The sequence below is a fragment of the Oreochromis niloticus genome, linkage group LG11 (genome assembly GCF_001858045.2).
Source record: "Oreochromis niloticus isolate F11D_XX linkage group LG11, O_niloticus_UMD_NMBU, whole genome shotgun sequence".
NCBI lineage: Eukaryota > Metazoa > Chordata > Actinopteri > Cichliformes > Cichlidae > Oreochromis > Oreochromis niloticus.
The window spans coordinates 15,170,603-15,314,781 of record NC_031976.2 but is presented as its reverse complement, the minus strand read 5'-3'; the positions used below and the strand labels follow the sequence as shown (position 1 = coordinate 15,314,781).

Here is a 144,179-nt window from a genome sequence, read left to right as displayed (position 1 = left end):
GGGCATCTTGGATGATGTCACTACATAGATGAATACAGACCCACATGGTTCTCACCAACCTATGCATTGCCAAGATAACAGTCTTCATGAACTGGAAAAATAAAAGTAATCCTAATTCTAACCATTATAGAGTCCGTCTGAACGATCATATTAGTCCTCCCGCCTTCATTATTGCGCTTGATGTGGGGGTAGGTACAGGCTTGGGGTGTCTGGGGATTCTTGGGGGGCTCAACCTGGGGGCTGTGGTACTGAACTGAATGGGGATCTGTGGGTCTTGGGTGGTGTTTTCCTGGTGGTTGCCTGCAGCAGGGCTGGAGGAGGGTCTGTGCTGGCATTCCCGACCTGGTAGTCTAGCTGAACTCTGGGTGGGTCCAGAGTGGACTTGGGGTTCTGGGTGTGTTCTGCCTCTGGGCCTTTGGGGCTCGGGTCCTGGTTGGTGTGTCACCGAGGTTGTGGGTGGGTGCATGCACGGAGGCCCAACCCTGGTGCGGGGGGGCCTCTGGTGCATCGATGGAATTGGGGGCCTCTTCAGCTGGTGGGAAGGTTGTTCTCTTTTTGCTTGTTTTCTTCTTTTAGCAGATTTGTAGTGTCTTTTCTCACTGTCCCTCTTCCCCTCTGCTAATCATTCCCTCTCCTTTTCTTGAACTTCACCTGTCTGCGTCTTTCCCTTTCTTATCCCCCGGTCATGACTGTTCTGACTGTAATAACTTAAAACTTTAAATAAATAAATAAATAAAGATCAGTCAAGTGGACCAGTATGGTAAAGCCGTAATGATCCACTTGGGAAAACAAATCTGTTGGGCATTTTTCTTGGCCTTCAGACAATAATTCTGAGTGCTACAGTGCCAGACAAGACAGGGAAAAAAAAAAAGAATAACGAAGGTTTACTTTTTTATGCAGAGAATGGGCTGAAGTAGAATGGTCTCCCTCTCCAGATTAGCAGCTTAATAAAAAACAAAAGGAAACTAATAATATAATTATTATAATAAATAAATATTGTTGGATCTCCACTCCGCCATGGTGCAAGATACCAATACATTCTCATTGTTTCAGATAATGATGTTTTATCAAACACGGCTGAATGTCAGACATACATGTAGGTGTTCTTTGGTGTAGGTGCCCTGATGTCACATGTTTGCAATATACTGTAGTGTTTACCCGGACGAGGCAAAAATAGAGACTTTGGTTCAGAAGTTCTCATTGACAGACTAAAGTATAAGGCTGATATTTCTCTCCGCGAGAACCATGGACCATCCATGTTGATCTGTCAGTCTGCACCAGACTAGTGAGACCAGCCGACCAAGGACTAGCACTACCATCACTAGAGTGTCTGTGTGGACAGTGGAGAAGATTTTCCTCACAGGATACTTTGTGGATCCTCTTTGGGATGAAACAGTAGCGGGAACCAGAAATATGGCTGATGAAGAAGAACAGAAAAACTACATAATTAGAGATTTGGCTTTTTTCCCCCCACATAGTGCAATAGTTATTCTCAAGCAATATGTTAACATGCACCTTGGTAATAAGTGACCTGAGGCTGCAGTTGTTTTTCTCCTTTCTCATTTTGAATCTCTTCCTCAGGATTTTGCCGTGGAGGTACTCCACTCTCTCCTCTGCAGCAGTGGGGAAGAACTGTTCACATACCATCAACCTTAGCTGGGAGACTTTGGTTGCCATCAGAGCCATAACAAGCAGGGTGAGCAGGATGGCACTCAGTGGAATTACAGAGCTATATAGCAACAACTTGGGTTTGGGGAGGCACTGCTTCTCAAACAGAGTCACAGAGTAGGAAAAGTCTTTTTCATGATTTTCTTGTCCAACAGGCATTCCAATTAAAGTTGCAATCCCCTGCAATGATAAACAAGTGAGTCTTTTGTGGTTGAGATGAGGAAAATATTTAAAAAATAAAGAAATATTTACTACACTGTACTTACTTTGATGCTCATTAACAAAGGGACGTGGAATGGCTCCAGCTCTGATAACCTTGTTGTAACAATGTCAACAAAACAGTACAGCAAGGCGTCCACAGTTATGAATATGACCCAAGCTACGAAGTGGGAGACAACTGGAATTCCAAATTTCACCATAGCTTTCCCTTCTCTTGTTGTGGGACGGGCGGAGGGAATGAAGGTGTACAGCTGCTCCTCCTCTGCCGTGAGGGGAAGGACGTGGGTTTTTCCTTCCGCCTTCTGCTTCTCGTCAAAATGAACAAACTTGCTGCTGATGAACCTGTTTTTGTATTTCATGTCTCTGCAGTATTTTTTTATGTGCAATGCTATAAACATCATGAGCAAGAGGAAGCTGACGGCAGGAAACATCCTGTCGGTCACTGAGCTCACTGTATTCATCAGAGCCTGTGCATATTTCACAGTCTCGTTGAGCTTCTGCTCCGCTCCTGCGAGTCTCTGCCTGAATTCTTCTGATTCCAGTCTTGGAGAGACGTTGAGCTCGGAGTCAAATCTCACTACTCCCAGGTTTGTAACCCCTTTGAGCATGTCTCCTATCCACTTCAACATCTGAACATAGTTAGTAAATGGAGCAATGATGGAGGCTTTTTTTGCCTTCAGGTTGCAAATCATACTCCTGACCAGCAGCGAGAGGTTCTCCAGAGTGTTACGGATGTTCTTAAGAACCACTAAACTGGTTCCAGCAGTTAACAGCAAGTTCCTACTCTTTTTCATGAAAATGGATATAACAAAAAGAGTCCCTAAACACCTTACTCTCTTTGATAGGAAGAGGGCAACAGTCAGCAGTGTCCCAAAGCAGGCAGCAATCCCCCCAGCCACTGCTAGCTCATAGTCCAGAGCGAAGAGGAGGTACAGGAGGAGCAGGGAGCTGAGCAGGAGGCTGGAGACGCTACAGATGAGGAGGAGAAGGATTGTTCTTCTGAATCCATCCCTTTTACCAGTGGTGAACACATCCACAGCTTGAAAACCCACATCCTTAAGGCTTTGTTTTACTGTAATCCATGAGAGAAGCATCCTGGATATTAAAGTAGACGTTGAAAAGCAAAAGCAAAATTGGAATAAAATGGCAGGTTATAAGAAAAGCATTAACAAATACAATATATTCAGTAACTACTGTGCCCAAAAAGACACTTGATCTGAACAGAAATGCAAAGTAGTAGCCTGATGTATAAAGCTCAGCAGCTCTTCTGATGCATGTAGAGTGCAGTCGCCTTAAATACGACATAAACAGGAAGACTCTTGTCTTCGTCATTAGTCATTTTGTAGTCATCCCTATTTTTCAACCACAAGCAGAAGTAAACAGAGGCTGAATTATGACTGTGTGGTGTGTGGACCACAAATATCCTTTTCACAGAAAAATCTAATGCTTTACTAAGAATTTCAAGGCGGTATTGCACGAATGTATGAGTAGATTGAATACCAATAATTTTGTGTATTTAGGGTAACATATTCGTATTGCAGAAACAATGATAAAATACGCTTTAACAGGAGTAGATGATTTAAGAGAACCCCAAAATTCAATAGAATTAGAAGGCCTGTGTGACTGTATTCATTTGACCCTATATGGTCATCATGTTTGTCACATGTCCAAAATGGCAGGCAGCTTAACGTTAAGTGGTTAGTGCTCATGTGGTCTGCAAAACCTCAATGTTGTAATGCTTAACATCAGAATATCAGCACTATCTTTGTCAGCACATTATTTTCTGTGTACTTTATTCACACACTGAGAGAGGTGATAAAAAGAAAACATTTTCACTGATTTGTGAGCGTGACCTGAATACTTAGCGAGCTTATTTAGCTAATTACCTTCAGAACAGGCTTCGATTTTTCAGACAAAGAAAATAATACTTCAGAAAGTCTATCTTGTGGTATTTTCCTTCATAGTAGAAACAATAGATGCCTTTTTTATGTTTAATTGGAAAAAAACAAGGAGAAACCTCTTGAATTGAAACATTAAGCGAAGTAAGTTGTCAGGACAGAGCAGCCGGTGTGATTATGGTGTGGACCCAAAAAGCAGACAAGGGAGAGACTGAAATGAAGTTTAAACAAAAAGCGAACCGTTTATTTGGCTGAAAAAGCATGAACACAAAAACAAAGCAAGGCGAACAGGTGTGAGAAGTAAAACTAGAACCTAAACTGGGATTAACTAGGAATGACTATGAAAACTATGACAAGAGAAACATGAACATGAATCTGAGCAGGTGCAAGAAAACATGAAACATGGACATGGACCTGAACAGAATCATGAGAAAGCTGACGTGATGTGGAGGGAGGAAAACAGATGAACCGACAATGAATTAGTGAGACAAGGACTTAAATACACAGGAGGGTAATGGGGAAAACAGCTGACACAAATGAACCTGAACGCCACAGGGGAAGTGCAACTAAACACACTTAACATGGAACACCAGACTGTTCGCAATAAAACAGGAAAGAGAAAAGGGACGTAGACAAGACAATACCAGCTTGACAAATAGAACATGCAACACGCAGACATGAAGTACATGGGAAGACACGGGACACACAAAAGACACAAACAAGGAGACACAGAAGAAACATAACTGGACCAAAACTCAAGTAAACCTTAACTAAAATAATAACACAAGAACTTTACATGGTTTCAATATAACAATCAAAAATACTAAATAAACTCAAAATGCTGGGTCACAGAGCCCCCTGACAGAAGTGGCTAAAAGGGAGTCAGATCCCATAAACTCCCATGTTAAGATAGCTAAACACATACTTACAGCCTGCCAAATTCTTTTGTAAATTTCCCCACTCATCAATTATCAACTCTGAGTGGAATTCTTAGATTTTCTCCCCACAGGAACACTGGTTTTATTAACATCTAAACGGATTCCCTGTATCTGCACACTGACTGGGACTCATTCATTGCAACATGAGACTCTGTCACAGTCACATAAAATCAAATGTATGTACTTGCCACTGCAGAAGGTTTCCCTATTTACAAATAGTCCAGTTATTACATGAAATAAGTATCACACAGTAAGCTTGATATTTGAGAGGAAAAAAGCCTGTTAACTCAATATGAGGAAATAGTCACTGTTTACATGTATAGTGCACTTTAAACGTATTCATATGAATTTATTTGTGTTTTGATGGGAAAGCAAAAATTCTCTCTAAAACATCCCATAAACTTCAAAAACAAAACAATTCAAATAGAAACATCTTCACTGTGCAGAATGTTTGTCTGTTAAATCAAAGAGCTGCAGTCTGCCTGCTGAGAGTTACTAGGTGTATGATGTCACAACGGAACAGAACTACCCATATAGAGCAGAGGCTTCAGTCAGTTCACTGCCCTTCATTCGTGAGTGCACAACAGAAATCAGAGCTCGTTGTTTAAGTGTGTAAATATCGCATTTTGAAAAAGTTTTTGGGGAAGAAACATCGTGAATACACTGACAAGCTTCAGGAAAACCGTTGCTGTATTTATTGGATCCAGCCAAGTGGTACAGCATCTTTTTACAAGAATGCAGCGCCAAAACCTGTCGCCAGTGTCTGAGAAAGATCAGCTGGGTTTAAACCCTGTCAAGCTTCCACTAAAGGGAATGATCCAGGATGGTGCTGCACAAAATTGCAGCAGAAGCGCTGACAGCTCCTCCCCAACAAGGGAAAAACGCAGAATCTGTGGAAAGAAATTTGTACTGAAAAGAAATTTCAGTCAGATTTCAACCAACTGCAGAAGCATCTCTGAGGCCTGCTCTTTAGAAAGAAAAAGGATGAAGAAAGACACAGACAAGAATGAATCAGCTGTGACACCACCAAGCATCCCAAAAAGCGCCTCTATCACGATGATCCGACTCAAAGGCAAGAAATTGAACGATACGGCCTCGAGTTTCCAGAATGATGCCAGATCCTCTGAAAGCAAAATGACGGAGAAAAAGACGACAGAGGAACAGAAAGTTAGAAACATTTGGATCATTGGCTCAAGCTACGTCAAAAGAGGAGAGTGCGGAGCAAGTCAGAAGTTTGGAGAGAATTTGGGACTTGATGCCAAAGTCCAATGGTTTGGCAAAGGAGGGATGCGCTGGAGCGGCGTCCTTCCACGTTTTTATGAAGAGTTATCTACACGGAGCCCGCCTGACATATTGATTATCCACGCTGGGGGCAACGATTTAGGACTCACGTCTGCCCAGCAACTTTCTGGTGTAATGAAGACGGAATTGATGCAACTGCACAAAGAGTTCCCCTCCATGACGATTGCTTATTCCTGCATCAATCAGCGCCAAGTGTGGAGGTATGGAAGTCCATGGAAGATAAACAAGGACAGGGAGATTGTCAACCATACCATGAGAAAGGCTGCCCACTGCTTTGGAGGGGTGATTATTGAACATCCCTGTTTGAAATTTTTCGACAACACAATCTTTGTACCAGACGGAGTCCATTTCACAAAGAAAGGAAATGAACTGTTTGTGACCAGCATCCGCTCCACCATCAAGAACATTCTGCAGTCAATGCAGAGAGAACAGATTTGAGGCATCAACCTCTATAATCTGACTACACATATGAACCAGAATACTGAATAAATGCAAAGTCAAAAGAGCCGTGTGTAAAGACTCCTTTGCTTCCAGATTCTGAATAGAGATTAGAAAATGTTTGTGACAAAGACACATACACAAGTAGTAATATACCTGTAGCTTTTTTTGCCCCCCCCCCCCCGCTTCCCCTCACCCCTCCCCTATCCCCCTGCGCGTTCATGTGAGGGCATGTGCGCGTGAACGGACTTTTGCACGTGCATGTGCTTTTTCTTTAGTGCTCTGAAACACACAGGGGGTAATAGTTTCAAACAGAATACCACAAACAGCAGGTATTCCTTTAGAAATAAACTCTGATACTTTAAAACTTCTAAAAATTAAGATTCTTAATTCTGCAACAGTTAGACAGAGGGGGGTTACAGTTAGACCCCCAACAGTCAGCAGAAGAGGTCATCCTTATCAAGAGCATCTCAACTGTACTTCCATAGTTTTCATTACAAACAGTGTCCTTTATCTTATCATGTCAGAGGTCAACTGAAACCAGGTCCAACAGAGCCACCAAAGGTTTTTTCACCTTTTATCTTTCCATTACACTTTCTACTGACCAACCGATCCTCCAAACAGGTTTCACCTTATGTTTACACCCCCACACCTTTATCTCTGCATCTCAGAGGTCAACTGAAACCATGTCCATCAGAGCCTCCAAAGGCTTTCCACCTTTCTTCTTTACATCCTACTCTTTTATCTCTGCATCTCAGCGGTCAACTGAAACTAGCTCACCTATATAAAAACACCCTAAACAGACATCCTGTATTTTTCCTCACCACTTCACAACGGCCCTTGAGAACATAACACTTCGTTCATCAGCACGGTCAGCAAACCTAACAGTGTTCTTTTTTAACATGGACAACATATGTGGTAAGTAAAACAAGACTATTAATGGATTCTTAAATTATACACCCTAACCCTCTTTTCTTTAGCGCTCTGAAAGACACAGAGGCTAATAGTTTTTAAACAGAATACCACAAACAACAGGTATCCCTTTAGAAATAAACTGTGATACTTCTAAAACTACATATTCTTAACTCTGCAACAGTTAGACACAGGGGGTTACAGTTAGACCCCCAACAGTCAGCAGAAGAAGTCATAAAACAATGAAAGAGGCTCCCTTATCAACAGCACCCCAGCACTCACACATCCCAACTGTAGTTCCATAGTTTTTCATCCTTTTTCATTACAAACAGTTTCCTTTATCTTATCTTATCATGTCAGAGGCCAACTTAAACCAAATCCACCTATATAAAAACACCCCATCAGATACACAGTGTTTTCCTCAGCACTTCACAACTGCCGCAAGGTATAGCGTTTTAACTTTTTATTTTTTCGGATCCCAGACACAGCGGTGTGAGGTAGTTAGCACACAGTCTGGACATGTAGAAAACATCGTTTGTTTGGAACACATCAGCAGAAAGGTAGAATTCATAGCTGTTCATAAGAGTTTAATTTAATCAAACCTCATTTTACGGATCTAAGTGGCTCCTCATCACTAGCCAATTTACCATTTTATTTAAATATCAGAATTTTCAGAATGAGGATCCAAGCGGGACACAGAGGCTGCTAGTTTTAACGCACCAGAATGCAAATATAAATAAAAGCCTGACTATCCTGAGAGCCTAGCTGCAGCGACACCTTTCTTTCACACGGATTCCTGGATGTGTGTTGGAGCCCACTTTGCTACCCGCACAGCGCGTTTCTGACCTACGGGCGTTGCTTATACAATAGAGAAAAGCAACAATACAGCGTGTTTCTCTGCTCCAAGAAATCCGAGGGCCTTTCACACAGTAAGCATGTCTGTTATACCCAGCGCATAAATGTCTGTGTGTTAGCGCTGATTATTCAAACCCTGTTTAAAATGTGACACATTTGTTATCCAAAAACATTTCCTCTAAATTTTGCAAAGTTACTGATTTAAAAATTACATTTTTGAATTTGTAATTGCATGACAAACATACAATAGACTATTGAGCATATTTATATAGCTACATTCACAATGGTATAACCGTGCTATATAAAAGATGCCCAAGCACCAAAGCACTCTAATGCAAGCCTCTAAACTACATGTTGATAAGTGCATGAAGTTAACCTCTACAGCTGAAAACAGTTTGTATCCACACTCTGAGGGTCTGCTGAATTGTTTTTTAATATGGCACTTTTTTGATGAACTGCAGATGATGAATTCCTCTTTATTGTAGAAACTGTCCCTAAGCTATTGGTGCTTATACTTAATGAGTTCCCTAGCTACTTCCTTACTATGTCAGTAAACTTTTTGAAAAGTAAGCTGTTGTAGATTTAAAGAAACATCCTAATTGAAGCAAAGACAAAAAATTGGAGTGAATTTTATGTGACTGTTCATATTAAAGCCAACAACAAGTGAAAATCCAAAAACCGGCTCCAATCCTTTGTATTAATGATCTCCCTCTCTCTCTCTCTCTCTGTGTGTGTGTGTGATAGTGTGTGTGCCCTCACAGAAGGAAGGTCACAGCAGGAGCTTTTCTCAAACGCATTACCAATCAGTTTATTTTTTACAAGAAGTGTGGCTCACACAATGGTATAAATGTATTCTTTGCGACACTTTATAAATATGAAACTCTAAAGATTTTGAGTTCATGCACATTGTGAAACAAGAATGTAAATATTTTGTGTCACAATGATTTCTATAAAAGCATGTTGTTTATGGGCATAATGTGACAAATCTTTTGCGGCCCTATTAATGATCAATGGTAATTGAAGAGAAAGCTTGAACCCTGGCTCTGGACATTTTCATGACAAGTGACAGCGCAGACATCTACTAATGAGAGAACATGTTTTATCATCATAAACACTGTGATATGAAGCATCGTTAAAGTGTCACTCCAGTAATGTTGACTCATGTTTTAATAGATGACTTTAAAACACTAAACACTAATTTCTGTGGTTTGTTTTAAGCTTACAGAATATAACATGTGGTAAGACGACGAGTTTTACTTCTCACTGTCCGTGTTATGTGTATCTATTTATCACGTATGCTACTTTGCTCTGTGGACTGTAAAATGTTTCATTGTATTCATAAAATAAACCAAACTTTCACCGTCTGCATCTTTTACTGTTTTTCTGCTTTTGTTCACTCCAAGTTTGACAAACCCACAGACATCCAGAGTTAACTCGCTAACAATGTGGAGCAGTCTCAGTGTATTTAGCTGCTTTTTCCCTAAACACAACCAACTGAGAGAAACGCTTGTAGTCCTCACTTTGGTCATTTGAACGCTGAAGGAGATTTGTTCCATAGACACCTTATACTAGTGTTTCCTGCACTTAATCCATCACTACTATGTTCTATTTAAATCCAGATTCCTCTTATAGTTTGCAGTTTCTTTACTAACACATTTGTAGATAAGTTTATTGCTGAACGACACAGTTAGCAGTCTCACTCACTCTCTAGGTTTTGAAGTTTTGTGTGTAATGGTTTAGCCTATCAAACCTTACCCTATTCACCCCAGTATCACAACAGTATGACTCCCAAAGTACGGAGCAGTAAACAACCAATGATTCTAAAGCCAGAACAGAAAGATACAGTTGGAAGATGAATGATTGCGTTTTTATGATGCATAGTAAAACTACCCCCTCTTCTTCTTCTCTGTGTTGTTGTTGTTGTGTCTGTGTGTGTGTGTGTGTGTGTGTGTGTGTGTGTGTGTGTGTGTGTGTGTCTGTGTGTGTGTGTGTGTGCGTGCGCCTTAGAAGTCAAATAATACATCAGCCATACTTAAAAAAACAAAAAACCATCAGAATTTCATTTAGAACTGAGATTCTAAGTTGTAAGCAGAAATCTTATGCTCAGCCAGAAGCATGTATCCCCACTTTCACAATGCTAAGGTGTCAAATCTACAACCCCCAACAAATGGTTTGTTACACAAGGGTGTGAAGGGCAAGCTTTACTTACACAGCCTCACACACAGTAGATTTTTAAAGGTTTTTTTGGGGGGGGCGGGTACAGGGGTTAGCCACAGATGCGACGTCCACTTTTGTTAAAGATCACTCAACCTGTTTATTTCTTAAGAAATTAAGCTCTTATTTATAAATGTTTACACCATAATAGACACCGTGTGCTCTGTGACATTATAGTCTTCTACTGCTGCTTCCATTGGTTTGCATTTTAATCTCTCAACCTTTCAGGTTGTTATGAACGACTTATATTTCTAACATTTTGTGATATAAAAGTGAACCATACGACTTTTTTTTTAATTTTCTGTTTGATGGAAGGACTTAAGACACGAGTTATTTAAACAATTCTAAATGACAGTGTGATGGCCATAGTACTTTATGTGGGCCAAATATGTTAAGGATAATGTTTATCAATGTAAAATTGCAGAGAACCTTTGAATAGATTATAACATTTTCTAAACAGTTACCTCAGAAGCTGTACTGTCACCCCTATGTACGCAAGGTAAAACTTTCCACAGTACTTCCACTTAACTAAACACATAAAGCCACCCTTACCAATAATCCACTGCTCCTTGAAAAAGTAGCACAAACCGACAACTGACTCAGCAATGATGAGTAGAGCTACCCGAGGCCGAGAATCAAGCAGAAGAAAATTAAAAGTTGTTTTTGTGGCTCGAAAAATTAAAGAAAGTATGTTTAATAATTCAACAAGACCCGCACCTTCAACACATGTACATTCAAACTTTGGAACAGGCTCAACATCGCTGTTTGTTCAATAGTTTTTATCCGTTCGAAAAAGTCATTTTACGGCTTTAATGTTTCCAGCTGATAAGGAGAGTGAGTGCATTTCAAATGTGTGTCCAAAGGCTTTAAACATCCGCTTTGTCTGTAACGACAGTGTCAAACTACAGAGCATTGTTTTTACTAAAATTCAACATTTTCAGATGAAAATTTGGCTGCTTTTTGTTTTTCACTGTAACACCCCACCCTCAATGCCATTTTTAGGATATTCTTGGTGATCCCATTTTTTTCACATTTATGCTTTTGGGACTGAGGGTATCTAATACGCACGTTGTCACTGTGTTTTGTACTACCAGCTGTGAGGGCTCTGCTTTTGCTTTGTGCAGTCTGTTTTTATTTTGTCATGTGAGTGTGTGCGTGTTTTTCAAACGAGATCCTCCTCAGTTTGATTTTGTTACCACAAACTTTGTGTGAAGTTCACAGCAGAGGTAAAGAGATTTAAACACACCAGTTTAAGGAGGCAGGGGTTGGACCAGGTGCACAGGACAGGTGAAGCAGAGAGTGTCAGGGGAGATGTGCAACAGAAGCAGAGGGAACATTTTACAAGATGATAAATGACACATTTAGATGATTAGGGATTTGTTGACAAGATTATAAGACACGGCCGTCAGAGTTCAACAACATGACAGTTTGATTAAATAAAAAGTTTTTAAACTACACAAGGTTTATTTTCTCCTCTGATAGTAATCATATTAAACATGTCAAGAAAGAAAGAGTACAAAGAAAAATAGTAAATGTGTGTCTAATTAAACTCTTCCTGTGAACCTTATATCAACCTTTAATATGTTTGGTGTTACAAACAGAAGAGATCATCAGACATCAATCTAATCAGTTTTTAGCCTTCATTCATATTGAAAAGTTGAAATCTTCCCCGCTAGACCGAAGTGCAGTGTTTAACACCGTTGGCCATAACATTTTATTACAGCTATTATTAAATGGAGAGGCCTCTTCACACACTGAGGTTATGAAGCTCCACAGGCCTCTGTGCAAAGACCAGTTCTGTTTACATTATACGTGCTTTAGAAGACATAGCGTACATTTTCACTGCTATGCAGATGATACCCACTTTTATTGGTTAAACTGCCGGGATGTCTTAGACACATAATGAGCTTTAATTTTCTGCTTCTAAGTTCAGATAAAACTGAGGTTATTGTAATGGGTCGTAAAAATCTTAGAAACACTGTGGCTAACAAGATTGGTACTCTGGACGGCATTGCCTTGAGTCATCTGTTGTTGTGATTTGGCACATTATAAGTAAAATTGAAGCACACAATCCCGTCGCACAACATCAACATTTATTTATATACAAAAATAAAAATGCTTTTTTACAGAAAAGAATTGTAACTTCATATTTTATCACCGATTACGTGGGTACGTAGGGTAAGTCCTCATCATTATCCCATAGCGGTTCCGGTAATCTCTCAGGGCCTGGTGGTAATGCCCAGTCTACCTCATCAATGTCGGGAGAGTCGTCGAAATACAAAAAATCTTCCTCGTTGTCAGTGTCCATAGTCCACAGTTGTGGTGGTGAGGGGGGTGCGCTCCACACTGATACCGGTGAATACGGTGCGTCTTCACTCCAATCTTCAAATGCAGGGCTCGTGGATGGCTCTTCAGAGAGTAAAGATTGCCCAGCATCCCTGATAGTACCAAGTACCAAGCATGTACCAGGTTCAACCACTTTGATGGTTGGTTGAGCAGAAGGGCTGGAAGATGCCATTTTCATGGAGAATTTCAAGCCCAACAGATGAGAATTACTGGTCTTTTCCAAAGTTGCAGCTGCTAGAGACACGCCGTGTCTACGCCGGCCAACTCTACGGTTTTTGAAAATTGCTGCCACTCCTACCCCCACCCTTTAAGATCAACCGACTTCCAGATTACGCCCCCTCCTGTTATTTTAAAAAGAAGACTGCCGTCTCATTCCTTCAAACCTTTTTTTTTTAGCTCAAAACAGAGAGAAGGATGGCCTCTGCACCCGTACGCCACACTGAGGAGGAGGAAAGTTCCTCGGACGAGGGCTCAATAGTACCTGACACACCCGGTTACTATCGCCCCTTGGAGAAGCAGCAGCAGCAAGCCGACGAGCTTGAAGGTTGGGCATCTTCATTATTCATCGATACCGTGAAAACCGCGGTGTATCATCGGGAGGAAAACAGATGAACCGACAATGAATTAGTGAGACAGAGGACTTAAATACACAGGAGGGTAATGGGGAAAACAGCTGACACAAATGAACCTGAACGCCACAGGGGAAGTGCAACTAAACACACTTAACATGGAACACCAGACTGTTCGCAATAAAACAGGAAAGAGAAAAGGGACGTAGACAAGACAATACCAGCTTGACAAATAGAACATGCAACACGCAGACATGAAGTACATGGGAAGACACGGGACACACAAAAGACACAAACAAGGAGACACAGAAGAAACATAACTGGACCAAAACTCAAGTAAACCTTAACTAAAATAATAACACAAGAACTTTACATGGTTTCAATATAACAATCAAAAATACTAAATAAACTCAAAATGCTGGGTCACAGAGCCCCCTGACAGAAGTGGCTAAAAGGGAGTCAGATCCCATAAACTCCCATGTTAAGATAGCTAAACACATACTTACAGCCTGCCAAATTCTTTTGTAAATTTCCCCACTCATCAATTATCAACTCTGAGTGGAATTCTTAGATTTTCTCCCCACAGGAACACTGGTTTTATTAACATCTAAACGGATTCCCTGTATCTGCACACTGACTGGGACTCATTCATTGCAACATGAGACTCTGTCACAGTCACATAAAATCAAATGTATGTACTTGCCACTGCAGAAGGTTTCCCTATTTACAAATAGTCCAGTTATTACATGAAATAAGTATCACACAGTAAGCTTGATATTTGAGAGGAAAAAAGCCTGTTAACTCAATATGAGGAAATAGTCACTGTTTACATGTATAGTGCACTTTAAACGTATTCATATGAATTTATTTGTGTTTTGATGGGAAAGCAAAAATTGTCTGTAAAACATCCCATAAACTTCAAAAGCAAAACAATTCAAATAAAAACATCTTCACTGTGCAGAATGTTTGTCTGTTAAATCAAAGAGCTGCAGTCTGCCTGCTGAGAGTTACTAGGTGTATGATGTCACAACGGAACAGAACTACCCATATAGAGCAGAGGCTTCAGTCAGTTCACTGCCCTTCATTCGTGAGTGCACAACAGAAATCAGAGCTCGTTGTTTAAGTGTGTAAATATCGCATTTTGAAAAAGTTTTTGGGGAAGAAACATCGTGAATACACTGACAAGCTTCAGGAAAACCATTGCTGTATTTATTGGATCCAGCCAAGTGGTACAGCATCTTTTTACAAGAATGCAGCGCCAAAACCTGTCGCCAGTGTCTGAGAAAGATCAGCTGGGTTTAAACCCTGTCAAGCTTCCACTAAAGGGAATGATCCAGGATGGTGCTGCACAAAATTGCAGCAGAAGCGCTGACAGCTCCTCCCCAACAAGGGAAAAACGCAGAATTGGTGGAAAGAAATTTGTACTGAAAAGAAATTTCAGTCAGATTTCAACCAACTGCAGAAGCATCTCTGAGGCCTGCTCTTCAGAAAGAAAAAGGATGAAGAAAGACACAGACAAGAATGAATCAGCTGTGACACCACCAAGCATCCCAAAAAGCGCCTCTATCACGATGATCCGACTCAAAGGCAAGAAATTGAACGATACGGCCTCGAGTTTCCAGAATGATGCCAGATCCTCTGAAAGCAAAATGACGGAGAAAAAGACGACAGAGGAACAGAAAGTTAGAAACATTTGGATCATTGGCTCAAGCTACGTCAAAAGAGGAGAGTGCGGAGCAAGTCAGAAGTTTGGAGAGAATTTGGGCCTTAATGCCAAAGTCCAATGGTTTGGCAAAGGAGGGATGCGCTGGAGCGGCGTCCTTCCACGTTTTTATGAAGAGTTATCTACACGGAGCCCGCCTGACATATTGATTATCCACGCTGGGGGCAACGATTTAGGACTCACGTCTGCCCAGCAACTTTCTGGTGTAATGAAGAAGGAGTTGATGCAACTGCACAAAGAGTTCCCCTCAATGACGATTGCTTATTCCTGCATCAATCAGCGCCAAGTGTGGAGGTATGGAAGTCCATGGAAGATAAACAAGGACAGGGAGATTGTCAACCATACCATGAGAAAGGCTGCCCACTGCTTTGGAGGGGTGATTATTGAACATCCCTGTTTGAAATTTTTCGACAACACAGTCTTTGTACCAGACGGAGTCCATTTCACAAAGAAAGGAAATGAACTGTTTGTGACCAGCATCCGCTCCACCATCAAGAACATTCTGCAGTCAATGCAGAGAGAACAGATTTGAGGCATCAACCTCTATAATCTGACTACACATATGAACCAGAATACTGAATAAATGCAAAGTCAAAAGAGCCGTGTGTAAAGACTCCTTTGCTTCCAGATTCTGAATAGAGATTAGAAAATGTTTGTGACAAAGACACATACACAGACAATCTCTCTCTCTCACATTCACACTCACACGACAAGAAGATTGTTGATTCATGTGTCTGTGTATTTTGTATTTTTTTTATTATGTGCTGTATGTTTATTTTTTTAATTTTTTAATGCAATAACTGAAATGACACAGATAGAAAAGAATAAATAAACAGATAAAAGATTCACATGAATAAGAGGAGGCTACAGAGATTTTTTTAAAGCTGTTTTTGGAAAAGCAAAATGTGTTTGGCTACTCTGACTGCAAAAGCTGCCAGAGAGGACAGGATTTAACACAAAACTAAAAAAAACTCAAAACTTTAAATCTAGGGTGTCAAACATAGGGCCCAGGGGCCAAAATCGGCCTGGCAAAGACTCCAATCTGTCCCACTTGATGGCTGGATGGATAATGCTTTTCTACTCTACTTCAGGACTCAAATCACTTTATACAACTTGCTACATTCACCTATTCACATACACATTCATACAATCTCCTTTTCTACATCTAAGTGCTTTCTGTCTAACATTCACACACACACTGATGAACACACTGGGAGCAACTTGGGTTTAGTATCTTGCCCGAGGATCTTCAGACTGGAGCAGCCAGGGATTGAACCCCCAACCTTCCAACCAGTCGTTGATTTGTATGAATTACTCCGGGGCGGTTGTGGAGGAGGTGAGCCACAACCACCGTCAGGCAACAAATCACAAAGAACTGTGTTTTTGTGTTTCTTTGTCTGTGCTCATGCATGGTTTATGTGCAATAGCATGCATGTGTGATTGCATGGGTTTCTATGTTTCTGAATGTGTCTCATTACACTGTGTGGAACTTTACAAATGAGAGGTGGATGTGAATTTCTGTCATTTGACATTTGGAGTACCATTACATCCTTGTACCTTACATGTCTTCTCCAAGCTCTTGAATCAGGTGTTTTGGAATGGGGAAACACCTACAGTGATGCGGACGCTGCACCGGTCCGTCGTGGTGAAGAGAGAGCTGAGTGTAAAAGCAAAGCTCTCAATTTACCGGTCGATCTACGTCTCTACCCTCACCTATGGCCACGAGCTGTGGGTAGTTACCGAAAGAACGAGATCGCGGATACAAGCGGCGGAAATGAGCTTCCTCCGAAGGGTGGCTGGCCTCTCCCTTAGAGATAGGGTGAGAAGTTCAGCCATCCGGGAGGGGCTCAGAGTAGAGCCGCTGCTCCTCCACATCGAACGGAGCCAGCTGAGGTGGTTCGGGTATCTGATGTGTCCCACCAGGAGGAGGCCCCGGGGCAGACCCAGGACACGCTGGAGAGATTATATCTCTCGGCTGGCCTGGGAACGCCTTGGTGTTCCCCCGGATAGGCTAGAGGAGGTGGCTGGGGAGAGGGAGGTCTGGGCTTCTCTGCTTAGGCTGCTGCCCCCGCAACCCGGCCCCGGATAAAGCGGAAGAAGATGGATGGATGGAAACACCTACAAACCTAAAGCAAGCCATCCTAAGGACCAAAATTTAGAACCACTCCTTTACCATTATCGCCTGAAGAAAAGTGACCTAACTGCACAATGTTGTCCTGAGGCAACGGACCAAAAAATGCTGTTTTAGTAAATAAATGAAATCAGAATCTGCCTATAAACAACTAAAAATAGTTGTTCCGATGTACATGAACATATTTTTTTTAAATATGCTTATTTCAATTAAAATATGCATAAAAATGATTTTAGTCTTAGCAGTAGCTAGCACTCTGTCAAATGCATATTTGGCATCTGAAAGAATTGCTCCACCCCCAAGTTAAAGGTCAAACTGTCTGCTGCTCAACATTTTACTGAACACAGAAATGTTTTGTGTCACAAAATAAGTTAATATTTGAAAGGAACATCGTAATCACTAAAAAGTTGGTTTGCCACTGACAGGGGATTTCTTTAAATCACCTTGCCGTTCTTCAGCGGGTTTTTCCCTTCTCTACTCGTAAAAGAGCTGAGGTTTCACTTCTCTACATCTAAATGTTCTCTGAAGACAGGAAGCGGTTAGAAGCTGCACACAAGTTACTAGGTGAAAAGTCATGTAGAAATATGCTTAATGAAAGGATACATTTCATGTAGCTGATCACATATATATACAATTTTCCTTTGACATTCCGCCCTGTTTATCAGAGGAATGAAATGTACAATAAGTAACTACTTAGTTACTTATCAGTTTGTGATGCATCTGCATATGCTGTAAATGACAAACTTATCATCGGTGAAATTACAGCTTTTAAACAAGGAATAAGTCAAATAAAGAAACAAAATAAAATCAGGAAAAGTCCAACGACAATCAACAGTCCCTTTAAAATCTGAAGTCATGTCTGAAGAATGTACATTATCTGGTATGTAAGTGCAGCATGTGGTGTTGAATAAGACACACAATCCTCCTTTCTCAGCCAGGATCATGTGCAGTGCTACACGATGTTGCATTACAGCAATTCTGAGAGTGTCTATTTATTGGTTTTGTCCCTCGTTGACCTTCCAAGATGCTTTGAGAAACAAGCCGAATCTATAGTCCAGTATCTCACTTCTGAGAGCACGTTTTCCCAACTCCTGCCCACAGGAAGAGTGAGTTGAGTACCTTTTGTCCAGTTATCCAGAATTCTTCAGGTACGTCGGTTCCCCAGATTGAGTCATGGTCTGACTGTTGAAGTTGAGCGTTTCTTCCTGGATGAGGATGATGATGATGTTGTTGTTGTTGTGCACTTTACAAAAGTCATTCTCAAGGTGTGATCGGAGATCAGAGTTAGTGCACTTGTTCCAGGGTGTTTCCCATACATGGTTGTGTTAATATGCTCGGCATGTGCGAGCAGACGTAACAGTCTTTCTCTGTGGTTCTGTTAAACACGTATCTGTATCAGGCATTGTCCATCTCTTTTCTTGGCTCGTGTATTGTTTTCTTCCGTCTTCCAGGGTTGATAGCGTGATGAACAGAGCCGTTGCCAGTAGTGAGACGCCAGTTACCACCTGAGAACACTTCATGCTTGAGGTTGGTCACACCCAAATGTATCAGTGAGCCTAAAGTTGGTCAGTGGCTAGAGAGAATGAGAATTCTCTGCAATTTTACAGGCTGTGGGTGTTGTCAATAACACTTGGTATTGGCCCTCCAAGTGGAGTAAACTCCAATTTTTCCTCTTGAACACCCCTTTCGCCTGGTTTCAACCTGCAAGACACTGGAGAAGAGTCTTACGGCAGTTTATTGTTCAAAACAATATCCGTATTTTCTAGTAGTTTTGCCATCCATTCTGCCAGAGTTGTTGGTTTTAGTATTGGTTTTACTTCACAAGTCATCAGATCATTTTCTAGTCGTGCTCCACACTTTAACCATTTCTTTTGTTCTGTGGTTGGTGCATCTTTTGTTCATCTTTAAGTACATCAAGTGGTATTTGCATAGGGGGATGCAGACATTAATGTGTCTACAGTTTGCTGTGCGGCTAACTTAGCTGCTTGATCTACAAAGTTATTGCCTTTAGTTATTTCTGATTTATCTTTCTGATGTGCAGCACATTTACATAATGCATACCTGTTTTGACAATGTAATTACATCTAATAGTGTCTTTAGAAGATCTCCATGTTGTACTGGGTTTCCAGTAGGGCTGCCACAAACGATTATTTTGATAGTTGACTAGTCACCGATTATTTTTGCGATTAGTCGACTAATCAGATCATGCATCCATTGGATGTAAAACGTACAGCTTATTTCACCAGCATGCATCTGCTCTTAAATAACTATCATTAGCTTACAGCTTTAAGTGTTTAAGGTATGTGCTAACTAAAATTAAAGACAAGATGATAGTTTATTAAATTTTAATGACATTTGTAGTTTGTTTGGTGGAGTTTAAACTGAGCAGATATTTGAGGTTTACACAGCTATATTCTCGCCTGAAAATATGTTAAACGTTTATTTTGTGACCTAGAAAGAATAATAAGAGTGATATTAAATCTAGCTGCCGCCATTGTTGAAAACTGAGCAGGGCCGCGCTATGAATTCTGGGACACAGTTTCTTCTTCTTCGGGGTTTAACGGCAGCTGGCATCCTTGTACATGCAGTGCTGCCATCTTCTGTTTCAGTCCGTCATTACACTCTTAAATCCTACTACTTACTCCTGCGTCTTTTGGGATCTTACAAAGCTTCAAACGACGCGTCGACTATTAAATTAGTCGTCGACGATTTTAATAGTCGACGTAATCGTGACTAGTCGACTAATCGTGGCAGCCCTAGTTTCCAGTAGATTTAATCAATCCTCTGTTCTGCCAAATTATTGCAAAGTGATGCACTGCTGAAAAAACATACTGACTGTCTGTGTGTCTCTCTGTCTGCTTCCTTGACACAGTCAGCTCCTTTTATGGGCATGTAGTTCCTGTTACACACACGATTTCCTGTCACAGACACACCACAGGCACACATATTTCCTGTTTTTGCAGACTAATCGAACTCTTTGTCGAACTTTCACTGCGTGGGGTACTGATTAAATTGTGCCCCTAAAACAATGTCAGCTGACCTTTTTTACTGCCTCTGCTGCGTCTGCACAGGCTTGCACACACGTAGGCAGGCCTGACGCAACAGTCTAATTTACAGGAGTAAAATGCAAGCGGACGTTGTTTTTCTCCAAATGCCTGTGTTAACACTGCTCTCATGTAGCCTGCACCTCCATCTACATGTAAGTAGAGAGGCTTATCATAATCAGGCAAAGCCAAAACTGTATTTGTCTGTAATGCCAGTTTCAAGTTACTGAATGCTTCTTCTGCTTTCTTCTTTGTAGATGCAACACTACATTTTGACTTAAGGCATTTTAAGCAATTCCTTTTTTTTTTTCAAAGAATTCATACGTGTCACACATCTTACATATTTCAAACTTTTAAGTTAGGAAAAAACTTTGCATTGCTTACAGGTCATAGCTCACAGCTCTAAAACTAGGCATTAGTAAATCATATGCCTAATCATTATGTGTCACTGTGATCCACAAGTATGATCACAAATTTGTTTTCCAAACCAACAAAACAAACAAACAAAAACAAAAAACAAATTGCCGATGGCATGAAGGCTTTACACACATGAGTCAGGACACAAAAAGAAAAAAGAAAAAGCTGCTGCAAAGCAGAAGTGTGAACAAAAAACTGAGCTCACAGACAGCTGCATGTGTGAGCTTTAATATGCAGCTTCTGCTCTAAAAGACAAATAAAATAAAAAAAATGTGTAACTTGCTCATCAGCTTGGTAGTGTCCACATATTTAATTCAGCTTTTCAAACCTGTAGCTTTAGCTGTTGTATACAGGGTTTGGCTTATTAATTGTTACTATAGGTGTGCTCTATATCTCAACAATGTCTCATCTAGGATGACAGGTTTTCAGTCAGGTCAAGTGTCTCTATGCACCTGATTAGTTTAGGTATTTTCCTTATTTTCTTCATCTCATATATCAATGCACTGAGTTTGAGCAAACCTTAAGCTTGAATCAGAGTACTTTTAACAATTATCCACCTCACATCATAACTGACTGAGGTGCCTCTCACCATTAATATTATGTCATTATTAATGTTATTATTGTTTGTTTGTTTTTATAACAGCAGTAGTATATCACAATATTTATTAGTATATTACGCTATACTACTAATATACAATAGTTTATTATTTTATATTTTATTATGTATCCATCGAGGGCTGGGGGTGATCTGCAGCTTCACCCCTTCCCAAGCTGGAGACATTTACCTTTTCCTTGGCTGAACAATGACACAGCCTTAATATACCTTATGCATCTCTCTATATTATTTAATATGTTTTCGTGTGAATTATCTGCTTTCATTCATTCTATTCATTCTGGGCATGGTTATCTATCCAATTTTGTTTCATTTGTTAATACCAATTTACAGGTTGTTATCCTTCTTATTATTAGTTTGAATACATAAGCTCTAATTTAATTTAACCTTTTGTTTATTCCACTTTATTCCTCTTGTATTTATATGTATTCAGTTGGGTCTGTATCCAGCCCTTTTTAAACTTTGATCTCTAATCTTTTACTTGTTGAGGGATTATTATGTTCTTCCTAGTCTGAACTGCTTCTTTGTTTCTTACAGTCACGTACAAAATGTCCCTTTTTTCCACACCTCCAACATGTAGTAATAGAGTCACTGTTTGGTGTGTGTCTCTGTGTCTTACAGTGACGTGCAAAATGTCCCTCTTTTCCACACCTCCAGCATGCAGTGCTAAAGCCACTTTTTGGTGTGTATATAGGCCTGCCTCTACCTCTTGCTGTTCCACTATGCATTCCTCTGTCTTTCTTTTGGATTAGTCCTGCTCTGGTTTGTTGTTTTTCTAAACATTTCTCATCAGGTGTTAATTTTGCTTGTTTATTCTCCATTCTCAAAGATTTTTGCTGGGCCGTCACTGGCACGCTTGACTTCAGAGTGGTTTACTGATACGCCCTTCGACTTCACTTCTAAAAAATGAAGCGGTATCAGTTTTACGAGATAAAACTCAACCGTTCTCCTTTGTCACCAGTACGTGAGCCTCAGCAAAGAAAACAATAAAAACAATGGAAGTAGTTCAGCAGCGTATTGTGCTGTAAAATCAACTTACTTCCAAAACATATATACACAAAACACATATACATACACACAGATAGACATTTGCGCGCTAATTTGTCACGAAGTATTTCACGGTCACTTCTGAAACCACTCTAAACACAGTTCCTTGTGGCGAACTTAAACCTTATTTGTCACGAGGTATTTGACGGCTACCTCTAAAACCCATCTAAACTTAGTTCCTTCCGGCGAACTCAAACCTATTTCACGTGTTTCACAAAGTAATTCCGGCTACTTTTAACCTATTTTACGCGTATCACGAAGTAATTCCGGCTACAACAAACCTTTGCGCATTCTTCTAAACCCTTCCGGCGGTTTAAAACCAAAAAAGTGTTTTCTCACCCTCAGTCGTCTTTTGCTGGTCGTTCAGGTCATCTGGCTGGATCCCAACGTCGTGGACCAGAACTATTACACCGGCCTGGACCCAAATTTTTCTTACGTCCCAGGTCTTTCACCTCTACCTAGAGAGGGCTGTCGACAGACTTCGGTGCTGGCTCCTCACGGCGTCAGGATGCAGCAGTCAGACCTTATTGGAGTCACAGAAACGTGTCTGTTGTTTCCATCGCTAAGCTCGAAGGACCAATTTAAATGACAGGGGATTTCTTTAAATCACCTTGCCGTTCTTCAGCTGAGACATCTGAGTTAGAAAACACAAACACTGCAGATTTTCTTTAACTCGCAAGGGCAGCCATGGAACGCAGGATCTTTTTAATTTTTATTTCCTATCTTATTCATAGCCTTTTCTTTTTTCCTTAGGTCACGAGCAGTTGTGTAAGCATTTCACTGCATATCGTACTGTGTATGACTGTGTATGTGACAAATAAAAATTTGAATTTGAATTTGAATTTCATCTCTGTCTGCGTTTTTTATTTATACAGTTCTGTGTCTGTGTGTGTGTGTGTGTGTGTGTCTCAAGGTAACAACGTCACTCAGAGCAGTGGGTTTTTCCCTTCTCTACTCGTAAAAGAGCTGAGGTTTCAAATCTCTACATCTAAATGTTCTCTGAAGACAGGAAGCGGTTAGTAGCTGCACACAAGTTACTAGGTGAAGAGTCATGTAGAAATATGCTTAATGAAAGGATACATTTCATGTAGCTGATCACATATATATACAATTTTCCTTTGACAGCCACAGAGGGTTAAGTTATAAATAAAACAACTTAATGACTGGTTGGAATGATTTTTTAAAAATTCTTTAAATGTATAATAGTTTTTTTTTTATTGTTTATAACTGATTTCCCCAGATAATTGAGTTAGGGGTATGCTCGTGCTGACTGACTAACATGGCCGTGTCTGCACCCGGTACTTTTCTGATCAAGCAACTTATTCACATCGATGTAAAAGATGATGTAGAAAGTATTTGACTTGCGTACAGCAAGTCAAATACTGACGTGGCTAAAAGGGAGTCAGATCCCATAAACTCCCACGTTAAGATATCATTACAGCAATAAAACACATACAGCCTGTCAAATTCTTTTGTAAATTTCCCCACTCATCAATCATCAACTCTGAGTGGAATTCTTAGATTTTTTTCCCCACAGGAACACTGTTTTTATTAACATCTGAACAGGTTCGTGGTATCTGTACACTGATTGGGAGTCATTCATTGCAACACTAGACTCTGTCACAGTCACATAAAATCAAATGTATGTACTTGCCACTGCAGAAGGTTTCCCTATTTCCAAATGCTGTAATTATTACATGAAATAAGTATCACACGGTAAACTTGATATTTGAAAGGAACAAATGTTGGAGATTATGTATCGGAATTGCAGGAGCGGGACCACGCCTCCAAACATGCTCCTTCCGGTTGTCATCTATATAGGTTCCCCCCAGTTCTGCAAGCTGTTCGTTCTCGTTTACGTGCAAACAGGGTCCATTCTTGGCGGATACCTTTAAACACAGCTCATCTCTCAAGAGTAACGTAATTTTACTCACCCTTCGCTACAATCGCCCTCTCGTCCATCAGCGCATCAGACGAACAAGTACTCAAGCTCTGCATCCATCGCTTTTCCTCCGGCAATCCCAGAAACACACCGAACGTCACAGCAGCGCTTCCAAAACACCGAATGCTGACGACCTCCTAGCAGTTTTCTCGCCACCCGACATACGGTCTCCTACGTCCATTCATCCAGTCGGTTTATCTCCGCTAAATCCATCATGAAGTAACTCCGGCCGCCCGCCACTTCAGCGAAAACCAGCAACGTCGCCCGCCAGCAGAACTCACAGCTCCTCTCACGTTGCTCCGAAACAGGTCACAGGCCGGGCGAGTTAGCCGTCAGCGCCGAACCCACGCTTCCAAACAAATAGCAGCTCCAACAGCAAAAGCGTACTTCATAGCTCCACCCACCCGCCAGCGCCAGGTAACGGGGAAGCTCAGCTCTGTTCTCCTTCCTACTAACACCATTTAATGCAAGCTGGGAGTTCGTCGCTAGCCCCATACTCTCTACTGTTCTCCATCGTCGTGATGTTTCCATACCTCCTTTCGCTAAAAGCTTATGCAAGTTGGCGCTGCCCAGTTCTTCCCCATCCGCCATTCTCAAACGCAGCAGCAAGCTCCCTACCACCGAACTGCCAGTTTCTCAGGAAGACAACACACAAAACAAAAAAAGAAAAAAACAAAACTCTGCAGCAAACCAGTTGCTAGGTTCTCAGCCACCCATCCCTCCTAAGCAAAATTCTGCAGCCAACCTCGGCACCGAGTTGCCATGTTCCCAACCTCTCATCTGCTAAACCCCGCCGCAAACTTTAGCACCAAGTTGCCAGGATCTCGGCCACTCATCCCTCCTCTCCTAAACGCCGCAGCAAACGTCGGCACCGGGTTGCCAGGTTCTCGGCCACTAATCCCTCCTCTGCTAAACTTCGCGGCACCGGGTTGCCAGGCACTCAGCTACTCCCCACCCCCCTCCAGCTAACCTCAGCACCGGGTTGCCAGGTTCCTTTCTCCTACATTCGCAAAAGCAGCAGCAAGCTTTTCGAACATCGTGTTGCCAGTTTCTCAGCATACTTAAGGAAAAATAAATAAAAAGGGCACAGAGTTGCCAGTACTCCTTCCCTCCTTAGCAAATGCAGCGTGCTTCGGCACCGCGATCCCAGGCTCTCTTCCTCTGTCCCTCCTTTACGAATGCAATATCAAGCTTGACACCAAGATGCCTGGTTCTTCTTTATCCCTCATTCGCAAACGCAGCAGCACACTTTCTAATATAGTTGCCAGTTTCTGTGCTCGACACAGAGATGCCACATTCGCTGCCATCTTTCCTGCCTTTGCAAAACAAAGGTGAACCTTCGTGGCACCGAGATGCCAAATTGGGGGTTATTATTATAGAGATTATTTTCCTCTAATCAGTCTTTCAATTCATCAACTCTCCCCAAGCTGCTGCTGTCACTTCTGTTAGCTCAGTCGTTATTGCTACCTTATCTGAAGTAATTAACCAGCTAAGCACCCCCTCTACATCTTCTACTCAAAGACAAGCTTTTCGAGCCGCCAAGCCCTACCTCAAATCTCAAATCCAGCATTCTTCTCTGTCAGAGCTTCAGCTCAAAGTCGAGCCACGTCGCTACCCGATCGAGGGTTCCCCTCATTCATCCATTAAGAATTCCGTTGTTTGCAACTTCCTTTGTCTTCTCCTGCCATTCCTTCCGAGTTGTCCAAGCTCATCCACTCCACACCACGGAGCAGCGTTCGCTCTCCTTGCGCTCGTCTTTGTTTTCTCTTCTCCTTCTCTCTCCCCAACCGGTCGCGGCAGATGGCTGCCCCTCCCTGAGCCTGGTTCTGCTGGAGGTTTCTTCCTGTTAAAAGAGAGTTTTTCCTTCCCACTGTCGCCAAAGTGCTTGCTCATAGGGGGTCGTATGATTGTTGGGTTTTCCTCTAGACATCATTGCAGGGTCTCAAGGTTTCTGTCACTGTGGCTCGGTGCTGTATAAATAAGTCGAATCGAAAATCAAATTATTCTGCTGACGTCTTCGATCTTCGTATCGCACAGATATTACTGCTTCTTGGGGATGCCTTCTTTGGGGATCTGCCAGGCCTGGGAACTGTCGCCAGTCCCCTTCGAGGCCTTCCCCAAACCGCAGCTCAGTTCATGTCCATGCATTCACCATTACCTACAAAAATGCTGTCAAACCTAAAATGAGGACGTGGGCCCAGCTAGTGAATTCTAATTATTACATGAAATAAGCATCCATAATCACATGGTAACCTTGATATTTGAGAGGAAAAAAGACTGTTAACTCAATATGAGTAAATAGTCACTGTTTACATGTATAGTGCACTTTAAAAGTATTCATATGAATTTATTTGTGTTTTGATGAGAAAGCAAAAATTGTCTGTAAAACATCCCATAAAGGCACGGTGGTTAGCACTGTTGCCGCACAGCAAGAAGGTCCTGAGTTCAATTCCACCATCAGGCCGGGGTCTTTCTGTGTGGAGTTTGCATGTTCTCCCCGTGTTTGCGTGGGTTCTCTCCGGGTACTCCGGCTTCCTCCCACCGTCCAAAGACATGCAGCTTGTGGGGATAGGTCAATTGGATAATCCAAATTGCCACTAGGTGTAAATGTGCGAGTGAATGTGAGTGCGAATGGTTGTCTGTCCCTGTGTGTTAGCCCTGCGACAGACTGGCGACCTGTCCAGGGCGTACCCCGCCTCTCGCCCTATGACAGCTGGGATAGGCTCCAGCGCCCCCCACGACCCTGAAAAGGATAAGCGGAAGCGAATGGATGGATGGATGGATGGAACATCCCATAAACTTCAAAAACAAAACAATTCAAATAAAAACATCTTCACTGTGCAGAATGTTTGTCTGTTAAATCAAAGAGCTGCAGTCTGCCTGCTGAGAGTTACTAGGTGTATGATGTCACAACGGAACAGAACTACCCATATAGAGCAGAGGCTTCAGTCATTTCACTGCCCTTCATTCGTGAGTGCACAACAGAAATCAGAGCTCGTTGTTTAAGTGTGTAAATATCGCATTTTGAAAGATTTTTTGGAAGAAACATCGTGAATACACTGACAAGCTTCAGGAAAACCGTTGCTGTATTTGTTGGATCCAGCCAAGTGGTACAGCATCTTTTTACAAGAATGCAGCGCCAAAACCTGTCGCCAGTGTCTGAGAAAGATCAGCTGGGTTTAAACCCTGTCAAACTTCCACTAAAGGGAATGATCCAGGATGGTGCTGCACAAAATTGCAGCAGAAGTGCTGACAGCTCCTCCCCAACAAGGGAAAAACGCAGAATCTGTGGAAAGAAATTTGTACTGAAAAGAAATTTCAGTCAGATTTCAACCAACTGCAGAAGCATCTCTGAGGCCTGCTCTTCAGAAAGAAAAAGGATGAAGAAAGACACAGACAAGAATGAATCAGCTGTGACACCACCAAGCATCCCAAAAAGCGCCTCTATCACGATGATCCGACTCAAAGGCAAGAAATTGAACGACAGGGCCTCGAGTTTCCAGAATGATGCCAGATCCTCTGAAAGCAAAATGACGGAGAAAAAGACGACAGAGGAACAGAAAGTTAGAAACATTTGGATCATTGGCTCAAGCTACGTCAAAAGAGGAGAGTGCGGAGCAAGTCAGAAGTTTGGAGAGAATTTGGGCCTTAATGCCAAAGTCCATTGGTTTGGCAAAGGAGGGATGCGCTGGAGCGGCGTCCTTCCACGTTTTTATGAAGAGTTATCGACACGGAGCCCGCCTGACATATTGATTATCCACGCTGGGGGCAATGATTTAGGACTCACGTCTGCCCAGCAACTTTCTGGTGTAATGAAGAAGGAGTTGATGCAACTGCACAAAGAGTTCCCCTCAATGACGATTGCTTATTCCTGCATCAATCAGCGCCAAGTGTGGAGGTATGGAAGTCCATGGAAGATAAACAAGGACAGGGAGATTGTCAACCATACCATGAGAAAGGCTGCCCACTGCTTTGGAGGGGTGATTATTGAACATCCCTGTTTGAAATTTTTCGACAACACAGTCTTTGTACCAGACGGAGTCCATTTTACAAAGAAAGGAAATGAACTGTTTGTGACCAGCATCCGCTCCACCATCAAGAACATTCTGCAGTCAATGCAGAGAGAACAGATTTGAGGCATCAACCTCTATAATCTGACTACACATATGAACCAGAATACTGAATAAATGCAAAGTCAAAAGAGCCGTGTGTAAAGACTCCTTTGCTTCCAGATTCTGAATAGAGATTAGAAAATGTTTGTGACAAAGACACATACACAGACAGTCTCTCTCTCTCACATTCACACTCACACTACAAGAAGATTGTTGATTCATGTGTCTGTGTATTTTGTATTTTTTTTATTATGTGCTGTATGTTTATTTTTTTATTTTTTTAATGCAATAACTGAAATGACACAGATAGAAAAGAATAAATAAACAGATAAAAGATTCACATGAATAAGAGGAGGCTACAGAGATTTTTTTAAAGCTGTTTTTGGAAAAGCAAAATGTGTTTGGCTACTCTGACTGCAAAAGCTGCCAGAGAGGACAGGATTTAACACAAAACTAAAAAAACTCAAAACTTTAAATCTAGGGTGTCAAACATAGGGCCCAGGGGCCAAAATCGGCCTGGCAAAGACTCCAATCTGTCCCACTTGATGGCTGGATGGATAATGCTTTTCTACTCTACTTCAGGACTCAAATCACTTTATACAACTTGCTACATTCACCTATTCACATACACATTCATACAATCTCCTTTTCTACATCTAAGTGCTTTCTGTCTAACATTCACACACACATTGATGAACACACTGGGAGCAACTTGGGTTAATACGAGACTCTGTCACAGTCACATAAAATCAAATGTATGTACTCGCCACTGCAGAAGGTTTCCCTATTTCCAAATGTTGTAATTATTACATGAAATAAGTATCACACGGTGAACTTGATATTTGAGAGGAAAAAAGCCTGTTAACTCAATATGAGGAAATAGTCACTGTTTACATGTATAGTGCACTTTAAACGTATTCATATGAATTTATTTGTGTTTTGATGGGAAAGCAAAAATTCTCTCTAAAACATCCCATAAACTTCAAAAACAAATAAATTCAAATAAAAACATCTTCACTGTGCAGAATGTTTGTCTGTTAAATCAAAGAGCTGCAGTCTGCCTGCTGAGAGTTACTAGGTGTATGATGTCACAACGGAACAGAACTACCCATATAGAGCAGAGGCTTCAGTCAGTTCACTGCCCTTCATTCGTGAGTGCACAACAGAAATCAGAGCTCGTTGTTTAAGTGTGTAAATATCGCATTTTGAAAGATTTTTTGGAAGAAACATCGTGAATACACTGACAAGCTTCAGGAAAACCATTGCTGTATTTGTTGGATCCAGCCAAGTGGTACAGCATCTTTTTACAAGAATGCAGCGCCAAAACCTGTCGCCAGTGTCTGAGAAAGATCAGCTGGGTTTAAACCCTGTCAAACTTCCACTAAAGGGAATGATCCAGGATGGTGCTGCACAAAACTGCAGCAGAAGCGCTGACAGCTCCTCCCCAACAAGGGAAAAAAGCAGAATCTGTGGAAAGAAATTTGTACTGAAAAGAAATTTCAGTCAGATTTCAACCAACTGCAGAAGCATCTCTGAGGCCTGCTCTTCAGAAAGAAAAAGGATGAAGAAAGACACAGACAAGAATGAATCAGCTGTGACACCACCAAGCATCCCAAAAAGCGCCTCTATCACAATGATCCGACTCAAAGGCAAGAAATTGAACAATACAGCCTCGAGTTTCCAGAATGATGCCAGATCCTCTGAAAGCAAAATGACGGAGAAAAAGACGACAGAGGAACAGAAAGTTAGAAACATTTGGATCATTGGCTCAAGCTACGTCAAAAGAGGAGAGTGCGGAGCAAGTCAGAAGTTTGGAGAGAATTTGGGACTTGATGCCAAAATCCAATGGTTTGGCAAAGGAGGGATGCGCTGGAGCGGCGTCCTTCCACGTTTTTATGAAGAGTTATCTACACGGAGCCCGCCTGACATATTGATTATCCACGCTGGGGGCAATGATTTAGGACTCACGTCTGCCCAACAACTTTCTGGTATAATGAAGATGGAATTGATGCAACTGCACAAAGAGTTCCCCTCAATGACGATTGCTTATTCCTGCATCAATCAGCGCCAAGTGTGGAGGTATGGAAGTCCATGGAAGATAAACAAGGACAGGGAGATTGTCAACCATACCATGAGAAAGGCTGCCCACTGCTTTGGAGGGGTGATTATTGAACATCCCTGTTTGAAATTTTTCGACAACACAATCTTTGTACCAGACGGAGTCCATTTCACAAAGAAAGGAAATGAACTGTTTGTGACCAGCATCCGCTCCACCATCAAGAACATTCTGCAGTCAATGCAGAGAAAACAGATTTGAGGCATCAACCTCTATAATCTGACTACACATATGAACCAGAATACTGAATAAATGCAAAGTCAAAAGAGCCGTGTGTAAAGACTCCTTTGCTTCCAGATTCTGAATAGAGATTAGAAAATGTTTGTGACAAAGACACATACACAGACAATCTCTCTCTCTCACATTCACACTCACACTACAAGAAGATTGTTGATTCATGTGTCAATTTTTTTATTCCATGTGCTGTATGTTTATTTTTTATTTTATTTTTTTAATGCAATAACTGAAATGACACAGATAGAAAAGAATAAATAAACAGATAAAAGATTCACATGAATAAGAGGAGGCTACAGAGATTTTTTAAAAGCTGTTTTTGGAAAAGCAAAATGTGTTTGGCTACTCTGACTGCAAAAGCTGCCAGAGAGGACAGGATGTAAAATAAAACTAAACCCCCCCCAAAAAACCTTTAAATCTAGGGTGTCAAACATAGGGCCTGCGGGCCAAAATCGGCCTGGCAAAGACTCCAATCTGTCCCACTTGATGGCTGGATGGATAATGCTTTTCTACTCTGCTACACCACTCAAATCACTTTCTACAACATTTCACATTCACATACACATTCATACAAACTCCTCTTCTTCATCTAAGTGCTTTCTGTCTAACATTCACACACACACTGATGAACACAGTGGGAGCAACTTGGGTTTAGTATCTTGTCCGAGGATCTTCAGACTGGAGCAGCCAGGGATTGAACCCCCACCCTTCCAACCAGTCGTTGATTTGTATGAATTACTCCGGGGCAGTTGTGGAGGAGGTGAGCCACAACCACCGTCAGGCAACAAATCACAAAGAACTGTGTTTTTGTGTTTCTTTGTCTGTGCTCATGCATGGTTTATGTGCAATAGCATGCATGTGTGATTGCATGGGTTTCTATGTGTCTGAATGTGTCTCATTACACTGTGTGGAACTTTAGAAATGAAAGGTGGATATCACATTTCTGTCATTTGACATTTAATTACATCCTTGTACCTTACATGTCTTCTCCAAGCTCTTGAATCAGGTGTTTTGGAATGGGGAAACACCTACAAACCTAAAACAATCCATCCTAAGGACCAAAATTTAGAACCACTCCTTTACCATTATTGCCTGAAGAAAAGTGACCTAACTGCACAATGTTGTCCTGAGGCAACATTGTGCAGTTAGGTCAATAAATCAAATCAGAATCTGTCTTATTCACATCGATGTAAAAGATGTTGTAGAAAGTATTTGACTTGCGTTTGTGCGAGTGTGTGTTAATTTGATCATCACTCAACTCTTGACATCAGTGTAATATCATTTTTTTTATTTTTAATTTGAAAAATAACTTACATAAATCTCTGTACTCAACCATACTTAACCAAGACATAGCCTTGGCATTAACACATTGCACCAAAAAGAGAAAATGAAAAGGCATTCAAAAGGATAAATAACATGTCTTTGTCATCATGAGGCATTTTTCCTCTTCCAAAAGAATCTATCAGTCTATTTGTGGTAGCTTGTTTACTCAAATTCTGACATCTAAAGGTATGTACAATGAAAATGAAAATATATACTGTAGCTTGTTAAAGCGACAAGGTTTTTCTCTGACATTAAAATGCATTATCTTCACGTGGAAAAGGAACAATGCCTCAATTCAGTTTCATTCAGACATACTGCAACTATAAGATTCATGTACTTCCCAGACACGAGAAGTATTGTTAATTACTAAAAATAGAAAATAAAAAATAAACTGGTCTTGGCTTTTAAATAAAACTAACAAAAATATAGTAAAGTAATTTCATTTTCATTAAAACAAGAAAAAAAAATTCTGTGGCAATATCCCTTATTATTTCAACTTGTGATTAGCTCATCTTCACAAACAGTGATGTAAAATTGAACCATGGCAACACGCATGTCGTGCATGTTTGCCGTCTCTTGATTCGGTATAGACCTCTTTGCTGTACCAGTACAGATTATTTTTGCATGTTCGTCAACAATACTGAAATAAAATACACTTGCAATCACAACTGTTTCGCCAGCCTCCATTAAATATAAAATATTTTCCTTGTCGTATTTTTTTTCTTCTTTTTTTTCCTCAAAAACCTGAAAGAAAATGTGACTTTGGGGTGGGGTGGAATGTTCTGTTAAAACTTCAATAAATGGCCCAGGAAGACCAAGAACTAATTTGCCATAGAGCTCAATTTAAGGTGAGGGAGAAAAGTAATGAAGTTGACATGCACTGTACAAGAAATTGCAAAAATTCCAAATATCATCTTTATCAAAACATGCTGAGTTACTGTAAGGTGTGCCCAAGCCATGTTGCAGAAAACCCTTTTCAACATGCTTGTTAAACAAATCCAAATCCAAAAGAAGGAGGAAAACAAACATAGTGAAACGATACAGTACTGTAAAGTAACCAACAGTCCTAAAATCTGGACGATGTCAGGGGACTGAACAATGGTCGCAATGAATAGTACGATGAGAAGTACCCTGGGACAAGGAAGAAAAAGAGAAACATGTACAATTTGCACATTATGTTTATCTTTATAAGGCATTAGCCTTTTACAATGAAATAAATCATTTACATTTATTTTCATTATCACTTTTTGTCACATAAACATTTTCTGTTAAATAATTCTTAAGTTCCCCTTTTCTGCATGTCTGCAAAATGCAGATTCATGAATGATCTAAAGAATGACAAACAATGTCTTTTTTTTCAGTCACGGTGTTGCATTCACTCCCCTTGAAAACCATGCACTAGTGAAAATTTTCTTTAAAAATAATATAAATTGTTGAAAATGGCTGATTCTGTTTATTTTTCATCTTTTTTTGCAAGTTACAGCCTCAAGAAAATAATTTTCTTTTTCTTTTTTTATTCAGCTAAATTTGTGTCCATGCAAAGAAACTAAAAAACAAGGGAAAAGAAAAATCATTTAATTTTCATACAATATATCAACAGAGAAAGAAATATGGTAAGATTGTACATCTTTTCATGGAGTTTGGATTGTTACTGTTTTTATTTATTTTTTTGGGTGGGGGGGGTGTTGAGGGCAGCCACTTTAAAGTGGCCTTTGATTAATCTTTTATGGTGCTTTACCAGTATGGGTTGATCGGGTAGATATATGTAGAGTATGCAGGGTTTTTCTTTTTGGGGTCTGTGGGAGTGTGGTTACAAGCTGGGACACACATCACCCAAAGTGATGGTCTCAAAAGCTCCATCTACACAGCTAGGTCTGTTGGCGTGGCGTGACCAAGCATCTGGTTAGAAACACTGTCACCCCCTTCAGATACAATTACACTGACATTTAGAGAAAAAAAGTAAATAAAAGAAATGAAAACGAAACAGGAAAAAAAATAAAATCAAGCAACACACAGATTTTTCATTCGAAAAGGGCTTCTGTAGAACTCATTCAGAGGTTCCCAGTGTTGACCCCCATGGCTTCGAATTGGATGAAAACCTGGAATTGACGGATTCCTCGTGCTAAGGAGTTCATTCCGGCTTCCTCCAAACAACAACACCTGGCAATCCCTGCTACCAGGCGCTCGCGATACGCTTTGCCACGTGCACAGTGTGCGCGACGTTTTTGCTCAAAACACAGGATCACGTTTGCACCCCTAGAAACAGGCTCAGAAGACACAACATCAAGCATGCAGTGTAACCGGGGGGGCGTGACCTGTAATCGCAACACTGGCTGCTACAACAACGCTATCAGTCCACACGCTGCTATGATCGAGAGAAACTGTCCAGTGAGGATTGGGAAGCTCTTCTTGTCAGTGGGGCCAGAGTAGGGTCCACCAGTGAGGACGGAGGAAAGAGCTTGTACCAGCCAATCACCATGTTGGACAGGTCCAGCTCATCTAACAGTATCTGAACTGCTCCCATGAATGATTTATGGTCCATACGTCCATAGTCACCCCATACGATGACCTGCAAAGAAGAACGAAAAAAACTTTAACTAAAAGATGGAACAAGTTTAGAAAGATAAATAAAGTGACCAGTCTAGTCAAAATTCAATTCAGTTTTATTTATTTAGCGCCAAATCACAACAATTCCCTCAAGGTGCTTTATATTGTAAGGTAAAGACCCTACAATAATACAGAGAAGACCCCAACAATCAGATGAACCCAAATACAGCTTATATAGCTCATTATATGAAAAAGCCAATCTGATGTGCAGAACAGTATCAGCTGTGTGTGCTGGCATTGAGGCCAGCAGACTGCAAGGAGAAATGCTAACTGTGACACTTTGTTGCAGTCTAAAGGAATAATATTCTTACCTGTAAAACCTTCCCTCCTGGACTCTCCTCAAACGGCAGTTGCTGCTGATAAAGAGGATCCAAGGTTTTTCTTGCTACTTTAGTTTTCTTTTTGGCTATGCAGACTCCGTTTTCCAAAAGGTAGACCTTTACATACGGTGCTGGAAATGAAGAAAGCGTAAAGGAGAGATGAGCTTTTGAAAGCTTTCCTTTTCTCTTTCCTCAACCAAGTCATGCTTACCTTTATTTACTCTGTGAATACCTTACATAGACGAGCACATTTAGTAGCTTTGATTACCTGGCAGTGCCTTGGAACCTGGTTTTCCCACAAGGCCACGGGCTCGGATGACCTCCACCTCCAGTGCACCTTTCTTCTCCGCCATGGAAATCTGGATGTCTCCTAAACAACCAACAAAACCGAAGATTTTAACTTGCCTGAAGTGAAGCTTCCATCATTTCAAGCTACAAATTTCTGTAAAAAAAAAGAAAAAAGAAAAAAAAGGGGGGGGTAACTGTCCTCACCCATAGGGGGAGTAGCCAATGTCTGTCGCCCAACCAGCTGAGCAGGGCCAAGACCATCCAGGAAGTCACTGAACTGGGCATCTGAGGACAGCCTCACACCAGGGAAGATGAGACTGAAACATTAACGAAGAAAAAAATAAACAAAAACACCAGGTGCTTATAGTTAGACTAAATCCTGATATAAGTTATCAAATTAAACTCTGAATTTTTCATATATATAAAAGCTGCTGTATCAGCTTTTTGATTGTCCGCAGAGCGTGAGTGCATGTCTCCTTACTTTCCCTCGGAGCTGTAGCTGTTCATGCTTCCATCTGTGGACTCCCTGCTGGCCTGCCGAGTCATCCTGCTTCTCATCTCCACCGCCAGGCCTGTCTCTGTGCTCCTCTGGATAGTGCTGCGCAACTTTTTACCTCCCGCTTCTGAACAAGTTTCACGCACGACACAAATGACAGAGAAGGAGAGAGAAGAATTGTCAGTCCACAACACTGAACCGGGGGGACGCGAGTTGCACGGCGAGAAGCATTCACGTGGATTATCACTGGCATACAAACGCTTTCATCGGCTCGTACAAAAATCTTTCCTCAGGAGAAAACAAAGCGCACCTCAGTGAATTCAAATTCTATACCAGAGCACTGCCGTCTCTTTAAAAAGATCGATATTAGGAACACTATGTGCAGCCTTCCTCCAGTCTGCGCCACCGACTGCCTATGGGGGACTTCTGGGAGCAAATTCACCTACAAACATCCACTGTCTATGCATCCCCACCCCTCCAACCTAAACCCACCATCCTGACTGATCCAAGAAGAAAGATGATTCTCTCCACACACACATATACACACACTTTTTATTTCCCATTTAAAAAGAGGTTGGCAAAAAGTTGTCTTTTACTTTCAGTAAGCCTAATATGCCGAGAAGCTGCTCAAGAGATTAAAATGAAGTCAAACATTATAGGTTAGTTCTAAAAACCTCCGTATGAGCTTTCTACATACACATGCAGCTGTGTTAAACTGAAAACACGTCCCTTTCTAAACATTTAATTGTGCACTGCTGCGGGGTGATCCAACCATCACTAAATGTTTTCATGCCTTTTGCAGGTATGGGATTTTTTTTTTCTTCTTCTGTGTAATCAAATGTAGCACTATGTTATTTCCCAGAGGTCAGAAAATCCCTGCAAAGCCTGATGAAGGTAATAACACAGAGGTACTATACACAAAGCTTCAGCTCATTACTACAGGGTGCAAAAACCGGCCGTTCACAGACCTTATGTAATTTCTCTTTAATATTTTGCAAGTTTGTGCAGATGAGTCATTTCTAGGCTACAGCAATCCTAATCCAGTTATAGGCCTTGCAGTCTTTACTCTCCTTCCTCTCTCCTTTGTTTGCTTTAGTAGAGGAGGAACTGAAGGTAAAAAAAAAGGATCATTTTGTGCCTCACACAGACATAAAACAGGCATGATGCTCTTCAGCCTTGAAATCTCAGTTATTCAGCTGGCCTCCGCCTCCTCTTCCTGCTCTTCACATTTTTTACAATAAGAGAAGCAGCCACAAAGGTCGTCTCTGACGTCTGTAGCAGACCTCCGCTGTCATTCAGTGGCCAGTCAGACGTTATCAACGAACGTTGAAAACACATGATTTATTAATGGTAATTCTCCTGCGCTTTTGACACAAGTTACAAGGCGCAGTCTTGGATTTATGCAGCTTTTGCACTACATTGAGCACTATGTGATCTTATCTGAGCACTTTAAATTCTGTTCCAATGCATTTCAAATAAACACTGTATGTATCTGCTCTAGAGACAAAAATATACAGAGGTGCATTAAAAAGCAGTAGCAGATAAGATAAAGATTAGACTGTTATAAGTGTATGTCGGAGAGGAAGCTACTTTTTACCGCGAAGCAGCAGAGGCCTCAAAACGAGACAAATTGGCTCATCTCCGTAAGTTTGCTGCCCTCAAATTGCGACCCTGCCAGTCAGGAAAAGACAGCGAGTCTAGGGAAGCTGCCAATGGTGGAAGTGTGAGTTTAAGTGATTGTGAAATTGTAGCTAAAAAAAAAAAGGGAGGAGTGGTGGGTAGAAGAATAGATCATGCTTACTGCAAATCTTCTTTTGTAAATACAACTGCAAATAGAACGAGAAGTGATTGTGAGGCTGAGCTATAAATACACACAGTAGGCGTTATGCTACCTTTTAGGAAATTTGAAGAGACAGTCAGAACAATGTTGTGGTTCTAAGCTAAAAAAAAAAAAGAAGCAGTACTTCCAACTAAATACTAAAGAGTGATTCATTCCAAATACAGAGTCCTTTGTTTTCATCCACAGAATCAGAGTCACAGTCATGTGGGGCAAATTAGATTTTTAGATCAGCGTGAGTGGCATTTGTAAGCAAACAGACCGGTTCCATTTTGACAACACCACCACTGGTGGCAGCAGCAACAACAGATGCAGAAAGAAGTGTGACTGGTCCACAACTAACTGATGATAAACTGACCACAGATGAAATCGCACATTAAGCTTTATGTCATCATATAACCAGATCATGCACAGTATGGACAGCCTTATAACACATTACACTTACTGAAATAGACTAATTGAGCTAATAACATTTCTGAACTTTCCAACGTCCCAGTTCTCCCCCATGCCAGTACCTCTGCATCTTCCCTCTAATCCTAAATCTATCTCCCCTCGCTCACCGCCATCTTTTAGTTAAGCCGCACTGTTTACCCCCCAGCAGGAAGCTTCGGCTGTGACATTTCCCCGCCTGTCATCTTACCTCCGTCCTCCTCATCAAAGGAGTTCATGCAGGGGAAATAGACAGCCAGCGCTTCGAATGATGCTGACAGGCTCATCTTGCTCTGGGAACACTGGATACGCATCCCAGGAGCCGGAGGAGAGGTATCGTTCCCCTGCCTGCCCATGGTGACCGGTGGCTGTCCTCCTCAATGCGGTGAATTCGATGCTCAAGGCGTCAGCTTTGCCCTTTCTGGCTGATAAAGCTTTAAATGTATCTCCAATCTAGTCTATTCGATGGATTCCTAAGGCTAGCAGTAGAAGATGCTCTGCTGTAACAGGAGAGGGATCTGGCATCTAGTCTGTCCCTAGATGCTCTGCTGACTGCATCCTACGTAGAGCTTTGGAAAAACGCTGCTTCAGTAGTCAAGTCTTGTGCTGTCTGGGTCTGACGTTCCTGCTGCACCTCTTTCTTCAGGGGGGGAGGGGAAAGCGCTGCATTGTGCTCCGCCAATCAGAGAGCCGGGCTGCTCAGGCGCACCTCGGCTGGCTCTGCGGGTGAACAAGCTCTACCCAGAGATACTGATCCCCCCCTCCTCCCTAACCCACTCCGTTTCTCAGCAGTACTTTTTTTCATACCCTTACTTTTGTCATTTGCTTTTTCATTTTTCTCTCTGCGCTTGTTCTTTTGTTCCCTTTGTTCCGTTGATCACTACTATTTTCCTTTTTTCTCCATCCTCTGCCTCCCACCCCTCCCTCTCCCCCGTTTTGTGCACACAGGCCAGTGAAAATAAGCTGCCATTAGGCCTGCCAACAGTCCTGCTACTTGATGAGAACGCACGAGCCACATGGCGATCACTCAAAGTTCACGTGCCAAACTCTGCTCCTTCACTTTGCTCTTTTCCACGGCCGTGATTTCACAGCTGTGTTGCGTTAGGAGGAGTTCTGTTTCTCACAGACAAGAAAGTCACCGAAAGGGAAAAACAACGTTAAAAGCTCGACCTGAAACCCTCTCGTCTGTTGTCCCTTTGTGGCACAGCCACGTTAAAAGAAAGTCTGTCTCTCTTCATCCATCACAAACTTTTAAACAGCCACAAAGACTCTTTGTTTGAATTAGAGCCTCACATTTCTAAATATTAACTTTTCTTTTTCTTCATTCCATTTCTGCCATTTGTGGACAGCCGGGGTCAGCTTATTTTAAACAGTCGAGAGCCAAGAGACTCAACAGCGTTGCTTGCTGAAAGGACTTCTTCACCGGTGGTCCTTCAAGTGCTCATGAATGTACCACCGGCATCGGGTGTGAGTGATACCGCAAAGTAAATGCACGACTTTCAGCCGAACCCCAGCTTCTCTGGTAGCTGTCACCACCGCATTCGGTTCAAGCATAAATCCAGAGAAAATGTTCTGCCCCGACATGCTGCCAGAAGTCCTGCTTTTTGTTCTCAATATGAATGTGACAGAATAGGCGCAGGACAAGACAATTATGGCGCTTTCTTTGCACCACCGTAAATATAGGAAGCTCCCTGTGGTGTTACTGCACAGGCAAAAGTTCCTCTCTCTGAGACACTGCAACCTACTTCCACGAAGGAGCCACTTAATGTCCATTTGCGGGTTTCATCTAGGTCAACACTGACAAAAACAACTCTTCACGTTTACCGCCACAGGGGGAATCGGAGAAGCGCGCACAGTTATAAAACAAACAGTTGATTTAATATGAACCACAAACTCGTTTAACTCATTTAAGGATCAGGTAAGTGCTTCTCTGAACTCAAACAGTGAGAATGTTTAAACTTTTATCAGTTAAAAGAAAACTTCTGATCTTTGCCCTCATGATGATGATGTAACTCTGTGTTTCTGATCGTTGATCCAGGCTCAGAATTCATCTTTCTCTGGTGGTCATTTTGCTGTATATCTAGCACTAAGAGAAGGCTGACATTTTTTTTTATTAAAGTGATTTTATAGCTATGAATTGGATGATGCTGAATGATTTTGGTCATCTCCTGTTAAGTTCTAAATCAGGGGGTGTCAAACATAAGGACCAGGAGCCTTAATCAGCCCAGCAGAGACTCTAAGCCAAGCCCACTCAATGGCTTTAGAAAATATGTTGGACGAAAGTTTTGGACTTTTAATTTTACGTTTTACAGCTTTTCCTTCTGATATAGACATGCCACACCAAAGTAATTCAATTACTGAATTACTTTCCTGTTTTTTCACAATCTGCTATAGAAAAATCTTATTTTCTACCTATTCCTTACAATTTTAGCCCAAAGAGTCATGTTGACAGACTTCTTTCATTTACTACAGCACCGTTAAATGTATAACACAAAGGGGAATTTTACTGGTCAGGTCTACTTAGGATCAAACTTGGCTTTACGTGGCCCACTATGTAAAATGAGTTTGAGTTTGATAAACTCAAAGCCAGCAGGTCAAAAACCTAATTAGTCTAATGACTAAGTTTATGAACAGATATGACTTCAAGTTGTTTAAATAAGTGGAGATATTGCTGGCATGTGACTAGAAATTTGTGTGATATGAACTTGATCTTTAATTTTTATCTTTTTAAGATAGCTGGAACTATGTTTTCTAAGTAGTTTAACTTAACTGAGGCCTCAGACGAACATGGCAACCTTCAATCACTGGGGAAAATCGTACTGATGGGCTGGCAAGTGGTTGCTTGAGGTTGTTGACTGTCTGTGGGTGAAGTCAGTCAGAAAGAGGATGCTTCACCTGTAATTTGTCTGGAAGACACAGACTTCAAAGACTCACTAAGTAACAATGGAGCTGCTTGGAAAAAGTGCAACACAAGCTAGAAATGGAGAACATTTGCCCATAAAGTAAAAGTTGTGCCTTATCACTGAAACCAACCCATTTCAAAAGATGAGACTTTTACTTTGAAGATAAACAGTCTCAGTTTCACCACTGCTTAATGAGTAGTTGGCAAGTAGTTTACAAGTTTGAAATCAGTTTCAAACAGATCAGGGAATATACGTATTTCCCTAGTCACTTACCACTCTTTAGGACAGGGTGACTGGGATTTCACAATCAATTTCATAGTAATGGCCAGCAATCTGTAGCAACCTCTGGCAACTTTTTATTCCTTAGCAACTGGTGATTAATGTGGCGGGGCGTGGTTTGTGATCCTGCTGCAGGTGCAATGGACGCACCTGCGCAGCATCTGCAATCACTCCTCGCCAGCTTAAAAGTCGGGACTCTGAATTAAGGTTGTTGTTATGTTGAGCTGGCAGCGGGAGAGCTGCAGCTCTGTGTGTCCAACATCCGCTGAAATAAACATGATTAAAATGCCACTGGGTCTGCCGTGTATGTTTACAGTTATCAAGCAGTCTCGATCCTTGTGCGATTGGGGCCTAAACTCCATATCTACCTTTGGTAAATTACTGTGGTTCAACTCCCTCCAATGTAAAGTAACTGGTCGGTTGCACTAATTTAAAGTACATTCTTTAACACAGACTGTAAGGATACCTGTGTGTCTGAATTCAGCTTTGCTTTGTCCATGTACAGCCACACAGAGTGGTTAGCAAACTTTTGGCCAAGGACTTAAATACAAAAAACTGCAGAAAATGTTTTAGCATTAACAATGATATATGGTCAGTGTATTTCACTCGTATGACCTGCTTAATTATATTAGCTGGTCCAAAAACAGGGGAAGCAATTTGTAAAGCGGCTTATACATTAAAACCCAGCTAGAGGAATATTTCTAAGGAAAGCACATTAGGACTGCTAATAGCAGAATGCTAATCACTGTTAACTCAACAGTAGCAATTGGTCACTCTATTCAATGACTTTTACTAACAGTAGTAAACAGAAGTAGACAGACTCTATAACAGGTCTGCTGTTTTATTGGCAATAAAACATGAATGTGTCTTGATGTCAGAGTGTAAATGTAAGAGAGTGTAAGTGCAAATATAAATGGAATGACTAAAAAAAATCTGTCATTCATGATTACTCCTTTAATTCAGTCACATGTTTTGGAGTGTGAGGTTCTCTGTAGATTCCTTTACAGTATCACCTTTAAGTATGATGCTAAATTCGTCACTAGGCTTCTCTGGTATGTTTCTGCTAGAGCAAAGAAACGTCATTAGAATTGTACTTGTTGACACTGTGAGGTAGACTGAAGCCAGGCACAGACAATATGGAACTACCAGAGCTGCAAAAAAATATAATAAGTGCCCTTACTCATTAACTGCTTAAGAGAAAGTGGTGATTCACGTCATGGCTTTGCCAAAACAATAACACCAGACCACAATAATTCTTCTCTCCTCCATAGATGGCTCCTGCGCACGTGTCTCCAGCAATGCATTAGACACGTGTGGATAACTTCAAATTTTGTATCTTGGGAACAGTTTATTATTATCTGTCCACCCACAACCAGTGACATAGTGAAAGAAAGAGGCATTGCAACAATTTTCACTTCACCTGACACGCACAGCAACTGGAGACAAAAATATGCTTAATTACAGTCAACATTAATCTGCTTAATGCAGCACGTGGATACATGCTCACAGACTGTGAAAACAGAGTTTGCATCAAGTACGAAAAGAAACTTTGAAACTTTCATTTGCTGGGTAATACAGATCGTGGTTAACAAAAAAAAGACTTCATCACAGATCAGAGCATTTTAAACACACTCAGCATTGTGTCTGTAGTAAGAGTGTAGTTAGAATCTAGGTCGCTTCACTAGACTTTTAGCTACTTTACCTCTTTATTAAAAACACGTGGCTGTAGTTACAAAGACCAGATTGCATGTTAGATGAATGACGTGCCGAGAGACTTCAGGAGCCAATATTGGCTGGCCTTTCTATTAAACGTTGAAGTGATCGGGGTGCCAGTTAAACAAGACGTCAGACCTTTAGCTCATGTGATTTAGAATTAAAGTATTTAGCACTCCTTCCTCTAAAGCATCTCCATCTTAGGTCATAAGCGTACTACTCTCTGATTTCACAACACTGTGACTAATGCTGGTTAACACTGAACATATCTTGCCTTGCTCTATACTATGACAAATCTGCCAGACAATGACCACACAACTGGAAATCACAAGCACCTCAGAAGGCAGGAATGTGAAGAATCTACAACAACATAGGAGCGTAATATCCCAGAAGTCCTTGTGTACGATCTGCCTGAGAGGTGGCGGGACTAACAGGCCTTCAGAAGTCTTGATGTGATTGATGAGCCCAGGCTAGGCCAAGCATCAGACAGCAACACTGACCCTGCACACTGTAAACAGAGCTTAATGGAGGGCTCTAACCCTTTCACTCACATGCATGGATGTAGGCAAACAGACACCAATAAGCGTGTGAATATGTACACAAGGATACACAAGTACAAGTGCAAAGGTAGATAAACACGCTTGCTACAAAAACAGCTTTCCCTCCTGTGTCTCAGTCAAATATAATGAGAAATGTGAAGCTATGTGCGATGTCCAATCTCACCTCACATTATGTTAAAGCTGCATCCACAATATCTTTGGCTGCTACACATAAAGACACAATCCTGACATGTACACGGTACAAAAAAACCCCAAAACAAATTTCTGGCTTTCTTTAGGTTCCTCTTTTTTAAAAATAGCATGACGCTGACATTGTCTGGACACAGTTGTTATGTCTGCACGCAAAGAAACAATTTACTGAAATATGAATACAGAAAGCCCAGTCAAACTTTAAACAAAGGGAAAACCTTAAATGGCTAAACACTTCATAAAAATGCATAACGCAATCAAAAGTGCACAAATAAAATAATGTTCCACCTCAAGTCGTTTACTACATATGAAAGGAGACTCCACTCACAAATGTGCACACAGTGTTTCCTGCCCTTTACTTTGCACCTTTGTAGAAGTTGTTAGGCTAAAAGCAATATTTAAAACAGGCTCTGCAGGTGACGATTGAACAGTTTGTCCCCTGGCTGCCTCCATCCACTCAGTGGTGCAAACACTGAAGCAACAACAGATGGAAAGCTCATGAGAGAGAGAGAGAGAGAGAGAGAGAGAGAAAGAGAAAGAGGATCCAAATACAACCTGATAGAAACTGCTGACATCACTTATGGTCACAACAAACTACTGTCATATGCAATATGTTTTTTAGATTGCGAAAATTGCAACAATTATATTACTACAGCTTATTTAACTCTCAGACTGAAAAAGGAAATAAGTTGCTTTAACCACTTTTATAAAACACAGAAGCATCACGCCCAAACTCTATGACTACCCTTACCGCAGTATTTTTCCAGTACATGTCTCATCAGACTTCCTCTCTGACTGACAGCTACAGAGTGGGACTCAACATTTAAAGAAAAAAAAACAATCAGAAGAGGAAGTATGGTATTTTTAGCAATGCCTAAAAATCTAAAAATGCATTGTGTAAGTTCTATTTTAGCTCTGCTCAGGCGGGAGGGAAGAATGTGCTGTGCTTGAACTGTGAGACGTGGCAGCACAAGTGTATTCTTAAACTGCGTCCAAGCTTCAGATTCAGGCAAGGGAGACATATGGCTGAGGAGTGTGAGTCACACCGCAGGTAAAAGCATCGTGCAGCTGATGGAGCAGGGAATGGGCAGAAGATGAGTCAACGGCTTTAAACCTGAGCTCACTGAGATGCTGCCTGAAGACAAATAATCTTTGACTCAAATATATAACATAGCAGTCATGTGAATGGGTGAGTGCACCCAAACTTTTGACTGATACTGTTTATTTAGAGCACTCAGCATGTAGGTTTTTTTGGGTTTTTTTAAAGAAGTTGTAAAATCATGTGTACTTTCATCCTTAAAGGATCACTGTGTGTTTGTAGTCTACTCAAAGCAGAAAATCACTGAAAGTGATAATGAAATTTAAAAGAAATAAAATTGAATTGAAAAGCTTCTGTTGTGTAGATTCTTTATTGTTCAAGGTTAAAACATTTTGAAATAACTCACTAATTTCCTGAAGCTTAATAGCTTAATAGTCTAGCATTGGCAGCTCTTCATATTTTCTTTAGATCACAGCTAAATTATGCAACGCATAAACAGCACAACAAGTGGCGGGAATGAGAATCAGCACTGGTCCATCTACGCCCCCAACCTCACCTATGGTCACAGGCTTTGGGTAGTGACCGAAAGAGGGAGAGCGAGAGATAAAAGTGGTGGAAATGAGCTTTCTCCAAAGGGTGGCCTTTTCCTTAGAGATCGGGTGAGGAGTTCGGCTATCCGGGAGGGGCTCAGAGTAGAGCCGCTACTCCTCGACATCGAAAGGACTGAGTTGAGATGGTTCGGGCAACTGACAAGGATCCCTACTGGGTGAGGTGTTCTGGACACGTCCCAATGGGGGGGAGACAATGGGGCACACCCAGGACACATTGGAGAGATTATATGTCTCGACTGGCCTGGGAATGCCTTTGTGTTCCGAGTGGACAAACTGGAGGAGGTGGCTGGGGAGAGGGAAGTCTGGGCTTCTCTCCTTAGGCTTCTGCCCCCGCGTCCCGGCCTCAGATAAGCAGGAGAAAGTGGATGGATGGATGAATAAAGAGCATATTAAGAAAAAAAACATCTTCAAAACAAGAACATTGGTTAATATCTTCAAAACAAGAACATTGGCTGATAGCTTAGTAAGGACAAATACACTGTCTGCTGGGAGAGACACCATGTCCTGCACGCGCTCAGTGTGAAAACAATCTGTTTAGTCCGCCACCTCGGAAATTCACATCACAGCTTATGAATAAACAATATGACTGAGTGATCATTTACAGTCAGAACACCCCAACCCCCACCACACACACACACACACACACACAAAGAGCATATACTTGTCTTAGCTGATATCTGTGCACTCTTAAACTGTTTTTCAGACATTAACTTTAGACAATCTCAGGAGAAAGGGGTCAGGATTATGTCCATAGTTGTTCTTTTGCATATGAAATAGTCCCCTTCGCATTTGTTTGTGTTACCATAAATACTCTGCATTGGTTGAAGTAGCTGCCTGGAAGGAGCGTGCAGCAGGCAGGCCACAGGATGCCCACTTCTTAGCAATGAATAAACCAGACAGGTATTAGCTGTTCACACATCAACAGCTGGCAGCTTGGGAACTGGCAGGTTAAAGACCAGCTTGTGTGTGATCCAGCTGTGCAGGAGGTTTTTCATGTTCCCTTCTGCTAGTTAGGTCTTAGAAAAGTTCAGGACTGTTGCGTAAGTGTGGAAACAACTTTAGCACGTGAGTGGGCGTCAGTTCCCGCACCAGGAAGTGTGACAGTGTAATATTATGAGAAAACACAATAGATGCACTGTAACAGACTTAAGACCTGTCCACATATGAAGCAAATCACTGGGTAGCTGACATTTTAGTCACTAGTGGCTACTCTGTTTGTGTAGTGTAGGTAAATTTCTTCAGTATTTCCATTCAGTCAGGTTGGTAAACAGCTGCATTAGAAGTCACTTCAAATGCCTCAGAGATAAGATCAATTTAATTCAATACCTGCTTGCTTTGCATCAGTTATAAGTTGCTAAGTTTCACTGACGTTTTATGATCTCCGATCGCCACGTCAATGCACGCCTTTTACTTTGTGTACGCTAGTTGGGGGACTATATAATTAAAGTGTGAGTTTAAGTATCATCCTGAGTGCTGCGACAGAACACAAAGGGACTTCATTAAAGAATTCATAACAACAATTTTCTCAGGGTAATTTACACTGTAGGGACTTGGCAGCTGGGATTTATTTGTTATGGACATCGTGCAATCAAGATATAAAACTGACATCTGGCGTATACAACAACCAGCCATGAGAAACTCGTACTGTCAACTGCAGAGGGTAAACCTTAACAACTTCCAGACCAACTTCAGTGCTAACTGCAGAAGCACTGTAATGGACACCCATGAATGCTGTGCCTGTAAATGTTGGTGGTGTAAAGCTTTAGGGCTACTCGGGTGAGCCTGACTGAATAAGTGCGGACGTCGCCGATGGACGACCGTGTTCAGTCATTAGATGAAAACTGTCAGTCACATAATGCTGGCTCTTGCTCAGTTAAAGCACTAATAAACCGAATCTGCTGAAAAACGTGTGTTAGATATGGCAGGATGTTTCATCATCATCCACTGCCATTTCTGAGTCATGTGCGGAAATGAGGATTTTTTTTTTATTGTCTGCTGCATGTCGATTACTGGACCTACTGCTGACCATCATGACTCATTCTTGCAGCTGATTCATGAAACAAATCTGAAACTTTCAAAAGCCTCATCCTACCTACAGTAGATCAGCAGTTATTTAGGTCAAAGCAAAGATGACTCGCCTGAGTGCCTGGACTGATTAACAACCATGAAGCCGCTTTTGAATTGTTGAAATCGAGAATGATGGAGAACACGGAGGGAAAAAGAACAGCTAGAAGAGATGGTAGGGGGAATAATGAAGAAGGCTAGAGAGAGATGGGAAGAAAAAACAAATAATGATAGAGATAGACTAATATCAGGAAGATCTGAAAGACTAGGTGAGGCAGAAAGAGGGTTGGGGCTGTACCTGTGCTGCTGTGTTCCATTCATGCATCACTCTGAGAGCAGCGTGTCTGCGCCGGCCCCCTAGGAGATTAATTAGCAGCCTCAGCTAGCAGAGGAGCTGCTGAGATAGGCACCCAGCTTAACACCGAAGATAAATTACCTTGGCTGAAAGCTCAAAGTTCAGCTATTTTACCACATGCAAAAACAGACTGTCTGAGGATTTTGGAGGTCCAAAACTGCGTCAGTACCTGGTGTAATAGGAGGGAGAAAGCAAGGGGGGCAGCCATCACATGGTTTCTATACTGTATACGTTTGGCTATAAGTTCACTATTTTTGGGAGGGGTGAAGGAAGATTAGTACTCAAAGCAAAGTTTTGAATTTTTTACTGACCAGACTCAAGCCGCTGAATATTTCAATTCTTCATGATGAAATATCTACATATAAATCTTCATCAGAGTCAGTTACTCAGCTATGTGACTGCAGAATCAGGTGCACTATCAACATTAAATCTGAGGTCACCAAAATAATTTTGTTTCTAGGAGCAAAAATAGATAGATAAACATAGACAAGATGTTTACAGATAACTTTTAGAGCATCAAAAGAAATGTCTTAGGGAGAAACATTATAAAATAACTATAAAAAAAAGAACAGAGACTTGAATTTATCTCTAGATTTTTAAAAAGAGAAGGTCAAATCTGGTCAGGTTTCTTTCAGGGTCAGAAAGAGAAAAGTAGGACGTAAGAAAAATAAATTGCTGGAACACTCAAGGCTGCACCCAGGGGAACAGGAACCTAGATGTTACTGAAAAAGTATCATATAACATACTTAAATCCCTCCCACTGATTCCACATATTCCTTATTTCTATATATCGCTGCAGGCTGCCTCGGCCACTGTTGCCCTTTTTTGTTTGACTGATCATCATCTCAGCCTTAATACTTAGAGGCTGGTGCTGAGTCACAAAGATCGCTGTGCAACTGCATGTGAAACATAATGAGGACAGATGGGGGTGGGGAGACACAAGTGAAATTTATTATCAGGTAAAACGCTACCAGCCATGCTACAAAAATGGTTTCAGGGGCTTAATAAGTATGAAGTGTTTTATAAAGTTGGCTAAAGTTGTAAACAACTGAAACTATATTGTTTTTTTTATTTAAAATGGATTCACAACACCATAAGGCTGAAAACAATATGTAAAAATTAAAATTTTAACTAACAGAAAAAGGAAGGAATGAAAAAGCATCCCACCTGCAGATCAGCAGCACAGATAGCATTTACACTGAAATTACAGGCTGCCCTCTTCAGAGGCGAGAAGGAAGGAAGGTTTATGATGAAAGTATGAAGATGGATTTTAATAAGCTTGCAAAATTAGACTGTTTAACTATCTGCTTTTTTATCTGCATGGAAGCTGCTTTACTGAGGTGTTTAGGGAATAAACTGCATCTCTGTCAAGCTTAAAACCTAATGCACATGGAAGAAAGGATAAATAAATTATGACTGAGATAAATTAACATAATAAGTCAAGTTGATGAATGATTGAGTGACAATGCCTTAAATGATTGCATGTAAAAGCCTAATAGCGTTTTTTAAAATTCGCTGTTGCTTAGTAACAACATAGTATAACAAGAGCGAAAACCTCTCCCACTCTTTGGTTAGTGTTTACTTTTAAGGGAATGGCACTGTATTTTCTATATATTGATTTTTGTTAGCCTGTCCTGTCCTTATGCAGTGCTTTTTATATGTCGACAATACATAGTTTCTAGAATCATAGTTTCTAAGCTATAAGGTTCTCTTTTCAGTTTTAAACCAACAGATCACTGAGTGGAGCTTGAAGACCTTGGTGGATGTGAGTCAAATTAGAATGGCTTGTTAACGAGACCCCACTTTACAAGTTTTATCAGAATTCATTCAAAACTTTTTGAGCTATCTTGTTTAACGACGCATACAAATACTGCCAGAAACGTAACTTCATTGCAGGAGGTAATTATTTCTTGATGCATTACTGAACCTGAACCTGAATTAGAATCAGCTTAACTGGCCAAGCATGCAAGGACTGTGACTGTTTTCAGAATGAACACAAAGAAAAGAGAAATAAACTCATAAAATTGACTCCCATGTGTCCATCGTTTGCTTTGTACTGCTCACTCAGTTCCTGTTACAACCCTGAGAACTCATAAAGTAAATTTCCATCACTTCAGGTAGCATATTTATGCAGCAGTTAGCAGTTGTCAGTCTAAGCATATTAAAGCACTCCTACTTCCTGTAAAGTGTACCGCCTTGCACTGTGGACCGAGAGAATGACGACTGAGAGCCAGAGCTGCCAAATTTGTACACACTACTCATGGCGGTCACCTGGGAGCACATCCATTCCACCTGACTAACCAGTGTTTGTCAAAGCCAGAGTCGTGCTGCTTGGCTGATCTACCCATCCCCCATTGGCACTGCATACACAACCCCCCCCCAAAAAAACTAAAAGAAAAATCAGCCATGCTTTTGAATGCACCTTTGAAACGGGCAATGAGCCTTCCAGCACAGCGCACAACAAACTAGGACACAAGACAACTTAGTAGTGTACGTGCTGGTGCAGAAACAAATACAGATACTGAAAGGGAGATGCATGCACACTCTTACTAACTCCCTCTGATGCACTTAAAAGCAATGAGTAAAATATTGATAGCCCGAGGAGGTCCGGGCTGCTCAGTATGTGCTCTGTACGCACGAGGAAAGAAAGTATGCTCATGTGTCTGCTAAAATGAGTATCTTCAAAATTTGTATCCATATGTAAGTCAAACTAAATGCCATTTGTTTCTACTGTTCTCAAAACTGAACTTCAGAGGTTTCATCTTATTCAGCAACAAAAACCTTCTTCATTGTCAAAAACATTAGCGTCTCCCAGCTTATATAAAAATCATATATAATAGCTGTAAAGACGGGCTAACTGTCATATTGATGTGATTAACAGTTAGTACAGTTATTAACCCACAGAGATAAGGCAGCAGCCCATGTGCCAGTTAAATCACGAGCCGCGGAGGGGTGGGGGACAGCACAACGCCACGTGAGCGCACCATCTCTCTCCACTTTCTCGCTCGTCCCTCCTCATCGTACACATGCATTCACCCCCCCACCCCACCCCGCTGCGGTATTGGAGAAAGCGCTAATGGACAGAAGTGATTACTGGCCACCTTAAGGTTGAATAGGCGAGATGAATAGGTGTTGAACGCTTCAAGATACGGTCACAGCCTCGCAGGGGGAGTGGACGAATCGACTGACCTTCGCATGAACAGACCAGACTCCAATCTGTCATCCACAAACTTCGCTGCACACCACCTGCTAGGCTGTTTTTTCACACTGCGTGGCACCAGGTAATGAGCAATTTTGAAAAGAAAGCAAGATGGCAGATGGAAAACGGAACACCTTGCAAAGTGTAGAATAGTGAAAGCCCCATTTCCACAGCAGATAAAGACACATTACTACTTTCAGCTACGACACACCCTTTCTTGTTCATATCTCGCATGTGCATGTGAGACCACATGCACCCGGAAACAAATACAAAACAACTGCAGATGGCAATAGTAAAAAAATCATAGTCAAAAGAGCATCAAACCAAAAAAAGGTGACAAATATTGCAAATTGTGTTTTAGTCGTGTTTGGAAGGATCAAATCCAATTTCCCAGAATGAAAACATGAAAACACAAATTTGCACCTCTTAAGCACAACAAATGAGCAGCTTTGGGCTCAGAAAAAGACAACTCAAACCAAGTATAATATCAAAGAAAAGAATAAAGGGAGGTAAGCAAAAAAGGGAGAGAGGAGTAGAATACACTGTTACCTAGAGAAAAGAGAAAACATTGTTAATAGTATTTTCTTCAGGTCAGAGCCCTTGCACTAAAAATAAGAAATCTGAGGGGAAACTGGAAATAGAAGAATTAGTAGACGAAGCAAAGTCAACACAGAGACAACGAGAGGCCACGGGACAGATGCAACACTGAACACTGGGAGCTGGCTGTGGGACTGGATGGCCTACCTGTTTGGCTGAGTTGAGAGGTACTCCGGCTCTTGCGCGACATGCCAACCATGGCCTGCATTTTGGCACCAATGCTGGAGCGCCTCTTCTTGTCGTCAGTGCCTACCGTGCCAACCGCCGTGTCCGACTGACTGCCGTCCGTCTTCTCCAGGTTACACATGTCGCCACTGATGCTTGTGCTCTTGGTCATGTTTATCCCACCCGACGAGCCCATCTGCCTGTTTTTCATTTTGGATGCAAAGTCACTGTCAGCCACCACCATAGATGGGGGGGGAGGGAAGGGGACAGGTGAAGACAGAGAAGAGAGGACAGGGCAGAGAAGGGGAGAGAGGAAGCCAGTGGAGGGGATGTGAATGGAGAGATGATGGAGGAGGAAACAGAAGGAGAGGATGGAAGAGGAGAGGAGAGGGATAGTAGATGACAGGGTGTGGGGTGAAAAGGAGAAAAGGACAGAGTTCAGGTACAGGAGTTCATGACTTACAGTATAGATGAGGTTAACACATAGCCTACTCTCCAGCTCTCTAAATGATTTTGTAAAGGTTTTGAAGCCGTTTGGGAAATCGGGAGTAACATAGAGTTATTACTCTGCATTTTATCTGTTAGGTTATATAGTTTTTTGATTTAAGATGTCTAAAGATACTAATCAACTAAGGCTTTGGTAGTACTCTGAGTATTAATAGATAAAATAATACTCAAATAGGTAAGAGTTGTGATCAAGCACTCAGAGCCGCACACAGAAAAGTTGCCTGTCATCAGCATTATTCTCCAGTTCCTGCAGTTTGAAAGGAAATAGGCCAGTGTTCAAATGAGGGTCCTATTTTAGCCCTGCCAGTAAAATTATCTTTAAGAGACAAATTACATTCTGTATCATAGGCTCTGAATTCTTAATGGGATAAGTTACGTGTAGCACCCTGAGGATACTGCTCATTAATTTAAGTGTCTGACCTCCATCATGTAACTGTGTTGCAAAGACCACTCATAGAAAGATGTGCTGGGTAAAACGGGAGAAGGTTTAATAAATTTTGACATCAATTAGTTCAATCGTACTTCAAATTTCACATATATCAGACACTCTGCTGTCTTCGATAAACGCTGGAGTTTATGTCTGATATGGTGGCGACATTTCATTATCCTGCGCATGAACACAGTGATGCTTTTAGTTTAGACAATCAGCCGTGCCAAAACATCAGCAGTGGACCAGGCCTTCGTCTGTCTCACGCACATTCTCAGGCAGTTAGCTCATAAACAACATATGGAACCGTCATGAATGTGTGAGCACGTAGTAATGACTGCTCGGTTATTGCAGCCCAGAGGCTTTGAAGACGACTTCAAGCGCTCGGCCGGCACCACGGGCCCGTGTGCTACAGGTGACATTCTAAAATATGCTCTTTCACCATCATCTCAGTGAGGCTGCATTTCATCTGCTCCTCACAGGGAGATCGCCCTGCCTCATTCATTACATCAGCACAGCAGCGAGGTCAGGGGGGATCGTGGCCTCTAACAATGATTGCCAGCTGAGGTTAAAATGCATGAGCGTAGAGGCTTTCAATTAGAAATTTATGTTCTGTAAAATATTTAACGACACAAAATAGGAAATGAGATGAAATGTATCCTTCTGATGGAATAAATGTCTCGTCTAATTCCCTACTTGTCTAACAGAACACACAGTGCCTGTCACCATGTTTATATCAAAGGCAAACTTTAATCCTTCTCTAGGAGGAAGGCCCATAATAATATTTAATCTAAAGTGATGAACAGTGCCGGTACGTGGAGACATTCTACCAATTATCGGAACAAAGGACAGATGAATTATACCCAAACCACTAAGGGTCTATGATGGTTTGTTCCCTAAAGGGTGAACTTGCAACTGGATTGAATACACATTCGGTTCTAACTGAATTGACGGCGCTTTTATTTTTCGTTTGTTTTTTGCGTCTAAATGCACAAACATCTGCTCTTAATGAACACACTGTTCTAAAGTAAATCATAGTCTCACGATTCTTCATACTCTCATAAACTGGTGTAAAAGGACACCTTACTTTGACTGGCCTGAATAAAAACAAGTGCATAAAATCTCTCGCATCTCCTCTTCGCCACTCTCTGAACAGGTCTTGGCATCCAATCCAGGGTTGCTGTCTAAATATGCCTACTTGGAAAACTGGGTCTCTCCAGGGATTTCTGATTTTCAACCTCAGCTCAAAGAACACAGAGCTCCTCATCATGCAGATTGCTCACCATGCATTTTCATCTAGGCCAAAATGTTCCCAAAGCGTAACCCACCCCAAAATACCTTCGAAATTTTTGGTGTTGCAAAAATGTTGACAGGTTTTGCTACACAAAGCTGTCTTTAATAGGCCAATCTCCATACGGTATCATGTATCGATCATTTTTAGAAACTGATGGTAAAAATTTAAATAAAGTCTTCTGAAAGGAAATGAGTCTATAGATACTTAGCAACACTGGGGTGAAATATACATTTTATTTATTAAGTCTCACTGACAACAAGGAAGGAGCAGCTGTTATTAAAGGTGAATCGTAATCGATGTATGGAAAAGTGCAGGTACCATGGCAACCGTGCCCCAAATCAGAGCATTAGCATGCGTTCATGCCTGTCAACACAGCTACAAGGTTTTTTTTGTGGTTTTTTTGCAGAGGCTGCAGTGAGCAGAATTGAAGTGATTAATTAAAGTCTGGATATCATATTTATCTTAAGCTGTAACTTGGATACGACACTCTCGTTCAGATCAGAGGTTTTCGCTTCTGTCTTCAAAGGACTAAAAACACACACGGCTATCATGATGTTCGTATGCCAAGCCTGTTTAATGTGTAGCAGATGTGTATTTACACTGTGACCTCAATACATAGGAGATGACTCATAAGTAGATGTAGCTAGTGGCCATGTTTTTGCTAAGTCACACTACTTTACCACTTTCACACACAGATAAGGAGAGCAGCGAATGCATCTTTTGTAACTTGAAGCACATCGCATGTCACTTGCTGACTCCTCAAATCATCTCGATACATGTGATCGACTGTTTTCAGTACTCTGAGTTCAGATCTGGAGGCTCTCATAGAAAAGCTGATTTAACTATAGATATTCTCTGCTTGATTACGGTTCAAATTCTGAGATTTGTGGCTTCAATGCCCAGTGGCACAATCGACTATGCAATGGCATGAATAACAGATACGCTGAATAATATCCTCCTCAACTTCCTTCCTTTTTCTCTAAAGCAGTATTGAGGTTTAAAGCACATACAGTACGTATCTTTGTCAGTGCAAAGGAAGCTTTTTGTTTGAGGGAGCGGTCACTTAGGAAGTGGTGTCCTCGATTAAATAACAGCCAATTATTTTCAAAATAAAGATAAAGATCAAACAGCATATACATTTCAACACGACATACAATTTAGACGTAACATGAAAAACTGCAAGCTGTATGTGTGCGCCAACAGAAAGCTTAGACTATTATTATCGATATTTTAAAACATTTTTATAGTCTAACAATATAATCATAGACTGTATACAAAAGATGGACATCAGTTATGTATCTGAAAAGTTAAGCCAATGCAGAAGGGCTTTATTGCTCAATCACACTGGAGTAAAACTAGGACGGCAGCTTTCTTGTGAATAGACTAGATTTTGCTCAGGGACTTCACTGAATATTTTTGCTGTTTGAGACCAAACGCACATAGTTGACCAATTAATTCACGGGAGATTCAACATTCATCACCTGTAAACACTAGATGACTACTTTCAATTGCAAGTTGACTGCAGAGGTCGCCTGGTGGAACGCAACACATTTCCAAAATAATCTCAGTCCAAATTGGATTGACTGCAAACACTGATTGGTGGAGGTTTGCAAAAAAAAGTTGTGTAATGTGTCTTAATATGTCTATGTAATTTGAAATAATGCTAATTCCTGTGTATGTATACCGCAACAGTTTTTCCAAATTATTACAATTATTATGATAAATAAATTTCATGTAATTTCTAGAGATGGACCGATCCGATATTACGTATCAGTATCGGTCCGATACTGACCTAAATTACTGGATCGGATATCGGCGAAAAATAAAAAATGTAATCCGATCCATTAAATATCAAAAAAGCATCTCACGAAACTTGCAACACGGCGTAACTCGGCTCATAACCGTAGCACGTTGCAGCAGTATGCGTCAAGTGATAGAGTGGCTGTGTGTATTTGTAGCCTCTCTAGCAATCCGGCATTTCATCTCCGAGGAAGTTATCCCAGAGAGAAGTAAAGCAAGTGTGTAAGTTCATCTCTGAATGTTTGTAAAGCATTCCCACGTTAAGCTTAACAACCGATATATAGAGCGACTGCCTCTCTCTCCCTCACCTTCCTGCTGCTACTTCAATCGTGAAACTGCTTAATGATCAGCTGATCGGCTTTTCTGTGGCGAGTCCGTCTCTCTTCTTTGTTTTTGGCCCACTTCGCGCCAGAAAGAGGAAACCAGCGGCTGAACAACAGCAGCACGTTTAAGCTTGATAAGCTGTTGTTAGAATTTATTTAATATTACTTTCTACACCAGGATCCTTTTCTACGTAGCTGACGGCTGGTAACTGTGCAGGGGCGGATCTAGCAAAGTTTAGCCAGGGGGGCCGATAGGGCATGAACAGGGAAAAGGGGGCACAAAGACATACTTTTCTTTCTTATTCTCATTTAAAATACGTAGCTTTTAATAAATAATTATCTGAATCTTACACCCAAAGTTTTAATCTGATGTAAAATGTATAGAAGTCCATTACTATATATAGTAACTGTTAAGTCTAATATACCCTAGTAAGCTATAGTACTTTTTCCTTTGGGAAGGTACCGCCTGTGAATTCTGCAATTCTGTTGAAGAAAGATGTTGAATCTATTTAATTATTCTTGAAAAATAATTTATTTCTGTGCATTTTTTTTCACCCTGCATCAAATTAAAGTTGATTACATCGATTAAGCATCATGAGGTGGAGGGTGGGGGGTGGTTCCCTATTTTTCTTTTTCTTTTTTTTTTTTTTGCTGGGGGTTTGCAACCCTATTAGTTAGGTTGCTTAATATTTCTGCTAAGTACTCTTTAAAATACCAGAATAGGGAGGATGGAGTAGGTTTAAGTTAGGTTTTAAGTTAGGTAAGGTTTATTAGATTGATCAGTATTGCTGAACTATGAAATATTTTGGGTGCAGTGTATTTTTTTACACACAGGTATAACAGAATAGCTTTAGTGTTGTTGTTTATTTAAACTTGAGTATGAACTTATACAAAATGCAGCAAGATATTAAAAAAACAGTTTTATTGATTAAAAAACACAATATCGGATTCATATCGGTATCGGCAGATATCCAAATTTATGATATCGGTATCGGTATCGGACATAAAAAAGTGGTATCGTGCCATCTCTAGTAATTTCCAAATTTAGCCAATTCAATAGCAGACTGACTCTGCCTTATTGTCATTTTATCACCATTTTATGGGCTAAAGTTGCTTTAAGACTGACTGCAAGTGGTTGCAGAGCTGGTACCCAGGAGATAAGTTCAGTCACAAGCCGCAAAAAGTTTGGTTGTGCCACAGCCCTCAACGACTGCTTTCCCTAGTGTGAATGCAGCATTAAATATGCAGTTTTTCAAATGGTCTGCAGTACATGACTTCTGTGGTTGCCAAAACTGCCCAACTGTATAGAGCCCTATGAAAGAAAGTAGTTCATACATCATCACTTAACAACCAGATGGCTCTTCCCCACAACTGCTTTTAAATCTTAATAAACAACTTTAATAAAACCCGAATAATTACAACAGATCTTAATAATCACTGCTACTTAATAACCACGTTGCACAGCTGGATTTTGTTTGGAAAAATATTGTTTGCAATGATTATTTTGTTAATACCTTACTAAACCACCATTTACACCAAACCTTTGAGCTAGTCTACATAGCATGTTAATATTATCTTTATGTGACATACTCTATCTCACAGATCCTAAGTTTATTAACATGCAGCAATTTTGTTTTTTCTATTGTGTGCAGCTGCAAAAATCAGTGAGCAAACCTGAATGAATAAAATGATGCAGAGTGTTTGATTTTTTTTTAATCTGCGTGTCTCTTTTCCTCTCAAAAAGCAGAATATTGCATTACTCACAACTAGGTGGAATATCAATTTATACTGTAGCTGTCATGAAGGAACAAGGGTTGATCACACAGATGAGAGTTGTCAGCATTTTTAAAGTAGGACCAAATGAGCTCACTTTCAGTCAAGATGAAACACGTTGCAACTGCAGCATTGTAGCTTAAATCAAATCTCTGGGACGCGTGTGCTCAAGTCGGCTTTTTTCAAATCACATTTGTACGTTTCCGGTGATCTCACTGAAAGTGATTACCCCGTGGTCATCAGTATGAGGTTTGTGATGTGACACATAAAAACAGGGAAATATCGAGGAGTAGCTGGAGACAAGGAGGAGGTTTGAGTCGACAAGTTGCACGTGCAAAACATGACTGCAGGGGAGCAAGTGAAGAACACGGACTGATAAAACATTGATGCAGCATCTCAACACAACACAGCACACACAATAAAGCAATATACACAGCAGCTTCAGAGCAAACCGATGGATGAGTGGGCAAAGCGTTAGGACTTCCTAATCTTCTGTTTGCACTGTATAATCCAAGATCCACTGTGTAAGTAGAATTTACTTACACTTCAGTGGATCTGCTCCTGTTTCTGCATGTGCATTTGGCCTCCTACGCGCATGTGCAGAGTGCACCTTCTCAATCAGACGGTGCACACTAGTGTAGAGTTAATCACGCGTGAGAGGGTGTAGCTTTTATCTTAATGTGTTTTCTGTTAAGACCGAGGGGCAGAACTAATGTTGGTGAGAAGCGCTTGCTTGGATCCTGCTGTGAATGTGATTTGATAGTAAAGACATCTTATCAGGAGTGCAAGCTAAGCTTCTTTCTGTTGGCCTTCCAAATAAATTTTGCTCTTGAATTTGCTCTTGACACAATTTTCAGACCTGCTAGTCCAGCACAGTGCAAAAATGAAACCACAGTCTCTTGTGGTTTACCAGGAAATAGTGTCATGTTAAATATAGTCTTAACATATTAGAAGCCAAGCTTCTAATATGCCAAGGCAATAAGCCAAAGCTCCCTAAACATTGAGACATGAATGTCCACACAGAAAAACAACAGCTTTTATGATGTGTAGTAAAATATCAACAGTTCACCTAACCTCTGATTTAAATAAGTCTTCAACTTTATATTTACTGTACATCTCTATGTACACTTTGTGTGAATATGACTATTATTATTATTATCACCTGTATCTACAGTTATATGTTTAATACATTGAGGCACTTTGTCGAACTTCTTAGCAAATCAAAAAGTGATGTTTAAGAGGGTCTTGCAGTACACCTTGTGGTAATGCTGCGCCATAACCTGGTGCTCACTTTCTCATACATGTCTCATAAATATTGATTAGCAAAAGGCTGATACCTATATGAAACATAAAGCAACAGGCTGTAATTGTATCTAGCACACTCATAATCCTAATAGTATTTTTCCATAGTGAACATGCAGTTTTTCTTGTTTTCATTGCTCTTTTTCATTGGTTCGGAGGTCTTCTCTACTTCCTGCATGTAACTGTTGTTTAAAAGCATGAAACATGAAGAGCTCAGTTTTCCTTGTGGTGTCAGAGCATTGCAGGCACTGATTAAGTGCAGTACTATAAATTCAGGTTAAAGGAGGGTGAGTTATTCTATAGATAGTAACTGTAAAGTTCACATTATCTGATGTGTGAACAGGCTGCATGGACACCAACTGTTTTCATGTTATTGCACTGCTCAAAAACGTTAAAAGGAACACTTTAAAAATACATTCGATCCCAATGGGAAAAAAAATGATGTTGGATATCTGTACTCATATGGACTCGGTAATATGTCAGGAATGAAAGGATGTCACATTGCTTGATGGAAATAAAAATGACCAACCTACAGAAGGCTAAAATCAAAGACACCTCAAAAGTCAAAGTGAAAAATTGATGTAGCAGGTTAGCCCATTTTACTGACATTTCATGGCAGCAAATCAAAATGGTTCTCAGTAGTTTGTATGGCTTAGACATGCTTGTGTGCATGACTGACAACACTGGGGCATGCGCTTATTGAGATGACCACTGCTGTCCTGGGAGATCTCCCCCTCAAATCTGGACCAGAGTTTTACTCAGCTCGTCGACAGTCTGAGGTGCAACTTGGCAGCGTGGACTGAGTAAAACATAATGTCCCAGAGCTGTTCTGTTGGATTTAGGTCAGTTGAGCGTGGAGGCCAGTCAGTAGTATCAATTTCTTCATCCTCCAGGAATAGTGTGCTTACTCTAATTACATGAGGCCGGGCATTGCTGTGCATCAGGAGGACCCACTGCACCAGTATAAGTTCTGACAATGTGTCTAAGAACTGCATCCTGATACCTAACGGCCGTCAGGGTGTGTGAGGCCTGTGAGTCCGTCCATGGATTATGCCTCCCCAGACCATCAAGGACCCACCACCAAACTGGTCATGCTGAATGATGTTACCCTGCCACCTCTGTCACATGGGCTCAGAATGAACCTCATCTCTGAAAAGCACAGGGCACCAGAGGTGGAGCTGCTGATTCTGGTATTCTATGGCAAATGCCAATCAGGCTACAGTGCTGGACAGTGAGCACATGGGTCACTTGAGTACGTCGGGCCCTGGGGTCACCCCCATGATGTCTGTTTCTGATTGTTTGGTCAGAGACATTCACACCAGCAGCCTCCTGGAGGTCATTTTGTAGATCTGGCAGCACACATCCTGTTCCTACTTGCACAAAAGAGCAGATACCAGTCCTGGTGATGGGATAAGGACCTTCTACGGCCCTGTCCAGCTCTCCTAGAGTAAGTGGCTGTCTCCTGGAATCGCCTCCATGCTCTTGAGACTGTGCTGGGAGAAACAAAAATCCTTATGGCAAGTCACACATGATCTGCCATCCTAGAGGAGTTGGACTACCTGTGCAACCTCTGTAGGGTCCAGGTACCGCCTCATGCTACCAGTAGTGACACTGACCCTAGCCAAATGCAAAACTATTGAAAAAACAGTCAGAAAAGATGAGGAGGGAAAAATGTCAGTGGTCTCTACCTGGAAAACCATTCCTGTTTTTGAGGTTGTCTCATTGTTGCCCCTCTAATGCACCCTGTTGATAATGTCATTACCATCAAAGAAAAAGTTTAACACCAACCCACAAGTTGAACTGACTTGATGCTCTGATTAAAAAGTGTTCCTTTATCTTTTTTAAGCAGTGTAAAATATTAATGCTACTCTACCTTAGTATTGTTAAAGGTCAACAGGGCCACAGTTACACCATCATCAAGGTAAAGAGAGGAGGGTAGTCACCACACTCTGTCTTGCACGTCCTCATATAAATGTGCAAAAGACAGTCGTCCATTGGGATCTACAGTGGGATCTATACTACTGTTAGTAGTTTTCTTCATCATTGTTAGTCTACAGTTTGAAGCTGCTACACATGTGTTACCTGAGGTCAGTCTCTGAGACACTCCTTTGGTGCAAGTCCTCTTCTTTCTCCACCAAATCCTTCTGATGCTCTTCGCCTGCGTCTACCTTACCCTCCGACCTCTTCCCCTCTCTCTGCACCCTCCCTTCTTTACTAGCCCCTCTGCCTTTTTCTCCTGCCTCCTCTTCCTCCCTCACTTCTCCTAACTGCTCATCCCCCTCCCGAGAATGGCTCCTCGATCGCAACTGGCTGAAGATGGAAACAGAGGCACAAAGAGCAGCACATGCAAAGCCAAAAGAAACAAAAAAACAGAAAAAAACAAACAAAGCGTGAACAATGTCAACAACAAAAGAGAGAAAGACGAACACAGAGATGCAACGCAGCCATGATCAAAAGCAGATTGATTCTAAATCACAGAAGAACTAACGTAGACTTAAAGCAAAGCACCATGCAGAGGAGTTTGTTTTTGCTTTGATATGAGACGACACCCAAAGAGTAGAAATATGTTTAATGTTTCAGTGACTACTGCCAGATATGGACAAACTTCCCCCACAGCGTGAAGGAACAGAGTTCAACAACTTGGCTCCAGATTCTCTAAAATGGAGCCAAACTTGAACTCATCACAGGGAGAAAATGACACGCAGCGCTACAGGAGGGGCATTTTCTCCTCGAGTTTAACCATGTGCAAACAGTTTCAAATCTGAAAACGTCTGGACATGGTAATGAATATGGGGTTCACAGCTGAGGGGGGCGGGGTTTGTCCATTCCAGCTTGATGGTAATTTAAAGAGCGGCACAAAGTTTGCATCAGCCTACCGGATCTTGCGGTTTCCTTGCGGCCTTTCTGACTGGACAGACATGTAGCTCGTGCTGCTGAACCGAGAGGCACTACTGGTTCTCGACACAGCGGACACGTCGCTTACATCACTGTCCGACGACTTGGCTGACAAGTTGTCGGAGCCCCGTGGATCTCTGCCTGAACGCTGCAAAGAGGGCAAAAATAAGACATAAAGTATGGTGACATCAGATATCACAAGTTTGGGGTTTTTTAAGCAGTCAACAATTTTAACAAGTACAAAATGTTGTTGCTAAAATGGTCCCAATGAAAACTTCAACAAGTTACAAAAGGGTAGAGATTTCAAATGTAGCTAACATGACTTCTTTGCCTTGTAAGGGAAAGCTATTTGATCAAGACGAGCAGTGTTTCAGAAATAAGCTGCTGAATGTAAAGAAAAACGAAAAAATATGCACACTATATAAATGATGGCTACAATTTCACCATGACTTTCATTTTTGGGTACAAAAGGCTGGAATGGCACACGAAAGCACGTCTTAGTTTCATTCATCTTCTGATCAACATCCATCACGTGTGTGTGCTGCAGGTTTTCACAGGTTTGTCTTACTGATAGTGATGCTGGTATTTTAACTGACTTTTTACATTTGAGCTAATTTATGCTTTGAATCTATCTAGCATGGATATATTATTCTATTCTATTGTGTACAGTATCTTATTAATATCTTATTCCAGTGTTTTTGTTCCTCTAATTTTTCTATGTAACTTTGCACTGTCCACTGCTGTAACAAAACAAATTTCCCACGCGTGGGACTAATAAAGGTTATATTATCTTATCTTATCTTATATTAGATGGTAAATGGACTGTTACTTATATTGTGCTTTTCTAATCTAACTGAGCACCTAAAGCACTTGTTACTACATTCTCCCAGTCAGGTTTTTTTTTTTTTGCAAGGGCCTTGTCTAACACTTGCATGGTTACTCACACTCTTTATAAACAAACATGATGCATGTGTTAGAGTAACAACTAAAATTAATTCTAAAAACTACATTTTTTAAATCAGGGCCCACCAACTAAAAGGGAACTAAGGCCAAAAAATAAAACTGTTGCCCAAGTGACAAAACTGCAGACAGCTTCAATGGCCCCTTGAAGCTGTCACACAAGCAAGCTCCTATGTTAAAATGCCCATTTCACAGAAATAAACCTAACATTGGTCCAGGCCGGGCGTCGACAATCTTCAACATCAACGTTATTTTAGCTCCTCTATGAGTTTTTAAATTGAAGATGTCAAGCTCTGTCTGCTCTTGCGTTACTGTGTTTGATTAACAATGCAGATAAAGAAATAATGAGCACATTTGTGACCGATTAAACTTGTGATAAAGTTCACAAGGACCTGTTGGTCAATCACAGTGTACACAGTGCCAAAGGCCAAAGATGGAATATTCGGCAGCAACTACATTTTTTGGACATTGTTTTGAAAGATATTTGCAGGCACTTAAGCTCGCAAACATTGGAAATATTACAAAGTCTAGTCTAGTCTGGCTAGTAATACTGGAAGGCTTTTTTACATAGAATTGCTCATAACAGGTGTTTATGTCTGTGTGATGTACCTTGCTAACCAAGCTTGTTAGCATTAGCTGACAACTTAGGACTCCAAAGTTTCTTCCAAATATGGTCACTCCTGGCTCTGAAACACCCAGATGGCAACGACTAAAACGCTATTCTCCAGGCTTCAAAACGGGACTTCATAAAACAAAGATTCTTGTCATGTCTTGTCAATTGTTTATATACAGGCTAAGGCCCTCATACAAAGCAGGGCTATGGGGATTAAGTAATAAGATGGTTTATAACTTACTTCAGTGGCGAGTAATGTTAAACTAATTTGCATATAATAAAGTCATTCCCTGTATGTCCGCTTCTTAATGCTTACACTATGTGATGTGCAATTTTACTGCTAATTTTTTAGGGTATGATTGTCACTGGTGAAGAAGCTGAATGTCTAACTTAAAACAAGCACTTTTCAGTGGAAAACTGGGTGGAGCAAAATCAGGGTTGTGCTCTGGGAACTTGTCCCACAGGGACTGTCAATGACTTGATCCACTTTCCAAAGATTAAAATCAACTTGAGGTATCATCCTTCTGATTAACTGGATGAGATCCAGAATGCATCGCAGACATACAACCATGAGGACTTGTAGAGTGCGATCTAAAAACTGCATCCATGCTGAAAACAGTCAAAAGTAGCACAAGAATATGATCTTAAAGAGGCGATCAGCCAAATTTCAATCAGGTAATGTGTTTTTTTTCCATTTTTGAAGACTTGTGATCCCATGTAATTGTACTCTTAATGCTTCATGTACATTTCACAAAGAATTTTAATGAATAATATTCTGATTCACACATACACAGTTTTGCATGAGTACTTAACCATAAGTGGCAGGAAGACAGTTACCATATACTGTTTAATCCAGTGACAGTCAATTGGCTCACAAAGTCGGATTCTGCTCAACTAACTTTATACACAGGCTTTCCTGGAAGCTGAACTGGGCTGGGATGATCTTGGCACAGACTTAGTCCAAGCACATTTGTGAACGTGGATGTGTATATAATATCTTATTATGTTTTGGTTGGCTGTTTACTGTAACTAAATCTGGACGGAGTGTTACAGTAACTGCTTTTATTAGCGATAGCATTGTTTTTGTCAATGGGAAGATATTGCTCAACACACAAGGACTGGGGAATAATTTCAGCAGTTTTTTATAGACTCCAAATGCCATAGTTTTCATAGCACTGTCTTAAAAGGAAAGCAGACAGAGGGGCTTCATCTGCTAGGTCTCAGACCAGACCGCAGTGACACAGCAGGCTCTGGCCGAGCTCTCTAAACATGTTCAGGAGTAGTAAACAGTGGACTTTACATGCAATTCCTTGAAATTACAAAGTGATGTTTTAAATTGTTTGGGCTAAATGACAGGAGAAAAATGTAGTTTCCCACCGAGAGATAACTCTAGGCGGCTTTAGATTATTTTGTTTGTTGTTGTTTTAGATTTGTGTGCAATGATTTAGAGATATCATATCTTTCCATTTACTTTTCCTGGGTTAACAATGGACACTGCTGAGAAACTGTTGGCAAGGATTAATAAAATTTATCCTGTGGCGCTGTGGAAGCATGTCGCTTTTTAAAGTCAAAGCAGTAAATAAAGACACGTATAATATATATCTGTGACTCAGATGAGCTGATTAGAAGAACAGCTGTATCCAGCTCTGTGTTTTCCAGTCTTTACCAGCTGCACTTTGTTTTGATATGTTTTTGTGACCATATCTGTGTATGATGCAAACATCAGTGAGCATGCACTTTGGAACCATGTGAACAGTGTTTGTGTAGGAACGTCGTTTTCTGGAGCGTTGAAGCATAAATTAAGCAGACCTGGGCGTGTTTTCGTTACCTTGTGGTAGTCCTGCTCCAGTCTCGAGTCAGAACCAGCTCCCTGCTTGTACTTGTTCATCTTTAGTTTCATCTGTCTGGTCCTCTCCTCCATGTCCATACCTGAGCACAGAGACAGATGCGAGTCAGCTGGGAGCTGGTGGACTGTGAGGAGAGCCTCATGGAGGGGCACACTGTTATGGTGAGACAGGCTTCTGTTGAGCTATGAGCCATGAGCTATGACAGGACAGATCTAATGGGAAAAGCTGAATGGTTGGCTGTTTTTTAACAAACACAAACCCGTAAACATATGCTGCATAGAATAATACACTAATTTTTGAACTCAGTAAGTCCCACACAGAAAATTCTGAACAAAATGTTGCTTTTTAGTCAGTCACTAATATTCAAATACTTCAATCTGACCTCAGTAAAACACATTTGAATGCTAAGCCAAATTACTCCAGTACTACTACAGCACTAACTCTAACAATAATAGTGACACATTTTGCAAAAAACTCTAGATGAATGGAAAAGATTAGACAACAAATTCAAATCCCTAAACGATCACATTAATTGGCCAAAGCATCCCTCTCGATTAAAACCGACAGGCATTTTAGTCCTTTTTTAAAAGCTTAAAATCATCCAGTTGACCCATCTTATTACCTCCCAATTTCAGTTTAAGCTCTGCAAATGTGATTCTTACATTCGCAACCATGCACAGGCCTCTGTGGAAGTGCAAAAACCAATAAGAATAGGAACTGTGTATATTTTACAAACCTAAAAATGACAAATTATGCTACAAACAGTTTCTACAGTGACTGTTTCTTTTCTGCAAAAATGTTCTCCACCACATGGTGACTTTCCTGCTTTTTCCTGCATTTCCATTTTCCTGCTTACTCTTTGTCTCTACTTTTGTGTCATATGACAGCAGTGACAGAGTGAAGATGAATGCACACGTACAGGCGCCATGCTCACGTGCCTTCACGCACACAAAGAGAAAAGAAAAAGCAAAAAAAAAAGGAGTAAAAAAAAGGAATACAAGCTCAGAGCAAATGAATGACTGCATGAGTGAAGCGAAAGGAGTTAACGCATCACGCAGTTAGTAAACTACATGTGATTTCGCATCTCTCCAGGAGTATTTTGTTAACTAATTGTATTTCATTTAACTTTGTTAAATGATTGTAACTAAGCTGCTTTTGAAATTCCAGTGCAGTCAGAAAGTATTATGTTGTTTGTTGTGATCGCTTTGTTTCAGTGGTCGTGGTAAATCTGAGGTCAAAATTGAACAACTTTGAGTTCAGTAATGTAGGAGTTCATGTTCTTTTATACCAACACGTTCTCATCCCAACTTGTAACATAGCAACGCATGTGACAAATCGCCAGTAAGTTACGCGTTTAGAGGCGTGATCATGAATCACTTTGGATAACACTATCTGATATTGTTAAGGTTATGGTTATGGTTAGGGTGTAACACGGCTGGAGCGTGTCTTACCGCCGCGAGCGGCATTCTGTTGGGTTCAATGGAGAATCCGGTGCGTCTCATAAGGACGCGGAAGGGTACCTTTCATTACTATGAGACACCTCGGGACGTGACAAATCGTCTGTATGTTACGCGTTGGGAATGATAATGCTCTGTTTATCCCATTTTTACTGGACAGACACGATTGGACAGTCCATCACAATAAAGTGTGTTAGATCCTAGAAGACTGATGGCTTTTTCATGCTTGAAGCTGGAGAAACAAGGCAGTTAGCTTAGCTTAGCATAAAAACATTTAACCTCGTGTGGTGACATAAAAAGCTGAACGACCAGGACCTCAGAGGCTAGCTGCTTGACAGCTTGTACCTTTTATTTTGGACTGCAAAGAGACCACATTTTAAGTGACTGGGTGACTGTGCATTAAGGTGAATGTGTGCAGCCATCATTGTTTCATTTCAAAGCAAATCTGTGGGACAAGATCATGAAAACCATACTCACTACAGTGTATATTTTTGACTGCACTGCATTAGCAGCGTTTAGGAACTCTACATCATTCAAACCACATGAATCAACAAATTTCACTTGAAATAGGCCAAAAAGAAATCAATTTAGGGAAAAAGTAGCAAGTCTATGTCCACAAGGAGAGTAATCAAAAGGATAAATCTGCTGTCATATGCTCGCATATTTTTTATCTTGGTAGAAATCGACAGTGTCTCACGTGCTGCAAAGAAACCACACTGGTGTGATCGTGATCATGCTTTAGTGAATGACAAGCCCACACAGTCTGTCTGCAGCAAAAATAAAGCAACAGAAATGGTATGGAAGCCAGAAGCATCACCTACACAACAACGAAGAGAGCAACGCCGCAAGAAATTGGAGGCAAGCCAAACGGGAAAATAAAAGACGACTGAGATGAGGGGAGGCGGGTTTGGGGAGGGGAAGGGCAAGCCAGGAAGACGTACAGAGAGAATTACAGCAGAGGAAGGAGAAGAGGGAGCTGAGACAGAAAAGAAGGAAGGTGCAGAAGAAGAAGGGACAGACCTGAGTTCGTCCAACTTGGTGAGTCCGTGTCTTCTGGGATCACATCACACATTGGACAGACACAGACAGAGGAGAGGAAGATGGATGTGAGAGGATGCACGAAGGGTAAGGGGGAGGGCGAAGGAGGAGAGGAAGGATGGCTGGGAGGGCGACGCCATCACCAAAGGTCTCGGGTTTGGAGGGTCAGAGTAGACGGGAAGGAGTCGGAGGGGAGGGAGGGGGACACGACACAACAATACAACACGACAATGACAAAAACAACAAGCACAGAACACACAAACAAAATCATAGAGTACACCAAGAACACACAAACTCCACCATGGGCACAGTGAGAAGTCAAAATAGGGCAAAAAGGGTGCGAGGCCGGGGGAGGCTGAGGTAGAGAGGCCAAGAGTTTAGTTATTAGAAGTCAGAGAGAGAGGGAAGGGGAAAGGTTCTGTGCTTTAAAGGGGGAAAAAGGAGCTGAAACAGGAAAGAGATGTTAATGTACCAAACCAGATAGAAACTTGAGACCTCTCTGCAGGCAGGTGAGGAAAGGAGGAAGAGGAGGAGAGAGGGGAGGGGGTGGAGGTATATAAGGAGAAGTGGATGTCACTTGAACCTGCATGGGGCAACTGTGGGGAGACAGCCTGGAAAAGTAACATGAACGAAAGAAAAAGAAAAAAAAAGAGGAAAAAAAAAGAAAAACTGAAAGCACAGAGCAGCGAGCACACAAAAGAGAGACGGCTACCTCGCACAGTTTCACCAAGAGAACGTTCAAACTGACAAAAAACAGAGACATCACCTGGGTAGTGTGCGAGAGGCATACACGCAAGTACACGCTTAGGCGGGCGCATACACACACACGAGCATCAGCCACAAGATCTCTCTGAAAAGTCACGCAACAGCAACATCCGACTGCCTGCTGCCAGGCATCTCTGTTGATTCCGATAGATTCACATTGTATTCATACGCATATTTCACTCATCTCTGTATTATTCATGTTCTTCCTTTCTTCCGCTCGGGCCCCCCAAAATATTCTGTTTAACTCCAGAGATGAAGTGTGCTTCCGTTTCCTCTGCACACATGTTTTGATCCCGTGTCAAGACAGCCGCTCATTGACTGACCCGACCTCAGTTCACAGGTTTAACATCGGGGTCGGGTTTGTTACCGACCTTCTCTCTTACAGTCATGCTGACCCCTTTTTTTCCTCCTGTTCTGCTCTCCAGCTCTCCCGTCTGATCTCTATCCCAGGGGCTGAACCTGACAAATCAACAGTAACAACCAGGAGAGCCTACATTGTCCTACCCCACACACCCCACCTTCCCACACACACACACATACACACAGAGAATTTGCATTTAGCTCAATTAGCACTCACTTAGCTTGAATAATGAAGTGTCACATAAATTAAAAGACAATGTGAGGCATCTGCCTAGCTAGCGTTCATGAAAGTAATAGCAGTGTGGTTTAGCTTCGTCAGTCATTCCAGGAAACACACAGAAAATATGCAGAGTTGGAGAGAAATGAGAACAAAGATGTGAGGGCAGGGAGAAAAAGGGAGGTGGAGATCAACAGAGGCAATGAGAAGAAATGTGAGCTGGTGATTTTAAAAAGAGACAGAGGTTAGAAAATAAGAAAGAGATGGAGTGAGAAAGTGAGAGACTGACTGAACACCAGGCTAGCTGTGGGTTCATCACAGATTGGCCTCAGACTGTGGGAAGCAGAGGCTTTGAAGACATGCGTCTCTGCATCCTGCAGACGCACTGAGAGAGCTACTGGGTTTTTAGCTCAGAACAGCAGATGTTTAATGTTTTATTTTAAAGCCACAATCGTAAATCTGTTTCTGTTGTCAAAACGTATCAGCAAGCGGCATAACAAGCTAACATAAATGAGGCTTAAATTAAAGGAAGGTGAAGGCGTGTCACCATGGAAACATTTCAGCAACACATTTCATGCTTCCTATACATCCATGGGCAACAAGCATCAGGTCACATTTAAATAACGCTGTTATTTGTACGGTGCTGACAAAAAAATCAGTAAAGAAATTAATATAAAGGGTAAGAAATCTATAAAATGTATCACTATTTTTTAAGGCGCTAGAAAAAAACCCCCCACAACAACAGCCTGAATCTTTTGTGGGTTTTTTTTTCCATAGTTCTGAAATGTCAACTCCAAGATGCACTGCAATACCACACCAAGCAAGAAGAGACTGAAAAATAGAAGGATGCCATCCAGAGGCTGACAAAGACATCTCCCGTTAAATCAAAGGTGTATACACACACACATATATATATATATCTATATACATGTATGTATATAGATATATATATGAGGATATATATGAGGATAGAATCCAGTTGATAAAGAGTCCACACAAGGACAAAGTCAGCAATTCTTCACAGAAACAGTATTTTGTTAGAATACTTTCAGTGAGTCCATGAGCAATAAACAGCTATAGTGGATACTATTATTATGCAGTAAAAAAAACTAAAGAAAGCTTATTTCACAATATTTTTTTGCTACAAGCTTCGCTAAACTTGCAAACTGAAGTAAATACTATACGACAAATGACTAGTAAAGCAATGACTGTTTTTGAGCTGGTTTAGTTTAGCTTTGAAATGTTCCCGAAATATTCAGTCAGTTAAGATTGATACACAGACCTTTAGACATATTTGTTGAATTTCAAAAGGCAAATTTTAAATCTTTTTTAAAAGGCTTGTATGTAGAAATCATCATGCTGTGTACAGGGCTGATCAGACAAGCGTGAAGAGGCCTTTTCTCTTTTTGGCCAGGCACTTGTCTGGTTAGATACGTTGATTACTGTTCATGTACTCATATGAGAGAGAGTAAAAAAGACTTGTACCCTATCAGACCGACCGACCTGTGTCAGTGAGTGAAGGGTAAGGTTGTGTCCCACCATCAGACAGAGAGCCATTCAGCCCTCGCTGCTGGTCCTCCCATGTCACCTCTAAAGCAAGACATACACATAGATATACACACACACACTGATTTTGACACCATTAGGAGATCTCCTTCCTGCACAAATTTATTCTTCTCTATAAAATACTTTCTATGTCTTCACCTATTGATACATTGCACAATGAGCATTTTGTGTATTATGCTCTGTACCAATAATAGAAAGCTGCTGCAAGCATAAATTAAAACAAACAAACAGATGAGAAAAAGGCGTCTTTGCTACTTCAGCACTGAAATCAAGGACAGCTCCTTATCAAACATTATGAACTTTGCTCCATCTGCTGGCCAACAAAGGTAACAGCCTCTCAAATAAAAAAAAATTAAAAAAACCATCATTACACTCTGCAGTACTGCAGCAAAGTGTAATGCACAGGCAGCAGGAAATGCTGTTTATGTGGAACACTATCCTAAAAATGTCTTTATTCACCTTTACTCCATTACGCCATTTTTATTACTGTTTTTGGCAAAAAAAGGACAATTTTCTTTGCACTACGCACGAGTTATGTTTGTAAGAGACTGCCAGTCTTAATGGAGTGCATGAAAAGACTGTGTGCGCAAGAGCGCAATAATCCATGTCTAATTGAAATGATTGGCAATTTCACAATGGAAATGGAGAGCTCTGTCTTTGTGAGGTGGAGCTGAGCAGAATTAATTAGTATTAAAGAAGAGGGCAGATTAGAGCTCTGAGGCCACGCTGGAGGCAGAGAAGGGCAGACCAACCAAACTTCCAATCACAGCACTCTGTATGCATTAACATCAGTTACACTACACACAAGTCTCTAGTTTGATCACGCAAAGAAGGAACGAACCATGCTTTTTGGATGAGAGATGAAACTTGGGCGAATAAAACACTTTGGCGCTACTCAGAGCAGCTCATCATCAAGGACCACAGCTGCTGTTAACGAATGTCACAGAAGGACCAAGAGAGCCCACACAGCAAAATCAAACCATCACACTGCTCGGAAGACTTGCCTTTCCTCCCATTTACCGGTGGGCCTTGGGGTTTTTCCTCACTGCCTGCTGCTAGTGGGGAGACAGATGGAGGTTCATGAAATGGTGCAGCACTGAAACTTTACACTGTACGTCACTGCAATATCACAGCTCATTCCACTTGGGCCCAGACGCAGATGCACATATGCCCACACAAGTCTGCACACACGCACGCACACACACACATATACCACAAGATCTGATGTGCACAGAAAGAGTTATTGCCATGAGCTACGGGCTTATTATTCCACTCAGTGTGTGATTATCAGAAAACATTGTTTTATAACATGCAGTTGTACAGTTATATTGACAACTCAACATACAACCATCTTACCATCCAAAGATATCATTAATTCACCCTGTTTAAAAATACAGTTTCCTTTTAGAGACCTTACATGAATATCCACTGTGCCAGTCAGCGCTGTAGCTGTGACAGTGTTGAGTAACAGCACCACACAGTTAAAGGACAGAAGCGTGCCACGTAAACAGATGGGAAGGTAGGAAGTAGAAACCGTGGGGAACTCCAGTTTCTGCCAACACTCTTGCCGCTCATTCAAGCCTGGGTTTGAATGTACTATACAACAGCGTGTACTGTACAGCACTCTGGAGCAAAAAGCAAACTCCACACACTCAAAACGCAGAGGCTCGCATCCGCGGTGTTTCATTTTTAAAGATTTGCCATGACACAAGAGTAAAAACCCGCTGCTTCAGTAGACTGTGTTCTCAGTGATAAACACACCTGGATGATCGTTTTGGGGTTCAGGCGCCCCGGGCTCTTCCCCTGTTGCCACACATAAACAGATACACACATACAGGACAGTTAATGTATCTGCCAACTAGGCTTATATCAATATTCCAGCGTCTCCCTGGAATAATACAATAATATGGATCCAGTGTAGAAAGGTCCACACGCACACAAAAGCGCACGCAGATTTGCACTGCATAAGCCAAGTGTCACACAGCTCTGTGGGAACCACCGCGCAGGGTCGGATCAATGCCTCCCCTCTGCCCGTGCAGTGCCGCTGTCCTATAAGAAATAGACTAAAATACAAAGAGCAAAAGAAGGAGAGAGTGAGAGAAAGGTGAGAGATGTGAAAAGGCAGAGTGCCTGTCAAAGAAAAAAGAAAAAAAAACAGGAGTAAGCGAGGTTGGGGGCAGGTATGAAGAGGAAGAACAAATAAAGGTGACACAAAGGAGCAATGGAGAGGTCCAGACTCAGAGAGAGCTTTTGAGTGATAAAAAGATGGCAAAGATACAAAATAAGAGTGGGACTGAGCGAGAGCGAGAGAGACAGAGCAAAGGGGAGAGAGCGCGGCTGGCTGGCAGCTGTACAGAAGACAGGGAAAGGCCCTTGTGGACTCTGACAGTGATAAAAGGGTTGTGTGAATACTTTGACAAGTTCACCAGAACTGCACGAGCTTCTTCTCTCTAGATTCATCTCAGTCATTCCCCACAAAGCTTGGAACAACCCTTTTACAGCATCCAATGTAAAGACACATGTGAAAACAATCATTGCCTTCATCACACTGCTTCATATCACAGTTCATTACAACAACACGCAACAACTTGCCAGAGGAGTGCTGAGTAACACTAAGGACTTCACATGTCTCTGTACAATGTGAACAAATTCAGATTTTCCTGTAATTATGGAAATTGTGGAGTTTAGCACAGAATAGCATCATATTTGCTTCGGTGACGTATCTCAGCAGTCCAAATGTTCCAAAAACCAAATTATTTGCAGACAGTTAGTAACAATATCTGATGTGTAACTCAAAGCAAAAGAACAGCAAGGCTACAAATCAACACAACACTGGTAGGATCAGTAGGATCAAGGCACCACGATGGCACAGGACATTTTAACTGCACGTTTAAACACAACTGCAACGGGGGGGTTGGAGGAGGAGGATTCAGTATGCACAGATCAAGTTTAGCCTCCACTGAACCGAGCTACCCGCCCTGTTGCAGACAGGGTTTTGGCTTTCGGAGGGAGGTGCAGCTCAAGCAGCAATTCCCAGTCTGAAAGACGAAACCCGAACATTCAGGTACAGACCTTCACAAGGCTCTGTTCCTTCGTCTCCATCTTCTGAGAGAGGAATGGAAAAGGAACCGAGCAGAGATGTTAATGGATGGAAGGCCAAAGTAAAAACCCACGAAACATAAAGCATGAAAAATCCTCGTACTTTTGAGACTTTTGCTCTACAGCTTCTACCGAAGCGTTCCACCGTCAAATAATAATTATCCCTTTGGTTAGTGACACCAAAACCAAAAAGCTCCTCTTATGACCCACACGTTCAGGTCATAAAATAGTAACTTTATCTCTTTAAAATACTGAATATATGAATGCTCAAAATAAATTCAGTTAAGTAGAGAGCAACCGTGTCATTTAAATTAAAAAAAGACATCCAGGTGACTTACTTCTGTCTTTGCCTGTGGGTGGAAGCTGTGGGAGTTGCCGACCTCGTCTACTGGACATAGGGGTACTTGTGGGACTGGTCTGGACGGATCCACTACGCGGATGTGCCCTATATGACAAAAAGTAGCAGACAATAGCATGAGACATAAAGTAGGAGCTCGATGTAGGTGTTGCAAAGAAGAGAAAAGCGTACATTTGATCGGAGACGAGCAACATGAAAAGTAAAACTATGTTCTTTAATGGAGAGCCAATACGTGATTTAATGTAGTTAGCTGGGGTCATTCAATTATTTACAATATATGTAAGGTCACATGTAATTTAGTCACTGCCAGACACAGCAGAAATCAATCAGTGATGGAAAACTCGCTGTTGACTTTATCTCCAATATAAAACCAATGCACACAGTGGTGATGTTTTGGCACATGGCATGGAAGTGGAGGGCTACATCGACTGTAGGGAGCTGAGCTGCAATAAAAGATGCCAGGAGTGAATCGCATGTAAAGTCGACTCATCAAGCTGCGGGAGAGAAGAGTTGAAATGCAGAAACAGCAGACCAGTGCGACCATGCGTTCAGACTGTCCCCGCAGGCTTCCAACTCAAAAACAAAAGAAGAAGAGGAAAGAGGACAAAAAAAGTAAAAACAGAATGCCATCCGAGGACAAACGGCATCAGTTGATGTTAGTAATGAAATCAAAGTAAAATGCCGGCCCATCACTGCTATACTCACTCAAGCGTATGAGCAGTGTGTCCCAAATTAAAATTTTTCTTTTTAATAAAAGGAGTCAGCAAGCTATCTACGGTGTCAGGGTCATCGTGCCCGGGATATGTGTAAAGAAAATACAGCACATCCACTGGTGCTTTTGGAGACAAAACAGAAAGTGGCGTGTGACAGGTGGAGGTCGGTGGAGTGAGGTGAGCTGAGGTGAGGTGAGGCGGGGAAGCGGGGTAGTAGGAGGGTGGGAGGTAGGTGAGTGTGATGTGGTATTTTTGGTTCATTCTGGGAGTTAGTCAGGCTCGGGGTGGGTGGGAGCTCATGGGACAGCTGTACGGCTTTAAGCCTGTAAAGGTTTTAGCTGTACAAACATTTAGAAGAGGTAGAGCATCTCTGGAGGCAGAAATATTCTTACAGGTTGATTTAAAGCTCAGTGTGAGAGTACAGCACTTTTTGCTAGGCTGTCTACACGAACCCTAAGTTGTAAAACTTTGGTACATGTTGCACATCCCTTGTTAAAAGCAGAATATTAGCCTTGATGTTTCAAATGTGCTTTTCGAGAGTAAGGTTTATTAAGAAAAAAACCCCCCCAAAAATCTTGAACTACTTATTAATGTTTAAATTTTCTGTTGAAATGATTTCTCCCTCCAGTGTAGCTATGCTTCTGGGAAATGAGTGTACAACTAAAAGTACTGTCTGCTTCTATGCCACGTTGGCTGGCTCTGATCTCTGATCTGGGTCACACCTCGTCAAGGCAGGTGAGGGGGGGGCGGACCTCCCAGATGGCAGAGAAGGCATGGACCTCATGAGCGAAGAGTCGTGGGGGCGTTCAGTGGAGCGCGAGCGGGACGTGGGGCGCTCTATAGTGGGCCGCTGGTCTGCAGAGCGGGACCTGCTGTGATACTCGTGTCTATCCATGGCTCCGTGGCTCCTACAGAGGTTGTTGAGAGACAGGCAGGCACTCAGTGTGTCTCCAGCAGGGCACGGACAGTAAGGAGGGCAAAGACATTTTCTGCACCCTCAAAACTCCAAAGGATCATGTGGAATCCTGTATTTTTAATTGGTATAATCAATTTACTACCAATAGCATAGATACTTGTCAGAAGCTAATTGGGTGTTATGTCTGATTATGTCTATGTCTGCCTGATTTGCAGGTAGCAAAACTACCTAGAGATAAAGACAAAATGAGATGTTTCCTAAACTCTTAAAACAAACATTATTGTTTATGACTCTCCACGTGAGGCTAATTTACTTTATTTAAAGAGCGGACAACATGGACCGTGCTAGGTGGCTCCTGTGTGCTTTGCAGTCCTTGGTGGAACCAGTGACTGAACTGTGAAGTTCTCAGGACGTGTGCAATGAACAAGGACTATGTGCTGTCTCTCTGTAGGTGATAGGTGAGCATTCTGTTTGAGCCAAAGTGGGAATGTGAGGGAAAAGTGACTGCACTTGGATTGTTTTGTCTGTTATATTCTGCAAAATGCCCAGGCAAAAGAACTTTTGGCACAGTGACAATGAAGGCAGATTCAGATGATCTGAAGAGCTGTAGGGGAAAAACAACAGGTGAGGTTTCTCAGCTGGGAAAATTACTGACGAGGTACAGAGAGGAAAAAAACAATTCGCACCGAAATTCATTGATCAAGAAATAAATTCACATATTAAAAACAGTGAAGCGAAAAAGGCACCTGAGTCTTGAGAAGCAGAGGGGATTTTAGAGCATGCTGTTTGGTAACATTTGTATGTATGTTACCAGTTTCAATTCATACACCGTGAGTAATAATATTTTATAGTTTTCGTACTTTCATACAGAACAAAAAAGTATTGAAATGAACCGCTGCACACACTGTTTGCTAAAATGCAAGAAATGCAAGAAAACACTATAGATATGTGGGAACGTCTTCAGTCAAACTGGGTTCTAATGATAACAAATACTTTATAAATAATTTCATTAGATCGGTCCATTTTGTTATTGCCATTTAGTGTCTGTAGTCTTGTCCAGTATGAAATATTGTCCAGTAGAGGAGATGTCCTGATAAAGGCTCATCAGTCAGTGACCTTACACAATCTATACAACAGTCATTTACTCTCATCATCACCGGGTCCCGTTCTCATTACGTTGCTACGGCCAAGAATCTTTGAGTGATGTGAGGTTACGTCTGTTCAAGCATCACATTATGTGTAATTCAGTGGACACAACTGTAACACACAAACTGCTCTGCTCACTAGATTCTCGCAGGAATGTTTGTTTTCTCAGCTCGGGAAAGTTGCTGTGTTAATTCCTACATGCTGCATACTGTACAGGCTTTGTCCTGCTTTAAGTGCACTCTGGAGGGTTGCACTTAAACTACAGAACCATGAAAAACCTTTTCTGCAGGCAAATCACCCAAAACTGAAACATCTGGCAAAAGGCTCCAACTCCACTAATGCTCTTTGTTGCTAAACTCTTTTTTTTCTCATCCAAGTGGCTTTTGTGTCTGTATTGTGCCCTCGTTTCTTTTCAGGTCTTACTATGCCTGACTGCAGACAGAAACAAACTATCTATATGAAGAGTGGAGGGAAATCTACTGTAGTTCTCTATCGGCTACTTTCCTTTCTCTGTCAGTTTAGACAAAAGGAAAGGCACCGAGAAATAGATGGACAGCTCTTGTTAATGGGTATCTAGGTTATAGGCTGAGCCTGAAGTCGGGCCAAGCCAGGCCTTAGGGAAACTTTGTGACAGTTTTATAAAGTCAGTCGGGCTCTTGGGCTGAGTTCAGAAGACTCATCAGTTTTTTTTCCTCCTGGAGAGGAGAGAAGTAGCACAAACGTCACGTTATTCCTGACTGGAAGCCAGATGGCAGCAGGCAAAAGACTGAAGCATGGTGCACCAGTGTGGGTCGGGATTTGATGGGTGTTAGCAGGCCTTTCTATAGGTGCTTGAAACAGCACAGCCATCCATTCAGACCATATAGAAGAAGTCAAAGGGCCACTCTATGGATGACTGTAAGTGCAGCTGTCAATAGCATGTTAAATTTTAAAAAAAAGAAAGAAAAAAGACAACATCAATAATAACAAACACCACTGATCAACATTTGGCTGTTTGCATAATGCGCATGGGTACACAATGACATCACCAAAGAAACAGTTAAGTGCGAGCCAGCACTTACACAGCCGACATCAGCAACACAAATAGCTCTGAGCCTCATCGTACAGAGGCAGTTGTGTAACATAACTGTACAGCCACACAACCTCAGAGCCGTGATGACTCCTTAACAAAAACCGATATCAGGGAGGATATCATTTTCCGTCATCACCTTTACCATCACGGATAAATTAAAGACGGACGAAGAACAACTTCAGGAGACCACAAGACGGCGGGCGCAGCAGCGTGTGTCTGTACCTCTCGTAGTCATAGTCGGAGGAGTAGGCGCCCTCTGAATAGGCACGGGTCATCCTAGTGGAACGCAGTAACCTGACTGCTTCCTCGCGGCAGATCGGATACACACGATGGTTGCGGCTGCCGAGAAAATATCACAACTGGTCAGCGCTCGATTTTTTAATTTTGTTTCACCACATGGGGGAGGCAACATGACAAAGAAGCTGGAATTCAGATCTCAAAACTGAATGCCTATACAAAGTACACTGATGCGCTGAATGTACCCACACGACTGCAGGGGAAACCACCTCTGCTGGACAAAACTTCACAACCACAAAACACTTATCTATTTAACAGTATGGCCAACAGGCGCTCTTTTAGTCAAAAGACAAGAGACAGACTGAACTTCTCCAAAGCCTGCATTTATGCACATGATTTATTCTAGAAGATTTAAATGCTTATATGATAATGAGATGGTGAGAGAGAGCAATGCTGATACTGGATGAAATGTATGGCTATTATCCAATCAACACGATGCACCACGGGAAAGTAAACAGTTCTGTATATATTTAATCTTTGGCAGAAGAAATGTATACTGATACACATACACACAAAGCACTCACGGCACTGACATTGAACAGGTCAGCTGAAGTGATTTACACCTCAAATCCACAAACCCATGTGGCTTTTTAAAGCATGCCACGGTGTCAGTGCTATATCTTCAACACCCTAATGGAAGCTTTCCTCAAAAAACAACCCAACAAATAAAATATATTTAAAAAAAATAGGCTTGTGGGTTGGTGCATGGTTGGGGAGGGGGTTTGGCTGGTTGGCAACTGGAGTAGCAAAGGAGGGGCTTCATGCAAGCTCTGGTAAAAGTCTACCTGGGGTCCTTCTGAGGGTCATCAATAGGCTGAGTATGTCTGGTTCGAGGTAGGGTGAGAAAATGGCTGCAACCACATGGAAGGAGGAGAGAAGACAGAGATGGATCTGAGATGGTGAAGAGACAGAAGAGAAGGAGGAAAGGAGAGAAAGACAGCAGATCGGAGACAAAGATCATACAGGCAGACAGCCGGAAGGGGGAGGAAACCGAGGGGGGGTTGTAAAAGAGAGAAAGCTCACAGGAGAGAGGTTAATGTACGCGATTCAGGGTGGAAAAACTGGCGAGGAAGATGAGAGGTGAGAGAAAGCCGAGAAATCGCACGGCGAGGAGACGACTTCCTCGGCTCTAGTGCACAGACAGATAAAAGTGGTACACAGAAGACGCCGGAAGAGAACAGCACAGTCCGAACCCCTAAATCGGTCCCCTCTGCTGGACTATTAAACTACTTTAGACCATTTAATAACTACACTTTTTTTTTTTACATACATCATTTCCCAAGAAAGTCAGAAAACATTAAGTGTTAAAAAAAATAAACCAGCAAGGCTCACAGAAAGCTATGAAAGCCATTTTTTTACAATATTATAGGATATCTGGGAGAATGCCAAATTCTCTGTGACATTTTCAACTGTTTTCAATAAATAACTGCAAGCTGTTAATTGAAGCAGCTGAAATACACTCAACCGAGCACCGTCCCAGACAATTTAGATAAGTGCATTTTCTGCATCTGACACTGATTTAGCTCCAGCTTCAGAAGTATCAAATAAAGTTAATTGGAAAGGGGGCGGGGTGGGCTGGGGGTGGGAATAGCTGCGACCGGGCGGTGCCAAGGCCACAATTGGACTCTTGGAGCAACATTTTCCAAAGCTCACAGAAAATAAGTGCTGATGGAGGATAACTGACCACTTCCCCTCGACCACCTCTTCCATAAAGATAGTGAAATACAGTACATGCAAATCCTGTATAATGTGCTCAGCACTGGCAACATTTCTTTGGCTCCCAATGTTTCCTGCAGAATTTCATTCTCTCAATTCAAACTTGTGCACTTGTCTTTCAGGAGTGTAGTCTCATCCGAGACTGGTGCTCATCTGGAACTTTAACTTGTGACAAGCTATTTTTAACTCTAAGAATGATCATTTTAATCGGATATTTCCTGCGCTCGTTAATTTTCACTTTCTCATTTGGAAATAAGGAGTAGATGACGATTGAGGACACAAGTTTTAAGTAGGGGAGAATCCACACTACTGTATCAGGAGGACCCCGAATAAAAAACAACACAAAAACCCCACTACATCACATTAAAGATGAAAGTGCGGACAAAGAAGAAGAGTTTAAGGCAAAAGGTGTTGTGCTGTGGCGTATACCTACATAAACAGCTCACTGTGCTGGTCAGCATTTACACATGCATGCTTAAATAAGTAGATGCATGTGCTGCACACAAGTGTGAGCTGAAGTGTGTGTGTGTGTGTACCTGTCAGGTGTTCAGTTGTCATCAGACAAACTGTGGTGCTCCACTCTAGCAGAGGAACTGTACTGAGAAGGCCTAAGGTCAAATGCTTGGTCCAGACTTCTGCTGTGTGACAGAAGTGGACTGATCACCCCTTATGTATGCTACATACTGCCCCCTGCTGTCCAAGAGGCACATGGCCTCATGTTTAACAGAGACCATGAGAGGAAACAGGAGAGATGCTGCACACTACAGAGGGGTGAGGTGCTATTTTAAAGTAAATATAGCAACATTTGGTGCTACAACCAAAACAGGTGGCGAATTTGAAAGTAACCTGAAACAGCATGCGTTTCAGCTAAACTAGTGAACCTATTTTTTTGTGGATTCCAAAGCATGGAAGCACAACACTACGATGTACAAAAGACCTACCAAAAACTATACATGTCGGGCCTTTGGTGCATTGAGCGACTGGTTACCTGGAGGGTGGGGGAACGCTGGGAGAGCGCGACCGCACCCTGTTTATATCAGCTGACCGAGAGCAGTGGTTAGAAGACATGACCTGCTCGGGGACCGACAACGTGGAGCTCTGGAAGTCTCTGCCATTTGGCCGGTAGTCTGCGAAAACAACAATGAATAAAGAGAAGCAGGGGGTGGAGAGAGCAGGAGAGAGAGGGTACGGCGTTATTTCAGCGGTTCCTTTATTCCCTCACAACACCAGAGATGCTACTTTTGTATGCTTTTTACTTGAGTGCAGATTCCTTTTATACTTGAGTTATTTAAATAACTAAATATGGTTAATGAACAATAATGAATGCTGCTTTTGCAGACTTAGTTTGACCACCGTCTGTAATAACTAAGAGGAAAAAGGCAAATCTTGTTTCAAACTTTGTAAAGCTAAAAGCCATTCTGCACAGGTGAAGGACTCATTTTGATATGCTGAGTCTTTATCGTACAAAAAATGAGGAGTGGGTTTCCATAAAAGTGTAAGTCATCTGCTGTGTTAACACTGTGCATTAAACATGAAAATAGCCTTTCAAAAGAATCTGAAACATTATAATGAATTTTCACTGGTAGACTGATTAGTCCATTGAACTTGAAAGAGTTCATTAACCGATAATCAGACATGGCTAGGAGCCACGGTTAAGGTCAGTGCTTAGCACTATTAATGTTGATTGATATTCAATAGAGTGTATAGAAGATTTAAAATGAGTTAAAGAAAAGCCTGATTCCAAAGTTGGAAAAGATGGAAAGGTATGAAAGAAATGTTGACCTTCACTTTAAAGGAGTGGCATGTTAATCGCATAAGATTTTCTTTTGTGTGTCGTAGATAGAATAAAATAGATTTCTTTAAACGTGTCAGGCTAAATGACCCATAGAGTAAATTGTCATATTCTGCAAGTCCACCATTTGTTTATTGATATAAACAAATACAAGCTACAAACATTTGAAAAAAATGACCACAATCCACAATGTCTTCACTCCATTATGATGTAAATTACATTTTCAAATGAAAACATTTGTCATTTCTTAAAAGATGCTCCACTAGTGAGCTTCCTGCAGCGCAGCAATCAACTTCCATGCAGAGCCAAATTAAATCTATTCTTCCTCCTGACATGTTGCAGATGCAAAGAGGAGATTCTTTGTTGACAATTAAAAGGTTTTAATAGGAACTGGCTGCAATGGTGCAGAAAGAGGCAAAAGAGCAGAGGGTTAAAGCAACATGAAACATGTTGCACAGATGGAAAAAGTCTTAAAAGTGTTCAGTTGTAAGGCCCATTTGTCTTCTACAGTAGCTACTAGTGTGCACTGCTGTACTGTGTGTACTGTATGTTCTGTAAAACAAAAATAAAATGTTTTCTTCCCCATTTGAACTGTGGAAGCAGATTACGGCAAAAACCGCAGGATGAGATGCAGTGGAGCCTGAGCAAACGGGAGGCACCAACCAGGGCTGAGTGAAGGGGTATTCCCTTCACTGTGGATGAAGTGAGGGGGTGGGGGTGTCTGGCATTGTGAGAGGCAGTGAGGGGCTGATGAGAATTTTAAAGAGGCTGGAGGAGGATTTCCCTCAGCTGCGGTATCATCGGCAGGCCGGTCTGAATGTCTGTGTGTGTGTGTGTGTGTGTGACACGCAGTTTGCTACAGAAACTGTGTATTCTCCTGTTTGTTTTCTCACATTATTCCACTCGCTTCTTCTGCATGGTGAGTGATGTGAAACGTCCTGCAAACAGTGCAGGTAGCTGTTTCCATCAAGCTTAATTGCAAAAAAAAATAAAAAATATAGCATGTCCCGTGGTCTTTTTGTGAAAACTGAGGAGAACTAACAATTATAAAAAGACAGGCACATGTTGCCCTCAAATGCAACCTTGTGCTTAAAATTTAAAGGAAGCCTTTGTTTTAAGCCCTCGCTGTCTTTTTCAGCATAATTTTTCTTCCTACTTATTATTTCATGTGAGCAAATTTCAAGCACGTCTCAGTCTTTTTTTCCCCTTCCCCTGTCTTATTCTCTCTGGCTGGTAGCAGCTCTGCCTCTGCTTTTCTGATGCAGCGTGGGCGTGCTGCTGAAGCCTTAGCAAGAACAGCAACTAGCAGTGCAGAGGCAGACAAAAAAGCCCTCTGCTCCCTCACTGTGCTGCTTCTGCTGTTTGCTGATGGGCTGCAGGATTTTAGCCCGATACTGCGAGATGTGATGACGTGTGTAAGCATCTTTCCGGTGGCGACGTGAGTGAGGTTAGCTAAGTACATTATTAAGAATCGTAATGCAGCTCTGGTGAAATGGAGTGGATTCGATTCACTTACGCCACACAACGATGGCCTTCTTAATATGGCCTTGAACTGTTTATTACCTGTTATTACCCCAACGCCGTCTTCACAATCATAGTCTGAGATCTCACTGTCACTTATCCTTTGGGATCCTTTGAGAGAAAGAAAGAAGCAGGAAAGAGGAGACAGAGGGGAGAGAGAGAGAAAGAGGTCGTTTTCATTCCCTTTTTCATTTATTTAGATGCTTTTTTGTTTTTCAAATAATAAGTCACCCCTGCTCTGACTGTAATGTTCACTGGTCAAAGTGAGCCCTCCAACTAAAACAAATAATGCAGCATTTCGCCGCTCTGTCCCAACAAGAGCAGCCGATCCTTCTTCATCTGAGCTGTGGCACTTTGAAATGGCGCAGTCAATCATTCAGTGCACACGTGAAGGTGGAGACGGGGAGAAGTGATAGGGCAGTGTAGCTCTTTCCTCATCCTTCCCCCGTAGCCTTATCACCCCCACTCCCCACCCAACGCTTCCCCACCGCCTTCACCGTTCATTCAACTTAAATCAACTGGACACGTGTGCTTTTTCAGAAATGACAAGTGCTGCACTCTGGCAGTGCCGCTCCCAACCTCTCATCTCAGTTGGCTGAAAACTTTTTACAGCTGTCAGCTCTTTCACTTCACGCTAACACCAACACCCAGAAAATCGTCCTGGTGGGGGAGCAAGCCAGCCTCCCGTGGCTGAAAGAAGCAGCGGAGTGAAGCCGTATGGCATAACGGACTGCAGCGCAGTCCTCTTAAGCTTGTTAGGAGGTATGAGGGCCAAAGACTCTAATAATAGTAAGACATGGGTCAAAAATATCTTATATAAAGAGTATTTCATATTTCATGCATGCAGATAATCAAATATTATTTTCTTCTTTTTCTTTTTTTTCTTTCTTTTTTTGAGTAAATATGCCAACTGTGTTAGAGGATTAGGCCAGTAAATAAGAAGTATCACAAAAGCAACACAGTCGCCTGCCGTTTTCAAGAAGATATTCACAATGAAGACACACAAACACAAGCAAAAGCAGAATGGGCAGAGTGTGCCGATGGTAATCTGTGCAACTGTTAAGAGGAAAATATTCATAATAGGCCAAAAAACAAACAGTATACATGACAGAGGAGAGGCAGGTGGTCATAGGCCAATTATGTCTGTCAGGAGGGGCGGACAGCTCGGGTTTTAATAACATCACATTAGGACTGAATACAGTTTGGCAGGATCTGGTTTTGGGTTACAGGGTGGGGTTGTGAGCCAGTTAACAGGTGAACACACAGAGAAGGAGAGACCACTGTGTCCTAAATCTCCCCGTTTCCCCACAGCGTCTGTGGTTCTGCTGCTCTGGGTGGATAAGGAAAGAGCGGTGTAAAATATACACCGACCCTCCGCACTGAAATCCATGTAAGGCAGCAGAAACGTCAGCTCTTAAGGGGGAGGGGGGAAAGGGGTGGAGAATTGGGGCACAAGGGTGTGTTTTTAAAGAGGAGGAGGACGACACTCAGATGCTCCATAAAGCTGCAATGTCTGTTAGGGCAAAGGTCTTTACCTGAGTTGTGTGAATAAGAGCCTTTGTCTGTAAAAGCAGAAGCAGTAAGGTAGATGTGACATGGACAACAGAAACAAAATATGCAGAAATAACAACGGCTGTAAAGGCCTCGATGACCTGAAGCCGCAACAGAAAAAGCCAGCACTGATCAGATAAATACATATGGCTCCTTGTTTGTTAATGGAAACAACTACAAAAATCAGAAAGCTACCTATTGTTGTTTTTATTTATCTCAGTGCTAAAATTTTAATTTCTGAGTGTTCGGTGCCATGAGTCTGTCGGCACAGATATATTTGTATGATGGCGAGCTTCAAGTAATAAAAAAGGAACAAAATCATCATTAGGGTATAAGGAAACTTGCTTTAAGACAAGCTACAAAACACACACGAGTAAAAACCTCCATGGACTCTTTCTCTGATAGCTGCAGATTTCTCTCTCTTATTATGCTACAGCTGGTATACATTCGTTTTTGCACTTACGTCCACTATTAGCTGCTGTCATTGCTTCACCTGTCTTATTGGCAGTGTGTGGCGGGGTGTGAGGAGGTGCATACGTAGCGAGAGCAGAGAACCATCAGTGACAGCAGAGTGCATTAAACACTGATATTGTGCAGAGTGCAAAGAAATTAGGTAAAAAACAAGCACGTTTTTTTAATCTTTCCTTCATTCTAACCTTGTTTGAGTGTATGGTTGTGCAAACAATTCTAATTTCAGTAAATCTGCTCTCTTAAAAGAATGTATTTTACATTTTTTTTTAGAAAGCTGGGAAAGCAATGTTTAAGTCAAGCATCATTCAAACAAAGACTCCCTGTCTCTCACTCAAAGTAAGGATTATTCATTTAATCCAGGTAATGGACTGATAGTTGGTATCAGCAGATACCTGAAGCCAATGTATCTGCATTGGTATTAGAAAATCAGCTGACCTGCTTCCATCTCACACTGTGAATGAATGTCACTTTACATTACAGCAGGTAAAATGTTTTTCCTACAGGATGCCCACCTTCTGACTCTTTACAGTCACTTTCAGCATATTTTGGGACCATTTGAGCGACAGAGGTGTTACTCACTCTGCAGCCGCCGCGTTGGACTCTCTCCGTGGAGCTGCCGGCGCTGTGCGTTCGGGGAGGCACGTGGGAGTGGGATAGATGACACGTCGTGTGTTTGTAGCTTGTACCAGTGTGGCTCGTCATCGAGAAGAGCCGTCTCCAGCTCAATCAGGATCTGGCAGAAGTAAAAGGCCCAAGTAAATTTTCTCTCCTTAAAAAAAATGGCCTCACTCCAAATGTTTTAAGCTCACATATATTTTTTTTTCTACTCACTGATGGAATCAGAGCAACGTAAAACATGCTGGCTTTTAAAGAAAATGTAAATCCCAAAAAAGCCCTTTCTGTCACTCACACGCAAACAGAAAAAAAGAAAGTTCCTGATCCATGATAGGCAGGGACTGGACCACCCAACACTTTGTGATGGCCAGCAGCTTTCTTAAGGGCTTGACACCATTCAAGAGGATAAGCTGAGATACTGTTACCGAGTGTCTCTGAGGGCTTGGATTTGGTTTTCTTACCTCTCCCAGGAATTCGCTCTCCTCCTCCCTCACCCTGGCTTGGTCCCACAATGTGATCTCCAGCATGCGTTCCCGAAACTCCCGCCGGTGCACCGGCGAGTACATAAAGGTCTGGTTCCATTTGGGCTCTAAGGATTTCTTTACTGTTTTTGTTCTCCTCTTGCTTTTGTCACTGGAGGAACAATAATTCAAACTGTTTTTATTTACAATCATAATAGGGAAGAGCCACGAATACAACAAATCCATCACACGACACAGCACAGAGCACAGCACCACAGCATGCAGCTGCAGGGAACGACATGGCAAAGTGAACGTGCTAACTGCTTCTTAACGTCCATTTCCTGCATTCCTCATCAATGCATAAGAATAAATCGCTTAATAAGAAAATAAGAGCATAAATAATTATGAAATAAACCTCACATCAATGCCCCCCATAACTTGACCTTATTGCATAATCTTTTTTTAGTGTCTTTCTACCTTCGGGGAAATTAGGCCCTGAAACAGAGGAACTGTTTCTACTCTTACCTTCTGTCAGGGAGGAAGTAGATTTTCACGTAAGGGTTCCTGGGCCGGCCGTCTTCCCTGGGTGGCAGGTCTTTGGCACCCAGGATGGTGACGATTAGCTGATGGCCCACTTTGTCATACCACAGTTTGACCTGGGGGAGGGGGGAGAGCAGAGGCAGCCTGCTGAGAGACAGCTCAGGGCCAGCACAAATGAGAGCACATAAAGGGAATAATGCAGGAGAAGACAACTTCATCAGGTCCTCACATATGCATTTACATCCTTTTGTTGAGTTCAACACCTTTTCAATCAGTATAGGCCTCAGTGCAGGGTCTTCTCCTGTATTTACCCTTTAGGAAAAGGAGGAGGGTATCCAATTGCTAGGATGGTGTCAGGTCACATGTGTGGTGTGTCATTTTCATAAACTAAAACTATATCAATGTTAAAATGGTGTGATAATGATTTTTAAAGTGTGTCCTATTACAGTTTTTTAAATGGAACTGACCTTTTCAGCTGGAGTGAACTACAGTGAAATGCTAAAGGCAACATGCTCTAAAATTAACACTGTCCCACCATCTACCTATATGATGGCATCTCTAATAGTGTCCTCCCAAGTATTCAGTGGGGATCGATAACGAGAAATCAGTCATGCTGCTGCAATAGGAATCAAACAGTTCACGCTAAAAGAAAAGTATGGACTCCAGGAGAAAAAACTTAGAAGAAATAAAAGGCCAGCTGAAGCCTTAAAAGAAATCAGATGAAATGAGAAGTAAGACTTCTAAGTTCTGGTCCATACTTCATTCAGAATATGATTATGGATAGGGGTCTGCACTGTTTAAGAGGACTCGCCGTTCATGCAGCAATGCAGGAAAGAGCATTCAAGACAAGTCGAAACAGACAGCAGGGGGCTCATGGGAAAAACAAATTGTACCAAGTAATCTCTAGCCCACCAAAATGCCACATACTGCAAAATATGAATTCAAATGTAGAGTAAGATTCACCATAAAAACTAGCAACAATAAGTAAAATACCTAAATATATACTACTGTGTGTCCAATACAGCCAATTAACAAGGAAGCAGTTTACTCAAACATGCTGGCTTTAACAACATTAATGTAGAGACACACATAAACCTAAAGCATTCATATGTTTGATCTGGAAAACACGCAGTGCGCCCTTTCCTCTGCATGCTCTGTTACACACCCCAACAATATTACCGACACACAGGATATGAAGCTTAGATCTCTTTTAAGCAAAACAACACAACAGTGAGATAAATATCTAAGGTTTAACACAGGAATATTAACCCTCAGGCTATCTAAATCAATAATGACCATAAAACAGAAACCACAGAAAAGACAGAGTGATATTAAAGCAGGCAGCTTGTAGCAGAGAGAAGCCTTCTAGGCTTCGCTCTGTTTGGAGTTATTATTTGGGAGGTACAATTTGCTTATTCGTTAAATCTCCTATCTGTAACGGGGGAAATGCAATTTTGGCTTTGGCTTTCCAAAGAGGACGGTGAACTCAGTATCTTTTCACTGCAACATGAAACCACACAGCCATCAGCTCAGATCTGCTAATTAGCATCAGTTTAACTCGCACATGGGGGAGCCCTTCTGTGTATGTGTGCAGGGTTAGAGTTATCGAGGCCTGGGTTCATGTCACACTGAAGCAGAAGAAAAAAGAAAAACAGAGATCTTTGTCCTAGAAAGATTTACAGAGACGCCGACCAGCATTGCCCTCGACACAATACAGAACTACTGTTTCAATTAGGTCAATCACTGAAGTCAGTCCAAAAACATCAGGCAATGCAAGAGTGTCTCTTAAAATAAGCTCCGATTAGTCGAGCATGCACTACTTGGGGATAATGATGTGTATGGGTTACAATGAGCTATAAGAATTCTAATCAAAAGAATGATACCAACAAATCAAATCAAAGAAAATGACACAATGCACTGCACTAAGAGGGAAACTCAAAGCTGCCATTTCCCCAGGAATGCATTTTCCAAAGTATGGAAACAGAAAAAAAGGCCAGTCAACAGTCAATGAGCAAAAAAAAAACAAACAGAGTTTGTGCCCTTCACACAGGGCCCATTACCTGGACCCTAGGGGCAAAAGGCGGTGTTCTTCTACTAAGGCTTTGGCTCTGGATAAGCATAAATTAAACAGCAAAAGAAAAAAAAGAAAGAAAAGAAAATGCAATAAAACCAAAAACACAAAACACAAAAACTCACAATACACCCAAAACACAACAACAGAAATTTGTCATTTAGATGAAAGATTTAAACCAGCAGGTTTTGTACTTTTTTTTCATTTCTGCTTTCTCAAAGATTACTCATCCCTGAGCTGCTCTGCCCTGTTCTGCATAGGCCCTCGGAGAAAATTACCAGCGGCTCACAATTAGATCTTTTTGTCTTTTAGACCTTTTTCTCCTCCGCCTCAAAGCTTGCGTCACGGTGACGTTAAAGCCGATTGTTATCCACAGACGATGCTTGATACAGACAGCTCCTTACTGTGTAGAATTACTCATCAAGGTCTTGCAAGGTTTATCCAGTGAGCTGAACTGTTTTAGTGATTAGTCCACTGCGAACTTCAAGGTCGGCCCTCTCATGAAAATCCAGAACTTTAAGCAGTGAGTGGATGAAAAGGCTGTGCTATACAGTGTAGGATATGTTTGAGTGGCGACCAAATACTCTATGGGACTCTCATAAATATTGAAAGAGCAGGAAAAGCACATTCTTGAATCCTAAATTTAAGATTTGATTTATGTCGTTTTAATGCAGCCTTTTTACCAAATTTACCCCCAGGAGGGTTTTTATACTGGATAATGAACAACACACAACGTAATCTGATCTACAGTCCTGTGCTGGGTTGGTGAAGGGCCAGCTGAACAGGCTGAGTGAGGTTGCTGAGCCTGACAACAATGTTTAACAGGGGTTTGAATTAAGATTTAAACTAAAAAAAAGAAAAAAATTGGTTGCGTAATGAATCCGCAATGGGAAAATAATACTTACTAGCTCATCTATGATCTCAAAAGCAATTAAACCCTCTCTATCAATCCAATCCTCTTCCCGGCTTTTACATGTAGCCCATATGTGGAGTTGAGCTCACTTACTGAGAGCTGTCCTGACAGGTACTGGGGGGCGTCCCTCAGCATGCTGGGACTCATAGGAGATGTGACAGAGATGGAAGGACGGTCCATCTTCTGAGACTCGAAAGAACTCGAACCTGGCAGGGCACAGACGGCACAGTCAGATAATAAACCGTATCTGTTTGCTGTTTGTAGTTTTCGCTACGCACAGGGAGAAAACTGGAGATTGTAGCAAGGACACACAAAGAAAGGAAACACAAAAAGAGCACAAAAATCTTGCCATGTGGGGGAAGATAAAAAGGCAGGGTGACAATTTGCTTCACTTGGTGTTTCTGGGATGATTAATAGGATCAAACGGCACACTGTCAAATCCACGGAAAAAATGTTGACAGAACTCACTTGATTCCAGTTGTGAGTGTGTGCTGTCTGGTATCCTTGGAATATCTCTGAAAAAAAAAGCAAAAAAAGAAAGTGAAAGAGTGTGAGAAGCAGGAGAGAAGGAGGGGGATGGAGCGGATCAATTTAAGCTAATACTGAATGCACTGCGCTTTAATGACCGTAAGCACCACATTAGTCTTCATTCACCCAACGGCTCCCTCAATGGCACAAAGCAGGTCAGACCTGGGAATCGACAAAGCAAAGGTGCCTCTGTTTTTCAAAAACAATCGCAGTGGAGAGGATAAACGATGTGACGGGCTTTCATTTTTTTGCCGGCCGGCATTCTTCGGTGCCTTACGAGGCCAGAAATGGCAGAGCCGGAGCCAGAGGGAGGGAGGAACAGATGCTGAATAAACAGCTCGGCACAGCTCCTTCGCAAACACATTCTGAGCTATGTTCCCTTCAGATTCCCCTTTTCAAGTCTCCACATTCCAAAAATATGAAGCTATTCTGAGTCATAGAGGCAGCTATGTGGCACGAATAAACCTACAGATGTTGGCACTGTAATAGTTTTACAGCGAAATCAAATCAAATAGGTAAGAGATGTTGGCACAATCTAAAGTGTGATTCTTTGAAATACTGACTAATACTAAAGTCCAGATTTATGCATGGTTAGCACCAATGTGAAAGTGAAGCAGGGACAAGTCTTTTATTGTTGTAGCTGACATTTTGCATTTAGGAGTTTAGGAAGACAAAATACTGAAAGCAAAGTATTTAAATGAAACTATATGAGTCACTAAGGTTAGAGTAACAACATATCCTACAGAGTCCTGTAAATTCTGCATTGGTCGAAGGGGGAGAATAAATGCTCATACAATTAGGTTTGTTTATACACTTAATACAGAGTTAATATAGCCTAAACTTTATGCTTTACAGATTTCGCCATAATAATAACTGCAGAGAGTACTGCAAAGTCTGTTTGTGCGTCCTCAGCCACAAACACAGAGCTCTCCAACATCACAAATATCTTTCATATCACGTCTGTTTCAGAAAATACTGAAATGTCTGTCAAAATTCATCTAGAAATGTGAATTGTGTGGCTCAGAGCTGTCTGTGTGTCCCATTCTTTCCTTTGTTTTTAAAGAAATACTTGAAGCATGCATTTCCACACACAGCACAACAGGAGCAGAAGGTATACTCTGCTTCTCATCTGACTGGCTGTTAGACACAGATTCCAGGTATATGCAGCGGAGGTATGTGTAATAAAGCGGCCCCTCTCTAGATGAATCCCACTCCTGATCTGAGATGTCAGGATTCATCTAGAGCAGGGACGTCAAACTCATTTTACATCGTGAGCCACATACAGCCCAGTTTGAGCTTAAGCGGGCCAGACCAGTAAAAACTCCTCTTTCTGTCAGTGTAAAGAAGTTTAGCCACATATAGAAATGTTTAGACATCTTAATAGAAGAAAAAAGAACTTCAACAGTAAATCTTCGTTTTTCCACATGATAAAGAAATGTTGCTGAAGGAAATGGATTTTTTTAAAACTTTGGACCTTTGGAAAACACAGAAACTTGTATTGGAGAGGAAAAGGTTCAGGATATTTTTTGTTTATCTATTACTTAGTTACTTTGGTGTAGTGTGAATGACCATGGAGGAGGTCTCTGTCACTAGAAAAAGCTGTAAAACATAAAAGTACAGAATCTATGCCTTCCTTCACCTTTACCAAGGCCATCCAGTGGGCTGGAAGGGAGTCTTTGGCCCCCAGGCCATATGTTTGACACCCCTGAACCAGATAATTGCTTCTCCCATCACTGAGACCTCACCCTATTCTGAGTATGTATCAAAAAAGAGTTATTTTTCTTACAGTGCCTCTCCTTGGTCTGAATTATCATCCTGCACCATATTTAGTTTTATCATTAAACACACAATTCCTTTTCTGGGGTCACAAACTATCCCAACACAAGCACATAGTGGGAAAAAGTTCGATGCCCTTGACAGATCCTAGTCCTGGCTTCACTTAATTAAAAATTACATTTTCAAATCACAATTTTAACACATCTAGTGAACTCGTCTGCTTCAGTATGCTTATTGTGTTGTATGGAAAAGTAACACAGTTGCAGCGCAAATTCTCACCCATGCCTAACACCTTGGTTACTGTGAGCGAGAGCATCCTGTTGCTTATTAATGCCAAAATCCAAAGTTGTGTTGTGAAGAACAGAGTGTGTCTGCATGTGTGACACCGGTTGCGAGATCTCACCCTATAGGCCGCGAGACCACCAGCTCCACCTGCGGCTCCGGCTTGGATTCTAGTATGATATTGTAAACTTCTTTAAATGTGGCTCCTTGTAAAAGCTTCCCGTTCCACTCCAGCACCTGATCTCCTGCAAAAACACCAGAGATGCTCAGCGTCACGTGGAAGATCTTAATCCTTCATGCTCACACTGTCGTCACAGCTGAATTTAATTTCTTCATAAATGTGTGCGTGTGTGTTTCAATACCTGGTCTGAGGTGTCCAACAGTGTCTGCTAGACTTCCTTTCCTCACTTTAGTGATGAAAGCACAAAGTCTACCAGATTCTGTCATCTTGCCTCCCACCACCTGTAGAAACAGAGAGGTGATTGCGCTGGTACTAAAATGCATTTGTGAAACAAAAGTCGAGCTATGTCATAATAACTGTAGATTTAATGCAGCTCATAGAAGAACATGGACTTATTTTCTCAAAGCATCCTGTTGATGTCATGGCTTCAGTTTTTGCCTGCGAGGTTTGAAACCACAAGAAATGCACTGGAAGGGAGAAGGTCGATGCTAAAAGTCTAAATCTAAATCTTTTCAGAAACTGTCCAGGACTGTGCTTTGTTCCCCGTGGAAACACTCCGGTGCTGTACCGTGGTTCTGTAACAGTGCAAGGCCGTGGGCTAGAGCTGTACTGTACAGTCCTGAGCTGCTGTACTCCACTCTCCTCAGCTTACACTGGCATCATACAAATAAAAATCCCCTCTTAATGGCAGCTGAATGCCAACATACAAAGGAGCTTAGGGAAGTCTGCTAAATGAAATGGCTTTATGTAACAGGCAGGAGATAGAGAGAGGGAGGCTTGCAGAGGAAGAGAGCATAAGAGAGAGAAAGAGATGGGCAGTGAGGGCGAGGCTGGCAACCTGACTGATGGACTGACTGGCTGGATTGTGGAGCTGGGTGGCTGCTGCTGAGCGGACAGAAATGCACAGAAGCACTGAGCAGACACAAACATGCCATTTCAGGAGGCTCATTTAATCAGTAATGATTTTTTTCCCCATCTTGCCGCTCTCGCTTCTTTCTCCAGCGGCTGCTGCCATGCTCCTGTGGACATTTGGCTGCTCTCTTATTTTTTTAAGGGTACGCACCACCTACAGAATTACACAACAGTGAAGGATAAAACAAAACTATATCTATCTATATAAAAATAGGTATATGCTTTTTGAATAGATGGAGACACTGGAAGGGAAACTGACTTAGCATTCAATAAAGAATTTGATCAATAAGAAGCAGGCAGCACTAAAACTATAAGAAAAAGACACACAGAGAGCAAAGAATGTAAATTTACATTAGAACGTGATGGTACTGTATAATGCACAAACAGGGAATAACTGCAGGGACAATACTGGGAGGCTCTGCTCCGACTTGTTTCCTCCCAGCAGCTGAATTCTGTTCACTAAAGTAGCTCAGTATGAATGAGTTCAGAAGATTAGAGAGCCCAGTATCAAACAACACTTATTAATATTCATCAGGAATATAATGGCTATTAATAGTGAGTCGTACTACTGTATGATGTAACAACGGAAAGCCATGGAGAAACCTCAAAAAAAAAAAGGCACAAAATTTTTAACCTTCCACCTAAATGCTGCATCTAACACTGATCCTTTTGACTGAACCCTACTGGGTAAAATGTTAAAGTCACTGTGCTAAATATGCATATTTTAACAGGATATTCTAATGGCAGTTCAACATGAGTGTGTGCAGTGCAAATGACGCCCACACAGGCTGCAAGCTCACCTTCAGACCGAGCAGAGCACCTGAGTCTCGAGGCACACTTCCATCTTTCATGCGCTTGTTGAGCAAAATGCGCCCTATTAGGCGATCCCCATCTTTGGACGGCTGCCACGTCACTGGGTGCTACAAGGTCAGAGCAACAACACACCTTTTGTTTAACAGTTAATCCATTTCAGTTCGATCACTTCAGACCAAAGCAGACAACAAAACAGTGAAAGGAGGGCGTGAAGGGAGCACTTTATTTGTTCACTTGGGGGAAGAATGTTCACACAAACTCAGTTATTTAAACTCCAGGTGATGCAGTTTTATCTGTTAGGCCAAAAGCGTTCAAAGGAAAATTTGAAATTTCTCCAAATAACACACAGCTCATTAACTGTCTCACAGAGTTTGTGTGAACCTGCCGGTGTGAGGGTGGAGTTAAGCTTCATGCAGCGCCCCATGCAGAGTAAAGCAAGCAGCCCCAACACTCCTCCTAAAACCAGCTCTTCAAACGGGAGCAGGAAGACCAGAGTGTGACTCTGGTGCTTTGCTACACACAAACACACAGCGTGGAGTAGTGAGGGGGAAAGCAGATAGTGAAAAAAAAAGTGGGAGGGGGGTAGACGTGATACAGATGAAGTAGATCCTAGGGTGCCACATTAGAGACCAAAAAGGATGAAAAACAGACAGCACAGAATAAAGCTATGAGACACGGTGATATCACAGACGCGGCAGTGGAAGGGAAAAAAGAAAAACAAATGTTTTTTTGGTGCAAAACAAATCCAATCTTCCCTGTTTGTGTGTGTGTGTGTCTTTTTTTTCTATAGAAGTGAGTGGAAAATTGGGCAGAGGGGACAGGATCTGTCTGGACTGGGTGCTGTGGGGTAGGGCAGCAGAGTGAGAGGGGACGGGCCCGAGTAAGGGTGTTCCTACTACACTAAACAGGACCGCTGCAGAGCAAGAACACAACATACGGAGGAAAAAAAACGAGCATGCAACTAGGAGAGACCCACATTCCTGAGTGCCATGACAAACAGAGAGGTTGTGTGTCAATGCCCAAGTCTTTTACAGCTACTGTAAAGAGGTGTAGTTTCTATTTGGGGAGCAATACAGCAAGTACAAGTAGCAAGCAAAGAGGGTGTCCCCAAATGACTTTTATTTTTAAGGCAACACCGAGGTGGAGCCAAAAGTAACCGAACCATAAACAATAAATAAAGTTTTAAAAAATCGCAAGAGAAATCAGTTTATACAACGTTAAATAAAATCCATAAAACAGACATCTCACCTATTTACACTTGGTGACAGAGAGCAAACAAAGACTGGATGGGTAAGGTCATAAATAATAATCATAACAAAAAAAAGGAAAAAAAAAAGCAGGCTAGATTGTCTCAGTACCTTCTCACTATGGCTATGCTCCTCGTTTAGCGTAGTGCTACTGCACGTATCAACTCCCGAGTCTTTAACCTGCGGTTCACACCATGCCAAGTCCTCTTCAAATGAGTGTCCCCCAAAGCGCACCATTTTCTTTTGCCTCTCAGATAAGGTGTGTGTCGCCTCGGACATAAATGCCTGCTCAATAGTTTTTCTTTTTCCCCTTTGACTGTCCCCTACAGGTGTGGGATAAAAAACAGAAAGAAAAAACAGAAAAAACAACATGCAAAGGTGTAAATAAAACAAAGGAAACATGAAATGACAAAAAGACTCCGGGAGGAGAGGGGATGGGGGAGAGGAGACAGAGAGACAGAGAGAGAGGGAAGGAGAGAGAGAGTGAGAGAGAGAGATGGGGTTAAGGGGGCGGGTGGTAGGGAGGGAGGGTCAACGCAGGGCTCCACATGTCTCACCAAAGACATTGGGGAAGCCTCACTGCTATGCCATGACGCATGGTCCCACCAATGGCCATCCAAATCTCCTGTAAGGTGGGAGGGAGGGCATATACACACGAGAGAGGACATCGAGAGGGACAAGTGAGGACGCCACAAAGTACAGACATTAACGCGCGCGCACACCTACACAGAGCTCGAAATAAGACATCCAAACATTCACGTTCCAACACACACACACAAACACACAAGTGCTCACATGCTCCCATAACTCAGCAAAAGTGATAATCGCTCCTAAAATCCCTGCAGAGAAGGAAAAGACGCAGATGGATTGAGCTCAGCACTGCACAGTTAAGAAAACTAAACAAGACAGAAGCCATGGCTCAAGTCAAAAGCACAATCTGAAGCTTCAAATCCTTTAAAGGTATTACATGTGTTCCAACAGCACATTGGGAACCTCTGATAAACAAAATGACAACATTCAAACGCGTCACAGACAAAATCCGCGCCTAATTTGACCTCATTTGGGACTTTTGCAGCTTCAGCTAACTTCAGCGCTGCATTCCATACCGAGGTTTGATTTATCGTGTTGGAACTGCTTCGTAGGGAAGGGAACTTTTCTTCTGCTTTATTGCTTAAACATCTCGCTTGTCACAGCAAATCAAGTGCGATAACAGACAAGGAGTGGGCGGGGCAAGGATAAACGGCCCATTTGAAATAAATAAATATGTTTAGTATGATTATAAAGAGAAAAGAGCATCACTAAGGGGACATATAGGCCACAGTGCAAAGTTTTGTTTTCTTTACAATACTTTGGCTAATAGGTAGCTCTGCATGATTCACAGTTCAAAATAATCCTGCTTTGTCCCCTCAGTTCATCCAACATCTCACACAAGCAGTTTTAGCTCCCATCCTCCTCCCTTTTAGTCAGCCTTCCTCAGATTAGCTGCCCCTCCCGGGCAGGTGAAGAAATAGACCTTTCTTCATTTCTTCAAATATAGTTAGTTCCAATCGAAACACATGTTCCACGTTACATTCCTCTGATTTTTTTCAGACAGCAATCTTCAGAAACATTCGGGCCAGATTCTGTTTTGTTGAAACAAAGTCAGCACACTGCTATCTTATCCTAAAGAAGCTGCATCTATAGGAAGGAGCAGGGCAGACCTCTAATGTGTTTAACTGGGGATTCAGATTGCAATGCCACACAACCTTAACTGACCTCGATCTAAAGTGCACCGGGGAGAGCTTTTAAAGATGAGGCTCTGATTACAACTTCTGCCACAGCATCGGCGGATACATGGCCTTGAGAAAGGCAGGCACGTGGCTACGATGACGATCGCAGGATGAAGGATTCTGGGGCATTTCTCTACTCTTGTCGTGCCTTCAGGACAATAATCAGTTATAAAGGGAAGACTTCTAATGAGACAAATGTGAACCGATCAAAACTATCCATCTATCTCCAGAAGCAACTTTGTGATTCTGCAGGGTTTGTCCTGTTCTCCAGTGTGGATGTACAGAGCAGTGAGATGAGCACTTTCAATTTGATTAAGAAGCTTAAAATTTAAAGCTAATTAAAAAGAGCAAAAACTATTGAATCCAAAGGTAGTGCTGAGATTCTCAGGGGAGAGCAGTGTGGAGGTGAAGACAGGCACAAGTTAAGAGTCAACTCCTGCTCTTCTCTGTGCAGGACTTCAGTCAGTAACATCATTTTAGCATCCCATTACAATGCATAATTCATTTAAATGATATTCAGCTACGATGCCAATTCATTTTACAAAGGGGAAATAAAGTTGCTCTTATTAAAACATTTACCGAAGAATGGGCCATTTAAATAATACAGAAACACAATGTGTTCTTGGCAGCAAACATGCTGTTGTAGACTTGTGTGTTTGCACAGATGTACAAAGTCAATAGCGGACCTCAGGGCTGCAGTCACAAGTGAGGTCATCTGAAAACACTCGACTTGTTTAACCCATGGGCCACATACATCACATTCGCCACACTTCACTTCCCCTGCAAAGAGCTGTAGAACCTAATGGAGCTATAGAGGACAGGCCTCCTTCAAGTATTATCTGGCTCAGGATTCAATCTCAGGGAAATCAGGGAACTCTGATGGAAAGGCATAAAAATAGACTGCATATGCTTCTAGATGCGGAGGCTGGGGAGGTGATGGGAGGCTGGACTGGACAGGGGTAAAGAGGAAAGAATTTTCAGCATAGGACAAAAAAGATCCTGCATGGAAGACGTTATTCGCATAAAGACAGGTTCACTGTGAATACACATAGCCAGAAATGTCTTAAATAATCCCTCATTGCACTGGGGTAATATGGGGTTCAGTACTTTCTTAACAGATGCTTACAGAATTATTTGGAGATTTTAAAATTTAATATTCCGATGGATCGGAAATGGGGGTTTTTTCCATTAAGACACACAAAGGATAAACAGCCTTCCATAATATTTGCTATCTCCAGTTGTTTATGCACTCATACAGGCTCTGCCTGACTCTGCTCGGATCAGCTGGTTGTTGTGTTTCCAAACATAGGTGGCCAACTGGAAAGTTGCAGAGTGCGCTCTGGTACTTATAACACAGGGGTGGGCAATCTCAGTCCACGAGGGCCGGTGTCCCTGCAGGTTTTAGATCTCACCTTGGGTCAACACACCTGAATCACATGATTAGTTCGTTACCAGGCCTCTGGAGAACTTCAGGACATGTTGAGGAGCTAATTTAGCCATTTAAATCAGCTGTGTTGGTTCGAGGACACATCTAAAACCTGCAGGGACACCGGCCCTCGTGGACTGAGATTGCCCACCCCTGTTATAACATCACTGAAGGTGTTTCTCCCTTTTTTTTTTACTTTTTAAATTTTCATTTATCGGCATAAACGCCAATGCCACACAGCAAATAACTACTACCAACCGATAATACTGGCTCACTGATAAACCTCTCAGGCTCTAACCTTTAATAAAAAATCTGCTTCTCTTAAAGAGACATGCCTGCGGAACTGTGGCTCTTAAACAGAAGGTCTGTTTCTGGCTTCAAATTACTTTTTAGCTTCCTAGCTTTCTTTTTCACTATTAAAACACATAAACATATATAAACAAAATGTATCTTTTTCCATTTTCTTATCCATATTTTATCTCGGTTGCAAATAAAGTTTCAAATAACAAAGTCAGTGTAGTGTCAGTATGTATAAGCAGTCAATATTAGCCAAAAACTCTAGTGTCAAACTGCTGTAAACACTGATTTTTTAAATTTTTTGTACTCTTGGCTCTGTATGATGTCAGTGGGAGAAGACTTTTTCATTTTTATTTATTATTCTTTTAGTGAATCAGAAGAAAATTCACTTAACTTAAATGGTTTGTTTCAGAAAGAGCACAATCTAGTCCAGTATATGACAAATAAGGATTAGTTTGGACTGTGAATCATACAAAGCTACACTGGAAGAGTGCAAGAAGAAATCATAAGAAGAAATAAGATCATAATATTCCCCCTTTAATATAGTAAAAAAGATCTTCAATAACATTTTCCAACTTGCAATTTTGTTGTGACCAAGCTGCAAGGTCAGTTTAGGCCAAACATGTATCACTATCCATCCATCATTCTAAGGAAGCACTGTAACTACTTAGTGTATGTAGTAATGTGCTGTGATAAACCATTATGGATGTCCCCATAAGCTTTGGCCTCTGTGGCCCTCTCGCCAACAGCTGACAATAGTAATTACCTCCTTTGCCTTTCAGCTGCTCTTCTGTCAGCAGCGTAACACCAGAGCACACTTTGGTCTCCAATAAGAGTATAGTGTGTTCGATGTGGAGCTATAGACAGAATGAATAGAGACACTATGTGGCTCATCTCAAGCTTCCATCATTTACAACCTCTACTTATGTGTGTTCTTCTTCCTGGGCCCGCGTCCATCTTCAGGCCCCTCCCCAGCCTACTCTTAACATTTTAAAAAAAGACACACCCAGCCTTCTCTCCTTACTTTCCCCGAAGCTTCATTAACAGTGGCACGCCACAAATGGGCACCGATCCCCCAGTAAGGCACTGTGTGATTTTTCAGCGAGCAGGAAACTCATCACGGCCATAAATTGTGAGCATCAGCAGTCTGCGCCCAGCCCTGCCGTTTCGCTCCGACTCCGAGGCCCCGCAAAGTGCTGATTCAGGTCGAAGGCAGCGCACAGGCAGTGGCGGAGTTCACCACCAGCAGGCTCTCCATCACTTTGACGGCTCAATAAAAACCAGTGTAAACTATTAATTGGATCATTAATTATTGATGCTGTTTTTACTACAATTCAAGAGGTGAGAGCAGAAAAGAGGCAGGTCGAAACAACGTCTATGTTTAAACATAGCCACCATGCTACAAAGGTGAAACAATATCATGTTAAGCTACTGGTGAGCTCAAAACATCAGTATCTATTTTAATAAACTAACCCTAAACAAACCCTCTTTACTATGCCCAAAAACAATGCCTTTCAGGTAGAGAAAGGATGGATTAATAAGACAGTCTTTCTCAGATCTAGCATGAGGCCAAACACTCCAAACCCAGCAGGGTTACCGAGCTGCAAAAGCTGATCCCAAAGGCCATTAATGAGGATGTAACTTAGGTTGTCACTACACAATGTCCACCTGTCTGCTGCAGTTAGCCAGCCATCCTCTCCTTTTCTGTGTGCTGGGCACTATTATGAGACTGCATGTCAGGGGAATCAATAAAGAGGAAAACACAGGGAGAGGACCATCGCAATAAATCAGTCTCCTGCGTTCACAGACACAAGCCAGGCCCATTACAGCTGGCACACCCTTTCTCTTCCAGTCTAACTCGTCCCCTTCAACTACTCTTATTCTCACCACCCCTCATCCTCCTTCTTCACAGATTCCCCCTCTCCCCCTTCTAGGTACCAGAAACTGGAGAGTGTGGGATGCACGCTGCTTAGCCTGCTGTTACACACCCATCTCGTTGTCCAGTCAAGCTGAATGCACAAACCCCCAAGATGCTGACGGGAACATATGGCGAAAAAGTTGCTTTCCGCCCCCATTTGTCTCACGTGCAATTACAACCGCTGCTCTTCGTATTGTTGGCAGATTTTTGATGCTGTTTTTTTTCACCTTTTACTTTTTTTCACTCTGGTAAATAATCAAAGTCCTTCTGTATGCTTCTTTTTTTTTTTAAACAAAGCAAGAAGGAATATTTCTTCTCTCGCCCTTTTTTTGGGAGCATTAAAAACACCTGCTTGATCTGACCCAGCTGAAAAATATTTGAGGGTCACATGTGCACATCGGGGTTGGCGTTAGCTTTGAATCCACTTTCTAATTATTGCATAATTAAACTTACTACGCAAACACGTACACACTGTTTTAAAATAAATGGTTCAGTACAATTTGCTGACCCATTTATCAGACTCCCTGCATGCACCGAATCACAGCAGCCTTAGTTATGTCATAGATGAAAATAATTAATGAAACTGCCAATTAAAAGTAAATAAAGCTCCACATAATCAGCTGTCTGAGTATGTTCTGTACCTAGCATAGGAAGCTATACTTATCCAGGTCAACAGTTCAACTCTTCCCTATGTTTTTTTCTCCTACGCAGGGTGGCCCGCGGAGGAGGCAGGCAGACAGACGCACACAGAAACAACACAAACTCTGACCCTCTAAACAACCTGCCTTCTCCCTATTTTTGCTCCACGGCTACCTGTAAATCTGGAAACTCCCACATCAATAATGTAGCGCCGGGTGCTCAGCTGCTCGCCTTAGAGTGGAGAACAGTTACATAACAGAGCAGGCCAACCAAATTCCACTGCTCTCCTCTGCATTAAACATTTCATCTACCATTCAGCGACAAAGGCGAGCTGTGCCACTGTACTTTTGTCCTTTCTATAGTCTAACCCCTAACACTCCTCCTCCCCCTCTTCCTCCCTCTTTCCTGATTTTACATCCCAGGAAAAGTTAAAAAAAAAAAAAAAATCAATTCGCAATTACAACAACTGTCAACCAGGAGGAGCAGCGAGAAGCTGACGACTGCCTCTGATGTTGATTCTATGCAAAGTGGCATTTCTCTCAGTCAGTGTGTGCCTGCTTGGTGGGATGTTTTTTAAAAAATATATATATACTTGAAGAAATGTGAGATGCAAACAGATCAGTCACAGCAGACGGCAAGAAAACCACTTCACTCAGTGATCCACATTATTATTTTAAAGTTTAAGCAATCCTTGATTTAAGAAATAAATAAATAAATAAAAACCAGCACAGCTATTTTTCATTTTTTTTACTAAACTGAACTCCTTCGCAATACCAGCAAGGCAGCACCGCTTTGTGCGAGCTGTAAAGTCAAGGCTAACAGCGCAGATACAATTTGCTGCAGGAACACATTTCTACATTCTAAAGTCAGCTCGCTTTGTTTCGGTTTACAGCCACAACTCCCAAAACATCTCGCTTTCTCCTCCTGCCTGTCCTTTATGTAACGCTGTCCATTAAAGAACACTGTCAAACAGCTGTGGCAGGACCTGGCAAATAGTGCTGTAACAGCGGCGAAAGCAGAGAGCCTTAAGATCAGCGGTGTTATCTCAGTTTCCAACTCACGCACACATAAACCACCCATCCACATTGAAGCATGTCTGGCTGGCCTGTGAGCCCACAGGCCTCCTCCTCGAAGGCACCAAGAGCTGTTAGAGGAGATTCATTAACGACAAACAGAAAACGCCGCAGTTCTCCGCACAAAAAATAAGGCTCATCATTTTCAGTTTTTAAAGGCTTTTATTGTGTGTGCAATGGCTGGTTTGTCTTCTTGTTTGAAGATGAATGAAAATGCAGTAAAGACAGCCACTTTTAAGATGTTCAACCCCCCCCCAAAAAAAGATAATACAAAACCTAAGAGCACTTATTTCTGGTTATGGAGCATTTTAAGAAGAAGTTTTCTGTATTTAGATTGTTTAATGTTTTACGAGAATGTTATCTTTATTGAAAAACCTGTATAAACAGAAACATATTTAAAGATTTTTCAGAGTGAAAATGATGAGCCTTAAAGATAAAAATACATTTATAAACAGACACACACACACAGAGCACATGTACACACTGCAGACTGGGGAATCTGAAAGTTATACAATATATACATCTGCATAATCAACATCACTTGAAGACAGCAACAATGATTGAATTACAGTTCAGTGACTGCTCAATAACAGTAAAGCAGAACGCCTTTAAGACTGCACAATAACAGCACTGATATGTGTGTATTTGTATGCTGTAAAAACCTTTCGATACAGAGACCAAGAAACAGAGAGAGAGCAGACAGAGTGAGGTTTGTGGTGTGCTGGCTCCTACCTTTTTCACTAACTGACTCACTCTCTATCTCCACATCCTCACAGCTGGTGTACTCCGGCGTGGTGGCCAGCTCCTCCTCCGAGCTGCTCAGTGACACCTGCCTCATCTTCCCTCCCTTTTTGGTTTTGTGGGCTTGGGGGGCGGCGGGCGCACCGACTCCGACTGGTCTGAGCTAAGAGAGTCGTTCCTCAACATGCTCTCCATTTTCTCCCTCTTGGTCTTGCGGACAGCTGAACTGGGGTCCAAGTGGTGCTGCGGCCTCCTCATCATATCCCCACCTACCCCCAGGTCTCCTCTTCGCAGGTCCCCCGACCGGTCACCCAGAACGGGACTACGGTGTGGCGTTGGGGGGCTGTGGTTTCCTCTGTGGCCTCCGAGGCCAGGGCCCATTGGCCCCGGGGAGGACCGGTCAACGGAGTAGGAGCGCTGTCCCACCATAGGCGGCCGGCGCTCAGTGAGAAGCTGACGCGACAGCCGGATGGGGCTGGGCTCATCTTGCTCCGTGTAGGCCAGGGAGACGTCGCTGTGGCGACGCTCGTGCCTTAGCCGGCCCACTTCAGCGTGCATCCTCATCTGCTCCTCATAGGGCTGCGGCTTAACAGGGTAGCGTGCCAGGTTGGGATCGCTGCGATAGCGTGCCTGGAACTCTTCCTGGCGCTGCCGCTGGAGGTCATACTCACTGGGCGGTCCATCTAGCTCCTGGTCGAGTGGGTATTCCTGTGAGTGCCAGCGACCGGGACCTCGACGGTCCCGATAGCCCATTCGCGCTGCATCCATGTCTGAGTACATGTGTGGGCCCCGCGGAGCCCGCCGAGGGTCCCCTCCCCATAGTCAGACGGTGATCTAGGCATGCCGCCGTCCGTCGGGGCATACTGTGAGTGGTCGCCCCCCTCCCTTTGGTCGTATTTTTGGTTTGGATCCCTGGATGCAGACGGGCTTCGTTTCCTGCAGATCAGAAGGAGAGGAACAAAAAAAATTATCAGCCGGTCAACTGTAAACAAGATTTTCTCTCGTTCTAATTATATGATGTCTTTTTGGGCTGAAAGCTGTTTGCATCCTGTAGCTTCACTTTACTTTGGTCTGCACTGCACAGGTCCCAGTCCCTGTGAAAAGCTAATGAAAGCCTGCACTGTTTCTGTCACACCAAAGAGTGAGAAGACTAAACTAAACAGCAGGATCTAGCACCACTTCTTCCTCTCAGTCCAAGAAGCAAGAGGACACAAAATATACAATTCAAGTCATTTTACAATTTGTGTTCTCAACACATATGGTAAACGTGTGCTGAGAGTAGTGCACTGATAAATGATTCAGTGATCCACCGGCTGTGTTTATGTGCACATTACAGTGCACATGAAGGGGTTGTAGGGAGACAATAAAAATATCTCTATGTTCTGATATTGATAAAAAAAAACGCAATTAAAAGCTGGAAATGTTGAAATGTTAGAAAGTACGCCCTGATTACGATCAGCAGCTTCATATTTCTAAAAATTAGGCATCAATCGTTTTATTGTTGTCTGGTTGGAAGGAAACCATCCAGGAAGTGGATGAAAAGGATGGAGGAGGCTAACTGTGCATTAATGCATTTATTCTTTTGTTCAGAATCAATTATTCATAAGCCACTTTTCTCCTACATTTCTCCCACTTTTCCTCCAAAGTAATAATGACATTTTGGTGAGGAAAAAGCTCTGTGAAGCATCCCCTTAATTTTGTACGTGACAACTTTCCATAAATTTCAAAAGGACTCATAAATCACCGCTGCCAGCTTTGCTCACCAGCCAAGGTAAGGACTCCTCACGTGTGATTGGCCGATTCACTGAAGGAAGGCTGGCCCTTCCCTATTGGATCACAGACCGTTCAGGTTAGTCTAAGCTAAAATGGATGCGCAGTACAAAAGATATAAGCATTGCGGTGAGGGACGTGTGGGCAAAGATGCTTTTTGTGGTCCGCGTGTTGAATTTCTATGTTGTACACTGAATAATCTCACTAAAGTCAAGTGCCAGCTCTGGGGAGAGACAGCATGATGAACGAGCGTTGCGTACAGTTCATGAACTGCTGTACAGTTAAAATATGGGCTCTTAGAGAGGGGCAGAAGCTGAGCAATAGTGCAGCACAAAATGTGCTTCCCAGCAACACTGGCACATAAAAAGCAAATTTTACTTAATTGCAAAAGGGACAAAATAACAAGAACAGGTCAAAAAGAGCATTTTAACATATTTACATGCAGGATACAAACATGACTACCCAGGAATGCTAATGTTTTGCCATTAATGATGCTTAGGCAACAGTTAGCTGTTCATAATGACATTATAAGGTGAGGATGTCAGTGTTGTTTTTGCAGCAAAAAGAATAAATACTCCATCCATCCACTTCAGGGTCGTGTGTGGGTGAGGGTGTGTGTATGTGGCAAGTTTGCAATCTGCCTGTGATTTTTGGTCTTTACACTAGACTTGAAGGAAGCATTAGAGCTGGTGAAAGCTGCTGAGACTTTGTTTGTTCGCTAATTTTCTCAGTTTCTGAGACACAAAAGATGTTAACACCATCTTTAATCACTGTCTGCATTTTAAAAAAAATCACAAACACTTAAAAACTTAACAAACACAGACTTTTTTACTCTGAGAGCTGGTAGGTTGGTAACTTAATACAAAGTTAAAGAAAATGATCTGGAGCCACACTAAAACTTAATTGGTACTTCCTTTGCCCCGCCTCTCCACCGAGAATCTTGAAATAGCAGTGTTTGCATTATCTTGCCGACTAACAGCCAAACAGACAAGCATGTACGGTGGCCCTGAGAGGTCAAACACACTCAACTTGAGAAAAGCCATCAAACACAACAGAAATGAGAAAAAACAAACCTCTAAGGGCCACTGTTGCAAAGCAGGCACTGATCACATACCTTCGCCAAATAAGAACGACCTAGAGGAAGAAAAACTGGCCGCTCGAGTCTCTGTGATGCTGCCAGCTCACAGGAGTGACTTCTTTCTGTTCCACATCAAAACAAATACCTTCTATCACCGCTATTTGAACGGAATCATGATTCAAAGATGGAGGAAAAACACACGAGGGTTGCTACATTATTCATGAGCTGTTTTCTGGACACTAACCGAGCTGCACTTCATTCACAAATTCAAAGTGAAGCGGCAGCAGAAATTAGGGGGGACAGGCGGCGTGACATGGAGCTGAGGAAGGCGGGGGAGTGTGCGTGTTTGTGAGAAATCTCTCTTTATAGCCACTCTGTAATCACTGAGGTGTGTGTTTGTGACTGCGTGCGTGTTTTTTGAGCCGACTGCTTAAGGAATGCTCTCAGGATGTCTTTGGGGCTTCAGGCCAACGTCCTCTCCGAGACTGTCTTAAAACGCTACACCCAGAAAACACACACACATACTCATATCAGCTGCACACAGTTCGCACAACATACATTAGCAAACAGCTCTTTGACGAGGTCTAACACAACTTGACACAAGCATCACAATCCTCTGCTCCCGTTTAGCCTTGTATGTCCCTCCTGTCCAAACACAGAAATGTCTGTGGCAGCTCGCAAGCAAGCCAGTAAGCCCGTTGCACTCTATCAGCGTCCGCATCATGACTCTGCTGCTGCTGCTGTTTGTGCTGAAGCAACCTTCAATATATACACAACAGAGTGGTGACGCAGGGCTATGTTTTGCACTGTGCAATATTCTCTGCTGCTTCGACAGCCTCTCTCTGCATACACCTGAGTGCTGGCATGACACACTCTGCTGATCTTGGATTTGTATTCCATCCTTAGTGACTCAGACAGAGATGAAGAAAGGAGGGGCGAAACGGGAGAGGAGGTATCGACAAGGAATGTGGAATTAGGTGGAGCAAAAGTACGCAGATGCCAAATTACAGTAACCGTGTCCTGCAGTCGGACATTGCATCTGGTATCCGCGCCGCATTAAAGCATCATGTTTGTGAGGCTCAAGCATGAAGAGGCAGGATGTGACACCGTGGGATTATGATGCTTGCCAAGTTGCACAGAAGCCTGGCTGCGGCAACGATTGAGTCACGCACGGCAACGTAAAGGCCTCCTATCACGTCCCCTTATAGTGCAAGATTCATGCGCGTGTGCGTGATGTCAGAGCAGATTGATGAGCAGTGAATCAACCTAACGGGCCAACAACAGGGAGGCACGTGCACTTTGTGCGTGCTACATTATGGGAATAGAGGCCAGGGCTTCTATACGCTCCTGCTGTGGGAATAACAGCAGCCTTTGTTACTGCTGTTGTCCTATGCTGAGCTAACTATAGAAATCCTCTGCTATATCATGGAGCTACAGACAAGGACGAAGATGGCAATAAGATTCAGTTCATGCAAGGTGCTGCCGGAGCTTTTCAACTAAAATAGAGAAGGTTTCTGACATCCCTTTGATGTCGCGTTATTACTGCTGCCAGGACAGCCTTGTACGCCTGCAGTGCTCTAGAGGTAATTCCAGTTAATCATCTTTTTCAAGTACACTGTCCTTATCAAAAGCAGCATAATGTATCAAATCCAGGGCTCAAAAAAAAAAAAAAAAATCCCCCCCCAAAAAATCATGGGATTACACTATGGCACTGAAAGATTAAAAAGTGCGACCCACAAAAAGATTAAAAGTGACCTGACATGCTCGTCATGATAAAAACCTTTATGTGATGTTATTTTCTACAATGCAACACGCAAAAAACAACTGGTGAAATTCCCTGATTCACTGCAGGGCGTAATGAGACGACACTGCCCTATTCTGTCTCTGCAGATCCGGTCAAAAGCATCCACAGACAGAGCCCAGATCCCAGGCTGCAAATGGACTAAATCGTCTAACTGTGTCACTCCCTGAGTGTGTGGGTGTGTGTGCATGTGTGTGTGTGTGTGTGTAATTTTCCCTACATCCCTATACTCTGTATGATGAAACCAATGAAACTGAGCAGAAAGCCCTGGGTATAAATCATAAACATTTGATGTGAATTTATGATAAATCTACAACATCATCATCAGATTAAGAGGCTAAGCACACACACACACACACACACACACACACAGCCAGTATGCTGTCCAAATTATACACTATTGTTGACTTAAATAATAAGAGATCATGTCCTCTCACAGCTACTTTAATAAGTGTTTTTTTTATCAGCAAAGAAAATAAAATTTCTTATTATTGAGGTTATTTCCACAGTATTTCCACTGAGCAAGGATTTTCTTCCCTGGATATAATTGTGCTGAGAGTTTACTTCCCTTTTAAAACCAAAGAAATGCCACCGGCACAAAAATCAATAACACAGAGTCAATAAGGAAGCTTTCAGTGAGTGATGAACCCTTCACAGATGTCGCAGGATTCAGCTGCATGCGTAGGCACCCAGACACATGTACGCACTGACACACAGGCACTAATGTGCAAAAGAAACCAAAACTGCAATGATGGAGTTGCTGCTATGACAAGCACCCCAAGAAAAAAGTCAGCAAGTGCACTGTTCTACTGTGAAAAAAAAAAAAGTAAAAGGACTGGATTACATCTGCTGTAATAACACAGTGCAAATGTAAATGTTTATACAGTTCCATGAAAAAATGCCTTCACTGCTAAATAACCATTAAAGCTAAACCATTTGAAAAAACAGAAACATTTTCACACATGCTTCATCCAAACTGCTCATAACAGTCTAAATCCAGAGATATAGCCAGCCTTACTGAAAGTCACTGTCGAATCCTGGGATGTAGCTCAGTTCAAATCTCTGCCTGGCAGCTCCACGCAAACACATTCTGCACACAATCCCAGCGCGCACCCAGTCCGATCCACCCTACTACCGGAGCCTTGTTGTTTCCCAGATTCACTCTCCTCTAATACTAAAACTTGTGGTTTTCTATCTAGAGGTCTATGGCGGATCTACCCACAGCAGATGATTCAGTCATGGAGCAGTGCTTTTCGGTGTGACACAGCTTCTGTTTGCTCCTGCTTCTGCTGAAGAAACATGTTAAATAAGAAAGCAAAAGCAATCAAGGTGAAAATGCAACGCTGCCCCCGCGGGAATGGTGCCACCTCTACTTCACGTATAATGGAGAGCAGTCAAATGAGAACAAATGAGTGGCGCCGCGCTGCAGAAGCCCTCCTCTCTTAGAACAAATCTGGCCCGCTAATGACGGCAAAACAACCTGGAACAGTCTCGACTGAGTAGAAAAAAAAGAGAAACGAAAAAAGCAGGGGGAAGAACGAAAATAAGCTGAGTGTGCATGTGAGTTTCGAGTGAGAGCAATCAGAGAAGAGGAGGCAAGAAGAGGAAAAACACCTCTAATGATCCATTTAAAGATGCAGCATCACTCTGCCTTCCAGGACTGACTCAGCTGGTAGCCGTGAATATGAGACGCAGCAGCATGTCCGATCCTGTCGTACAATCAAACCAGCTGAAACCCCCGAGGTAAACCGGACAGTTCAGCTGAATTTCCCAATATCCCAAATGAGGGCGTACCAGCCGGATGACCTGCTTTGATTCTTACGGTCTGCTGCATCTAAAGCAACCTGCCACACTGCCGGATGAGCATAGATGACCCACGTTTACAGTCCTGCTGCAAAAGCTTCTGGGTGGCTGAAACTGAGCCGACTTTTGGATTTCATGCTGGCATCATGTGATCTCTACAAACAGCCGGAGGTCGAGCAGCGACGCCGTCCAACCCAGCGGCCACTCTGTCCTCTGTCTCAGATTTACACTCCTGGGCCCGATTACTAGCTAATGTCTATGACCAAGGACAAGTACATGAGGAGGCCTCACCTTATCTCATTCAGCCTGCAATTATATGACCAAACTGAACAAATGACATGACTTATGCATTTTTCTTTTTCTTTTTTTTTTATCCACTGGGCGGATTTTCAGGCATCAAATCAAATCTACACAGAGAGCAAGCGAGAGAGGGGGCAGAGAGGGAGATTTGGACGATAAGTCTACTGTGTGCATGTGTGCGGCCGGGTGTATTAAGACTGACTGTATCTGGGTGTTGCTAAGGTCACTCTTCTGCCATAGTACTTTGAGCATCTGTCGCCATGTTTCTCCATTCAGTTTCCCTCCGTCCTCACCTCCGCCCTCCTGTGCAGTGGGCTCTGAGTTTGGACCAAAGACACGCTACTACGTGGTTTTTGTTATAGCGCTGGTGACAGCTGACTGACGGGAGCAGGGAGTCAGGGAGGGCAGGCGGGAGATGGGTTGCTGACACGGTAAAGGAATAGTGGAAGTGTTTTATAAACCTGCAGTGGTTTTAAATAGAATGTGCTGCAGATCTACTTTCTGCCTCTCTGGGAAGTAAGTAGATGGCCTAAGACCATCTGTGATCACACAGTGAGCTCCAGCAGGACTCTGAATGGACTCGTAAAAACTATACACTGTAAGCATCTTTACATTTCCCTTGCTGAAAATCAGTTTAATTCCACATACTTCAAGAAGACGAAAAAGTCAAAATAGTGCATGTCTGTGTTGGAATAATATCCTCCGTGGTGCTCTTAAGTGGTGCTCCCACTTCAGTCTTCAAGTACACCAAGGAGATTTTGTTCTATATTTTCACTCCAGCTCACCAGCTCTCCTTAACACCTCACACTTGACGCCACCACTCTTCAGGTACATCTGCTTCTATTGCTTCAAGACGGCCTGTGAGTGATGTAAAATGATGAAAGCTGGACGGGTAACTAGCGGGAGAGAAAGTATTTGAGAACTGGATTATGAGCTGCCATGGAAATAAAGCCTTAGAAACCCCAAAAGGTTTTCCACCAAATCTATTTTCTTGTCATAATATGTAAAAAGCGATGACTCTTATAGATGAGCCAGTTTTGTTTAGGTGTCTGGTCTTCTTGGCTTTCAGTAACAGTAAGTACAATGAGTAAATAGTGAGGAGATTATAGTTAACTGTGCTCCATAAAGTAGCAGCGATTTACTCACCTCTTTTCACTCTCTGTGTGTTTATACACCCCTCTGCATTTAATCATTACTTATTATTAATCTCTGGCTCTCTTCCGCAGTGGGCCTCTTGTCCCGTCTTTCTCCCCTTTGCCCCAACTGGTCGCAGCAGATAGCCGCCCCTCCCTGACCCTGGTTCTGCTGGAGGTTTCTTCCTGTTTAAAGGGAGTTTTTCCTTCCCACTGTTGCCAAGTGCTTGCTAAAAGGGGTCATCTGACTGCTGAGGTTTTCCCTGTATTGCTGTAGGGCCTTTTTTTTGCAATAGAAAGTGGCTTGAGGCAACTGTTGTTGTGACTGAATTTCTTAATATTTACTTCCACAAGTACACCCCATAAATACTGGGTTTATCAAAAGGAAGCATTCAATTTCAAAAGGCTATGGAGCTTGTGGTGAAATTTATACTACATGGGTAAATATATAAGTTTTACATACAAAACTTACAATGTTCACAGGAGCTCAATGTGTCCCCCTCTGGATGCATGGCTTTTGTCCATATGATAGTCAGGCACGCCCCATACTTTTGCATGTCTGGAGTCACAGCAACCATGTGAAACTCACAAATCCTCTCTTTCTAACAGAACGTGTTTCAAGCTCTTTGATGCACCCTTTACGTCTTGCAACTAGGATGGGAGGAAGTGTCTTGGAGTTTAAATGTGATTTGACCAAATTTTAAAAAGGTGTAAAATGCATACAGCAGCCATTTCCCGTGTCACATCAGGCAACTGCAGCGATTCCAAGATATTTATCTGATACCTGAGCAGTGGAAATACCTGAGTGATTTGTGTTGGTAACTTGGTAAACTGTTGCCTGAGTGTCTGAGTGTAAAGACTGAATGCAATCCAATTGTAATCTGGCTAACACCCATCCATCCATTAACTTAACTGCTTATCCAGCCAGACTCACAAGCGTGGCTGGAGTCTATCTCATCTGGCATTTGGCGAAAGGCAGGGTACAGTCTGGACATTATGGCAGTCTCTCACTGGGCTAACATGGTAAAATAGGCTCAACTTTTAAATCCACCAAAGTTACCAAACATGCATGTCTTTGAAGGTTACACCAACACCATGTGATTGCAATCTGGCTAACAGAGGAACATACACGAAGAGCATAACACTATTAATATTAACACTGCAAATGTTATTTTATAAACCTCTACGCTGATCAACTTGCTATACACTTCTAATTTATCAGCTTTTCTGTTTTTAATAAAGGTTAGTAAATAATCAGACACATGCACACAGCCTAAAAGCCCAGTTTCATTCACAGAAGCAGACTGCAGCCTCCCCCTCATTTCATCTCCCTGCTCTGTGGAAAGTTTTGTGTGAAGCAGGAAGACAGAGAAGTCGAGCAGCCCCACATCTATCAGCGCAGCTGACAGTGTCTGTACATCGGTGAATGTTTTCACTAATTGGCTCCAACAACACAGACTCCATCCTCCTGTCAGCACGTAGACCAAGCGGTGCCTTGTGTGTTCATGCTATGTTTATACCCAGCATGGCTGATATATCTTCTGCACTGCACAGCCCGTTAGATCTCCTTTTTAAGAAGAGGCACTGCTAGTGCTCTATGTAGGCCAAGCCCCAGCAGAATATGCCATTAAGATTAGCTACAAGTCAGGACTGCTACGCTGCTGCATATTTCTCCTCACCCTATAGAGAGAGGTTAGAGGAGCAGAACATGTGTATGTTTTTTTTTCTATACTGCCAAGACTAGCGACTATAAAACGTACATCACAGCTGATTTTTCTTTTTTCTTTTTTAATGACCCATGTGGAGCAGTGAAACAGCCTGACAGTATGTGGGGTCAAACATGGAGCAGTATATGAGCACTGTCTTTAATTATCCTTACTGATTTCAGCTTGACTAAACCAGAGCTGTTTAACACAGAAAACTGTTCACGGCCAAAGTGTGTGTGGGGGGGTCCTCTGGAGAGCCTGGAGGCAATCAACACCCCAACACCAGTGAGTAATTATGCTTTATTTCTGCCAAGTGCTTGAACCTACAAAAAATGCATGTGATTGGTGTTCATCTCTGACCAGGCCATACTGCTACATCACCACATGAAGGACATCATAATCCTATTCACCCCCTCTAAGGGAAACACTTAACTGCGTGTTTGACACCATCTGGGAAATAAAAAGTGGCTTTTTGGTTTGAAGAAAAAAAATGGTAGCTTTACTTCTTTAGTGTTTATGGGCCCATTTAAGCTGGGATCTTCAGAGCTGTCAGTACATTTGAAAACACACAAATAATGTCTGGACTATCATTACTTACTGGGATAGTTGAGAAAAACATACCTATCCATGTTGTTTGTGAGTGTATATGTATATAATAACCACTAAAGTTTGCTTCCCACCGAAAGCTTTTTTCACCCAGATTTAGATAGCACTTTAAAACATTAGGAGAACTTCATCAGAACTCAAAAGGTATTTCACACTCTGTCTGGTTGAAAGTTTCAAGTCTGTTGCACAACTGACTGTATCCATTACTAATGTCACAGCGTACTGACATAGCCTGTGTATGTTGTTACATCACTGTAGCACATGAACTGTTTGCTGTAACAGACTGTATAAAAATGATGGACATAGCCACGCGGCCTGACATCTGAAGCCAACTGCTTTCAACCTGCATTCTTTCTCATGGCCAACAGGGGGCAACTCCTCTGGTAACATGATCCTACTTGTCACTCGAGGTATGACTTGTGTAAACACTGTCCTAACAGGTTTATAGCATCAGTCCTTAGCCTGAAGTCCTACTGAACACAACATCAAGATGGTTTAGTGACCATCATACAAGCCTGCAGTGTCCAAAATCTATTCCTCACATGTTGAAAATGCAAAACTTGATTTATCAAACCAGTTACAGTACCTTACAATGTCTACATCTATCTTTTACATACAATCTATGGCCAGGGCTTCTCAGGCATTTTCACAAAGTGCTCTGTGTAGGGGACGTATCGAGATGTGGCTTTGTATATCATAACCCAGCATTTTATACTGTAACAAGACGCTGGGTTGTATTTCTGCAATGGGAAAAAAAACATCTTAAGAGCCACTTTCTCCCCCATCTCGTTCTCTTTGACACACTTGTAATTGCACACACACACACACACACGCACGCACACACACATTTCTTCTCAGTTCTGCTAAGTATGCATTTTTCATTCCAGTGAGCGGGCTGCATTCGAAATCAAAGGCAGTGACGCTGCACGGCTGTCTGGCTGCACAGAAAGTGAGGAGGTAATGAAAAAAGCTGAGGGGTGAGTCAGAGGATGCTTTAATAATCCTTGTAGCCCAAAATAACATCTCTGGGGCTGGACGGACCAATGACCCTCTTGGGAAACCGGCAGCAGTCCAGGCTGGTCTGGACTCCTCACGTCTTCCCTTCCATTACCCCCAACCTACACACACACATATAGGCCCCCACCCACACTCATCTCTCTTATTTTTTCTACCAACGCTTCTCAGTCTATTATAGTCACCAGATAAGACTGCAGCAGCACAGCACGACGCGGCAGACAGCCAAACCATCCCTGTAACAAATACAGAGCAAGACTAAGCAGTGTGGAGGGGTGTGTGCACTGGATTTGTACAAAGTGTGGTCAAGTCAGGAAGGAGCATGAACTCTGTTCACAGGTGAGCAGGCATTTCTTTGATTACTGATGATAAATGGTGATGAGTCCAAAGCTAAATAGCTCTTTATGTTAGGTTCAAGGTTGTGTCTCCATTGTTCAACATTACACCCTGCCTCATGTAACAAATGTAGGCAGAAAATGAGTCCATCATCTTGTATTACAGGCACCACTCTGATATTCCAACAGGAAGCTTGTGGAGTCATTTGACATTCTTAAATTCCATCTAATCAGAGTCATGCTTGCTCTACTTATCTTTTTTGACAAGTTACAGTCCTTAAAAATCATAGTGCTGCTAACTATAAAGGCACAAGCTAGCTGCTGAGGTCATCAGAAGGTTGTTTTTTTCTAACCTTAGCTCACGTCTCCCACACAACATAACACTTTGATAATAATTAACACGGTGAGCCCGTCCATTACTCATTCATACACCTCATATTTAACAAACAAGCACACAATGGCAACTGCATCAGCCATGCTGCAGCAACACCAGCATCGTCTCCTAAAGCACCACTGCTTAGCTTCTCTCATTAGTGTGTTAAAAGCATTAGGCTCAATCACTAGTGTGAGTCACTGTATGTGTATGAACAGCAATATTTATTTGGTGCACTTAAAACAAATGTTCTTTCATGGTGATAGTGGCTCCGCTGTGATACTCAGCAGTTCCACTTGAACTGGCCTCTTCTGCTGTGAGAGACAGCATTGCCTATCACACAGAGTATAATTTATTTATTAAATTAATCATTTATTAATATGTTTGTTTAAATAATAGCAAAAAGGTGGGAGGTGGTAAAAGCTTTACTCAGCAGAAAATCTGAAGCAACCAGTCAGAGAGTAGCTTCAGGTCACCTGCTTGCCAAAGACCTCCATACACATGTTTGGCTGGAGGCCGTTTTATAATACAGGAACTATATTTACAGAGAAATTAACCAAATAAACGTGAACAGTCTTTGTAAGGAATGCACGACTAAACACTTTTTTGGGGTAATCTATACCTATTTCATGTTTAATGGTACTTACTCTAGCAGTTCAGTTTAGCCTTTACGTGCATCCACTGTGTAAAACAAGCTGTTTAATCCCTTTCTCCATTCCTTTAAACCAGCTCTAATCTGACTGGCTACCCCCTAGCAAACAAACTATTTGATAGGCTGTTTGGGTGGGGACAGAGCTATGAGATGACCACATAAGGGATATCTACTATCACTGATTTCATGCAGGCATCTTATTATTTCAAATACTGGCCATGTTTAATGTGAGCACCCAACAATGTACTATTATATACAGTATATGACAGAATTAAGGATGAGCATTATAGGTCTTCTTTAAGTAGACTTTTTTTCTGGATAACTGAAAGGTGGGGGCACTCCAACGCCCCTATTATTAACCAGCCATTGCTGACCCTAACACTGAAAATGCAGGTGACCCTACATAACTAGTTTTGCTGAGACAAAAAAAGTTGATTTTAGAGCGCTGTGCAAACGTCCTACACACCACTGAAGCTAAACCTCCACACTGCCTGACCTTAGCCGGAGTTACAAGTTTTTCAAATAGCAACAACAAAAGATGCCTGCACACTGTAATGTTTAGACTATTACTAGAAAAATTGTGTGTGTGTGTGTCTGTGTATGTTTGAGTAACAGAAAGACAACTTTTTTCTAATAAGAAATGAGGATATGTTGAAGTTTAAATCTTATAATATATGAGATCGCTCACTGTATTTCTTTCTTAATTCTCTTTTACCTCCTACACACTCGGAGCTTGGAGGTGGTTTATCACAAACTGAGGCCTGAATGGGAACAGACTGCCATGGAAAGGCGGCATAAGTGCTCTCCAATTACATCCACAGGGAAGGGAAGCCACTGCAACTGAGTTACCCCGATGCATCTCTGTGGCAGGGCCTCGGGCATAATCAAATCAACCTGTGTGCTGCTGGCAGTGTTGTTCACTGGTTGTCTAGCTTAGAAAACGAAACTGACTGCAAGCTGACTGAGATCGACATCCAAGATCCAATCTAGAGTGAGACCCAGCATACGCAAAGTGAATACGTTTTAAACGGTCCATCTGCAATTGGTTTCATTTCGAAAGAAGGATTTTTTTGTAATATATACAAAGCTTAGACAAGCTGCACCTCAGGGTTTGGCCTCCAATGTGCCAAGGGTGAGGCATACAGAGCTACAGGAGGGCAGACGGGCAAAATAATGGGAGACGTGTACCAAAGTTTTTACTTGAGCTACCACATTACACAACCTTATTCTCAATGCTGATCGTGGATCAGTTTGCAAAGCATTTTGAAACACTTCTCCTCAGTGAAAACGCTCCATTTCAACATAGTTTAAAATGAAAAAAAATTGCTGTTCCCACCCATCTCTGCCCTTTCCAGGCTCAAACACGCCGGCTGCTGGAAGGCTTGCCTGGAGGCTGTCTGTAAGTTGTGCATAATGTGGTGAAGTTGCCTCCCGACCTCCTCCCTAAAATGTTTTTTTTTTCTAGTCTGACAGCTGTCACACACACACACACACACACACACACACACGCACACACACGATCACAAAAACCCATTCAAAGGTGGAAATGCTGTGAAAGCAAACAAGGAAAACAGACGAGGAAGATATTTTTCTAAAAAAAAAGAAAGATTTTAATTAGTTTTAATACATTACGGAATGTCAGATAGGAAAATTTTTCACTATTTAATTAAACTTTCACATGCTTTCATTAGTGGTACACTGCTGCTTCATTTCCCGGAATGAATGTAATTGTTCTCATAACACGAGACGCATGCAGATAGCAGGAGATTAGTGACAGCCAGGTAAGCTAAGTAACAACTCTTTTAACAACCATTGCCACAGGAGACGGAATTGAAAACCGACTAAATGCCCACTCGGATACAAAAATAAAGCTGACTTTTTCCAACACAGCTGGAGTTCCGGAGTTTTCACCATTAAAAAACAAAAAGGGAAAAAAAGCTTTGTGAAGAAGTTCTGCTTCTCCCATTGGTCTGATCAAAAAGCTCGCTGTGAGCTCAGCAGAAAGACCTTTTCGCCTGCACTCGATGGCATTGACAAGCCGTCTCGATCGATGAACCCACAGCCAGACCTTTGCAGAGCGAGCACCCGGACCAAAGAGCTGCGTGGGTTAATTGTAATTGCACGGGACAGCGTTTGTAACACACGCCGTTAGCCGGAGAGCTAAACTGGCCAGAGGGTATCCGTTCTGAGAAAACGTCTAATCTGTGACGAGATCCTCAACTTTAACTTATTTTCTAAATGTCTTTAATGAGCCAAATCACATTTAGCCACCGTTTTATCCATTAGGTTTCTAGATTTACTGGCATTCAAAGGAGCAGATCTGTGTTCATATATTGACACAAAAATCCAGCCTTTAAGTCTCACCTTTACTTCTAAAAAAACATAAGAGCATAAGTGTGGTGAAGAGAAATGCTATACAATTTGGTAAAGTAAGGGGAGGACTGTGAATGGCTCCTTGAATAAATGTAAGGAAGCCCGGCTGGTGCAAAGAAAAATCTTCAAAGTCAGCTTCTTTCCTCATCCCAGCCACCCCTGGAGATCAGATCAACTACTATCCTAAACCTAATGAACTAGTAAACATTGGGAATTAAATGAATATTACATGGGGTTTCATTAATGCCAGCCAGCAGACTCCAAAAATAATGAAGGCGAGAAGTGCAAGCGGGAAGAGACGGTTATCAGAGCTCCTTCTTCTTCTCTCTGTGTTTACTCAGCATCTGCCTGCCAGAGAAGGAGGCTTTTGATCACTCCTCGGCTGGGTTCTCCTCTGTGCCGCGTGGCAGGAGAAACCCGGGGAGGCCACTGAGCACCGTCAGGGCCGGCTCATTTGCAACACAAATGAACTGAGCTAATTGTACACGTGCAGGGAGACGTGGGAAGCGGCGCACACGGTGCAGTGTTTGCAAAATATGGAAATAATTAATCTCTTTGAGCTTGTGAAATACCATCAGTGTTGCAAAAGAGGATTTGAGTATGGGCCGGGGATGAGACGGATGATGATAGCAATGGACTGGAGAGACGCAGATGTTTAGATTAAGCCGTTTCATTATTGCTTTATCACATGGTTTCTTCAAGTGTGTGTGTTTTTTTGAGGGGGGGGGATTTTTGGGGGGTAATTGAATAAATGGGAGCATGGAAAAAGAATTGGAATTGGAGCACGGTAACAGGATTACATGTAAAGCAGTCAGTTTCCTATTCATGAAACGAAGCATGTGGCTATGCTAACTGGTCAATCATGCACCTAAGCTTTTTAGCTTCTCAGTAACAGTAGAGTTTGAAATGTTTGATTGACTCCCCTTCACTAAATAACAGGGATTTAGCTAAGAAAGCCTACTTCCCGACCTTCCCGAGGTCTGACCTTATAAGCCTCTTTAATCAATAAATCAAAATGTACAACAAGAATGATAATGCCGTGCAGGAGCAGACAGCTTTCACTTAATGACTCTACTGACTACCGAGGCCAGGGGGAGGATTTGCAGAGTAACACACCTATGCGCATGCCCACTGATGTCGCACAATAACAGTCAACTGTGACAGCAAAGGTGGTCGGATTTAACCCTTTTATTAGATTCTCAAACGGTCACCGATGCTGACGAACGGTATCACATGTCAAGGCGTATGGTTGAAAACAAAGCACCATGCATATGTCGTATGCGGTTTCTCTTCTCTCCCTTGGCTATTTAAAAAACGAGATGACATCAGGCATCTGTTTGAGAGTACAGAAAAAAGCTTTATAAGAGAGAGAGAGAGAAAAAAAGACCTTCTAGGGACTGGGCTTCAAACATATGAGCATACAAGTGCAGCCACACAGACTCTCACAAAGACGCATAAGGACACACACACACAGAGATACACAGAGAAGAGCTGAATCTCCCATGTGCGCCACTCAGCAGCCTTCTCTTTGGTCCGTCGGTTGGCAGAAAGAGAGGAAGTTAAGGACCTAGAGCGGCACTGGAAGTGGCTTATAATGAGCCAAGTGAAGAGAGAGGACACTGTGCCTACTGTATCTCAGCCATTTATGACAGGTTAAGGTTGAGGGTCAAACACACACACATACACACGTAAAATGCATGCGCACGCGCAGCCATTCAGCCTTTCAGGGAATCAGTCTCGCTCTGTGAGCATGAAAAGAGCCCAGATGTCAGCGCTCTGCACAGGCTGGCGTTTCTGTTGAAAAGTACTCTGTCTTTCCTTTCTTGCTCTGTGGCACTTTCCTTCCTCATCCTGTTTCACTGCTGAGAATGACCTGGCCAGGCAAACCTATACCTAATGTGCATCCCTGTGGATGGGATCACATGTTCCCCTGCCTGCGGGACCGTGCTGTGGCAAACTGTAACCAAACATCAGCAAAAGCAATTTCACCTCCCTCTCTGGGCAGCGGCAATAGCAGCAGAGGCAGCAGGCCCGGGGGCTGGGGACATTAGCCTGATGTTTATCTGGCCACACAGCCCACCGCTAGCCACCAGTCCTCTCTCTCCCTCCCTCCCCCCCTCTCTCTCTCTCTGTCTTTCTTCCTCTCTCACTCGCAGTTTGATGCTGAGATATGATTTGGTGAGAGGAGAGGAGTCGAGCATATCGATTCAGCCTCTGCCGCTGTCTCTCTCGATCACTCCAACTCTCTCCACTTTCTCTCCCCTCTATCTGCTCCTTCTCTCTCTCTCTCTTTCTCTCTAGCATGCAATCATAATAACCCCTCTCTTAGACGCCCAGGCAATAAACCAGGGCCTCCCTTCTTCCTCCGCACATCTCCCACGGCGAGGACAAAACCAATAAAGGGCCGGCTTAATTACAGCTGCTGAGTGCCGCCGACACCCGGGTACGACACCACGGGGCTGCGGGTGGGCTGAACCGTGGGCGAGCTGCGACGGGATATTAGGGAGCAGGAGGAGGGTGCATAAGAAGTATTGAACATGTAGCCTTAGTCTGCTTCACATCAAGAGAACACTCTTTAGTGCTCACAAAGATGACAAAGAAAGAGCTGACCATTGACTTGAGGCCAGATGAGAAAAATAACAAAGAAAAAGAAAGCGTGATGTTCTCTCCTGCCCAAACAGCCACTGCTGAGGTGCTCCTTCAGCCGCCAGTCATCTAACTCCCAGCAGCTACAGAGAAGCACCTCAGTCAGCCTGATTTTGCATCCACGAGGCTTTAATGTTAAAAGTGTGGGAATAAAAGGCAGGGTATGGCTAGAAGATAAAACACACACTCAGCTGACTCGCTCTGAATGAAGAAGGGTAAGAAGAGATGGTAAATGTGTACACGGGCATCCAGAACAGAGAAGAGTTAATGCAAGGAATGCTGTGGCTCTATTGGGGAAGTATTAAAAAACCATGGTCCATTTTTGGGGTGTGGTTTTGGTCGAAGATCTCCATCATTCAGATGTACTTTCAGTTCACTTAATACCCAAATGACCTTTAAATTTTAGCTTTAACCAGACTAGCATGCTTTAATAACAATACCGGAAGACAGAACTGCAGTTCAATATTGCAGGTGTCTTGCTTTCAAGACCGCCCCTCCCCTAGAATCCAACGCCTTGTTTCTTGTTGTTTCTGGGTCTGCGATCTTTCCCTCTCCTTCTTTTCTCTAGTTCTGTCACATCAACATGAATCTGGGGCTCCAGAGCTTCAGAGTCCCACAAGCTGCAGTCTGCTACGTCTTGCCTTGTCTACAGCTCTGTCACCATGGTGACTGATGCCTGGGTGTTTCTGCCTCCTCTGGTACGTTCTGTCTGCTCCTTGCCATTTTTTTCACTCCCTGCTTTGCTTCTCCACTGAACCCCACACAACACAGTGCTTATTATCAACATGGGCTGACAAGATGCGAGGGCAACAATAAGTGTAAATTGTGTGTCATTACTTAATCATGTTAGAGATGACTGTCCAAGTTTATTTTATGTATTTTATGTTCTTAGTAGGTTTATTTTTCCAAAATAAAACATCCAGCTAGTTTGATCATCCTGACACAATAAGCTGCGCACCTGTTATGTAACGCTGCTTTGCAATCAAATAACAAAGTAAGACTGCACGTGCAGTACTTATTGACACGCCTGCACTTCCTAATTAGCTCAGTCAAGGACTGCTACAGGAAAATTAGCTGCTGCAGACGCACTGCTGAAAAGCAAATGAAATTTGGCTCTTAACTGAGCGGGCTCACACCTTCTCAGTGAAATATTTCAGGATGAAACGTAAGTTAAATGTAAAGATTCTCGTAATGTTTTTTGTTCCAAAATCTCTCTCTGCAGTCGGGAAAGTTGTGCAAAAGTATTGCAATGGGAAACTACCATGAGTTTCATTTTATCAGAATCAGAATACTTTATTAATCCCTAAGGAAATTATATTGGTTAAGTCACCATCTATTGCCAAATGACGTGACAAAATGGTAAATGAGTTGCCCACTAATACAAGTATGGAACATTTACATGTTGGAAATATTGCCGACCGGGTGTCAGTGGCTGCGAACCACACAATTCCCACAGCTGCAACTGTACATTTAAAGCATTTATCTGGTGAAACAACAGGTACTTGTATGAAGCGTTACAGGAAATGCATTGTTTGCTTGTGGGCTTAACTCTACTGCTATTATTCATCAAAAAATGCATTTGTTAAAAGTGGGCAGCGGTTATTTTCAGCATTTTTTTGACAGCAGATTAGTTCAAATATTGCAAGTAGGGCCACAAAAGGAGCAGCAACAGTGAGCTGTCAGATGAGTCTCCTCACTGAGATAACTGACTACTTTCACCATGCCCTACAGACTCGTGCCATCTGCAGTGACAGACAAGAAAGTCTAAATATTACCTGACTTCAGTTTGTTTTGCTGCTGCCAGAATTCAGTGCTCCGTTACCACTACTGGCGTCACCAAATCAGCAGGACCGAAATCGCTGAGACTGCTGCTCTTGGTTTCAAATTCACTGATCCTTTTTCCACGAGGCTTTTGACAATAAAGATACAAATTGTGGACATCCTTTAGCCAATGTAGAAATCATGTATAATATGTCGATACAGGGAAATCAAATATTGATATTTTATTAAATAAATGAAAATAAATAAATAATAAATACATGGAAATACTCTCTCAAGAAGAGGGCTCATCTCCTGCACAAAACAACCTGAGATAACGTTAGCTGAGCAAGCATCCAATAAATCATCCCAACTGAAAAACCATGCGACATATAATAATAAGGTCAAGTTGGTACTAGTAATTCCCAACTTGACCTCATTCAATCTTCATGGCAACATTTATGGCAGGTTTTAGTGACAGTGTTTGTATGCTTGACAATCTCATTTTACATGAATAAGAAATAACTGAAGAGAGATAACTTCGTCTTATTGGGTGAAACATATTGACAAAGTTTAACTTTGAGGACATAATTTGTGTTTGAAAGGTGATAACTTGTGCTATATGTTATTGCAATTCTAATTTTATTGCAAAATGTAAAAATATGTGTTAAAAAATGTCAAAACATCGTATCAAGGGGGGTCTAGTCCCACCTCTAGAAACACATCGTCATTCTCATCCCGATAACTCTGATATTGATCGACAGAGACAAAACAGCATCATTTCTAATGATGAAACATTACACCTTATCGTTATGGCAACCCAACTGTTGGAGGGGACGAGAGCAGAGACCGTGATGGGCGTGGGAGAAATCCAGAGTTTCCACATCAGAGGGACCTTTAGTGTGATGCTGACGGTGCTGGTAATAAGCTGGTTTGCAACGTGCCGCACGTATAGGCTAGAAAATCCACAGCTGCAAATACACTGTCACTGCAGGAGGACAATATACGTGAATGTGGCATGATGTAAACAGCTGTGAGTAAGAGGATGACTCACTGAACTCACACCCCAGATTGTGCGGCACATTCGGAATCATCGAGCTGCAGCCACGTCGATTTCATTTAACATGCTGGATTTGATGCATGGAGATGATTTCATTACATTGCATCTGTGCCGAAAATCAAATGCTCCTGTATACATATCCCACTTATCCCGCATCACACACTTCACAACAGGGGAAAGACTACAAAAACTGCACTGTAAAATAAAAAAAAGAAGTCAGTAACATGCCTTCTAATGCTACAAACAAAAGTCCAGCAGACACAATCTGGTCTGAGGTATTCTGGAGAAGAGAAGCACAAAGAGATGCAACACTGGATGGGTTATAAGCGGAAAGCGTATGTATTAGAGGCGGCGGCGGGGAGGGAGTATGGTTGCAGTTTAAATGTAGTGACCACTCAATTCCAAACCATTCAAGCCTTCTAAGAACAGATCTCACACACCCCATTAGAACCTCTGCTGACGCACACATGCATAATACATGGAAGCTGGGTCTAAAAGCATACAGCCCATTAGGAGGCCGAGCCTGTGAAAAGAGTAACAAATAGAGAGGGAGAGAGACTCAAACGGCTCCGATCGAACGGATTGCTAAGCTGGATATCCGCTGATAACAGCACACACTGCTGGTTTAAGGAGTTGTGTTGTTATTGTGAGCTTGACCACACTGTGTACAGACAAATTAGCGAACAAAGAGGATGACACCGGCTGTGCTGTCCTGAAAAAGTAACTACGATTAAGAGTCTGTCATGACAGCTTCTTGCCATTGAGAAATACCAGCTGCAAATGTGATTGTTTATCATAAAAAAACTGCCTGTTTTGGACTGCTTTCCACCGCCACCATTCTCAAACTGAAAGGTTTTGCTGAGAAGAAAACAACAACAACAAAAAGGTTGCAATGGAAAATAAGTTCAATTTAATCAGTAAGATGTAATGCTTGCTGGATCACAGTTTCCAGGCACAGATACCCCCCCACCCCCTGTTCCGCCCTTCCAGTGGCTGAGTGTTCTGGCCATGTAATGTGAGGTGGCAGAGAGCCCGGCAATGCTGTAAATTATTTCTGACGGTGCGGGTGGGGGGACAACAGGGGGAAAGACTCGCAAGTCCCAAGAGACAGACTGTGGATGGTGTGGCGATACGGGGGCCTGCGTCTATAGCGAGAAAGAAAAGTAGCCTGTCGGTCTCCCAAACCTCGACCCTAAAGCTGGAAGTTTACGGCCCTTCTGCAGTCTGCATAATGTGTCCAACAGCCATGCCTGGCCAGATGACCAGAGGCCTGTCCGTAGGGTACAGGGCATTTAGCAGACTAATCGTAATATGCTTCGGTGCATCTCTCTCTCTCTTTCTCGTTCTCTTTACACACACACTACGCTCTTTTCTATCACATTGTTTTAGCAGCAAATGTAAAATTACAGCAATGCCTGTATGTTGCAGTGACGCTGTAGTGAAAAGGTTTTTAAAGCACAGCAAATGTAAGTAATTATTGCTCTGTTAGTCTAAGCATAGATTATTAATTCATCTGCAAAATGCACATGATGTGCATTCTTGCTGCCATTTTGCTGTCAAGTAACTGACACCTTTAAAAAAAACTTGCCTCCCACTATACACCTTCAAAATAACATATAGTGGGCGTGTAGGGGAATTGAGTAGGGGGTGGGGGGGAGTCCCCACTCATCCCCAGCACTGGACTCCTAAGATGTACGTTAACCCCTCATGATCGTCGCCTCCCTCATGTTCTCCTCTCAGGCAGCAGCAGCAGCAGCAGGGCACAGACATGCTGCAGCAGCCGTGCGCTGGGGCATAAAGGCGCACGCGCGTATATACATTTACGGCTACGCGCGCAGCACAACCCCCGATGTGGTCACAGTGTGCCTATAAAACTACCAACCTCCAACCGTGCAAGCTTGCGCGCGTGCACGCCCACTGAGCAAAGCGCGGCAGGGACGCTGATCGGCCCCCATCATCCCAGCCAGGAAATATCTGCAGCAGCACTACACTGTAGGCTGTTATTACGCAGGCAGGCACCGATCGATACATGCACCCCCCCCCCTCCCCAAAATACTCGCCTCACATACCAACGGGGAAGCCCTCCCTCATAAATCTGGGCATTTCTTTTACAAAGGAATCACTCACCCGATGTTGCTCAGCGCCTGCTCGAACAGCTCCGTCTGCAAGATGTTCTGAGGTGCCGTGAAAGCCCCGTTGAAATGTGATAAAACCGAGCTACAGAACTGACGCAATGTCTCAAACTGCATTTTCCCCCCACCTCGGTTTTCTTTTTATCCTCAGTAAGTGCTCAGCCTTTTCCCTTTTACCACCATTACATCCCAAAGCCTGCGCTCTCTCCGGACGCCCCCCTTCCAAACATACACCTCGTCAGTTTTTTTTCTTATTATTATTAGTAGTAGTGGTAGTATTAATGTTATTTCCCGGGGGCGCATTAAACGCGGAAAAGACGCCGATCAAGTTCCATATTCCTCCTTGCGCTGCTGGTAAAAAAGTGTCCTTAAACGAGACGCATACCGGGTGGGCTCCTTCGGTCATAATGCTTCGGACTTGCAGCGAGAAAAGGGAGGCAGTGCCGGTGCCGGTAACAAGCCTTTTCTTCTTCTCGCGGCAGCGGCAAAAATCTCTTCTCCGTGTGCGGGGAGAGGTGAAGGAGCGTCCGGAGGAAAGAAAAAGCGAAGAACCATCCTACACGGCACCCGGCGGCGGCGGCGGCGGTGGCAGCATCCCCGTACCGGCGCATCAGCTGCTGCCTCACATTCAACTCATATTTCCCGTTGCCCGTGAAGAGTACACACTTGCCCTGACACGCGCACAGACACGTACGCACGCGCTACCGATACAGTCGCGCGAACTCTTTCGCCATATCTCTCCATTCTGTCTCGCGCACTCTTCGGGACGCGCACAGCAGCAGATAACCGTCAGAATCACGCACGAGGGGGGTGGAAGGGGGCGTGCTAGCGTCACGGCTTTTTGTCTTTCCGACATTCCACATCCGGCTTTGGAATATCAGCTCTACATCAATCAGCAATAAAGTTACTGTGAGGACAAAGCACGCAGCTAATGAGGGCTTTCCCGAGAGCCTGCTTGTTTATTTATTTATTTATTTAATGCGTTTCATTTCGTCCAGAGAGCCAACTGTAAACACTTGAATTTAGCCAAAAGGAACCCAGTTAGTTCCAGGCCCTTCTTTAAAGCTGATGCATTTAATGTGGTTACATATTTTTACAAGTCTTCGTGTTTTCCAGAAATCTGTTTGTTTGTACGGGTTTTTTTGTTGTATTTTTTTTTTAAATTCAGTTTACTTCCCAGAGTTGGAAGAAGTTTAATTTAAGTTAGTTTCAGTCTTAGTTCTTCTTCTTATAATTATTATTATTATTATTATGAATAATAATAATAATAGTAGTAGTAGTAGTAGTAATAATAATAATAATAACCATTGTCATTATTATTATTTGGTTTTAATGTTCGCAATATTCCAAGTTCACTAAGTCGTTTCAGTTAGCTTAATTGTTTTTTCAAATGTCTACTTTTTATTTTTATTTTAGGTTCATGAAACTGTTTTTTACATCTACTTTTGGTTTTTAGTTTAGTTTTAGTAAACTATTATAACCTTGCTGAGAGATAAAATATAGATCTGCTAAATTTAAAGCAGCACTTCAGCTGTTAATTGATACAATAAAGTGGCCCTTGTTTAAGCATGGGGCAGTTAATGCATTTATGTAGGATGTTGTTGGCACTGTGATCATGTTAGGATAATAAAGTCCCGAATAAAACAAACATGTAGATGCTATAGGCACCCACATCTATCTAAACTCAAACATATATGAAATACTATAAATACTAGACTATGAAAATATTAAGCTTGGACCCGGGATTGCAAATGTTTGTAATATTCCACTGTTCCATGCAAAGGACCAGGTGAGTCAGCATCAAAAACACTCAGGCCCCTTTAGGTTTACCAGCAGGTTTACTCTGGCACATCAAAATATCAGCTTTGAAAACCTCATTCGATTATATAAATAAAATTGAACTGAAATGACCTGCTGGGCTCAAAACAAACCCTCTCCTAGTTAATACAAATCTAAAAGAAAACATATGTTCAAATGAAACTAATGACTAAAACAACAAAAACTATTAACCCTGAACTATCTGTGTCAGCTGTTTGACCATATTATTATTTCACCGCAGAGCTGATTGAGGCCAATGCAGCACGTGCATAAATTAGGACTAGTGCTGGTACACAACTTTAAACTGGGACAGACTAGGTTAGACTAAACAATTGTCCCAAGCTTACTATGTAGCAGACTGGGTTTTGCTGGTTGTTACAGGACGTTCGAGCTAGGTTTGTTGTGCTCCTTCCTCTTCTCACATTTTTTTGGCAGGGTGAATGTGCACGCTGCTGGGTTAAATGTGTTGAAAATGCAGAATCTGAAGAAATTCTTCCGGGGAGTACATGCCAGTCCCTGTTTAGGTATGGCGGTTTCATCAGCATCACCCAACACTGCAGCTGTCCTGGCATATTTGTGCGTTCATTCAAATGACACCTTCGAGACCAAGACAAATTGGAAGCCCTCCCAAGTTATTTCTCCTTATAAATAGACCTCCAGCTTTTCCCCCTCCTTTTTTAGCACAACAGATCCAGGAGTTAATTTAAACATTCTTTAAGATTAATGAAAGTGGGTTTCGGTGCTTATGCAGAGGGAGTTCTATTTATACACTCTGTGCTATCCATCATCAGCATTATCCCATGAATTTTCAGACAGCCAGTTTCCTGTTTTGTCACTGCAAATGTAGGCAATGTCAATGCGAGAATTACTCCCTGGTACCATCTCCACCTCTCAAAGCTATGCAATCATTCACGATACAGGCAAAATCCTCGGCCGGAAACAAAAAGTGATTGAGTGACTGACTGTTTGGAGCAGTCTGAGCAACTCCTGCATTACTTTGCACTGTAAAGCACTGCAGCTTTAATTAGAATTTGCAATTGATTCTCTGCTTTTTCTAAATCATTGGACAGTCTAAGGAAGATTCAACAAGAACACTGTGGCCATCCTTAGCTTCCAACTGCATCCAAGCCATCAGGACTTTTTTTTCACTGTAGGGAAAAGTCTGATCCTCTGACTAAAGTCTGCTACATTATGTTTGCATGTGTTTCCACAACTACAAGAAGGACATAACCTCTGTATAACTACCAAAATACAGATGACATGCTGTCTAAAACTGTAATCTTGTGTGTTATACATCACTGAATGTATAACAATCTCGCACCCTGGAATATATCTGATGGAAGATGGGAGAATAACAGCATGCCATCACTGTAACAGACTGATGAAGCGGCAGTGTTACGTATCCCATGTCTGTAAAGGCTTCATGTGTCACTCTGCTTGCTCATTGTGTTCTTGTCTATATTTCTGTAGGGTTTGTACCTTACAGTATAAAGTTCCCTGAGATGCATACGGCTATGAATCGGTCCTGTATATAAATATGTAAACTGAACCGATTCAAATGAAACCATAGCACAGTAGCCTCATTACACAGTGAAAGCTCTAACAGGACACTAATGTATTTCCAACTGACTTGAAGGACAGATGTGTTAAATGGACTTCACGTATGAGATTTTTAGTGGATTCTGAGGACTGTGTTTAGAGACATGTTGTAACCAGAGTGGTGCAGGTTGTTTTGTCCCTGTGCTACACAGGTCAGTGTTACTATACTTTGCTGGCATCTTACACAGATACACATAAATTATTCTGGGCTAACTCTGTACAACTCTCCAATTAGATCCAGGCTGCCCACTGAGTATGCTCTCCACAGCATGCCTGCATTTCCCATCTTTCCTATAAAGAAGCATGGAGAGGGAGAACAGACAGAGAGAGACAAGGGGGCAACTGTCTGTGAGCTATATGGTTGCTGTGGCAGACCAAGGCTTGTGGAAAACAAAGCCTTACTCTGAACAAATGCTGAGTTACCTTACATCTGAGAAGGAGCAAAGACGGACATGAGAGGGTTTTTTTGTTGTTGTTTTATTTCAAGGGCTCTGCTGAGAAATTCCAGAGAGTGTACAGATCCTGACTATAAGCGTCCATCCTGCCTTTAGAAGAATAAAGAGCAAGGAGCCCCCATGTGGACATCAAAGTAACTACTTTACTTGACACCAGCATCAAGAAAAAGGCAACCGGATATGGGATTCACAAACACAGCATGTCCGTGTTGTCAGCATCTGAGAGTGTTGCACTCAGAGGGAGCGCTTAGTGCATATGACAAAAGAAACACAGTGTTCTGCATTGTAATTAGCCCGCTCTTGCTTTGTGATTAAAAAAAACAAACAAAAAAACCCCATCCTATTAATACTTTATTTACTGCAGTGGCCAAGCTGGCCTACAAACAGGACTAATTACTAAATAGGACTGCTGCAGTGAAAAAGTGCGCTTTGTCTCAAAAACAGAGATAGTACTAATCACTGCACACACACCTCACCTGCCTGTTTCCCACTGCAGCTGAATCAGAGTTTCAACCATCTGTGATCATGTGTGCCACTGTGGTGTATGTGTGTGCATGCATGCATGTGTGTGTAATGAAGAAAGAATGAGTGGGTGGATGACTGTAGTAGAATTGCTGAGTTAATGCCAGTTAGATACAGTATATGTCTCCCTGTGTCCTTTATAGGCCTCATGGGCTCCATGTAGAAGAAGCTTATATGGATTCTTATGGCAGGCTTGCATGTCTGTTTTAGATGAACCACCTTTATGAAGCTCTTGTCTGTAACTTAGACCGTGCATGTGGCGCATGCTTGCTTGTTTGTTGTTGTTTTTCACAACCAGAAGTGAGGTGTGCATGTGTGGGGCTCACGTACCTTAGCCCTGAACCGTTGTCAAGGGACGCCTGTCTGGGCAGGAGCCCGCTGTGAGGTCTGTTTCTGTCTGACGCTGGTGTCAAGTCTCCTGAGGCTCCCTGGTAGGGGTATAGGGACGGGTCCTGCAGTTTGGCCTTCTTCCCCTGTGGCCCACCCTCAAACACACCCCGCGCTTGATCAGGCCCCGAGCCGTAGAACCATGCCCCCGATTTGGTGAGGATTTCTTGTTGTTTTCGGCACAAGTTGCATACCCACATAACCTGCAGGCAAGAGAAGGGGAAGAGTTAGTTCAACTGAAGAGGCAGTGGCAGCCTTATGAAACCTAAGATGAGCTGCAATGGAGTAATTTGTGTATTTGTTATCTAAAGCTGTAACATGACTATGAGGCATATTGTTGTTGCTGGGTGAACAAAAAAAACAAAAAGATCTCTCAAGGTGTTTGACAATCAGGAATCAGGAAGAGAGTTTTTATGAAAGTGAGTAAAATGAGTGTTTTCACCCCTGCAGCGACAATATTCATAAACACTACTCACAATTCATGTTGATGAGGTGAATGATGAAATATTAGACACATGCAGCAGCCTTTTAAATCACTGAGAGGTAAAGTGACATGAGTGCAGATTTTTTTTTATTACTGCTCTACATTTTGAGCCTGTGAGTCCATCCTCTACAGTAGTTTTAGTGCAAATCGGGCCGACTAACAGCAGAGGCTACATCATGGTGAATGTTACACAGATTTTGCTAATATATTTTAAAGGGAATGGCAATTTTTTTTTGTGTGTGTTGTGTCATCCCAAGTAAATAAAATAATGTTTATTTATTGGTATAGCTGGATTGCCAATGGACAGTAGTATCACTCGGGTGACCACACCTTTCTCGTTGAGTAAAATTTGAGAAGAGTAAGACCTTACCAAATGACTGGCAAGCCAGACAGCCAGCTGGGGGTGGCAAAGAGCCACTGCAGCACCCCACCCCCGACCCACACCACACGTCGTGCCTTTACAGTCCCAGTGCTGAGTCAGTGCATTACCTTTATTAGTATAAGCGGGTGCTGAACTGCAGAAATGTTATTTCTAGATTAACTGAACTCGTTTAAACCGCGCCTGCTTGTATGGCAACTGTCAGAACAGGTTCAAAGGCTCGATCTGTACCACAGATCCAAACCACAACTGCTTATCTCAGCCGCTGGTTCGAAACAAAATACAGAGAGACGCAGAGTTGGGTCTCTCCACCTCCGTGGCAGAGACCTAACAAATGATTATAGTTGGTAACAACACAAAACATCCTATGCAACCTTTGCACTAACACACAGACCAAGAAAATTTTTCCGTGTGGGACAGAGAGAAAACAAAAGCTGCCATCAAGTTACACAGTCAATCATTCAGTTTTATAAATTGTCACAATGTTACATCACAACACCCTGGGTGCAGTCGAACAGTAAGGAAAAAGCCTCCTAAAAGACCTCCTGTGACTTTTCCTAAGCAATATATGAAATTCCCCTCTCGCCCATTCGGGCGGTCTTTATCCTTCAAGCTCGGGTCCTCTACCAGAGGCCTGGGAGCTTGAGGGTACTGCGCAGTATCTTAGCTGTTCCTAGGACTGCACTCTTCTGGACAGAGATCTCGGATGTTGTTCCTGGGATCTGCTGGAGCCACTCACCTAGCTTGGGGGTCACTGCACCGTGCCCTCTGATTACCACTGGGACCACTGTTACCTTCACCCTCCACATCTTCTCGAGTTCTTCTCTGAGCCCTTGGTACTTCTCCAGCTTCTCATGTTCCTTCTTCCAGATGTTGCTGTCATTTGGTATCACTACATCGATCACTATGGCTGTCTTCCTCTGCCTGTCCACCACTACTATGTCCGGTTGGTTAGCCATCACCATTTTGTCCGTCTGTATCTGGAAGTCCCACAGGATCTTAGCTTGGTCATTCTCCATCACCCTAGGGGACGTCTCCCATTTTGACCTCGGGACTTCCAGGCCTTGTCGGCATAGATGTTTCTGTATACTATGCCGACCACTTGGTTATGGCTTTCCATGTATGCCCTGCCTGCTAGCATCTTGCACCCTGCTGTGATGTGCTGGATTGTCTCAGGGGCATCTTTACACAGCCTGCACCTGGGGTCTTGCCTGGTGTGATAGACCCCAGCCTCTATGGATCTTGTGCTTAGAGCTTGTTCCTGTGCTGTCATGATTATGTCCATAGTAATGCATTCACATCATCCAGTAGACCTTCAGAGGATACTTCACGTAATCTTGACCATGTTTCAAGCTTCACCATGATCCTGTCTTTTAGGTCAGTTCCTTCTTCCATTGCACATACATATGATAAAATTATTTATCACTTTAAAGAAAATGTCCTTATTGTGTTTACAAACAGAATGGCGTGCACAGAAACAGTAGCAATAACACGAGCTCCTTGGGAAAGGTAACCCATATGGAAAAGAAATAGTAAAAACTTATAAAAGACTTGCATAAAATGTGGCCTACTTCATATAGTGAATCATATAAGGCTTATATGATTTACTCATGAAAGTGGCCACTTTCTCATTACTTTCATATATTGTTTTAGTAAGTATCCAAAACATACAAGTTTCATTTATATAATTTTTCAAGGGATCTTATATCTGTTTTCACTCTTGTATGCTTTTCATACAAGTTTCACACAAGACAGATACAAACTTTATAAGATTTATATAGATCTTTTCCATATGGGAATTATTACTCAAAATTAAAAATTACAAATGCTGTCATCAACTGGGCGTCCAATACAGCCACACTGGGATGCAACACGACTGAAACACACAAGAAACACCTCACAAAAAAAGAGAACATCAGCCTTTTTTTAAACACAGGTTAATGTCACAATAATGAAGGATCTGCATTATATTTCATATGTCAAAGGAAGCTCAGCATCTACACATCTACACAGCATGTACTGGTCTATGTTCTAGTGACATGTGAGGTATTTATGACCTCCTATCAGTGTTACAGATGACTTATAACTTTGGTCACACACAATGGAAGCAGGGAGGCTACACACTGTGCTTTATGTGTCCCAGAGGACAGGAACCAATCAGACCACGACTTCCTTTATTTATCCAGTGCCACTGTGAGAGCTCTGCAGCAAACCAGGGGTCACTGTAGAAGACCCAGCTGTCACCTTACTCCTAATCAACCCCACATTACCTCCTGTATTTGATTTAACTGACATTGTGAATTGTAACTAAATCATGGGAAGTTATCTCAAAGTGGAAGTCTCCAATCACACAAAGGAGTCTGGTTTTTGTTTGTTTGTTTGTTTTGGTTTTTTTGCTTCAGGTAACAGCGCTCTGCAGCAATCAAGGCAGAGCAGCGTATGTCAGCACCTTCAGTATGTCTGCTGACAAAACACATTACTAAACACCAGGAGGCCCCAAAGGCTGCAGCTATTCCACCAAAGAATAGGTAAATCCCACATATCAATCATCACCAACAAATACAAATACAAAATGGCTATTAATGATAATCTAGGTGTAATTTATATGATTATTTCAGAGTTTTGTTTTTCTCAGCCAAACAATTTTCTGTGTGTGGACGAGTGGATGAAGCTTACTCATGGAGAAATGTGTGGGTATCTACACTAATAAAGTAACTAACTGCATTAGAGCATGCAGGATCATGGGGAAAATGTTTTACCTGGTTAATTACCTGAAATCTGCCCTTTCCACTGCTGTAGCCAATGACCTACATATTTACTCCTCCAAACTGCAATTAACAGGGAGTCAGTTACTGTGCACCTCCCCAGTCTGCCAATAATAATTAACCATATTCTCAGCCCTTGGACTGCACATGTCAAGCTCTTTTATCTCATCAGCGAAATACCTGATAGCCTATTAGTATTCCAAAAACACAGGCCAAAAAAAAACAAAACTGCATGGGTCCAGAAAATGTTGCACACACTGAGCTTCAGACATCAATACTTGGATTTGATTTGCACTTTGGATCTAAGTCAGAATAAAAATTGAGGGTTATAAAGTCTATTGGACAGGAGGAGGGAAAAAACCTCCACAGGCTGAATCTACAATAGCTAAAAAACACTGAATGAAATTAAATGAAATCATGTAGTGACACTGATGACAGTGCATTTTCTGTGGTTGCCTAAATGTTTTACAGAGGTTATAGAGGGGCTTGAGAGGCTAGCGAGTGCTATCTGGTTTAGCAGTTCAAAGACTTCTGAGCTAAGGATACAAAATTTCTCAAATTCAACCCATAAATAAGAAATCTGCTGAAACTTTAACGGTAGAGATAAGATCTCATGCTGTACCACAGTACTAGATGTGTGACAGTAACGGAAGCACGTTGGTTTGTCTTTAGTCACACTGGCAGACACCACACAGCATAAGGCTGCTAACAGTCCATCCAGGGATGCAATCCAAAGACAGATTGAGCTCAACCCACACTGACAGGAAACTATTATAACCTCCATTCATTTGCAGAGCACATTGACAAAAAGACTTCACAGTAGATGAATGCATTCACAATGACACACACACACACTGGTCAAGCAGCTGTAACAGCCCCAGGTATTTTCACTATCACTGCAGCCATTCTGCTCCAGACTCTCCGAACACACGCGCTTCCCTTTGGCTCAACTCTTCACGGCTGAGCGCAGGCAGCGGGTTTGGGGGCTGTGGCCCTCGGGCAGGACCATTTCTCTCTGTGTTTGCACATTTCATAGTCATTGAACCTGCAGTTAAAAATAGAAAAATAAAAAAAATAAAAAAAATCAAGCGCTACCACCCTGTCCAAAACACCTGGAAGATAGATACTCTATTCAACCTGCTATAGGCTGTTTACTGAGGCAGTGAATTAAGGGAAATACACACCACATGCCACAGGATCGATAAATAATTTCCTTTCCAATACTTTCTCATCAGACCAAAGGTTTGTTTTTTAGGGTAGCAGCAAATATCATCTTCCAAAAAAAGTGGGTGTATTCTTGGGGAATTTAAAATGCACATTCACATATGTCTTTGAAGGACAGGTTATCTTTGACCCGCCCCCCCCCTTTTTTTTATTTGCTGTGAATAAGCCAACAAGTAAAGACAATAACATGTATCCATCAGCAATGTCCATTACATATTAAACACTGTTGTGCATGCTCCATTCAATTTTTTCCTGAAACAGTCATCCCCTCACAAAGCTGCTGGATCCGCAGCAAGCAGAGAGCACCGAGCTCTCTCTTGTGGCCGTTAAACGACACTGCAACATTATTTAACACTCCAGAGTGAATCAGCAGTATCCTTCCAGGCAAAAAACAAGAAAAGCAGAAAGCCAGCTCCAGTGTTAAATGAAATCAATGACACTTTTAGATTCATTCATTTTACACTCATTCATCCGTAACATCGTCATAGGATGCTATTTCAAATTGAGATGAGGACCTTCTGGTGACATCTGTGCCACATTCATTTGTTTGACAGTTATAAAGAAACCCTGCTGGGTGTCCATGCCATGATTCCAACTGAAGATTGCATTTGGAGGTTTTCTGTGAAATTTGTTGCACATCAGCTGCCTAATAGAGACAAAAATAAGCTCATCTACAGCTAAAGCAGCAACAACCTGCAATATTGATGGGGCAGTAAATGAACTGTCATAGGTATCATATTGCATTCCTGTTTCCCTGCTTCACCTGAACTGGGGTGAACTGAACCGCTCATTAAAGACTCATTGTTTGGGGAGTGAAGTGTTCCTCAGAACATCCCGACCTGGACAGAGTCCAGCTTAAGCACACCGGCATCACAAAGGATCCCAGCTGCAGTCCAGAGTGGATGAGATCTGAACACTTTGGCCTTATGAAAGGAAACAGAATGCAGCAGGAGGGTAACATAGCATGTTTCAAGACAGAAGCAGAGGTTATCACCCAATATTTCCCTTCTTACATCCTATTAAAGATGCATATTCAGTTTGAGGAGTTTTGAGGCATTTCTCTAGAATGAAAGGTTTACAGGGTGTTATCATTATTGTAATTATTGTTTTGTAAGTGTGTATTCCAACCAATACTAACGCAAGGAGAGCGCCTACATTCACATGCCCTAACACTGGCTGCACGTGGTGAATTACATTTTAATGAGCTTCTAATTTTAGTGTTGCGCGGCAGTAATAATAATAGACTTGATGAATATTTATGCTCCTTGTTTGAAGTTCAAGAGACACAAGAAAGAGGAGGGGACTGCTGTGGAAAACCAGTGTATGGGTTCACACAAAAATGGCTGATGCCTGTCAGACCCACAGCCCCTTCAGCCTCTCTGTGACCCAAATAAACGTGTTAAAAATGTTTTTTTGTTTTTTGACTGGCACTGCGCGCTCAGTGGAGACAAACACATGCAGTACTCTCGGTAAGATAAAATGAATCTGATTTGGGATTTTCTGAAAAGAAATTGCTGCAACACATACTGTGTTCGGCCAGGGTGCTGAACTGAAACGGCCACATTTGTGGCAAACAAAATGACCAGTGGTTTAAAAAACAAAAAAAAACAAACAAAAAAAACCCCCCGCGATGTTGTCACTCTGAAGCTCGTTCAGCTTACCCATGATGCCGCTGAGACAAAGATAGCCGTCTCTCCAAGTCATACCAATAACGTGCTGACGACCGTCAGAGGCTTCTGCTCCTGAAAGCCAAGAAGCGGCTCCGACCTTCAGCACCGCGGACAGCTCCGAGTGCAGACACCGGGTTTCCTGCCTGCTTGCCGAACAGCAGCTGCTGAAAAGACCGTGAAGATGACACCGGGGAGATCAACCGGCCACATCCGATCCAAGAAAACCGACCAACGAAGCCTTATTCCCTTATTTCTTTCCAACAAAGCGATAACGGACTGCACAGAAGCCTCAATTCCTCAATTCCCGCTTGTGCCGTTATACTGGATCCATCCGTGCAAACAGTCCCGGACTGAATGTCAGCAGCGTCTCTCCGAGAAAAAACAAAACATAAAAAAACCCCCAAAACCCAAACATGTGAGGTGAGCAGTAACGTCAAATCACGCTGTGTGAGTTCATCTGGAACAGAGAGTTAGAGCTCTGCTGGACCTAAAAGAGCTGATTACATATGCGACGCGTCCCAGCTCTGCTCCCACACTCCGGCAGACAACGCACAACAGCGACAGCCGCTGTTCCCCCCTCCCGCAGTTTGCGTTCACAGGAACACTAGAGTCTGTGCTGGAAATGCATCCCGAGCCTCAGCAAAGAGACTGGAAAACAAGCGCGTCATCGTGCATTTGCCCTCGTGTCACACTACCGCTGGACCAGGAGTCGCAAAATGTTGAACCCACGCGAGGGGAAAAAGCAAAAAAAAAACAAGCGAAACGGCGATCATATCACTTGAGGAACTGATCTGGGTGATGAGATGTCGTCAGTCTATACCAAGCTTCCACCCTCATGTTAAATCTGCCCCCCCCCCCTCCATAACATGTGCAAGCAGCATTTTGTCTACTATGTAGGAAAGCACAGCAGATAACACAGAAACGTCCTTGTACAGCTACATTTGGAGAAAAAAAAAATTAGATGTGCATTTTTCATGCTTTCTATCACAGATATATATAGCTGAGGTAAATATCAAGCTCTGCAAGTTCAGTCATAAAGAGGTGGCATCAATATCACAGCATAGAGCTGAAAAAATGCGGTTGCTGTGCGTCAGTTATGTCATATTTCAAGATGTTGGAACACAATTATTAAAGGGATTTCTAACTGCATTACTACTGTAACATCACATGCATGTTCAGCACATATGAAAAAAGGGGCATCTCTATGAAAATCAGAAAACAATTAGTAGTACACCATCAAGGAGCATTGTTCTAATGGTGAAAGCAATTTCACTGGTGCCATTTAGAGTCATAATTTTTCTTTGATTCATTAAAAACATTTTTTAAAAGGAAATAGAATCCAACAAAGTAGTGTCGCCCTTGCACTTCTATTTTATAGCAGGAATGTCGAGGGCCCAGGAAGCACATGTAACATCTTCAAGAGTTGCTTTAATCGCAAATGAGTTCCTCCTCGGAGACTGTTGATTCCTCGGGCCCTTTTTGAAGCCACATCAGAGGAAATTGGTGGGGGTGCTCTACCGCTACAAGCAGGGACTCTGAAGACTTCACAACACTGACACACAGTTTATCTATATCAAAGGCATTTCCAATTTTGAGAACAGAAAAAAAAGAAGAAGAAAAAAAAGAAAGTTGCTCGGAAGTTTTTTTGCTTGAAGTAGAGGCTAAGCTACCTGGCACAATTGCTGAGCAGTGATTGTTATCAACACACACTCTTATCACTGTTTTTACATCTATTATTCAGCTTGTTGCGATAAGATAAAGTGATTAATGTGGCTACACTACAAGAGTCATAGAGTCAGTTGAGCTTTTCAGGGTTAGTGAGCAGAGAACCTCCATCTCGCCGAGCCTAAACTTCTTTACCAGCTGTTTTAACTCTCGGTCCCTCTACGCTATATCATATTCTAGCGTGTCATATCTCTTCTTGCCGTTCCCGGCATAGACACTTGTAAATATTCAATGGCGTTTCACAGAACAAGATCTCTCTCGCCACTGTTGTCACCATCTGCGAGAGAGGGAAAGAGTAGACGGATGGAAAAAGGGCAGATTTCACCACCCCCGCCGCCACCACCTCTTTCACTGACACACAAGCTTAGACACAAGACCGTCAAGGCACGCCGCAATGTGTCCCTTTGTTCGTGCGGGAGTAATCAAAGCTTCTGTCCATCAGTTCAATATGACAATAGTGATCAACTAATGCCCTGAGTGGTCTTTTGTATTAGTTTGTTTTGTGGAGGTAGCACAAACCAACATCAACTACTGAAAAATGCCTCTTTGCTTTTTCACACTCATCATCTCTGTTTCTTATTTTTATGCTGACCCTCTGACTGACCCTGTCATCTGAACTTCTGCTTCCTGCCATAAATGCTTACTTTGCTCCCCTGCTGCAGACGAGCGTTGCAACACATTTCACATGCATATCTGCGAAAAATTATTCAAAAGTATGACAGCACTGCCAAGCACTGTGATAGTGATGTTGCCGAGAGCAGCCAGAGGAGACATATTTTCACCTGTACTGGGATCAAGTGTTTATTTCAGTGTATATAGACATACATTACTTTAGAATGTCCTTTCATTCCAAAATGATTCAGTTGTTTTTGGTGTAACACTCCCATACTCATGGTCTGTATGGAGAAGTGACCTTGTACACCAGGACACCGGGGCATCACCAGGTAAATAGCTGGCACTGGATAAGAGGCACATCACATGGTCTAGCTGCCATTGCCCCGACTGTCTATCGCCAGCCTGCTGCCACTGTTATTACTCAACACCATCTGTACAACATGGTAACCGATCTCTCAGCTATTATCTAGCACTGAACAATGGAAGCCCTTACAAATGGGGTCTTGGCATTATAGGGAGCAGCTGGACAGATGTCGCTCTGTGTTTCTGCTGAGCCTGTTGGTATGCAGTGTCCTCCACAGCCTGCAGTCTGTCACTTTAACGGCTAAACACGGGAAGGTGAGCGCTAAGACAACTCTGGGAAATGCATGTTATACATATATACACGTACACTGATATGGCCTCCTGTTGTGCATTGACCTGCCCGGTGATGCTGTACATCTTTAGTTCATTACATACTTACAGATTATTGCCAAATGTAAATCTATAGTGTTGTATGTTACATCATGTGGAAGATTACATACTGGCGATGAAGCGAGAACATTGAGGCTAGGCATGGTATTTTATGAGCAAAAAATAAATAAATTCAAAAACAGTTGCCAACTTAGAAAAGTTACCCGTTTTATTTAATTCAAATTATTTTAATCAAAATATCAAAATACAGGTCAGGTCTAATTTAAATGTCAATATTAAGCTTGAAAGGACACTCCTGTATTAAATATTATACCTATATAAAGTCTGAGCCTTAGAAATAACACATTAAAGATGACGCGTTATGCTTTTTCTGAAATGTTTTCCTTTATATAAGGTGGGGTGACTGTGGCTCAGGAGGTAGAGCAGGTCAGAAATTAATCGTGAAGGCTGGTAGTTTGATTCCCTGCTCCCATGCATGCCAAAGGCAATGTGAGTTGAGTGTGTGTGCAAATGGGTGAATGAGATATAAAGAAAGCACTTTTAATGCTCAAATTGAGTAGAAACATGCTATACAAGAACTAGTCCATTTACCAATGTTACAATGGTACAAGCTCACATTAAACATGGCCAAAATTTAATTAATGACACTGAATGTGTAAGCAAGATAGAGGTGGGCAGATTGATTCAAATATCGATAGTATCAATACCAATGCTAACATTGGTATCAGATCGATACTACGAGATAATAGGATTGAAGCTTTGTTTCTATCGTCTAAGTTAGCTGGGTTATAGGTTAAAAGTAGTAGTACTTGTACTGGTATCAACATCAGCATCAGCAAATCAGAAGAATGTTGGCTTAAAGGAAAGGAGCTAAGAAATGGCTCTTTCAGACAAAGGATGAACTGGAGGTCTACACCAAACCTCGTGTAAAATAAAATAAGGATTGTTTTCAACTGTGGATCATGTAAACTGAAATCCAAGAATAAAAATATGAAACTTTAAAATGATCATATTTAGCTGATTATTTGAAAATAAGCCTGCTGTCAGTATAGCAGAGCACTAACTGGCTCTATTCTGTCTTTCAAGACTCTGCATTCTTTGTATTGTCCTATTGTACCTCTTCAGAACGGCTCTCGGTGCGGTAATTCGTATTAGTTAACGTTTATTTCAACACTGATATGACTCACAGATGAAACCAATCAGCACCTCTCATGCTCACTTCCCATCTGTCTTGGCTGCTGTATGTGTATTTATGCATATCTCAGCATTTTATGAACCATGCTTGTGTTCAGACAGTCCCAAGAAACACAAAAAAATATTTGCTAACCACTTTGTCCTCCTGTTGCAATTCCATGAGAGCAGGAATGCAGCAGAAAGAAATAAAGAGGGAAGACAGATTAGAGGGGAGAGGGGGCAGGAAAGATGGGGAGAGAGAGAGAGAGAGAGATTGTGAGTGGCATTAGTAGGTCCTCGTAGCACTGTCACATACTTGATCAGCACATTTTTGAATGGCATCAAATAAAAACACACATTTAAAAGGCCTAAAAGCTTTAGCATAGTCTTGTACAGTGGTTAGCTGGGCATCAAGGTGCCACATTATACAAAAGCAGTCATCGAGTTCCTCTATGAGATAAGAAAAAGGAGGGACAGCTCCCTCGAGTGGTCAAATGGAAGAACTGTACGTTAACATGTAAACGTCTATAGCTGTGAATGAACACATCAGAGAAAGAAGAATTAGAAACGAAGGCATGCAAGGCACATCTGACTGGAGTACACGCTCGCGATCTGAAAAACATTAGTTGCCATTAGAGACGCTGCTGGCTCAATGGCCATGACTATGATTTTACAGCAAACTTTCATAACCTTGTATTTTAAATCCAAACATATGAAAAACAAAACCCCAAAATTGCCTGGGTGGGGCATCAGCACATGTGTGAGTGTGTGTCCTTACCAACCACGGCATTACCTTATTTGACCGCAGAGACACTCGTCCTCCGCACCGAGCACAGAATTTCGTTTGGCAATATGAACAGAGGTGGCCACAGCCATCGGCAAACTTGGTTTTGTGGCAGATCCCGCAGGTTGGGGCTTCGCTCTTCTGGTTCTGACCCTGGTTTGCCTCCTCCCCCATCTTCTTAACCTGGTCCTTATATGACTCAAACTGCTGGTGCAATTTTCTGCAAGCAAATGGGAAGGGCAGAGGTTAATAAAAAAAGGAAATATGGATTGGTGACCCATTAAAAAATTGAACATTGGTATATCATTGATTTTTTTTACTCACACAGCCATTGTTTTACTCCAGATTGCTATGTCTTATTCATGCAACAAACAAACTATTATTATGGATTATATAAGTCTGAATGATCAATCTTGACATAGAGTATACATAACATAGGGAATAAGTATTGCACTGTTAGAGTGTCCAGTGCACACTTGTGGCAGTGTGGGAGACTCGTTTCACACTGGAATTATCCTTGTTGGGTGACTCATGGCTTGAGTCCTTTTCTCCAAATCACACTTCCACAAAAAGCTTCTGCTGTCAGCTGACTAAGTGATATAACCTCAGACGTATGCAGTGTGTTAGATTTTGAAAGGAAAAGCAGACGCCATGACCTCAGTAGCTTCAAAGCTGAGCTCCTCCTTTGATACCGCGCTTCGCCTAAAACACGGTGGGGGTGGGTATCAAATTTGCTTTGCAACTTTAAGAACATCACTTAATTCCACTTTCTCAGGTTCCATTGCGTTTAATGAATCATTTGCACCTGTGTTTCTATATCAGGACAGTTGTAAGGTGAGACCGAGCACACCTTGGAGCCATACTGTTAGATAATCATCTTCCAGATACACACAGTTATTACTGCTCTGGTGTATTATGCCCAGGCAATCATTTGTCATTGCTACTGCCTCTATTGTGTTACTCCTTGTGTCCTATAGATGGCCTCCTACTGGTACATTACACCTGATCTTATACAGTGGCCGCTTAACTCCTAACAAGTCCTCAGAGGCTCCTAAAAAAGCACGGGCTCTTCACATGCATTTTGTATGACACATGTCAATTGAGCGTCTCCTTGGAAACTAAACACTGGGCTGACTTCATAATATGGCGATTAGAATTGGTTTCGGCCCACATATCCCCTGCAACATTCATTAGCGCTTGTGAATTATTGAGCAGAGCTATCCTTTTACCACATACAGCTCTGCATTTGAGATAAACGTGTTTCCTTTGCTCACAACTAGACTTTTAGAGCCCAAACGTAACGTCCACACACGCCACTTCGAGTCTGTGTGTGGGTGTGTGGTAATGTGCACAAGTAACTGTGCCATCTGAACATTAGATAGAGTGCCACAGGCATGCCCCACGTTGTACCCACTGAGGGATTAAAGGGCTAATTGTGTCAGACCCTTTTGTGTTTACCAGCAGAGATTAGTGTGTACCCTTGTTTAACAGATCCCACCAAATCTCATTTACTGACAGAGGGGCTGATAACAGATTGATGAAGAATATGATACAAGAGGTAAAGACACTGTCTCCCAGTATAAAGGAAATAAGACTGCAAAAAATCATGTTTTTTCTCACTTATCTCCCCTTACAG

At 42.2% G+C, this 144,179-nt stretch overlaps 2 protein-coding genes across 2 annotated transcripts; both read right to left on the bottom strand.

The window, feature by feature from the left end:
* Positions 1-1,226: 1,226 nt before the first annotated feature.
* Positions 1,227-3,847, bottom strand: dcstamp (dendrocyte expressed seven transmembrane protein). Its single transcript, XM_025911577.1, has 3 exons — positions 1,935-3,847; positions 1,516-1,848; positions 1,227-1,417 (listed from the first exon to the last, which is right to left on the bottom strand). The coding sequence occupies exons 1-3, from the start codon at positions 2,979-2,981 to the stop codon at positions 1,358-1,360; spliced, it is 1,440 nt and encodes a 479-aa protein (XP_025767362.1). The 5' UTR covers positions 2,982-3,847; the 3' UTR covers positions 1,227-1,357.
* A 28,158-nt stretch (positions 3,848-32,005) lies between these two features.
* On the bottom strand, positions 32,006-127,006 carry rims2a (regulating synaptic membrane exocytosis 2a). The gene is given in 30 exon segments (XM_025911448.1): positions 32,006-34,630; positions 34,980-35,119; positions 35,257-35,358; positions 35,481-35,593; positions 35,758-35,899; positions 51,695-51,939; positions 62,015-62,181; positions 65,435-65,535; positions 67,931-67,963; positions 73,929-73,961; positions 74,294-74,400; positions 75,749-75,934; positions 78,383-78,499; positions 79,243-79,308; positions 81,162-81,300; positions 83,529-83,597; positions 86,088-86,241; positions 86,585-86,756; positions 87,110-87,240; positions 89,185-89,232; positions 90,202-90,314; positions 90,577-90,623; positions 92,816-92,939; positions 93,057-93,156; positions 94,588-94,707; positions 96,405-96,472; positions 103,702-103,833; positions 103,836-104,520; positions 104,523-104,646; positions 126,246-127,006. Coding segments are annotated over 30 exon segments (4,104 nt in total). The 5' UTR covers positions 126,368-127,006; the 3' UTR covers positions 32,006-34,426.
* Positions 127,007-144,179: the final 17,173 nt, after the last annotated feature.

Bases quoted from the DNA above. Each gene is read 5' to 3' on its own strand.
- dcstamp (XM_025911577.1), bottom strand. From the start codon at position 2,981: ATGCTTCTCTCATGGATTACAGTAAAACAAAGCCTTAAGGATGTGGGT. The intron at 1,849-1,934 runs GTAAGTACAGTG...TTATCATTGCAG, and splicing joins CTTTGTTAATGAGCATCAAA to GGGATTGCAACTTTAATTGG. The intron at 1,418-1,515 runs GTGCATGTTAAC...CTTCTTCATCAG, and splicing joins TCAGGTCACTTATTACCAAG to CCATATTTCTGGTTCCCGCT.